Raw genomic sequence first — 144,179 nt, 5'->3', positions numbered from 1 at the left:
GCTATTGTTTTGGGCTAGTAGTTGGCTCGTTTTGTTGTAAAAACTTGGCAACCCTGTCTGCACGCGCACTGGAATAAACAATCTTTGCCGGTGTTGTAAAAAAATAAAAGAATTTACTGATACACAGAGTACTTACCCAACATGATCATTTTTGAGAGAAATTGTGAAGGTGAATGCATATACGGACAAGCTCTCCGTTTAAGATTCGAACAAATATAATCCAAGCCCCTTTGATGATGTGATAATTAGGTTACTGTTTATCATCTGTCCGTCATAGTCTAAAGCCCGCCCTGATGATTTCATTGGTCCGAACAGTTTCTGTTCGGGGATAATTACTCCTCTATGGATCGAGTCCAGATCGAACCGTACGACCTAAAAATGTTGTGGGCGGGGCTGAAGTTCGGCTGGCATCCAGGCTACATTTAGGTTATATTAAGCCATACAAGTCTTAACACAAGGGGATCCCTTTAAAACTTGTCAATGAAACTAGGCTAGTCATTATTTAGCCAAACTGATGAAAGACAGTAATTCCTTTGTAGGTCTCCTAAATTATTGGATTCACAGTCAGGCAAAAGCAAAAAACTAGGGGTGTCCCCGACTAAGGAATTACAGATTCGAATCAGAATTTTTGAATCTAGTCGAATCATCTATGTGTCTGTAAACCATAGACCGGAAAAAAATAAACAGTATAAACGGGTTGGGAAGGGCAGGACACTAGTCAGCAGGAGGCTAAGACTATTTTTATTTTACTTTACACACGGCACACAGCCACCACTTTTAATAAAGTGATCAAAACTAGGCTACACTACACATTCGTAAATTAACCTTTCTCTCATAACATTTAAAAGCCGCAATCGAAACACAGAACATCACACAAATATATAAAAGAACATTTTGATAAATAAACCTAAAAAAATACCTGCCTAGAGAGGAAAAGAACACTTTGAGTGCGTTTATATGCACGTTCTTAAGCTGATTGTATCTAAAGGGGGTCGCACATCGGACTGAAGCTCAGCGCCGTGTCTCAGGTAACGTTATCTCACTTCAGGCAGACGTGAACATTATATACGCGCGAGCTCAATTTTGAATCGACTTCTGACAGAAGAGCTGCACGATGAGTGTATCTTGTAGCACTGGGTGAAATCAGTACGTACATTCACGATTTGAGGAAAATATATATTTAATCGCCGCGGACAGGTGTCGAATGCCACCGTCGGTGAATATGTGTTCGAATTTTAAAGGCACGGAGCGTCCAGTGCGATGCTCAGTGCTCTTAGGCCCCATTTACACTGCATGGTTCAAGTGACCCAATTCCGATTTTTTCCTCTCATATGTGGCACAGATCGGATATGACATGTGAACGTGTAAGCAGTAAAAAAACGCATGAATTCCGATATCCTCAGATCAGATTCAGGCCTCACTCATATGTGGTAATAATTCCGATATGATTCGGATACGTGCATTAGCGTCTGCCATGTAAGTGGTCAAATCAGATATTCCCCAGTAAATGCGAGTCGTACGTCATTGAAAAAAGGACGGAGGCGAATAACGTCAACTCAGGTGGACACAAACTGCCAGTATTGCTAAGTCCGCAGTTTTCATGCGGAATTGGGCTACTTTAACACAGTTTTGAGTTACAATTGGGCGGGTTTTGTTGTGAAAACTTGGCAACCCCGTCAAAAGGCTCTCCTCTTTTTCTACGCCTCAAGAGAGAAATGTTTTGCCGACCTTTAAAGATGTGTGGAACAGTGCAGACAGCAAAACATTGAATAATCATTTTGTCTGCGTCCATTGCATATCGAGCCGTTTTACTTCCTTTTCTGGTTAAGAAACTAGTAGTCTACTAGTTGCTTTTGAAAAGATGATGTAAGCGGGTCGTCAAAAAAATCGGATATAGTCACCAAATCGGAATTGTGCATCAAGACCTGCAGTGTAAATGCAGCCTAAAAGGGGCGATCGCTCAGCGCAGCGACACGTCTTTATAACACTAATATTGAGCACCCCCATATTGCCAAAATGGTATGATCCTCGTTTCATATATGACACCCCCGCGAAAATTCGACCATGATATCAGTGGTCGAATCCGGTCCTGCATATCGATGCATCGAATCTTCGACTATTAGGGGTCACCCCTACAAAAAATGAAACAAAAAAATATGTATTCATGATATACATTTTACAGTAATCTGTTGTGTGTGTTATCATCCCAAGTTTAGAAAATGGCAAAAGGACAGGCAGCTGCAAGATCAGACCTCTGGGAAGTGGCTGGTGAAGTAGATGCTGTTTTACAAAGTTTTCTGTCCAGTTAAATATTAAAACACATCTCTTCAAAATCAGGATAGTGATGTAGATGTACCAGACAACATCAAAGATGACATCTGACAGTGATTCTGACACACAAAAGGACATAAGTGGAGAAGCAGAATGTGAATCTGAAGGAACGAGATCAGAATCTTCCACTCTCATTCTTAAGAGATCAGAATCTTCAGAACGGTTTACGGAATAAATGGTTTAGAGAAGACAGCCAGTGATCAAGAAAAAAGGAAGTATAGAAAGGTGCCATGTATTCTATTAAAATTCTGGTTCCTCCTAACCCAGACTGGAAGAAGATTGCACCCCTGAAAGAGTCCAGAACACCTAGAAAACCTTGCACCAACATACTTTATCAAAACTTCAGGCAAAAAAAAATTCCTTGCTGTGCTCTTCACTGTACTTACCAGCATGTGCGTTGTATAGGCAGCAGGAGTAATGTGACCTATCTGAAGGTACAAGCAGTTTGCAAATGTTCCCCTTGTGATGCTCTCTTTCATAATGCTGAAAGAACCCAACCGACTGTGCTCTAGCATTTCGTTGACAGTCAGACGTAACCGGATCAGTTCATCGTCAGAAAAAAGAAACCAAATTTAGACCAGCAAGCAACATATGGAGAGGAAAAATAGCTAGAGCTATTTCTCAGGGTGTAAGCCAAGTCTACTACAAAAGATTAAGCTCAATACCGATTCAGGAGTTGATCTCTGGAAATCTGACAGAAAGCTTAATTGAAAACATACTTAAGGTTATTGCCCCTGAAGTGAAGTAGAGCATGCAAGAACATGAGATTGTCCTTATGGAGTTGCAGCTCACACAGCTCGTCATTGAATTATGTGGCCACAATTTCTATGACATGCCTGGCTATACAACATTTCCAAGTGAACCCATTTGTCACTAAACTTTTCACCAAAGTAGCCCTAAGCATCTTGGTTCATCACCTTAGGGGAAAAAAGCCTGTGTCATTATATCTTGATGCAATGGGAGGTGTTGTTTCAAAGATTCCAGAGCAAAGCAAAAGAGTGCTATATTATGCATTCACTTTGCCTGGAAGTGGCAGAGATGCCCCACCTCTTCCATTTTCTGAGATGCCCACACTGTAGAAATTACAGTTATAATTAGTAATAAAAACAGGTTGCCAGTAACTTACTGTAAATATAATACTGTAAAAATACTATATTGCTATTTACAGAACCATTGACATTGCTGTAATTTTTACAATATATTATATTTTTACTGTAAAACATACAGTGCTTTTATTCATTTACTGTAATTCATTGTCAACTTTTTATTTAATGTAAAACTGTACAAATTGTAATTTACTGTATTCAACAGGTTCCTGTAAATAACAATAAATAGACGCGATGACAACTGTTTACATTTTTAAAAAATTGTTTAATTCTTTGGGGTTTTTTTATAATTTAAAACTTGAAAACAATAACAATTATAAAAACGAAAAACTTATTTTCAAAAGGTCTCATGTCCAGTTATATACAAAAGTAGATGTAAATACAAAGGGTTGTACAGTAATAATAATAATAATAATAATAATAATAATAAAATAATCTACAAATAATAATAAAACAGAACAAGAACACAATAATAACAAAAAATGTTTTTGCTCTTAGTTATGGAACCTTGTTTCCACCACAGAGAAAAAAATAAGAAGGTAATTTGAAGTTTTACTGCCAATTCATACCCCCCCCCCCCCCCCACACACACACACACACACAACTTTATACTTTATAACTCACAATTACGAGGGGAAAAGTCTGAATTGTGAGATAAAAAGTCGCTATTATCTTTTAAATGTTTTATTTGGTGGTGAAAACAAGCTTCCAAATTTAGCAGCTTAATAATTTAGCCATCTGAAATCCAGAAACTCCTTAATGAAGGAGGATACATGAGGGTTCAGGCCAGCGTTCTTTCTTTGCACCATCTTCCCACCTCTTTTGCTGACCTGGAACTTTGAGTAGCACTTGCTGTTGTCAGGGTTAATCCTCACAATGAACCTTTAAATAAAAGAAAGAATTAGTTAGATCATTTGACATGTAAAAACGTTATAAAAATTGGTTGACATAAAAAAAAAAAAGCATAATTCACACAAACCTGGTTCATTTTTAGAACACAAAATAATATTCTCTCTTCATTTTTGTCAACAACAAAGGTGACATTTCAGTGTTATCTGCACATACAGATTTCTCAAAATCGCATTTATGATTTCTACTGAGGTGCGCTGAAAATGATGTCTTCACTCTAAAATACTTAAATACAGACAGCAATTTTTTTTACCATCTTGAATGTGCCATCTTAGATATTCACAAAGACTGGCAAATTTGGTCTACACGAATATACAGCCTTCAATTCTGCATCTAGAATTCAGAATGCGTTGTTCCGATCTGTTCTTCCTTTTTCCGGCCTCTCTGTGTTTGCGGTACATGTGTGACAAGTGCGGAGAGGTTTTGGAAAGTACACGGGCATTCAGGAACTGCACACGCAAATCTGAAGTTTGCTGTGTTTTTGTGCCCTTTGGCATAATTAATAAAGGCAAATGTCTCCACGGATACGCGACAGTACATTAAAAATAACACCCCACTTCACGACACTCACCACACAGTATATACATGCAGTGTATGTATAACTAGAGCTTAGAGAGATTTGTGGGGACAGTGCAAATACTAATATTTCTTTCTTTTCTTTCCTTTTTTCTGGACATTTCCCCATCATTATATGGACATAAATGGGTCTCTGTCTTGGGTTTGACCACGTGAACTGTTGGCCGAAAAAAACAAAAGCTATTTTTGGGTTTTGTTTAAGTCAGTCATTTTTCGCTACACAATCGTCTGCCATTAACCTATTAAGTTACCCAATATAAATGTTCAGAAAAAGCTGAGATATTTGCACACACTTTTGCAGTTTACTTGCTCTTGCATCTGTGTCGTTTACTTCTTTCTCCAGGCGGAAATAAAGGACTTTCTGGGATTGGTTTAATAACAGTAGTAATACTGTATTTTGATTTCCAGTAAATTAAAAATACTGTATTTAAATGGATATTTCCCAGAATTAAACTTTAAAATACAGTAACATACTATATAACTGTTCTACAGTAAAATACAGTTAATTTTACAGTTAAATACCATGAAATGTACAAAAATTGCTAATAGTGCAGCAATGAACACAGTATTGCACCCTTTACTTTTTACCTGATGCAGTTTCAGCTGAAACTGCCAAAGTACACCAGCCTTAAAATCCAAAAAGTGGAAAATGACTACAGCTGAGCTTTGCTGCAAGCCATAGTTCTGGCCTTCAATCGAAAAAACATTTACGCATACCTGGAGTGGGCCTATGCTGTCTGCAAGAAGAGCAAGACATGGGCAGAGAAAAAGGCAAGTACTGTTTTGCATCTCTGCTCTGCCCACATTATCAAGGCTGTCAGTGTAAGCACTGGAAGGAAAACTACTGACAAAGAACTAAACGAGTTCTCAACTTTGGTCTTTGCCAGACTTCAGAACACAGTAAATGTACACAGAAATGTTCAAGAACCTTTGTGTTGTGTTCCTTACCAGCCATGTCAGTGGAACAGTTAATAACACCCTGTCAGTTTCTTAAAGGCCTCATTAGAAGTGAACGAGAACAGGCCATGGAAGACATCATAGATGAAGACATCACTGACATTGGCTGACATGTGGGAGAATGAAAAAGAAATGTGATAGAATGAAGAAGGAGGTCTGAGAAGACAATTGTGGGTAGATTTCCATATTCAAGACTGTTCAAAAAGTCTTTGAGTAAAGCGAAAGAAAATGTTCATACAGAGGAAGATTAAGATGAACACAACATAAATGAATACTACTATCCAGAAGTCCCCAATGTCCTAATGGATAACTACATGGGAATCTACCCACTAAGGAGTGGAGAACTTGTAGGGGATTTGAGGAAATATGTTGCATGTTTGTCTTGTGTTGTTTAGCACATGTGGTGTTTTTGTTATTTTCTAGCCATGTGCTTTGGTTTGTCATGTTTTGGTCTTGCCATGTCTCTGGTCTATTGTCCGGACCCCGCCCCTCGTTATCTTATATTTGGTTAATTTGCCCCACTTGTTCTCCCTCATTACCTGCCTTGTTTTTTCCCTTTATAATCTCCTTGGCTGCATCCGAAACCTGGAAAATGCTTCCTTCGGGGGACACATTTGAAGGTATCAATAAACGTCCGAATCTAATATTTGCTTCACTTCCTGTCTCCTGAGATACCTTCATCTGATCGATTTTTGAAGTCAGCGTACATGTATCCTTCGCTGCCTCTGATATCCCATAATCCTGTGCTTTCCATTCAGTGACAGTTGAGCCGGGGAAAAAATATGGCGTCCGAAAGTTGCGTTTGCTGGTCAATTTGTGTGTAACTGTATGTTTTTTAAATATTTTTTTTTTTACTTCTGATGTCATTTCTAGCGAGATATGATTTATGTGGTAAATAAATATGTTTAGTTTAGACACTGAAGTGAGTGAATGCTGGTGTGTGTATCTGCCACTACTCACGGGTGTTTTAGACATGTTAAAGTGTTACCAGTGGCCTTTTTAAATAATTATAGGACTCAATATGTTTTAGAAGGACTGCCCTCACGGGTTGGAGACTTTCTTGGCTTGTCAGAGCAATGAAGGATGCGCAACAGGTGGATGTCGCTTGATTCTTGTCTGCTCATCTATGTTTCAAGCGGATCTTATCTGTCAACCTGCATGCTCAGACTATTATTATTTTCTCTTCAATATGGGCTTACATTATTCATCATATGACCTACTACGTTTAAAATCTGCGCTCCGTCTGCCAGCTGGAGTTTATAAACATTATGCTGCCCTGGGAATTACGCGTCGGCCGCGGTATGTGCATCGTGGATCACGTCGCTGCTATCGCAGCTTTCAGACAGTTTCCTCGGATGGTTACATTCCGGTCATTTGGTCTTCACATCGTCATCCCCCAAATGGTGAAACTGCTGTGATAAGGAGTGTCAATGTCAACAATTTCAGTGTGTTAAAATATACTGCCAGTGTCCTGCCGAAAAAGTCAGAAATGACCTCTATAAAAATGGGTCTTTTAAATGCTTGTTCTATATCAAACAAGACTTTTATTCTGAATGACTTTTTTACTTCGCGCTCGCTGGATTTTTTTGTTTATTACAGAGACTTGGTTAAATTCTGGTAATCAAATGGCTCTGGGTGAATTGACACCAACAGGCTGTGACTTTCTGAACTTTCCCCGGGCCACTGGACGAGGTGGCGGTGTTGCCACTGTTTTTAGAGACTCTTTTAAATGCAGATTATTACCCTCAGAAACATATTCAAGTTTCGAGGTACAGTTACTAAAGATTGATACTCTGGAATCTTTTTTCTGTGCCTTGGTTTATAGACCGCCTAAATTGAATAAGGATTTCATCCAGCATTTTTCTGATTTTCTCTCTGGATTGGTGTCTCGCTGTGATAAACTTCTGGTCCTTGGGGATTTTAATGTTCATTTATGCTGCCCATCCAAGCCTTTGGTGAATGAATTTCTTTCTCTTATTGAGACTTTTAATTTCACACAACATGTCACTGGTTCTACTCACAAGAAAGGTCACACATTAGATCTTGTCTTATCATATGGCATTTCTGTATCTAACTTGGTGGTTTCAGATGAAGGCATCTCTGACCATTATTCAGTGGTATTTGATGCTGTTTGTTCTTATGTCCCTCCAACCTCTTCTCAGCCTTTACATTATGTGAGGTCCGTTACTTCCACTGCAAGCTGTTTTACTGAATTTTATTTATTGCATTTCATTGACAATGTGTCAGATGGGCATGACACGGAAAGGCTGGTTGAAGCTTTTAATAAGTCATGTATACTTGCCCTAGATAATGCTGCTCCTCTTAGATTAAAGAAATGTAAGGGAACCTCTCAACCTTGGTTAAGCAATGCTACCCGCTCTCTTAGACAAGAGTGCAGGAAAGCAGAATGAAAATGGAAGAGAGATAAGCTTCAGATTTCATTTGAGATGCTAAAGGAGTGCCTAGCTAACTATCAGAAGGCAGTTAAGGAGGCAAAAATTGAATTCTTTTCAAAAGTAATCTCAGGTAACATTAACCGGCCAAAAGTAATTTTTGATACAATCGAATCGGTTTTAAACCCCCCAAGGAATGTTATGAGAGATGCTACTCAGGAGAGTTGTGAAGAATTTTTTATGTTTTTCACTCAAAAAATTGCAAAGATCAGAAGTGCAATTGTACCTTCACATTCCCTTTTATTGGCTAATCCAGTACGGGCTAGATGGTTTTCTGACTTTGAACCAGTTTCATCCACACAGCTGGCAGATATTGTCTCTAAAATGAATGGAAGTAGCTGTTCTTTGGATATTCTTCCTACTCATCTCTTTAAAGAGTTTTTTCCATCGGTAAGTTCTAGCCTAACATCTATAATCAACAGCTCTTTGGTTAGTGGAGTAATACAGTTTTAAACATGCAATTCTTCATCCCCTGTTAAAAAGACCTAATTTAGATCCAACAGTACACAATAATTATAGACCGATTTCCAAATTGCCGTTTATTTCCAAGATTTTAGAGAAAGTAGTTTACGCACAGTTCTATTTGTATTTGAATACTTTTGATATTTTAGACACATTCCAGTCAGGTTTTAGGACCTGTCACAGCACAGAATCAGCTTTGCTTAAGGTCACTAATGATATACTATTATCGTTGTACTCAGGATCACATGTTGTTCTAGTTTTATTGGATCTGAGCGCTGCCTTTGATACGGTTGACCATGAGATTCTTCTCAACCGTCTGGAATGTTGGGTTTGTGTCCAGGGTACAGCCCTTCAGTGGGTTGCATCGTATTTAAAGGACCGGACAGTTGCAGTGAATCTGGAACACTTTACTTCCACATTAGCACATTTAGTTTGCGGTGTTCCTCAGGGGTCGATCTTAGGACCGTTGCTGTTCTCTCTGTATATGCTTCCTCTAAGCTCCATTCTTCAGAAGCATGGTATTGCATATCACTGCTATGCTGATGATCTTCAGTTTTTTTTTTCTGTGAGTATAGATAAAACATGCTCTCTGCATAAAGTACAGGAATGTTATGTGGTACCTGCCAAGCAGTACCGTCTTTTTAGTCTGACTACGCCACCCCCTGATGATGGGCAGGAGGAATCCACAAATCTTTCAGTGAATAAAGTGTGGCTAACTCAGTTTTTCCCCACACAGGGACAGTCAACATGAGGCATATATGAAAAAGTATCAAAATTTATTACACTTGGGTAAAAAACAGATGCAACAGGTTGTTAAGAATGGATCTTTAAAATACTGCAATAAATGACTGGTGAAGTTTTCCTCGGTCTAAGAAGGTCAGATCAGCCAATGCAAAACCCCTGCTCCGGAGACCCCTGGAGAGACAGAAACAGGAGACAGCAACCCCACACCAGTCGAAACATGCAACACAGCAAGCACTACACAAGTAATATCCTTAGAAGCCACTACAAAATATCACACCGTGCTGTAGATACAAGTACACACCAATACAGTGTCTCCCCCAGTGTGGTCCCCGACAGGAAGGGGCAAAGCATCAGTGATGATCCGGCCTTGTACAGGAGTATCCTACGCAGAAAACATAGTTAAGGAGGAGAACCACCCGCATCATTGACCACAATTAATCAAAAAGAAAAGATACACAATAGTACTATGAAGGTGACAGATGAGTGATGGGCCCAAGGGTAAAATCACGAATAACCAAAGATACAATCAAACAACAACAACAAGGTACAATAAAGAAAACAAACAGTGGCTGGCCTGGTCCCTTCTCAGTATGCTCAACTGTCCCAACAGCACATTGATACAGCACAAAAAAAGGTGAATGTTCCGTTGCAGTGCAGCCTAGCAGCTCGGGTCACACTGGGGGTGATCACAAATGTTAATCCTTCATTCAGAAGCCTGTGTCCTCCGTGAAGAGAGTAGACAGGTGCTTCTAGAATCACACTGCATGAAAAGGGAGCCCAACTCACACAACCGTGCCTAGCATCAACACAAAAAAGTCTGACTTGCAGCCAGCAAACACTTATCACTTCCTGATTAGTCATGTGACCTCCCAAAAACATCATGTGATCCCAGGTATTTGGTGAATGTGATGCAGCTGTGTTGTGTGCCTGTCTGTGTAGATCCCCACAGTTATAATGATATAAAGCTTTGGCTTTCAAATAACTTTCTCCAATTAAGTGAGAGCAAAACTGAGGTTTTGATTGTAGGTTCTGCGACATCACGTGCTTTAGCTGGCCAGCTAGGTTCCCTGTCCTTAAAGCTTGATGATCATGTTAAGAGTTTAGGGGTAATTATGGACTCATCCCTAACTTTCAACAGACAGATTGGGGTCGTGGTTAAAGGTAGCTTTTTTACCCTGAGATCAGTTGCTAAAGTAAAGCATTTTTTATCCAAAAAGGATTTGGAAATTTTGATTCACTCCTTCATCTCATCGAGGTTAGATTATTGTAATGCGTTATATATTGGACTCCCCCATACTGCTTTAGTGAGCATGCAGCTAGTGCAGAATGCAGCTGCAAGGTTTCTAATAGGAGCGAGGAAGAGAGATCATATTACCCCTGTACTGCAATCCTTACATTGGCTCCCTGTGAAATTCCGGATAGATTTTAAAATTCTCTTGTTTGTTTTTAAGGCAGTTTCAGGCCTGGCTCCTCAATACATTAGCGATCTTCTCATTCCCTACTCTCCCTCTAAAGTTCTTAGGTCCTCGGACCAAAAGTTCTTAAAGATCCCTCGCTGTAATTTTAAAACGAATTTTAAAACGGACGCTTTTTCCGTGGTAGGTCCGAAACTTTGGAATAGTCTCCCACTTTATGTGAGGTTAGCTCCTTCAGTTGAAGTTTTTAAGTCGTATTTAAAAACGTATTTATTTTCTTTAGCATTTGAATGCTGAGTTTGCTTGGATATATGCTACGTTGAATTTTGTATTAATGTTTTTATTTTATCTCTGTAAAGCACTTTGGGGCAACGGCTGTTGTTTAAAAATGCGCTATATAAATAAAGTTGCTTGCTTGCAAAGTTGCTTGCTAGTTCTCACCAAAGCTCTCTCTTTTTTGCTGTAGATCATTAAACTGCTACACTGCCTCAGAAGTCTGTCCGAAATCGTTTCATGAGGTGCCTTCGTTCACTACACGCTGCCTTACAAGCCATTGTCTCATAAGGCAGCGAGGCAACGAGTCAGCTGCCTAGGTTTTCGGACGCAGCCCTTATGTTAGCAGTCCTATGCTGGGAAGCTCTGAAGTTGCACACCCCTGTACAGTAGGTAGCGTCCCGCCATTAAAAATTAGAGCGAGCGAGTGTGTGTGTGTGTGAGTGTGAGAGAGTTTCAAGTTTGATTCCCCCTTTATGCTTTTTGATTATTTAATAAAGAATCACCTTCTTCCTGCAAGTCCTCGCTTCCTTTATACTTACCCGCACCTGACATAGTCATCTGACAAAGAGAACACAGACCATGCATCAACAAGACGAGAGATACCAATTGCCATGTCAAATCATGGTTTGGAACACAGTAGAGAAATTACTGTATAGACAGAAGGAGACGCTCGCAGGCAATCTTTTAGGGTGCTTTCACACCTGCCTCATTTAGTTCGGTTGAATCGTACTAGAGTTCGTTTCCCTCTTTGGTGTGGTTCATTTGGTCAGGTCTGAAAGCAGCAATCGCACTCGGGTGCGCACCAAAAGCGGACCAAACAAGCGTACCGAGACCTCCTTGAAGAGGTGGTCTCGGTACGATTTCAAACGAACTCTGGAGCGGTTTGTTTGTGGTGAGAACGTGATACAACCTCGAACAGAACCAACTGCAAAAGTACTGGTCATTTTTGGACTGAACCAGCTGCCGTAGTCGGCTGCGCTGACATTGTGTGCATGATATTATTACCTGATAGATCGTTGGCAATATTTTTGGGAAGATGAGCATGTCAAGAGTTAATAATTAATGCACGGCTCCTCTTGAAGTGACGAGCGATGCGCGGTCGCCGTCTACAGTGCATTAGAACGTTGTTTTCACGTCGCATCCGCGTGTCATTATAGAAACGTATTGTTTGCATACTGTGGTAAATACACAGAGTGTAGTAGATTATGGCCAGGGACAAAACTGGCCCGCGCAGTCGTCTCTCCATAGTGTTATTATAGTTTGCTGGCTTTGCCTCTTCTGTTGGAATTTTCCCACACGTAAATTCTGACCAATCAAAAAGCAGTTTAGGAAATACGCCATGGCCAATGAGTGATGTGGATGTTGTCACGTGCGTGCGTTTTGGTTCGTTTCAACTGGTTCGGACCAAAGCAATCAGTGTGGTGTGAAAAGGAACCAAAAAAGCTGAAAAATGCAACAATGTATAATTGTTTGCCCTTGGTTCGGACCAAATGAACCGAACTAGAGATGTGAAAGCACCCTTACTGTCTATCAAACCAGTCGGGGGGACGTGGAGACATAAAGTCTAATAATGTCAAAGGAGAAGAATGGGGAGAAGCCAATAGTGAGCCAAAAGCAATGGGACAAAACATTTAAACAACATGATTCAGATTTCACTTTCCACAACTACTAGAAGACTTACAGCTGTCAGACAGGTTGCTTACGTCACATCTACGTCGTCAAGCTCAGTCTGAGCCTGCGCAGTTCGCTCAGCCATCAGGAAGTGAGTGCTTCTAATTGACTTCAAAATTAGCCGTTGAAGTATATGTGATCGCTGTGTCCATTTCTTTTACTGTCTATGTTGATTTCAGACAGGTGAAAACATATAAGGAGATAAAAAATAAAAAATAAACACTTGATGAATTTTTATCATTATAGGATGGTTGTGTACCAACACACATTGCTGTTTAATCAACTTGTAAAAGTGCATGTACCATTATATGACCCCTTTAAATGATTTATAGGTGTAGTTATTATATATTTTATTTGTAGTAATTAAGCCTTGTGTAACTCAAAGGACAATTGTTTATGCATATCTGAGTTGGTTTGGACTGAAAACATGGAATGTGCAGAAAGTTTAATGGGTATGAAACTGAATGTCTAACAAACATCAAATGTTAAACTAACCTTACCGCACACAGTACAGTGGTGTTTACGCTTGTAACTTTATGAAACAAACAAATTCATATTTTTGTCTTTTATCAGCAGGTTCTCAGCCTTAGATTGTCTAAAAAATATATATAAAAAGTGTAAAAAAAAAAAAAAAAAGTGTGCTAACAAATGATACATACTTTTTAGTTGTTTTTTGTTTTTGTTTTTTTACTCTCCTTGCTATAGTTTTTGAGTTTTGAGTCTAGTTGTTACTAAGACAAAAATGCCTTCAGGGCTTAAGGCATTAAACAACATGCATTTAAATATGTATTCAACTCTGAATGCTGCTGATATGTTTTATTACTTGTATGTGAATTTCAATGCATATTGTGCAAACAACCCTTGTCAAAAAATCCTTAAGGATTTTTAATGGAAATCTGTACAGGATTCCATTAAAAATTTCTATCATATTTTGGAACCGTTCCTATAGGATTCCGTTAGAAATAATCTTATAGGATAATTTATGTCTTGTCCTTTAAGATTCTTATCTGATTCCTATAGGATTTTTTGGGAATTGTCTTATAAGATAATACATAAATATCCCATAGGATAAATCCTAAAGGATTCCAATAAGATTCCAAATGTTATCTGATTCCTATAGGATTCCGTTAGAAATAATCTTATAGGATAATTTATGTCTTGTCCTTTAAGATTCTTATTTGATTCCTATAGGATTCTTTGAGAATTGTCTTATAAGACAATACATGCATATTCTAGGATAATTTTAACAGGATTTTATTGGATCCAATTGGGTCTTTCTCTCTCTCACACACACACGCACGCACGCACGCACGCACACACACGGTTTTGCTATCTTTACTTTCTACATGGGAAGGCATATTCGGACAAAGCAAAGATAGCAAAGTGTACCAAGGCTAATATGTCTGGATACTTGGTTCACTGTAAGAATGAAAAAAAAGTAGAATTAGACCCTTTTCACATTTCCGGGTTTCTCAGAGTGGAAGTCGTCATAGTTAGGTTAACTAAAAAATATTAAAATTAATTAAAAAACATGGTTTTACTACAGTTATATTGTAGTAATACTATAGTAAAACTGTAGTTTTAATTACTGTAGTAACTGGTATTTTTAACAACCATGGTTTTAATACCATGGTTTTACTACAGTTATATTGTAGTAATACTATAGTAAAACTGTAGTTTTAATTACTGTAGTAACTGGTATTTTTAACAACCATGGTTTTAATACCATGGTTTTACTACAGTTATATTGTAGTAATACTACAGTAAAACCATTGTAACCATGACTGAAGCAACCATGTTTTTTGCAGTAAACATGGTTTTAAAAAACATGGATTATGTACCATAAATTGGTTGTATTACCACAGTGTAACCACGGTTTTACTAAATTATCTTGAAGTACATTTAAGTAATTAAGTTACAACAAACATCTAAATAATAACAACAGAAAGAAGTCACCATTCTATGATACAAACTTTATTACAGAAATTATATAATCTGAACAAAAATATAAACTTTCATGTGTTCTCATGTGACATAAAAAAAAAAGTTGTAAATTATTTTTGATAAAGTGGTGCTGTGCAATGGTTAAAAAATTCAGTTGCTAATTTACAAATAAAAAAATAGCAATTTGTTCCACTGTAATAATGATTTATATACAAAAATAACATTGTACAAATAAAAATGACTTAAAGCACCTTTAAATACACAGCATCTTCCTCCTCTAAAATGTCTTTAACCTGCAAACATGTGCCCAAAACAAGCATACGTTTGCAATTTATACTGTACATAAATTAACAGGATTATATTATAACAACATTACTTAACAATTAATTACTTTATTACTTAAAAACATTACTAAAATTTTCTTTTCTTTAACTACACAATAAAAATTAGAAGAAATTAGTGTTTTTTTAAAATAATGTTTAAAATGATATCCACTCACAATAGATGAAGACATGAAGTCTCCTGGTGGGGGACGAATACATTCTAGGTGGAAAAGTGTTCAGAAACATGTGATGCAGCATCCATGCCAGCAGCTGTCAGTGTGAAGTCTGTCGTATAGGCCGGCAGGTTACAGTCCAGCTTTGCTTTAGTTCTGTCTTGACCTTCAGCCCAAATGGATGTAGGAGCTAAAATGAGAAGAATACACACCACATTAACACACGACTTGCTGGAATTCTTAACTTTACTATCGACTTGCCATTTAATAATGTCCAAGTACAATGATGTCTATTCATTCAGTGTTTTCACAACCCATACATTATTATGGCTCCAAAAGCAAAGCAGAAAGAATGTACATTAAAGGATTAGTGCACCCCAAAATGATAATTCCTGAACTTTTACTCACCCCAATGCCATCCAAGATGTTCATGTCTTTCATTCTTCAGTAGAAAATAAATAAACATGTAACATATACTTTTTTACCTCAAATGCTCGACTTTGATGTAAGGCTTTGTGGCGTCATTACGTTGTAAAGGTCACGCGTGTGACGTATGTGGAAGTACCGTCCCAGTGTTAAAACAAACGTGCAAAGACTAAATCAAACACCCTTTACAAAAATAAAAGGTAAAACAACAATGTCGGACAATTTTAAAGTTAGAGGAGAACATGAGATGGAGTTTTACGGCACTGGGTCAGCACTGACCTTTCCGGTGTAATACGCAGTGTGAAAACAACATCAAAGTCGTGCATTTGGGGTAAAAGGTATATAAATGCTTTTTTTTATTTAGTAAATGACCGATGGAAATTATCAGTAAATTTTAATTTTGGGGTGAACAAATTCTTTAACAATACAGAACACGATTTTAGATTCAAATTCAATTTCTATTTGTTATAAATCTGCCAGGTTCTCACACCAGCCAATCACAGCGCACTCCCTCTCCCGAATACTGATTACTCACACCTGAACCTCATCACACTCATCTCCACTATAGATAAAACCAGTAAAACTCAATAGTTTTATGACCTGTTTTAATATAAACAGGGTTTGTGTTTTTAGGTTTACTTGCTAATTTAATATTGCTCACTGTCACTTATGTTTTGAATGTCAAAGCCTTCTTAATATGTATAATTTTGCTAAAGAAAATAACTAAAATCATGCTGATATTATGTCAAATATTATGTGAAATGCATGCATTAAAATTACCTTCCTCAGTTCACCCGTTTCTTACAGCTCTGTCAGCAGCTTCCTCCAGAAATGTTGGAATCTTCCCCTCTGTTGTAGATGGGTTATTTTGTCCCTCCTGAAATCACAGAACATTTTAACAATATTTGTTTACCAGTTTGCAGCTAATTTTCGCTCCATGTAACTGACATCATCGATGAACAGTAATGTTACAGTGTATACTTTTAGATTTGATACGTACCATTGACAAATTAGCAGCAAAACCTTAACAAAACTATCAAAACATTTAAGTTTCACATAAAGATTTATTTAAAAGCTCAAGTTCTCATAAACAAGGGCTCGATCAAATTGATAGCGTTAGCTTAAGTTACCCTCTTGTGAAAACAGTTGAGATGCCGACTTTTCCCGAAGACACTTCTATCAAGTAAATATTCAATTGAAGTGTGTCAGTTAACATAAGAAAGGTGTCAGGAACAGTTGTGTGTATTATTTGTGTGGTTTTAGGGACTAAACTCACCTGAAACTAGTGAAAACAGCGTCTGAGGAAGTGCTGCTCGTTTGACTCCGAGTCCCCGTTTCCATGGCAACTCTGCTCCAGTGTGGTTTGAAGAACGCGATTCGAATGTCCAACGCGCATGCGCATTAAAACGCCACAGTCACACATTATTTACATGATAAATAACCATCTAGATTTAAAACATTACATAAATAAAAAATCATTGATATTAAATCATGAATTTAAAATTAATTAGTCATATGAGCCATTCATAGGTGCAAAATGCCACCCCTGTACTAGATAGTGAGACAAAGTGGCACTTTTATATTTTATATTAATGTATTTTGTATTATTATAGGAACACGCAACCTAATTATTTCATTTGAAAGTGTGATTGTTTTTCTATGCAAACGCTTTGCTTTGGTTATATAACAATATTAAGCCAATCTCTGTGTTTTTTCATTGAAAAGTGAAATTCCATTAAAATAAATCAGAATGTCCAATAGGATTCTAAGAATCCAATAAGATCCAACTGGACAAAGTGAAATTCCATTAAAATAAATCAGAATGTCCTATAGATTCTAAGAATCCAATAAGATCCTACAGGACAAAGTGAAATTCCATTAAAATAAATCAGAATGTCCAATAGATTCTAAGAATCCAATAAGATCCAACAGGACAAAGTGAAATTCCATTAAAATAAATCAGAATGTCCAATAGATTCTAAGAATCCAATAAGATCCTATAGGACAAAGTGAAATTCCATTAAAGTAAATCAGAATGTCCTATAGGATTCTAAGAATCCAATAAGATCCTATAGGACAAAGTGAAATTCCAATAGGATTTTTTGACAAGGGAAGACTTTTATTGGATGCCAACCGCCGTAAAAACTCAAAGAAGAAGAAGACTTTTATTTTGTACGGGTGATGTGACGTAATAAAGCTGCGCCGCGCTCCTTTGTCTGTGATTTGGCTGGAGAAAGGTTTGCAATTAAAGTGTTTAAATCAGTGGAAACCGTTCCACTTATTCTATAATTTAACATTTTTAAACTTGTGTTTAATTATTGAATGTAGCTTTGACATGCATTTTATAACATTTAAACGTTTTCGTGATTAAAGCACGTAAACACATAAATAACAGAAAAGGTGCGTAATATCGTGCATCAACGAGTTCGGTCAATGCAAGATAGAGAAACGGACCTTTTTTTAAAACTCACGAGTCAAATGAATCAATTACTACGCAAAATGATTCACTGATTCAAAGCGAATGATTCGCCGCACGCTGACGTCCCATGCTGGTCAATACAGTAAATGCAACGAGAAAGTTTTACGTACAACGAGAGAGTTTTGATAAAAGTGTTATATTTTACGGTGGTTTGGGGTTGTTTTGTTAATTATTCTCATCTTAATTTTGACAGTGTCCAAACACACTATTATAAAGATGGCGTTAATTAAAGAGGAGAGTGAAGACATGAAGATTGAGGAAACATTCAGTGTGAAACAAGAAGATACTGAGGAACAAACAGGTTGGTTTCATTCTCAAAGCTGATCTCAGTCATCAAGGAGAGTTCAAGGAATACAATCAGAGATCTCATTTATTAAACATATTATTAAGTCTTAAGCTTTTTGGGTGAAATTTCTGCCTGAAAAGGGACATATCCAAATATGATGGCTTTCCTTATCATACAATGAATTAAATACAACATTTTAAAGGAATTTAAATTCATTTTCATTTTAAAGGAAACCCTTTTAAAAGTTATTGTTACGAAACCAAAAGAAAGGCAAAGTGTTCTTTTGGAGTCTCCAAGGTCCCGCCTGCAACCCAACAACAACAAAAACAAACACACACACACAAAGCAATCTTCATACCAATTAATGTTCATATTACTGTCATTGTGTACTGTTCAAAGATTTGAAAAAAAATATTTAGATGATGTGAGAACAAAGGGTTCTTTATTTTGCAAGAAATCTGAATAGAAATTTTGTTCTATTCAATATTGTCAACATGTTATTGACATTACTTTTTTTCCTGACATTTAAAAATGTAAAGCCCAGATTGTGAAGTAAGCCACAGCATTATCTACCGATTGGCTGTTCTCCCCTCTTTTCTGAAGTGTTTTTCTGTCACTCAATTCATTTCTTCCACTTCGCTGAAATAGTAAATTACTTCAGAAAAGCAAAAAGTGTGTCCTGTTGTTCTTCACTGTCAAAGTAGACAGGCACCTGATAATAGGACTTCTGAGGAAACCACTTTGAAGTCTTCCTGTTGAGTACAATATTATAAGAACAATAACCTGTAGTATTATTATGATGCTCTTCAGTGTTAATTATGAATACCCAAAATGAGGAATAAAGAATCTGTTGACAAAAACAAAACATGAATGCAGTTCTTTAGATTCATTGCTCAAGTTGATTTTCATGATATTATATATTAATTACATACATAACTCAATTTGCATTTCCCAAAAGAAAAGTCACCTTCATGCAGAATTGCACATTTGAAATGGCTTTCCAAATGGGAGTTCACTTTGCTCAACTTTGTTGGGTAAAGCAAAGCTGAACTGCAGAATGGACAGTGGAAGTCTTTGCAGCATGTGGTGCATTTCTTTAATTAAGTAAAGGATCTCCCTTCCTGGGTTGTTGTGGATCTTGAAAATAGAAAGAGCCCAATTGGTCAAATTAAAAATTTTAAGTTTATTTCATAAAAATAAATAGACATTAATTAGGCCTAAGGCTAGCATTTAACCAACTTTTTAAATTTGTATTTATTTATACATCTTTTGTGATATTGCCTACACTAAGCTGTGTGCTTGAAATCACTTCATGCACACAATACAGTACATGACAATCTAACATGTGGTATTTTAACAGTCAATTATAATAAAGACCTCTCTGTTGCAAAATAAACATTTGAAATGTCTCATTCAACATTATAAAAACTATTTCAAAATGAAAATTCGTGCTCATAAATTATATTTTGGGGGAGGCTGACTGTGAGCATGGGACAGTAAAAACATTAAGATTACTTTAACATATAAAAAAATAGAAAACCAATGAGTAATTAACAAGCATTAAAAACGAACATGCTATAATTTATTGTGCTGGCTAGAATTAATAATCATGCCATAGTCACCAAGGCCCAATTTACACTGCATGGTTCAAGTGACCCAATTCCATTTTTCCCCTCTCGCGTAAGTGTAAGCAGGTAAAAACCGCATGAATTCCGATATTCTCCAATCGGATTCAGGCCTCACTCATATGTGGTAATAAATCTGATATGAATCGGATATGTGCATGTAGGTCTGCCATTTAAGTTACCCATTGCTCTCGTAAGGCGGAGAAAAAAGAGGTCAAATCGGATATTCCCCTGTGAACGCGAGTCGTACGTCATTGAAAAAGGGATGGAGGCAAATGACATCAACTCAGGTGGACATGAACTGCGATCACATGCAACAAGGGCTCTCCTCTTTTTTTCTCCGCCTTACGAGAGCAATGTTTTGCTGACCTGTAAAGATAATGGGGAAAGCAAAACACTGAATCATTTTGTCTGCGTCCATTGCATATCGCGCCATTTTACTTTCTTTTCTGGGTTACAATGATGCCTACGGAGTCAGAGAATATGCTGCATGTAGATAGAACAGGCATAGTTTCACGAGTTCACACTTAGATATAATCTATGGAAAGTAGATTTAAATGCTCATTTGGTGTGGTGTCCAGGGGTAGGGCTTCGAGCTCGGAATTTAGCTGTAGTAAAACTGCTTCAAATGTCTATGTTGGCTATCGTCATGTGAGTAAACATCAGTAAACGACACGATCGCGTGCTTCGTCATTCAAATGCGCTAACGGACTCCATTGTTGTTCTATGTATAACGTTACAGTAGTCTGACGTGCAAAACCGTTTTGCTTGCTACTGCTAAGGTTTAGTCGCATAGTCCATAAACCGAATCATGTCCTCATGAACTGCGAGTAAAGACACAAATGTTGACAGGCCACTAAATACCACTAAATACCTGTCCTGCTGTTGCTATTTCTCCTGTTCAATTTATTTCAGCCTCCGAATGATTCTGGATCATATATCTATTAGCTGAGAATGATAGCGATGGGCTTCTCCACGCTTGAGGACGTCACCGCTTTGCGCGCTCATCATTCTTTAGCTCCGCCCACACGATACGCCTCCAGGCACTCGTTTTTTTCCGGAAAGACTCGGTACAGCCTATATTTCTTTTATAAATATAATAAAACTAAAGACTTTTCGGAGATATGAAGGATGCAATACTACTCTATAGGTACTCAAGATTGACATGAGATTGACTGAAACTGAGTGTTTCACCCCACCTTTAACAGCTTATGACCCAGGACCAGTAGTGAAGAAATTAAGACAAAGAGTCAGGATTGCAATTAATTAAAAGAAAAATTTACTTAAGAATAGTTTGCAGTTTCAAAAGCAGAAGCCAGCTTCAAGTCTCACAAGGAGTTCGTAGGCCGCGCTCCCTCTCTCACCGTCTCGTTGCCTCGCCCTATCGTACATACAATTGTCCCAACAGTTATACTGTTTTCAAGGTCTTATCCACGTCATTACTGCAATGTGGATGGTTCTGATTGGCTCAGAGACAATGCACAGTCATGGTAAATTTCCACTCAAGTCAGTTAATCTGATGCACGTTTCCATAGACGTGTCACTTGTTGACGCTTTCACCCCAGAATTAGGCCCGCAGTGACCTTCCCGATCTGGAGCAGGCGCCAGCTTGCCCAGAACAACAAGTCCATCCATCTCTTAGGGTGCCCATTGAACACCATTCTCAACACTTATCTGTAACATAGAATATTGCGCACATACACAGATACACCATACCTGTCAAGCATCCCGTTTTGGCCGGGAAAGTCCCGTATTTTACCCTTCTTTCCCGCCGTCCTCCCGTATTCGTATTTTCCCGTAAATCTCCCGTATTTTAACTTGCGTTATTAAAAAATAATAATACCGGAGTAAAAAATCAAAAAAACATTTCCAATCTGAGCGCTGTAACTAACCTCGTGATAACTACCTTCTGCAGTAGCCTACAGGTGGCCGTTGTCGCGAGGTCATAGTGTGTGAGGTCAGAATACGACGAGTGACAACACGGGTAAAAAACGGTCTATGGGAAAAACATAACAGAGACGGATGATGGACGTAACTAACGATAGAGACGGAAGGCACTCCTGCCAATAAACCCAAACCCTCGTGTAAATACCGTGATCAATGGGACAGCGAATGTAATTTTCTGAAGAGGAGCAGGTGGGGGACAGTCACGCGTTTGGTAAGTTTTGTAACTGCGACTTCATCATGTGCGACAGGCGGAAGATCTTTTAAAGTGACAGTATTCACTTATAATGACAATGTAAAGAACAAAAGTAATTGCTCACTAAATATGCTCTGCTCTTGAGTAAATAACTTCAGTACCTTTAATAAGGATTAATCTATATATAATTCATAACTTATGCAGTGCAAACTGATAACAATTTATGTATATTTCCCGCTTGATAAGTTGTTATACAGATAGGAAGAGCACAAGTACAAATAAAATGTATTATTATTATTATGGGTTTATGTGAGGATTTAACCCCCCCCCCCCCCCCCCCCATCCCCCCATCCCGGATTTTGATACCCAAAAGTTGACAGGTATGAGATACACAGTCTCTCCAAGGTTGGAGCTGATTAAGCTCCAGTTCTAACCAGTTCTTACCAAAACATACTGATAACATGTGCTTTCCTTCAGTGCGAGGGACACACAATAGTACAGGAAATATTCATCTTGAGTCTTTAGTGTTTCAGTACAATACAATATAATAAATTAAATGAAAGACAAATCCATATTTCATCTCTGGAAGCCGGGCTAAGTGAGCAAACCCTGTTAATGCACTCTTGACATGTTAGGGGTGTGTGATACCTCAAAAATCCACATTTCTAGGCCAGACCCTCAGTCACTCCTCAGAGACCAAAAATACACTTTAGAAAACAAGAAACTAAAAGCAAAATCATAACTGGATAGAATCATTTTAATAATATAGGATACATATTGATTAAAGTTTTGAATATAAAGTTAATTAGGATATAAATATATACAGGTATATTAAAGCGGCAGTGGATTTCAGAATCCCCCCTTCACCGTTCAAAGTTGAAGTTTATGAAGTGTCCGTTTTCACTCCAGAAAAGCACCGTAACAGCTAAATAAAAGTGTGCATTATGAAGTAATATCTTGCATTATCACCGACATACAGGGAGTGCAGAATTATTAGGCAAGTTGTATTTTTGAGGATTAATTTTATCATTGAACAACAACCATGTTCTCAATGAACACAAACAACTCTAAAATTAAAAATTAATATCAAAGCTGAATATTTTTGGAAGTTTTAGTTTTTAGTTTTAGCTATTTTAGGGGGATATCTGTGTGTGCAGGTGACTATTACTGTGCATAATTATTAGGCAACTTAACAAAAAACTAATTTATACCCATTTCAATTATTTATTTTTACCAGTGAAACCAATATAACATTCACAAATATACATTTCTGACATTCAAAAACCAAACAAAAACATATCAGTGACCAATATAGCCACCTTTCTTTGCAAGGACACTCAAAAGCCTTCCATCCATGGATTCTGTCAGTGTTTTGATCTGTTCACCATCAAAATTGCGTGCAGCAGCAACCACAGCTTCCCAGACACTGTTCAGAGAGTTGTACTGTTTTCCCTCCTTGTAAATTGCACATTTGATGATGGACCACAGGTTCTCAATGGGGTTCAGATCAGGTGAACAAGGAGGCCATATCATTAGATTTTCTTCTTTTATACCCTTTCTTGCCAGCCATCCTGTGGAGTACTTGGACGCGTGTGATGGAGCATTGTCCTGCATGAAAATCATGTTTTTCTTGAAGGATGCAGACTTCTTCCTGTACCACTGCTTGAAGAAGGTGTCTTCCAGAAACTGGCAGTAGGACTGGGAGTTGAGCTTGACTCCATCCTCAACCCGAAAAGGCCCCACAAGCTCATCTTTGATGATACCAGCCCAATCCAGTACTCCACCTATACCTTGCTGGCGTCTGAGTCGGACTGGAGCTCTCTGCCCTTTACCAATCCAGCCACGGGCCCATCCATCTGGCCCATCAAGACTCACTCTCATTTCATCAGTCCATAAAACCTTAGAAAAATCTGTCTTGAGATATTTCTTGGCCCAGTCTTGACGTTTCAGCTTGTGTGTCTTGTTCAGTGGTGGTCGACTTTCTGCCTTTCTTACCTTGGCCATGTCTCTGAGTATTGCACACCTTGTGCTTTTGGGCACTCCAGTGATGTTGCATCTCTGAAATATGGCCAAACTGGTGGCAAGTGGCATCTTGGCAGCTGCACGCTTGACTTTTCTCAGTTCACGGGCAGTTATTTTGCGCCTCAGTTTTTCCACATGCTTCTTGCGACCCTGTTGACTATTTTGAATGAAACGCTTGATTGTTCGATGATCACGCTTCAGAAGCTTGGCTATTTTAAGACTGCTGCATCCCTCTGCAATATATCTCACTATTTTTGACTTTTCTGAGCCTGTCAAGTCCTTCTTTTGACCCATTTTGCCAAAGGAAAGGAAGTTGCCTAATAATTATGCACACCTGATATACGGTGTTGATGTCATTAGACCACACCCCTTCTCATTACAGAGATGCACATCACCTAATATGCTTAATTGGTAGTAGGTTTTCCAGCCTATACAGCTTGGAGTAAGACAACATGCATAACGAGGATGATGTGGTCAAAATACTCATTTGCCTAATAATTCTTCACTCCCTGTACACAGCAAATTACACAAAAATACTTGTTACAAGTAACAGTAAACAAATACATCAACACCATGTCTTTTCGGGGTATACTTAATAAATTGGTAAACTTTATATTCATAAAACAACTCAGATGAACTGTAATAAAGTGCGTGTTCTCCCTTTCATTACTGCCATGACCAATAACGGGGAAATAAGAAGTTCTGAGATTTCAGGTAATGCCTATTAAATGTCTAAATGTTCTAATACCTGTTTCTTGTGTCATTAAACTGGTTAATTAGTTGTTGTTTTTTTCATCCTAGACCTGATAACTGGAGAAAAATCTTTAAATTGCTCACAGACTGAAAATACTTCCTCACAAAAGACCGGAACTAGAAGTCATTTCATGTGCCAAGAGTGTGGAAAGAGTTTCAATCAACATGGAAACCTTAGAGTCCACATGAGAATTCACACTGGAGAGAAGCCTTTCACATGTCAACAGTGTGGAAAGAGCTTTACTGAAAAAGGAAACCTTAATAAACACATGAGAGTTCACACTGTAAAAAATCCTTTCACCTGCCAACAGTGTGAAAAAAGTTTCACTCAAAAAGAAAGACTTCAAGCCCACATGAGAATTCACACTGGAGAGAACCTTTTCACCTGCCAACAGTGTGGAAAAAGTTTCGTTCGAAAAGCAAGCTTTAAAATCCACATGAGAATTCACACTGGAGAAAAGCCTTTCACATGCCCTCAATGTGGAAAGAGTTTTTCGCATATAGCAACTATTAATTCCCACATGAGAACTCACACTGGAGAGAGACCTTTCACATGTGATCAGTGTGGAAAGAATTTCAGACAAAGAGTCGCCCTTCATTCCCACATTAGGATTCACTCAAGAGACAACAGTTTTATATGTCATCAGTGTGGAAAGAGATTCACAGACAGCGATCACCTTAAGAATCATGTATTAACTCACACTGGAGAGAAGCCTTTTATGTGCCATCTCTGTGGAAAGATTTGCTCAAACAAATCAAACCTTAATGTTCATGTGAAAGTTCACACTGGAGAGAAGCCGTTCACTTGCCCTCAGTGTGGAAAGAGTTTCACAGTTAAACAAAGCCTTAAGACGCACATAAGAGTTCACACTGGAGAGAAGCCTTTTACATGTGCTCAGTGTGAGAAGAGTTTCACATATCGAGCTGACCTGAAATGTCATTTGCAAACTCATTCTGGAAAGACATTGCAGAAAAAGGAATAATTTCAAAAATCTCCTTCACACAGACTTATTTTTTTATTACACTTACGACACTGACAGATACTCCAGAAGACCAGAGACTGCTTAGCCATTTAACCCTTAAATGCATGACTGTTTCACCAATCATTCTTACATATTCGGGTCTTAAGAGACCCTGATCTATATCAAACACGGGTGGATCTCTACCTGGTGCGATAATACAAAACTCTCCTGATATTAGTGTAACAATTACAGAAGAATGAAATAAAATATATTTTGCTACCTTTTGGAACTTGGAAGTGTTCAGTTTGAGCAGATGATTTATACCATCATCACTGTCCTCGTCAGAGCTCAGTACATTCAGTATCTGCCTCATATTCTCATACATATTCTTTAAACGATCATTTTCAACATCTTCAAAAAATATAATATACAATAACATACTGTTTTTACCAAAAAGAATAGGAAAACAGGCATTCTTTTTTTATATGATATTTTTTTCTTGTTATATTGTTTATAATGAACTTATTGAGGAATACTAAGAAGGTCTAAATAAAAATAAAATAATGAGGAGTGTAGTGAATGACATTCCGGGTCGCTAAAGACCCGAGGTATGTTAAAATGGCGCAATAAAAATATGTATCTGTGAAATGAATTTTGATTGTTTAGATTAGTACAGTGAAATTATTACATTAGCTCAAGAAACTATAAATATATTAGGTAAATAAACTGCTATATCTATCCATCTATCTTTCTGTCTTGGTGTATTCCTTGTGTCTGAAGAACAATGATAATGATTTTGTCTAAGGCAGCAAGCTCTAAAGAGACTGCAAATCAATGTACAGTGGCAAGAATAAGTTTGCGAACACTGAAAATATCTATATTGAATACATTGAGTAATAAATTACAAAGCAGGCTGAAGAAAGTACATTTATAAACTTGTAGCTCCTCCATTAGCTACGGAAGAGGATTAGGGCTAAGCTAAAAAATAAAAATAAAATAAGCATCTCGAGATTAAATTTACTATATTGCGAGATTAAACTCATTACATTTCGAGAAAAAAAGTAGAGATACAATCTCGAGAATGTTTTCTGTAGCTGCGCAAAAGACTTCTGACCAATTTTGGGCTATCCCTCCCCATTAATCTGTTTTAGTTAATCAACACTTTATGCCACAACCTCTTAATTGGATCAAGGTCAAGACCAACTAAACCATGATGTCCCTTCCACCATGCTTCACATTTTAAAGTGATTTTGGCGTTGATGTGCAGTGGGCCCTAGCCTTAACCCTTTACGTCTAGAAATATGTTTGTTTGTTTTTTGCCAAATGTTCTTTTTTCTCAAATGTCTGTTAGTGATCTCTATCAAGATATTTAAGAGACATACACTCAAAAATTTAAGTGACGCACAAGTGATACCACACAAATAAGGCACTGATGAAAGATTGTGAGCACTCCCAAGATCAAAGCAGCCAAGGTGCAATACTGTGGCCTGTTGCACAAAGCTGGTTTCAGTTGTTACCCAGGTAAGTTCGAGATTAGTTTGAGCAAACTCTGTTTTTTGGGGCTCAAGAAGGTGGATTGGTTTTTATCAGTGTTCATCACCATGGTAACTTACACGGCTAACTCGCTCTGGAGCAGGTTATATTCTGGGTTAGAGATCGCAAACCCAAACTGGACCAATCAGCTGCAAGTAAAGATGCAATAAAGCCAACCCCCCTGTATCTCTCATTCCGAATTAATGCAGTTTATAATGAGACAACTTTAGAAATAAAATTGTGCATATTTTGGTGCAAATTATTTATTATATGAATTATAATCACTTTGAATTCATATGTTCATATAATATATTAATTGACAAGTAGCCAAATAGTAATATAAATATAATACATGCATTCATAATTCTTTTAAACAACGTGTATTAATTTGAGCTCTTTATGAACCTATAATTATTAGTCATTTTTCTTTGATTCCCATCATTTATTTATTCAGTTAAATATTCTTTCATCAATCAATCAATCCAGTGTTTGTTCCTGCCTTGTAAATGCATTTAATTTTATAATAATTTTCAAAACAAACTCTCAATCTAAAGAAGAGAAGTGAATCAAACAGACGCCTTGATTGGATGTTTGCCGCACGTGTCTGAGAGTTAATCGCTAACTCTGGATTAAACCTGAGTTAACAGAGAAAGTTTATACCAAGCTTTGAGAAACCGCTGAACTTGATCTAAACCAGGTTGGATTTATCTGAATTTGTCAACTCTAAACCTTCTCTGAAACTCAGAGTTTGTTCAGCTAGCTTCATGCAACAGGCCTCTGGTGTTTAAACAGATTGCCATGGTTGTAATTTAAAGGGGTGATGAATTGAGAAATCAACTTTCCCTTGAGCTTTTGCTATATATAAAAGGTCATGGTAATATAAGAATATGCTAAGTTTCAGAGCTGAAAACTTCCTTGTTAGTCAAAGAAAAGCTTTCATAGACACCAGGCCCAGAAAACAATCGTTTTGCGGAATCTTTGTAAACAAGTCTCTGGTCGATGCTGGATTTGGATCCGACAGGAATAGTGCAACACACTTATGTGAGTAACACGTGTTTTTATATGTAATAGTATTGCATTGTTATAGATCGTTTTGCTTATGTTATATTATATATTTTGGGGTTTACTTGATTTATTTATTCATTCATTCATTTTTAAATGTTCCCTTTCTGAATGAGGGTGGATATTCAAAAATGGGTTTTAAAGAGTGTGTTAATAAAGAGAAAATTTTGCGATTTAATTACCGTGAATGTTCACACCCACACAACATAATTTTGGCGACAAAGATGGGATGAGTTTTCCCGAAACACTGGGTCTGAGAATTTTTGTACACTAGATAGTGAAGCAGTCACAGAGAAAGTTCAGACCCAATGTTGGTAGAGCTTTGTCACATGTCCGTTTTGTCTTGTTTAGCACATTTTCTAGCATCTGCTTTGGTTTGTCATGTTTTGGTCTTACATCATGTCTCTGGTCTATTGTCCCCGCCCCTCTTGTTATCTCATTATTGATTATTTGCCCCACCAGTTCTTCCTCATCACCTGCCTGGTTTTGTCCCCCTTTTTAATCCCCTCTTGTCTGCAGTCTTGTGCTGGATTGTTTTCTTACGTTTGGATGTTTTGCTCCCTGTTATGTTTCCTGTTTAATAATTTTGGCATTTAAGTTTATTTCAAGTCTGTTTTCCCCCTTGTGGGTTTTTGGTTTGTGTTTGTTTTATTTTGTTATTTAATAAAGTCACCTCTCCTTGCCCTTGAGTCCTAGCTTCCATTTTTCTTCATTGTTTCCTGACACTATTAGGTATGGTGAAAAGTCAGCAAAGGCAATTACATGATTTAACAGAAAATGTTTACTAGTTTTTTTTTACTAGTTTTACTAGCCAGTTTACTAAAATACAGGAAGAACAAAACTGTACCTTTTTTATTGAAAAAAAGTATTCGGTAACAGTAACCCAGCAAGTTAGGATTCTTAAGTTTCCTTGGTTGAGTGTGGAAAAAGTTTAGGAAGTTATTGGACCAACATGCCTCTGTTTTTGTTAAATGAAATGGGGGTTTTGGTGTGTCCTGATCTGATTGAATATCAAATCCATTGTTATATGATTTGGAGTAAAAAAAGGTTGAGAATCACTGCTCTAGATTAAACAATATTCAAGTCACAAAAGCTATTCAGTCAGAACAATGAATGATTTTGTTGTCTTTTGTTGTTTGGTTAACAATAAAAACACAGACAGTAGGAATAAAGCTTTAAGACAATAGCTAAAAATGTAAAATTCCTATTATTTATTCCAAATTATGATCAAGATTAAAATAAGATTAATCTTGCAGCACTAGTATACACGTTGTTTTACAAAATAGTATATAGTATTATGCAAATTAAAATCACTTAACTTGTGCATAGGACTGCAGCAATAAAACACTTACAATATATGACCTCAAAAAGGTGCAGATCTCAGGGTGCGTTCACACTTGTAGTTCGGTTCGTTTGGTTAGTTTGGTCCGGACCAAAAAACAAAAACAAACATAATAGTCCTGGTCCGCTTAGCGTTCACACGGGCATTTTTAACAGCGAACCTAAAGTTACCGAACCAAAGGCACAGGGAGACGGCCACAACCTGATTGGTCGGCTTATATGACGTAGGAGCTCGTTTACCGAACATGCAAAACAATGCTGTGTGCGGATTACACGCGCGGGCATTTTATGCGTGTACACATGGCATTATTTTTTACCAGAGAACTCATGAAGAGCTCATGAAATGTTCACAACATTCAAAACAACGCTGTGTGCTGGATTAAACGCGATAATTTTATGCGTGTAACAAATATGGCATTATTTTTTTTTACCAGAGAACTCATGTGAAGAGCTCATGAAATGTTCAAAACAAAGCTGTGTGCTGGATTAAACGCGATCATTTTATGCGTGTACATGTGGCATTATTTTTACCCGCTGAGAACTCATGAAGAGCTCATAAAATGTTCAAAACATTCAAGCAGGATTTCCTCCGTTGTGCAGAAAAGAGTCAGGCGTCTCTTATGCAAAAGAGACGGCCGTTCTGTCGTCTGTACCTGCTAATAATGGGCAACACAGGAGCTTTGATGAGAAGAGCCAGGTATGCTTTTTGTGCGTTTTTTCTAGCATTATCGAAACATGCTCGTCAGACCAAATATTGATGAGGCTCTTCCTCGTTGCTCTACGTTTGCCCTCTAACGTTAAAGTTACTCATTTTGGATAACGTACACCGATCTTTCCGCGTCGTCAAATCAGCTGCATTATGCGTGGCATCTTGTGACATTATACGTCCGGTTTTTGGTCCGTTTACATGTCTTTGGTCCGTGTTGTGTTCATATATCAATCGAACCGCACCAGAGTTCGTTTGGAAGCGGACCGAGACCCATCTTTTTAGCGGTCTCGGTCCGCTTGTTTGGTGCGCACCAGAGTTCGGGTGGCAGCGTTCACATATGTTCAAATGAACCGCACTAACCGAGCAACCGCACCAGGGTTCGTTTTAATCGAACCAAACATGACAAGTGTGAACGCACCCTCAGAATCTCTTCTTGCCATGACGGCCAAACAGATTGTACTGGATGGCAGTTCATTTAAAATGGAATTTCATCTTCTTTCTTGTGGCATCATCCAGTGAAGAACAACCAACATCTGCAACCTATAGTAAACACATGGACAGAATGATTTGCAGATGACATGTGCAAGTCAATTCCCCTACAGATCTAAAATTAATATAAAAAAAATCAATAAGCAACATGAACACTGACCATGAACCTACAACACTACACATGAATCTTGGGTCACGCAGCTTCTCATTCGTAGCTTCCACATCTTCTGTTGTTAGAGGGAAGACAGCGTCTTCAGAAACAACTTGAGCAAAGCATTCAGCATGTTGCTATGCACTTTCTGAATCTATTTCACTTCTTCCAGGAGAAGTAAAAGTTTGACTTCTTTTCCTTTCGGCTGTTCCCTTTAGGTGTCGCCACAGCAAATCATCTGCCTCCATCTAGTCCTATCCTCTGTATCCTCTTCTGTCAGACCGACTACCTTCATGTCCTTCTTCACTGCATCCATAAAACTCCTTTTTTTGACCTCCTACCTGGCAGCTCTAACCTCAGCATCCTTTTTCCAATATATTCACTCTCCCTCCTCTGAACATGTCCTAACCATCTCAACCTCGCCTCTCTAAGTTCATCTCCAAAACATCTCACATGTGCTGTCCCTCTGATGTACTCATTCCTGATCCTATCCATCCTCGTCACTCCCAAAGAGAACCTTAACATCTTCAGCTCTGCTAATTTTTAGAGTTTAAAGTTTGACGAACATGGCATAATCGATGGTGGTGATTCTCTGACTGACAGGTCCTGTAACAGTGAATCCTAGTTTGGCAGGTCCAGTGTTGGCTGGTCCTGTAGCTAGAGGAGGGCGATATTGCAAAAATATTGCAATTTTTAACAAGGTATCCGAGAGCTTCCCGGTCATTGTCCGATAAACCGTAGTCGGAGCAGAGGCCACATGTGGATTGGTTGGGTAAACTCCAATGAACCCTCCAGAACCCTGAAGAGGGTAAAGAGCTGGTCCAGTGTTCCACGACTGGGACGAAAACCACAATCTTCTTCCTGAATCTGAGGTTCCACTTCTTACACAAATGCCCCAGTTTGCTTCTGACGGCCTTTATTAACTTATTACGTTTTTCACTTCACCTCGACCCTTCCACATTGAATATCTTATCATCCTTACATGACTGTTAAAGTTAAATTACATTTTCTTAAACCTTAACCTACGCTCTAAAATCTGACATATTTCATGACTTTGTGTCATGCAAGGTCATCGTAAATCTAGAGAAATGTTCGAGGTGGTCAGTGGGGTACAATTGAGACACAAAGTATCACATGTACCCGCATTAGATTCCTATTGTAGCACATGCAGTTTAGTTGTCATATTCAAACAATGCACAAAGGAAATTAAAACAACGTTTAATAATTGTGATATTTGACCTGTCTACTCCTAATTGACATATCTAACATGAAGGACATAAGGATATAAAGGAGTAAGATATGCAATGTGGTAAATGGGTACAGTTGATACACATTTTCTAGGTGGTTAGATCTGCAGTTACTGAGTTCATTTAAGACAATCACATTGAAATGTATTTGTTTGGACAAGCAAATTAACATGCAAAATATAGCTAGCATATCTTGTAGACTTTTCCAGCAAGAGCTTGTTCCAGAATTCTTGCCTGAAACTGTAAGGCCATACGCCAAAGCCGGTCCCTGAAAGGCCAGTGGCCAACAGTCAGTGATAAACTCACTGACACATCTATAAAGAATGCCCTTGAAGAGGAAAAAAAAATGTTCCCAATATGTCAAAAGGAAAATCGTATTACAACATAAAGAAAAAGACAGAGGTCACTCAATAACTTGTCGTTGATGAATGGTTTTCAACATCCTGGCCGGGGGAACTGGATCTCTAGCTCCATTTGTCGCAAGTGGTCGCATGTAGCATGCACTGATGTAGGCCAAAATTACATTTGCCATCACTGTCAGTGACAGAGGTGACTGAGTGAGTGTATAGCCTAGATGACTGAATGACCTTTTTTATGGTTTATTATGCTATTGTTATGATTTATTATGTTTATTGTTATTATACTTATTAGGTTATTGTTTGCATTTGATCTTTTTTGTTTTTGCTGTTTGCAGTTATTGTTCAATGATTTTTACTAGCAGTGTAACGATTCGTTTTAACAACAATTTGATTCGACTGAAATAAATCAGTCACAATGATTTAAATTTTTGGCTAAAAAGTTACTGAATCGATTTCAAGTCACTGAATCGTTTCAGATCATATCGTTCTAAATGAACCAATATCGTCCTTAAATCGTATCGACAACCTCAAATCGTGATACAAATCGAATCGTCGTTAAAACGAATCGTTACACCCCTAATTTTTACTCTTACTCAACTGTTACTATTAAAATGATGATCTGAAATTAAATATTGTATTGCTCTTTGCCATAACTGTACACAAATTAACTACTTTTAACTAAACAAATAAGCAAATAAAATACAGAATTAAATTAAAGGTTTTTTTACATTTGCTATTTATTGTTTAGGCAGTTTTCCAGCATTACGGATGGCCGTCTCAACTGTACTCGGGAACAAAAAAAGCGTCTTATGTTTATGAACTAATCGTGGCGAATATTACCTACTCATGGATGTTAATAATTATTCATATTTTAGTAGACAAGTAAAGGAAATGTAATTTGAAAAAAATCACTACTTTTCTGTTCCTAGTTTTGGTGTGGTAATAAAAAAAAGCTAAACATTTGGGCACCCTTGAGCTCCTGTCCCATTATGACCCACTACTCAACGAACATCTACAAAAAGTAAGAGACAAAAAAACAGGAACAAGATTGACACACTATTTAAGCTCAGATATTCAGAACAAATTTATTGAGTTATGTGGAAAACGAGTGTTAAGTAGTATTCTTAAGGAAAGAGAGGAATCAGTCTACTATTCAGTCATTTGCGATGCTACTCCTGATATTTCACATACAGAGCAAAATGTATTACTCTTACGATATGTAGGTTTTGATCAAGAAAACAAAAATGGGAGGTTGTTGAAAGGTTTTTGGAGTTTAAAGATTTTCTGAAAAAAACAGCAAGTGAAATTGAGGACATGATTGTAAATGTGCTTAAAAGTGATGGCATAGATCTGAATGACTGCAGGGGCCAAGGCTATGATAATGGGGCAAATATGTCTGGAAAAATCAAAGGGGTTCAAGCCCAATTATTTAAAAAAAAATAATAATTGGGCTTGGAAAATGGTTTCATGATGAGTTAGAGGGAGCAAGGGAGCACAGTGCAGACACCATATTCAGAAACACTGTTTCTTCCCATGATGGATAACATATTAATGACTTAAGTACCCGGTTTGCCACAACAGCTGAGATCTTGGATCAGTTTTCTGTAGTTGTAAAAATGGGTCAGTTACAAGATGATCAAATCCATTCTGTATGCCAGCCATTGATTTCAAAATACAACACTGATCTGACTTGTGAATTTGAAGAGGATGTCAGAGACCTCAACTCTGTATATAGAGCCACTTTTCCCAGGGTGTCTGTCACCAATTAATCTGCTCAACGGCATTTACAAGATGCAGTTGGAGAGTAGTAGTTTTTCGAATATTTTGCACACTGCCAGTGGCCGTTGCTGGTGGTGAGAGAGCATTTAGAAAGCTGAAACTGATAAAGAATTATCTGAGGTCTGCTATGTTGCAAGGATAGACTTTGTCACCTGGCCATGCTATCCATTAAAAGCAAACTGGCAAGAAAGCTGAACTTTGATGATTTGATACATGATTTTGCCAGCAGAAAGGCGGGGCCATTATAAAGTTATGTTGAACATAACTTTGTCCGACCTGGATAACAAACAGTACTTCACGTACTACAGGTTCAGTACTTGTTTAGTCCTGGACTGGTTTAGGCCTGGGATTTCTCCTGGTGTGTCTTGATTTTGAGCCCTTTTGGCCTAGCTAGTTTTATTCCTGGACTGATTTAATTATGGGTTAGTTCTAGCTGATGTTTCCTGATAAAGCAGTTTGACACAGCTAAAGCTTGTTCATGTAAAGTATGTCAATCTGTGTACATTATGTTCTGTTGTGCTTGCAATTGTAATTGAGATAATAAACATTCTCCCTTTTATGTAAACAAGTACATCTTTCTATATTTTATTCTTGTTTTTGTAGGCTTTGTATTCATCTTTAGACATTTTAAATATGCAATGTGCTAAGTATCTTCTTTAAAGTATACAGGGCATGTTTATTGGGTTCAATTTTATCTGTAAAAATTGTAGGGGGCCCAGAAATTTTGTTTTCCATAGGGCCCAAAATTTCTGGCGGCACCCCTGCTCTCAAGTACCAGTATTTGTATACAATTGAGAAAAACTGTAATAGAAACGCCATACCCATGTAATATTTTCCCTTTTGCGTAAGTGTAAGCAAGTTGTTGTTGCTGTTGCTGCACAAATGTTTGATTGAAAGCCTGCTAGATTGTCATTATTTGCCATTATCTTCTAGCCTAGAAATCTAGACGCACCCTAGCGGCAGCAAATCTATTCTGCCGCGAGTGTCGTCTGGCAACTCAATACACTTCTGAGCTGTAAAATCCAAACTCTGGTCGGGCCATTTTTTATATTATTGTTTTATTAATGTTCTGCTTGTTTGTATTTTATAGATTGTTTCACCCTGGTTAGCTGCAGCCTTCTAAAATCTTGCGAGGTCATTGTATATTTTTTGGGTAAGTAATCTTTTGAACTGACTGTCTGGCACATTGTCATTTCCAATAGATTTAGAGTAGCAATCGACAACAGCATATTATACGACATATATTATTCTCTATATTATATATATGTTGCAGCATCCCACTGTCAAAACGATCCTAGATACAACATTTACTCCAGAGGCCGGTAGTGTACTTGAAATGTGAAATTATTTTTGATTTTGGTGATTTTGAGACTGAGAAAAGACAGAAAATGTATTTTTGTCTCATGGGGATGAAAGACTACAATTCCCAGAATGCTTCGCTCCCCTTTTGAGGCCACTCCCAAAGCCACCGCTACTGAATCACTTTTACTTTCCCACCACCGCGTTCATCTTCATAAAATCAGTTCAGTTAGAGAAAAGACACTACAATTAAAAACTGAAAGTGTCTGTGATTTATCCGCTGAGGAAGTGTCAGCACAAACACAGCAGGAGTCAGATTACACGCATCGTGATGAGCTTAATGAGCTCTCGTGATGAGAGCTGAGCAAGCGGCAGTAGTTCTCAGCGCGTGTTCAGTATGGCGCCTTTTCAGTTCATGCCTTTGGAAGATTAACTTTCATAGGAATTAACTTGAGAAGTTAAAATACTCACTTTGCTCCGCCGGCTGCACCGTTTCCATGAATACCTGAGCTGAGCTGTGAGTACGACCCCATCCCCCATATGCGAGTTGAAAACATGCGGAAATGGTTCCCTCTGCTGGCTGTAGTCTTTGGCGTCTGGCCAAACATTTTACCGATGACGCAAATCGACAATATTTTCGTCACCGGAGTAAATTTTCAAGAAATAAAATGCATAAATCTCTCATCTTAGGGGGATATGAGAGGGGAGAGCACGATCATTCGAATATTTCTACTGATAGAAAGCCATATGCTAATTGCTGAAGTAACCCTTTAATGTTCCTAACTGTCCATAATGAATGCAATGAGCTACTCGGTGTAGACAGCATTTTACAGAAAGGTGATGCAGTTTACGCTAGTGTCAAACAAACACTGCAGTGCAAAGGACAATTTGTGCAGGATTTTTTAAACTTTGATTAGTTGCACAATGAAGACAAACTCGGACTGCTTCATGTCTTCAGCCCCCAGATCTTGGCCAGCAGCTGTTGTCTTATGATGATGGAATATTTTGTATTGCCCCAGCAGAAATAAATCAGTCCTGTAAGCTTTTTCAAAATTCCTAAACTTGAGTCTATGGCGTTTTCAGTGCAATTTACAGATGGCAAGAACACCTTTGATGAGCCTGGTAGAGCAAAACACGTTTCCCCCAGCAGATACTTCAACACAAGGCTATTCTCTATTGACAGTCTTTTTTGCACAGTTTGTCACCGAAATGCACATGGCCACATCTATTATGTCTATCCAGATGAGGAAAGCAAAACCCATGACCTGTGATGGACGCAGAATAAACTCTTCTCTGCTGCAGGACAAACAGGAGTTAGAAAAGCTTCTGATAAACAAGGAAGCTAAACATTTCATGGGACCATTAAGAGGGACTCCAGCATACTGGGAGAAAACTCTCCAGGATTAGTGCTGCTGAGATGAGATGGACTGATGTGATTACTGCTATTGAAGCACAAGGTGAAACTGTGAACTTTGCTGATTTAGACTGGTCTGAAAAATGTGAAATCCTGAGAAGCAAACCCGTCACAGCCATGCGGATGTTTGAGAAACGAGTTGAAGACTTAATGAGAGATTGGATCAATTCACCTGCTCGACCCATCGGTGAAGTCACTGACTTTTTTTACAGAGTAGAGTTCCGATTACGTGGCTCTCCACACATTCATTGCTTATTTTGGGTGAAAGATGCTCCAGAGTTTGAAGATGCTGAAGATCAGGATGTGTGTGATTTCATTGATAAATATATTTCATGCAAATTACCAGACCCAAACGGAGACCCAGATCTAAAATTGTAAGTGAAGTACAGATCCAGTCGTAACCACTTCAAATCCTGTAGAAAGACCAAGAAGCACTGCATGTTTGGATTTCCTAAACCACTTGTTATTAACAAGACCATGATCTCAAGACCCAGGCCTCCTCCTGTAGATCAAGAGAATGAATCAGGGGAAAGAAATTATGCCAGTGTTGCAAAAGAACAGCTACAGAAGGTGTGGGAAATACTGAATGACTCAACGCAGAGTTTTGAAACCACTACACAGCTACTTTGTGCAGTAAACATGACTTATGTATGAGACTTATGTAAGAGTATGAGAAACATATTGACACTCTTTCTACTTCAAGTTTGATATACATGGAGAGACGACCTCAAGACTGCTGGGTGAACGGCTATAATCCACTGTTATTAAGACCTTGGAATGCAAAAATGGACATACAGTTCATTCTGAACCCCTACAGCTGTATCATGTACATTCTCTCATACATTTCAAAAGCTGAACATGAGATGAGTGATTACCTTAAGAAAGTGATAAAAGACTCAAGCCATGATAACCTGTCTGACCGTGAGAGCATGAAGAAGTTCATGAATGCCTATTCAAAGAACAGAGAAATCAGTGCTCAGGAGGCAGTCACTCGCACATGCAGTTTGAAATTGAAATCATCATCGCGTGCTGTCATATTCATACATTCATGATGACAATGCTGTAAAGCTATGTTTACCAATGAGTTGCTTACAGACCATGGATGAAGACAGAGAATGTGTGGATGACAGGATTGCCAGACAGGTACAAGGCCAGACCAAACTAACCTGAATTTCAGAACATGTGCATGGTTGAATATGCAAGTGAATATCGCATTGTTTATGCAGGAGAGACAAAAGGTAAAAAATGTTTTACCACTTCAAAAACATTTGGGACACATACAGAAAAGAACAAGGGGGAAAACCTGCTGTCATATGTTTATCCACAACAAAAACGTCCAGAAAAATTCTATGGAACTCTTCTAAAACTTTACTTGCCATATCACTCAGATGAGCAGCTGAAATCCACAAGATTTCCAACGTATGAATCATTTGATGCATTGGCTTCAGTAAAACTACCAGGAACTGATGAGGTTCAGCGTGTGTACATGATTGTAAATGGAAATCGTGAGAAATATGAACATAAGGCTATAGAACGGGTTTTCAAACTTTACGATGCCAAGGACCCCCAAATATGATGCACCTTTATGGGGGACCCCCTTAAATCCTATCTATTTTTATAAATCTATATATTTTTATGTATGAAAAAACATTTAAAATATTAGATAAATAGTAAGTGTGACATTTTAAATACAACATTTTAAATATAACATTGTTTCCAAATTTAAATTGGATATACTTAATGGTGGACATACATTATAAACCTGATGAAGGATAGGTTCAATAAAAAATTACTTATATAAGCAACTTTTGCAATAAATGTATGTAAGCAGCCTATACGTATCGCATTAAGAATTCTGCTCTACGAACCACAGGAGCATGATAAAGGGGATATAGTGAAAAAGACTCACTAGCAAGATACAAAGCAAACATATACAATTCTGAAAGGTATGTATATGGCAAACAAGGTGAGAAATGTTTAGAAATTAACAGTTAGATTGTTCGGTAGACTATATTAATTTTTGCTGAAATTTTTCTGGGGACCCCTTAGAACCTTCTGGGGTCCCCGGACCCCAGTTTGAAAACCCCTGCTATAGAATAGGCAATTGAGGATTTTGAACGGAATGGTCCAGTTGAAGATGCATGGACTACTTTGGATCCGATTGGAGAGCATATCAGAGCGTGAACCCACTGATCCTAATTATGTGAATGACCAAGACAATATTCCTGAATATACAGCATCTACCTCTCAGTAACACAGCTATGCCACTCATGGAAGTTACCCAACAAAATCACGCACATATTCGCAAAATGTATCAGAGCTTGAATCAAACACAAGCGTCCATATTTTATGCAGTTCGAGACTGGTGCAAAAAAATCCACAACAGTTTCTGTATTGTTTGAATGGAGGAGCCGGAGTTGATAAATCTCATGTTATCAAATCTATTTATGCTAAAGCATCCAAACTATTGCGTAGGCTTCCCTGCACACGAGAGCACACTGACATTTCCAAGCCAAAGGTTCTTTTATCAGCATTCACAGGTTTTGCAGCCTTTAACAACTCTGGAAAAACACTGCACTGTCTTCTGAAACTCCCAAGAAGATTGGAGCCTCCATACCAAGGCCTGGGAAACAGCTTGGAGGAAATCAGGGCAGACCTTTCTAACACACACATTTTAATTATTGATAAAATATCAATGGTGTCATAACAGTTGTTTGCTTATGTGAACTGGAGACTGCAACAGATCCAAGGAAACCAGAAACCTTTTGGTGGACTATTGTTATTGGCTGTTGGAGATTTTTTCCACCTTCCTCCAGTAGGAAGAGGAAAACCACTCTGTGTGTATGAGGACCATGTGCTGAACTTCTGGAAAGATAGTAATTTTCAAATGATAACTTTGACACAGATCATGAGACGGAGAGATGATCTTGCATATGCTGAGCTGCTTATTAAATTCTTGTTTAGTAAACTTGTATTGAATCAATATCACATTTGTTATCATGCTGTTATCTGGAGTCTTCCTGTGATATTTATAAAAAAATATATGCAGTGAAAGCGTGCACCCGCACTAGTCTAATCTTCAAGACTACATCACGTAGTGTACGCGTACGCGCTATGTGAGGGATATACTCGATAATGTCAGATCGGACATCGTTAAAACGACAATTGCGATATTGCACACCCCTATCTCACAAACTCACTCACCCATTTACACACCGTGCGTACCGCCCTTACAAAAAAAACTGTAGGAATCCTGCAGGAATATTATGCAGATTTCCTACAGGATTTTCAGCTCATTTTCCTGAAGGAATACCTGCAGAAATTAGGAATGTTGAAGACATGTTTGATGGCACTATGTACAAATCTATCAGTGCACTAAACGACCCAAAATTGGCAAATATTTCAGTGTCATGGAATGTTGATGGAGTTCCCATTTTCAAATCTTCTCCTTTTCACATCTGGCCCCTTCAAGTAACAATCAACGAGCTCCCCCTAATCTGAGAGCAAAGCACCTCATTCTTGGGGGTTTGTGGTTTGGGCCAAGAAAGCCAGACATGAACTCATTTCTGCAATCATTTGTTAATGAATTGCAAAGTCTTGAAAACCAAGGGTTGACTTGTCAGTGGAAAGGAGAAAAATCAGTAGTCCATGTTTACAGTTTACTTTGCATTTGTGACTCAGTGGCTCGTTGTGCTGTACAGAATGTCAAGCAGTTTAATGGAGAGCATGGTTGTAACTGGTGCTATCAAAAGGGTGAAGTTGCAGAAAAGGGTAATGGGTTTGCAAGGGTGTATCCTTTGCAGTCAACGGAATCAGAGCTGAGATCACACAAAAAACACACTAAAGATGCACAGCAAGCTCTTGATTCTGGAACGTGCATAAATGGTGTAAAAGGTCCATCTCCTCTAATGCTGCTGATGTATTTTAACATGGTTTCTGGATTTGCATATGATTACATGCATGGCATATTACTTGGTGTTTGTCGCCAACTGACTATATGGTTTGACTCCAAATACCATACAGAGCCTTGGTACATTGGTAGAGAAATTGAGCAATTTGAAAGAAGGTTACTTGCCATTCAACCACCTGCAAGTATAACAAGACCTCCCCGTTCATTTTCTTTGCGTAAATATTGGAAAGCTTCTGAATACAGACACTTCCTCCTATTTTACTGCCTTCCCTGTTTGCTTGGCATTTTACACAGAAAATATCTTGACCATTTATTACTTTTAGTACAGGCCACATGCATTCTTCTTCAAGATTCAATTTCCCCCCAAAACATTGACAAAGCTGATGGCCTTTTAAAAGCATTTGTAGGCCGTTTTGAGTCTCTGTATGATAAGTGCCATGTGTCTTATAATGTTCACATACTTGTTCATGCAGCAGCATCTGTAAAAACGTACGCGTACAAACCGTATTTGATATCCCCCTAAACTGCCCCTGAACCTACCCAACACACACACACAAGAGGTGAGTGAGTCTCAGGGGATTAGAAATAGTTTATAGAATGGCAGCTATTGAGCCTCTCCAACTGTCAAAATTTGAATTTTTGACATAATGACACACATACACACACACGTTTGTTTTTGTGAAATGTGGGGACATTCCATAGGCGTAATGATTTTTATACTGTACAAACCATATTTTCTATTCACCTACACTGCCCCTGCCCCTAAACCTACACACACACAGCCCCTGCCCCTAAACCTACCCATCACACACACAAACAAACTTATGTTTTGGATGTCTCCCTTATTTGGAAAACAAATCATGTGAATTAACAAATTGAACTGGTAAAATAAAAATGACAAAATTAAACATTTGCAATGCTGAGGAACTCCAGGTACAAGCAGAATTGTATTATACTGACCCATGAATTTTTATTTTCTAGGTGCGTGGTGTGAGGGTGATGCGGACTCATGTCCCCATTGTGGATGCCCATCTGCAATGTGGTGAGAGAGTTCTAGACGTGTAATTGTGGAGGGATGTGGCGCTCACCGACCTAAATTCAGGTGACGAGGTGGTTATTACCCACTTTCGTCTCTGCATCCTCAGCAACGGGGAAGGGAAATTCCACTCTTCAGCTTACACACAGGTACGTATTGCACACAAACTGCTGCTATGCCATTTGAGTAGAACATATTTTGGAGTTGTAAACATCTCAATGGATAAATATTACATGAATATAAGCGTGACTGTAATATGATAATATTCAATATAAGGCTTTTTATATACAGCATGTTAATAAACAAGAATTTAATACCCAGAAATGCAAACTTACACAAAAAGAAATACACTCACAGTGAGGTGTTCCAGTACTAATTCACTGAAACTTCAGTACTTACTTTTCCTACTATCCCCTTATTCATCCTGAAGCAGAAATGTATGAACACTGGAAAGGTTGATGTTGCTCAGGTGGAAACTCAAAGTAAGAATCAAATTCACAATGAGCTGCAAAATTAATAACACGTTGTTGTAACCTACTGAACTTTTCCCCATTTATTACTGTTTTTCAGATGACTGATGGGAGACTCCAGGAGATCGAGGCAGAAATCATTGGTGTCTCTGAAGTCAGCGACACCTTCCACCTCCTCAGCACTGACCTCGAAGTATTCATTGTTCCTCAAAGTATCATTCTGAGTAGTCCCGAGGACCTAATAAAGAACCTGCCCTTGCAGATAAAATTAAAACAAAAATCGGAGGGTGATCGAAATTAAATCAAAGGACAATTCGCTCCTCATTTTAGTTTTTATATAGTTTGTTAAATAAATATATATAATCAATTCCTCGTCCCTTTTTCTTTCCCCCCCCAATATTTAATGTTTTTTCTAAGCTCTTTGCTCTTGTATATAATTTCTTTTGTATAATATCTATTGATTAATTAGTTCCTCATCCCTTTTTTTGCCTCCCTCCCCTTTAATATTTAATGTTTTTTCTAAGCCCCTTTCTCTTATGTGTTCTTGTTTAGTTTGTATAAAGTTTGTTTCAAACAATAACTTGTTAAAGAAAATTAAAATTCAATTGTACATATTTCAAAGTGTTGTCTTCTCTTTACCATCCATACTCCAACATCCATATCTTCAGTTGAGTCACTTCCAAGATTAACCAATTTTACAGGTTTGAAAAACATGGAGGCAGGTAAATGGTGACAGAATTTTCATTTTTGAGTGACCTATCACTCGAGTAACTTGAAATAACTGACATTTTTCGGTAAAGCAGCTTTGATATATACCAACGCTTTATAATAACGATCATTTATAAGTCACTAATTTGTTAATGATGAATGATAGGGATGCACGATAATATCGGCACAACATCGGTATCGGTTGATAAAAGCTTAAAATGACCATCATCGGCATCGGCCGATATGAATATTTCTGCCGATGAGCCAAACCGATAGGGGGGCATGTTTCATGTGCGCGCGCGACGACCATGAACGTAGCTTGAGCGCCAAAAACTTAAACTTACAACATGTCAGCTGTGTGAAGGCATTTCGAGATCTGTCAAACAGATAACAAAGTTGCTATCTGCAATCTTTGTAAAGCACAAGTGATGCGAGGAGGCGTAAAACAACAGTCTTTCAACACTACAAATATGATTACACATCTTAAGAGCCGTCATCCTGAGCAGCACCAAGACTTTTTAAAAAGTAAGACGGAAAAAATGCCGGCAAAAACCCATCAGCAGCCTCTACTTCAGTCCTTTGACAAAGCTAGAAAATTCAGCAGCGACCACCCAAAGGTAAAAGATCTTATCGACAAAATAACTGAATGTATTGCTCTTGATAACCAGCCGTTTAGCGTGGTGGAAGATGTTGGCTTCAGGAGGCTAATGATGCACCTAGAGCCGCGGTATGCTATGCCTAGCCGGTGCTATTTTTCTGACGTGGCCTTACCTGAACTCCAGAGTGTTGTTGCCAGTCAAATTGAAAAGCTCCTTGCCGGCGCGTCACATTAGCTTCACCACGGACATTTGGACATCAAGCGTGAGTCCTGTAAGCATGTTGAGCCTCACTGCCCAGTGGATAGATGAAGATTTCACCCTTAAAAAAAGCTGTCCTACACTCACAGGAATGCTCCGGTTCTCGCACAGCAGCTGCAATTGCGTTCGCATTTGAAAGTATGTTTGGGAAATTGAAAATAGAAAGAGAACGAGTGCATGTCGTGCTACGTGACAATGCCCGTAACATGGCTAAAGCTATGATGGAGTTTGGTGTGACAAGTCTAACATGCATGGCACACTCACTGCAACTGGCGGTGAATGCACCTAGCTGCAGACTTCAGCACTCTACTGACTTCATTTGACCTTAAGTTAGTATCTACTACGGCTACTCACAGATCAGGTAACCAATTAGACCTGGTCTACACACGCAACTGCTCCACAGACAACACTTTAGTTACTCCATTACACACCTCAGACCACTTTCTCATCACTCTTAACCTCATACTGACTCCTGATACAAAACATACTCCTACACAGATTACCTTTCGGCGTAATCTACGCTCACTCTCTCCCTCTCGCCTATCCACTATGGTTTCATCTTCACTCCCTCCACCTGCTCAGTTCTCAGCACTGGACACTAACAGTGCTACTGACACTCTTTGCTCCACTCTAACATCCTCCTTAGACAGTTTTTGCCCCCTTTCATCCAGACCAGCCCGCCCCACCCCATCTGCCCCCTGGCTGTCTGAAGTTCTCCGTGAACATCGCTCTGGACTCAGGGCGGCAGAGAGGAAATGGCATAAATCTAAAAACAATACTGACCTTGCCTTTTATCAGTCTCTTCTCTCTTCTTTCTCTACAAATGTCTCCACTGCTAAAACAACATACTACCACAACAAAATCAACAATTGCTCTGACTCTCGCCAACTCTTTAAAACATTCTCCTCTCTCCTTTGTCCAACTCCTCCCCCTCCTTCATCAACTCTTACAGCTGATGACTTTGCATCATTTTTCACCAACAAAACAGCTCTCATTAGCAAACAGTTCTCCTCATCACTAACTGACACGCACATCTCAACAACTAACACGAACACGCTTCCATCCTTCTCTCCACTCTCCGAGGCAGATATTTCTAAACTCATCCTTTCCAATCACCCTACTACCTGTCCACTTGATCCTATTCCCACTCACCTCCTTCAGGCTATTTCTTCTTCAATCACTCCTGCACTCACTCACATTGTCAACACTTCTCTTCACACGGGAACCTTTCCCACAGCATTTAAGCAGGCTCGGGTAACCCCACTGCTTAAGAAACCCTCTCTGAATCCAGCACTTTTAGAAAACTACCGACCGGTATCCCTTCTGCCTTTCATTGCAAAGACCCTTGAGCGAGTTGTGTTCAATCAACTCTCTATGTTTCTTGAAAGGGACAACCTCCTAGACAACAACCAATCCGGCTTCAAAAGCGGCCATTCGACTGAGACGGCCTTGCTCTCGGTAACTGAGGCACTGAGACTGGCAAAAGCAGCTTCCAAATCCTCAGTGCTCATTCTGCTGGATCTGTCTGCTGCTTTTGACACAGTTAACCACCAGATCCTCCTGTCAACACTTAAGAGGACGGGGATCTCAGGATCTGCTCTCCAGTGGTTCAGGTCTTACCTCTCTGGTAGGTCCTACAGGGTGTCATGGAGAGGTGAAGTGTCTAAGTCTTATAATCTAGCTACTGGGGTTCCCCAGGGCTCAGTCCTTGGACCACTTCTCTTCTCCATCTACATGTCATCATTAGGTTCTGTCATTCAGAAACACGGTTTCTCCTATCACTGCTATGCGGATGACACTCAACTCTACTTCTCATTTCAACCAGATGATCCTACAGTCAGTGTTCGTATCGCTGCCTGTCTGACAGACATTTCTGACTGGATGAAAGAGCATCATCTTAAACTCAATCTTGCCAAGACAGAATTACTTGTTTTCTCAACCAACCCAGCACTTCATCAAAATTTCTCCATTCAGCTTGGTTCATCGACCATATCTCCATCAAGGACAGCAAGAAACCTTGGAGTTGTGATTGATGACCAGTTAAACTTCACTGACCACATTACTGCAACAGCCCGGTCCTGCAGATTTGCTTTATACAACATTAGAAAGATTAGACCCTTCCTATCAGAACAGGCTGCACAACTCCTGGTTCAAGCTCTTGTTCTCTCCAGACTGGATTATTGTAATGCTCTTCTGGCTGGGCTTCCAGCATGCACTATCAAACCCTTGCAGCTGATCCAGAATGCAGCGGCGAGAGTGGTCTTTAATGAGCCGAAGAGAGCGCATGTTACGCCTCTCTTCATCAAACTGCACTGGTTGCCAATGGCTGCTCGCATCAAATTCAAGGCACTAGTTATCGCCTACAAAACAACCTCTGGCTCGGCACCAATATACCTAAATTCACTTGTTCAGACTTACACACCCTCCAGAAGCTTGCGTTCTGCGAACGAGCGGCGCCTCGTGGTTCCATCCCAAAGAGGCATGAAATCGCTCTCACGGACATTTTCCTGGACCGTTCCTACCTGGTGGAATGACCTGCCGATCTCAATTCGTGCTGCCGAGTCTGTAGCCATTCTTAAAAAACATCTTAAGACACATCTTTTCCATTTGCACTTGACCAATACAGAATAGCACTTACTGATCACCACAGCAACGACCAAAAGCGTACACTCCGGGATCATATCTACGTCTCTCATCCGGATTTGCGCCTTCAGGCGGGTATGTTACATAGTAATCATAACTATCAGAATCCAGTGTTCTGTATATTGCGTACGTGAGTTTTTGTTGTAGATGGCTATTGCTGCGCGTTTAGCTAGAATACAAAACCAACCCATTGGGCCACTGAATCTGCATTAACGACAACAGCTGGGGCAACAGCCTTAGTCCTAATGGGTTGTAGCTATCTTAGCTATCAAAATCCAGTGTTCGGCACTGTGCGGACGTGAGTTTTTGTTGTAGATGTCTGTCTTTTAAAAAAAAAAAAAAAAAAAAAAAAAAAAATTGTGTATTGTGCTAATTAATTGAGATTTCTTACAGCTCTTACAGGTTTTTGGCCTTGTCTGTTCCGTTGCTTCTATTACTCTCCCCTTTTTTGTAAGTCGCTTTGGATAAAAGCGTCTGCTAAATGATTAAATGTAAATGTAAATGTAAATGAATGACGGTGTCCTGTCTCAGCGCAGCGTGGTGGATGTTGTGGCTGTGGGAAGGAGAATAATTGGACATTTCAAACACTTCCAGTTGGCATACAGTCGACTGGCGGATGTACAGAAAGAGCTCGGAATGTCGGTAAAACGACTTCAACAAGATATCGCTACCAGATGGAATTCGAAGTTTTATAGGATGCGAAGCTTGGTCGAGCAGAAAAGGGCACTAGGTGCTTATGCCGCTGATTTCGAGCTTCCTGCAACTTTGACGGCAAATCAGTGGGGAATTATAGAAAATATGATCACACTTCTCGCCCCCTTTGAGCAGCTGACCAGAGATATAAGTTCTGCAGAGGTTTTTGCTGCTGATGTGATCCCCGCGGTTGTGGCACTGACACGACTGCTTGGCCGGCCAAGTGACACGGACAGGAAGTAGGAGTGCAGGAGTGGTTGGAGTGCAGACTACCCTATTGGAAGCCGTCAATCATCACTTCAACGGTGTGCATTGTGAGGCACTTTATTCTGTTGCAACCATGCTTGATGCACGCTACAAAGACCGGTACTTTGACGAGGAAAAAAAGAGGAGTGCTCGCGACCTGTTGCTCAAAGTTTTGGATGACATCAGCGGCAGTGCAGATGCCAGCACAGAGGATCCCCCAGAGAAGAGGACCCGAACAGGATCACTGCTGGATATGTATGACGAAATTCTGGAGGAGAATGTCATGTTTGAGGAGCAAGACAAGACCGCGTCAGTGTCACAGGTAAGCGTAAAACATGCACGAATGTAGGTTATTATTTAAAAAAATATATCTGCAATGTCATAACATAGATAATCGCCTATTTATTATCATAATTCGCTATGTTTACGGTAGTAATAATAAACGTGCAACTAATAAATCATTTGATTTCTGGAAAAAAACATTAGAGCTCTGTTAATGCCTAAAGCATAAAGTAAAAAAAATATATATATTTTTTTATATATATATATATATATATATATATATATATATATAGTGACGAGTCGGAGCATAAGACAGACACAGGGGGTGTGGCGTCAGCCCTCGAAGAGGCATTTATTCAAATCACACACATAACTTGTTCACAAACAGGGAATTAACAAACACTACACTAGGGATCTGGTGTCCTCGGGGCAACATTACATCGTCTCGGAAGGTTAGTGAGTGGACAGAATGGGTCCAGGAAAGGGGCGCGGTCCGGCGGTCGCACACGCTTCACCCTGGTCCGAGGCGCGAGGGGCAGCGGCTTCGATGTGGCGGCTCATCCTCTTCAGCCGCGGACGTCGAGGGGAAGAGCGGCTCGGCGTACTAGCCCGTCAGCGGCATTACGTGAGCACTTCCATCCTGGACAGCAGGGGAGTCCCTCCGCGCTCCCTTCGTGGACCTCCGAGGACACCAGCGTGCATGCACAAGGGGAGAGGCCGGCCTCCTGGAGAGAGGCACGCTCAGCACTTAACAGTGGCGGTGATGAGGCTTCATGATCCTCAGGTGTGCCTCATCACTCACAGCCATTTCTCAATTCTCAGTAGTTTCAGCTCCCCTCCTCTCTCTATTACCCACACCAGTCGGGAACCTGGTGAAGGGCGGCGATTTCCAAGACGGGGTGGCGCTGATCATGTGGGAGTGGCAGTCGCTTCGTCACATTCCCCTCCCCTAAGCGTCATCCCCGTGGTAATACTGCCGCCCACACGGGAGTGCTACTTCCTCACCTAAGCCCAAACGGTCGGAGTAGGCAGTTCCAGGATACCTCTTCGGACACTCCCCCTTTTGCTCGCAGCACCCAGAACGGACAGAAATGCACTGGGATTAGGTACAGCCTCACCCAACCACAGGGTAAATGATAATAAACAGAATATCACTTACCCTTGTGTGGTTGGGAGGCTGCATCCATTATGTTCTTCGTCCCAATTCAGGGTTCCCAGACTTCCGCGAGCGCGAGGGGAATGACGTCATCAGCTGGTAGTCTGTCTAAGCTCCACCTTGCCCGCATTCTCCACCAGTGTGACGAGTCGGAGCATAAGACAGACACAGGGGGTGTGGCGTCAGCCCTCGAAGAGGCATTTATTCAAATCACACACATAACTTGTTCACAAACAGGGAATTAACAAACACTACACTAGGGATCTGGTGTCCTCGGGGCAACATTACATCGTCTCGGAAGGTTAGTGAGTGGACAGAATGGGTCCAGGAAAGGGGCGCGGTCCGGCGGTCGCACACGCTTCACCCTGGTCCGAGGCGCGAGGGGCAGCGGCGGCTCATCCTCTTCAGCCGCGGACGTCGAGGGGAAGAGCGGCTCGGCGTACTAGCCCGTCAGCGGCATTACGTGAGCACTTCCATCCTGGACAGCAGGGGAGTCCCTCCGCGCTCCCTTCGTGGACCTCCGAGGACACCAGCGTGCATGCACAAGGGGAGAGGCCGGCCTCCTGGAGAGAGGCACGCTCAGCACTTAACAGTGGCGGTGATGAGGCTTCATGATCCTCAGGTGTGCCTCATCACTCACAGCCATTTCTCAATTCTCAGTAGTTTCAGCTCCCCTCCTCTCTCTATTACCCGCAGGGACGTGCACAGGGGGGTTGCTCAGGTTGCCCGGGCAACTGCCCATATGCCCTTCTTGACTCACGTTGCCCTTCCGAGGTGGAAAAAAATAAATCAAAAAATCGTACAATGGATGCAGAATTTCACGTAGGCCTAGATACAAAAAAATAAATAAATCGCAAAGCCTCGTTCACTTCCATATTCGGGTACCCGTCCGAAAGTGAAAGTCAAGCAATTGCTTGGGGCACCGAGCTGGCCTGGGGCCTCAAGACAGCGACAGGTTAAGAATAAAATGCAACGACAAACTGCTTGAGCGCCCCTTTGATAGTCAATGCAGTAAAGTGCATTGACACCGTTATCGGAATCCCCCTCAAGGGGGCCCTCTCAGTCGTCGCTGACAACAGCCACCCAACCACGCGAACTCTGCTGCCGGCAAAATACAAAACCTCCTCGGCGATCATGAAGCGGAATTATGCTTTAGACAGCCAGAAAAGAAAAAAGAGAAAAAACAAGAGTGGTAAGTGATAAATTACACTATATAAAATAGCTTTATTTGTACAAAAATGGTGTAATTTTGCAGCAGGTAGGCTAGCAAAAATATGTTTATGTTAGCTAACGTTACCTGCCTGGCAAATGCTGCTTGTAACGAACAGTTAGTGCAACTTTGTTTTCGAACGGATGGAATATGGTTACATACTGTAAGATGTTTTTTAACGGGATAAGGAAGACGCAGATCTGTTCCAGAATAACTGTTTATCGTATTTAATGACATAAAATTGCTATAGCTTTGTAATAGGTTTTGATGAAAGTGGCATAGCATGCTATACTAACTATTTTTATGCTATGCATAAATAACCTGGAATAGTTAATATAGCATTAACTATTATTATAAACATTATTTAACCAGAAAGAGGCAGAGGAACATGATTTTTTTCATAGCTTATCAATCAATCAATCAATCAATCAACTTTATTTATATAGCGCTTTTACAATCACGATTGTGTCAAAGCAGCTTCACAGTGTCAAACAGGATAATATTGCGACAAAATTAGATTTGGCTGTACAGTCGTACTGGAGAAAACAGTGATGTTATCAGCTTATTTTAATTTATCATATAGCGACAATGTTGGCAGATCAGTATTATAGTTTATAGAATTAAATAAGACCTAATTCATAGATTTTATTTGTATAATAAGTTGAATAACTTTAATCATATTTTTAGTGTCCCCAACTGAGCAAGCCAAGCCAAAGGCGACAGTGGCAAGGAACCAAAACTCCATCAGGGCGTGATGGAGAAAAATAAACCTTGGGAGAAACCAGACTCAGTCGGGGTGCCAGTTCTCCTCTGGCCTATTAACACACCGTGTAAGATTATTACTCTGGCAACCTTACAGGTCGGAAATCATATTAGATCGGATTATTCAAAATTTTCAGGGTATCACGGAAGAGACAGATTTATTTAGGATGGGGCGTCAATTACACAAGAGTATGAATACATGAAAGATCGGAATTATTGCGCCGAAGACATTATCTTAATGTGCTAGTGTCGGGATATATGGTAGTAACAGTTTATGCAAATATGATATTATTTTTATAAGTTACCAATGGATCTTGAACAGTTACTTTATTCGGTGTGGCAATTTTTACGCTGTTGCATTTTGAAGTACAGTATCAGGACAACCCACATGTTTTACTGTTACTGTTTATTAACTATTTAACAGGTATTATAGTCATCTGTTGCAACTTCATAATAGCATCCAGATAATGTTTATAGACAGTTTACAAACCGACTAGTAACCCTTAACAAAGTGTTAGGAATATTTGGTCTGTCTATCTATGTAATGTTTATAGATGTTTTAAAAATGGTTTCTTAAAGTTTTACAAACATTTTTTAATCATTACCCGTTTATCTGTAGAAAGTTAGCCATGTCCATTTTGCTTGAGGCTCCCAAAATCCTTCTAACCGCCTTGGCTGAGCCTGCATGAGCGGCACTAGAAGGAGATTGTCGCCGTTGTCGGAAAGGTATAACAAATGGACGATCATAAACTGTTGATGGCAGTTAAATTAATATTGTCTTTTTATTAGACTATTGATATTGACTGGTTTGAGTTCTTTATTGGTATAGGCAAGGGAAATGGCCTCAAACGCACCAAAATGCAGGAAATCACATCTACGAAATAAAAAAAATTCTTGGGGGAGAAACCCCCAGACCCCCCTGCAAAAAAATAGCCCCACCTATAATATTTTTCCTGAGCAGAACATAAATACCACTAGGGGGCACTGAAATAATAATGATAATGGAAATAACAATAATATGTAATTGGACAGATCATGAGGGGTGGGTGGTTTCGGTTGGGGGGGGGTTCCCTTTTTTAGGTCAGAGCAACTGCCCCTCAAAAATCCTGTGCACGTCCCTGATTACCCACACCAGTCGGGAACCTGGTGAAGGGCGGCGATTTCCAAGACGGGGTGGCGCTGATCATGTGGGAGTGGCAGTCGCTTCGTCACAATATATATATATATATATATATATATATATATATATATATCCCTGCCCTCGCTCTTGCTGCACGCAAGTACCTGTGTGCACCTTGCACAAGCGTTGACAGTGAACGACTTTTTAGCGTTGCCTCTGATGTGATGGATGAAAAGAGAAATCGAATGGACGGTGAAAAGGCAGAGATGCTCATTTTTCTTAAGAAAAACCTACCTCTGGTATTAAAAAAATAGCTGAACAGAAGCCTACCGGTCAGCCGAAGTTGTCACCCTAGTTAGTTGGACTGAAAAGTTTTGCACCACTCAAGTTCAAGTAAAGGATAAGATGTCCTTGTATTTTTATTTTATTTTTTTGTGGCTCACAAGATAATATGTGGAGCTTGGTTTTAAGTTTGATTATACTTTAAAGTGGGTCCTCAGGACTGAAGTGGAGGTCTGGACTACAGCTGCTTGTTTTGTGCACTTGAAGTGTTTTCTGTAAGTTTCAGTACAATGTCATGTTAACCACTATGTTGGGGGAGCATTTGGTAGACCTGTTCCAGTAGGAAAAGATGTAAAAAAAAATATTTGAAAATGTATTTGTATTTATTTTAATCTTAAGGATTGAAGTTTCAAAGTCTAAACTTAAAAATAAAATGTTGCACTGGCATATCATTTATTCTCCAAGTGAAATAATTGACCTGTTTTTCAGGTGTGAATGTCTGTCCACATTTGTAAAATAATAAATTTATGGTAGAATCAGTACAGAAGAGATACATGGATTTCTCTTCAGTAAAATTAAAGTTTTAATATATCAGGCGAAAAATTTGTATATATATATATATATATATATATATATATATATATATATATATATATATATATATATATATATATATATATATATATATCGCTATCGGTATCGGCCAAAATTATTTTGAAAGTATCAGAATATCGAATATCGGCCAATATCGTGCATCCCTAATGAATGATCATTCACAAAAACATGGCTATACTTAACTTTATACATAACTACAAATACATAAATATCTTTGAATGATATGTAACATTTACAAGTGATGAATGGTTTACAATGGTTTAACATCATGTAAGAGGTAGAAGGTAGAGAAGTACAGTCGCGATATCAAAAGCCCGCCCACACTCTCACAGATGCAGAACAATTAATTATGTTCGTGTGAAATAAACAATTATGGAAATGTAGAAATTAACGCTAAAGCTCCAATCTGCTCCCAAAAATCCCGAAAAAAGTTCGTTAGTGCCTCAGTGACAACTTCACTCGGAGAAGACGTCAATCTCAGCTGTCAATCATGACGTCACACACCCCGTTTTTATAGCATCAAATAACTAACTAAAACTAAACTTATTTTAAAAACTAACACTTGAAATGAAATCATTGTGATGAGAACTGCCTTCAATGACATAAGCCCCGTTTCCATCAAAATTACCCGGAACAATTTGTACCAGGAACTTTGTTTAGATCCTGGTTCCTGCGGTCAAAACACACCGAGTACCACCCCAAAGTTCCTGGTTCCTGGGTAAAGTTCCTGCGGTGGAAACACGGCTATAAACTAACATTGGGGGAAAAATATTTGAAGTGTAATTTTACTGTTTAATTTGCCTCCCGTCCATTAGAAAATAGAGAGGGGCAACTATACTGGGACCGGTCACCGGGGGCAATCGAGGCACGAAAGCTTTAATTTCTGAGAGGGGTGCTGCAGGCTTGGGTGAAACACTGCCTCAAGCCCGCCCACCGACTTGTGTAGCTAAACAAATCGCGCTACCGAGCAATAAACATGCAGGTTCCAGTTCGTGTGTAAGACATTGCACATTTGTCTGCTTCATTTCACAGTGGAGCAAGACATGGGTTGAGACTAGATTTGAATACATATTGAGATTACAAACACAATGCTCTGCCTTCTATATTGGATCCGTCAGGAATGAGAGATAAATCATTGTGTTGAGCAAAAATAACAAGTAAAATGATCTGCAGATGTAGTAAGAAAAATTCTTGTTTCTTCTTTGAGATCAAATCTCACATCAAGGGCCTCATGTATAAAACGTTCTATTAATCTGATCCTAAAAATGTGCGTATGAACAAAAGCTAGATTTCAAACCAGGCTAATGGACAGTTCGGTCACCAAGTGGGTCCTTTGGTGTCTGTCATTATACGTCTATGTTGCTAAGTCATCTGCTTAGACTTAGTTGAGTTCACATCATTGATCATTATTCACATGAAAATATTTTCTCAGAACATGAGTTGTGCTATTTATAACACAATTTAAAGCAGAATTATTATGTGCCAAGCAATCCTCGCTATTTTAAACATTAAAATGCAGCATGACACTTAAGTGTGAGTGTGAAATATCGATTGTTAGGACAACCTATTATTCCTATTGTTGTTTTTTGGACCAAACTAATTATTTCTTCTTTTTCTTCTATTTCTTTGAGATACTGTTTTTATAAGTAAGTTTTATAAGTAAGTTTGAAATAAGACACTGTTTTTGTTTATTATTTTACACTCCATTTGAACAAGGTACAATACTGTTTCCTTTATTTATTAAATGAAACAGTATTGTACCTTGTTTGTTTTCATTTATTATTTTTTTTAAATATTTTTTTTGTTGCTGTTTTTTATCTTTCATTTCAAAAGTCATTAAGACAATTTTCAATGTTCTTGGTAACATCTAATTTTGATGTCTGAGTAGTCATTCCCTTCTTGCTCTTGCTGTGCATCAGTTGTTGTTTTTTTCCTCCAGAGAGTTGCACTTAGTCTTCTGTGACTGGTCCAAAAATGATTGAACTACTCCTGCAGTAACATGCTAAGGGTTACACATTGTTTTTCCAAACTTTAAAATAATACAGTGATAAGACAGCAAATGTGATGAACATATTTCAAACGTGATTCATTTTATACACTTGAAACCTGCATTCCATTCCTCTGAATAAATATGCATGCTCATTGCTCTGTTCATTAGCTCGTCGGTTCTCAGTATCGAACGTGTCCGAAAGAAAAAGGTTTTCGATTCTGTAATGGTGATCTGAGAACCGGTGTAGGTTCGGTTACATGCTCAGTATCAGCTGCCAGGCCCGTCGCGACAGGGCAGGCAAACCAAGCAATTGTTTGGGGCCCTGAGCTTGCCTTGGGCCCCAAGACAAAGACAGGTTAAGAATAAAATGCAACGACAAACTGTGTGAGCGCTCCTTTGATAGTCAATGCATTAAAGTGCAATGACACTGTTATTGAGATACCCCTCTCAGTCGACGCTGATAGCAGCCAGCCAACCTACGCGATCTCTGCTGCCGGCAAAATACAAAACCTCCTCGGCAATCATGTAGCGGAATTATGCTTTAGGAAGACAGAAAAGAAAAAAAGAGAAAGGAAGAGGAGGATAAGAAAAAACAAGATAGTGGTAAGTGATAAATTACACTGGATAAAATATCTCTACTTGTACAAAATTGTTGTAATTTTGCAGCAGGTAGGCTAGCAAAAATATGTTTTATGTAAGTTAACATTACCTGCCTGAGGGCAAATGCTGCTTGTACAGAAGAGTTAGTGCAACTTATTTTTAGAACGGACGAAATATGATTCTCAATCGCAATTCTTAAAAGCATCTCAATCACCCCCAGGTGGTTTGTATAGGGATGTAAGGAAATATCGATAAACGTGAGTATCGCAATATTTTGTTTGCCGATACTGTATTGGTTCTCAAAAACACTGTATCGATATTTATATATTTATTTACATCCAAGATTCGTGGCTTTGCGTTCGAATTAAACCACAGACTGTATACAACCCAATCGCTAGATGGCAACGTTATCATAGCTGAATGTTTGTGCATTACCATTAGCAAACCTCACAAGACGAAATAATTATTCCGCTCCTGCGGTTTACAGAGCTGAAGTGTGGACTCATTTTGGCTTCAGCTACAACGAAGCCACTAAGGAAATCGACAAGTCATTTTGTTTGCAAAGTAGGCCTAGTTAAAATCCAGTAGCCTACTTGGGAAACATTGAATCTGAGAGCTCGCTTAACATCCCAATGTCATCCGCGTTGCTGAGAAGCGTTTCGATAGAATATATACAGCACATTTTCCTCTCAGTAACAAAATAAACATTCCAAAACTGACAGCGTTGGCAGCATAACGAAAGCATCTGATCATAGCAATGTGGATATTGATACATCAGCTCTGCAGTTAAGTAGCCTACTTGAAATGGCACTTTATACAATACACTGCGTTAAAGAAAACAGCTTTACAGTAATAAATATAAAACAAACAGTCATTCAGTTACGGAATGAATGAACTATGCACTTTCTGTTGCTAAATAGTTTAGAAATGCTGGTTTGTTTACAACTATTGAGAGGGCTGTGATCTACGTGACTGTGCGCGTTGCCGCAAGATGAACGCATGTTGCCAACACGGCCGGTGTTGATTCTGTGACGCAATAACACTGAACAACTAAACAGCTGATCCAAAATGAGCCCAAACATTGGCTTTTAACATTGGTGGTGCAGGCTTGAATGGAGTGCAGCTGCTGTTTTGGTAAAGCGCATCTTGTACAGCGCTGAACGCTCTCACTACAGTGTTGCCTACAGCGCTGCCACTGGCCGGTGGGCTGAATCAATTAATAGGATTTGATGAATCGATATTGAATTAAGAAACAACTAATTGCAATGCATTGATGAATTTATATTTTTCCCCAGCCCTAATATATTATATTTGTTGGTTCTCTATGTCCATTTGGACAAGACTTAACCCAGACCAACTCCCTCAAGAAGAGGAGAACTTTATTTTACATTTGGTGACGTGTGACTTAACCCCTACCACCCTTATCCAGTCACCACAACAGGAAACATCAGCCACACCACCACAAAACCAGGCTCCATCCATCCGAGAACAAGCACACCAGGCTCCATCCATCCGAGAACAAGCACACCAGGCTCCATATATCCGAGAACAAACACACCAGGCTCCATCCATCCGAGAACAAGCACAACTGGCTCCATCCATCCGAGAACAAACACACCAGGCTTCATCCATCCGAGAAAAAACACACCAGGCTCCTTCCATCCGAGAACCAGTACACCTGGCTCCATCCATCCGAGAACCAACACACCTGGCTCCATCCATCTGAGAAAAAACACACCAGGCTCCATCCATCCGAGAAAAAACACACCAGGCTCCATCCATCCGAGAAAAAACACACCAGGCTCCATCCATCCGAGAAAAAACACACCAGGCTCCATCCATCCGAGAATCAACACACCTGACTCCATCCATCTGAGAAAAAACACACCAGGTTCCATCCATCCGAGAAAAAACACACCAGGCTCCATCCATCCGAGAAAAAACACACCTTGTTCTTTCCAGCCACACACCACCACACCCAGCTCCACCCTTCCAGGAACAAGCACACCAGGTGGCAGGTGTTCTGTCACCACTGCAGGGTCCACATCAACGTAAAAGACCACAAAACACACCAGGCTCCATCCATCCGAGAAAAAACACACCAGGCTCCATCCATCCGAGAAAAAACACACCTTGTTCTTTCCAGCCACACACCACCACACCCAGCTCCACCCTTCCAGGAACAAGCACACCAGGTGCCAGGTGTGCTGTCACCACTGCAGGGTCCACATCAACGTAAAAGACCACAAAAAACGAAAGGTATGTTTTAGTCTATTGTTAGGGGTTACAGTTTTGACCCATAGACCTGATATGCGAAATGAAGACCAGGAGTCAGGATGTTCAATCATCGGAGAGAATTTTACTGAAGAATAGTTTGCAGTTTCATCAGTAGAGACAGCTTTAGAGTCTCTCAGGGCGGTGTCAGGCCAGACTCTACTCTACACAAAATTACCACACCAGTTATACCAATTTCAAGGGCATGATTTACATCATTACAAACACGTGGAATATTACTGATTGGCATAAAGTCTAAACAATGTGTCACGCGAGAATAGATAGGAGATGTTGTTGTTGTTAATCAGGATGTATACATCAGACAATCCTAAGATTGGGGTAGTGTTGACATCAGGGGAGTCCTAGAAAGACGCCAAGAGGTCTAGGGTGTGAGAAAAGCGGTCCAATCCATTCCATAGACCTGCACAGAACATGTAACACACACACACAAGACTCTAGGGCACATCTCTCCTCCAAGGTTAGTGCAGCAGTGAGCTTATCAACAGGACAAGATATCAACACCACATGACAAACAATCTCCAGAAAGAAAAGTATGACTAATATCATCTACCTCATTCTATAAAGAAATATAAAGAAATATAAAGACAAAAATGTACTTCTATCAATGGGAAAAATCACACTATATAAATGAGAAGAAATCAAAATTGGGAGACTCAAATCCTCCCACCCCATCCTGTCCTGGGGTTACTAACAACAGGCAGGATTCACCTCTTGGAAGTTCTAACTTTCTCTCCAAGGCCCTGTTGGTCAGGACCCAGAGATAGAGGTCAGGCTATCTACAGTATGTCAGGGCACATAGATAGGGGTCAGACCGTCTCTGGAAAGCAAATAAGAAACCATACAGCAGACATAGAGTCAAAATCATATTAAATAATAGTTAAATGTATTAATGATCAAATAAAATTGATTGTCAAAATAATTCATTATTTTGAACGAATAATAACTGATTATTTAATTCATGAGGTTATTAAAAATCATTCAAAAGGATAAGATGCATATGATGAAGAGGCAAGGGTGTCGGCCCACTCCCCCCTTCACTCTGCACGGCATGTTTTGTACATTTTACCCCCGCATAATCATCATGAAGTTAATGTGATTTTTGTAAACCCTCTACATTATTGATTTATTATGGATCTATGGATTGATTTATTATGCAATTATACTGTATGCCTAGATGCTATACTATTTTGTTATTTTTCTATAAATAGTAATTGAATTGATGGTTGTCTACACATCCCTGTAATTAAGAGGACCTTGCAAAGTTAGGATTAAGAGACTTTGCAAAGTTAAAGTCCCAGTGTAATATCTGCTCTGTGGCAAGCGATGTAAAATGTAAACAGTCTACTGTTTCAATGTTTGTAAACATCGTAGTTGCGCGTGCAGCATGGGGTCAAAAAGCAACGCGGTCTACTGTAGTCAAAGTGAAAGCGCTAATGTAAAGACAGTCTGCAGCATGCCACAGGTAAAACTTCACCTAACTATTGAATCAGTCTACAGTTTACAGAAAACATTTTGTTTACTTACCAGGGCTTAACTCTACCGTCGTTTGTCACAATGATGGCGCTAGCCTGCGGCTAACTACTAACGTTAAATTACCACTTTTTTTTCTACCTTGGCTTAAGTCAGGTAATGGACCAGCTTAGGTTCACTACAAAGGGCAAGTATTTATAATGCACATATAAAACACAGACAACGACTAAACGTACCAATTTGTTTGTGCAAGATTAAATGAATATACAAAAGCATCGTTAGCCAAAAGCATTATTAGTTTCATTGTTATCAACATAGTTCGAGTCTGTTTTTCCCGAAATCATCGTTTGAACGAACATCCATAAACATCATCGCAAACTTGTGTGGTGGCAGCGATAGCTCTCGACCTGTGCAGCAGATTGTCTTGTTTGCATGACGTGGACTTAATAAATCCTTATCTTGAGCAAAATAAAGCAAGCTGACATTCAGTACGATCATATATTTTATTTTGAATACAAAGAAATGTCATTTATGTCTTATAGTTTGTCAATGCACCTTTTTTGAAGAGCGCATGTGCGTACATTAAGAACGAGCCAAACGAATCCGGAAATAAAGCAAAATAACGGAGAAAAAAAGAGAATTAGTCCTAAAATGCCATGTCTATAATTTATAGCACAAAAATCTAACATGAATTCGATCTCAAGCTAATTCACTAAAAGCAGTTATTACTCCACCACCTGCATGACATCATTAACACACCCCAGCTCGTTATAGCTTGCAGCCACACATATCTCGTCGATGTTCTTTAATGGATGAGATCCTGTGAAAAACTTGAATCCACAACTGGTGCGATTTTCACAGTTCACGATGCAAGTAGGCATTTTGTTCTTGACGAGAAATTCTCTGGTTACCATACAATTCAATGGGATGGAACGAACTTTCTGACCCCGACATGCGCACTGCGAACTGTGAATTTTTCTGTGACGTCACCCGTGAAGGGGTCTATAGTCAGGGTTTGAAGATTAGTACATTGTGAATGGATACATTTATTTGTGAGTTAGGATTTATTTAATTTTTACACAACATTTCGACATTTTAAGCTGCTGCGCTGGGCCCATTTTTGTTCCACCTACCAGCTGTATCTACTCTTTTTTTTTTTTTTTTACACGATTATCTAGTTTTATTTATTATTCCATGAGCAACGGTTACTGACCATAATGTCCGTAATGACCGTGATGTTTTATATCTTGTTTAAAAGTAATCTTACACACATGGGAACCAGATATACCAGAATGATAATGGGTTCAGCAAGACCTTCCTTCAACTCTGGCACAGCTTTAGTGTGGAGATAAGTCTGGCTATGCAAGACTAGGTTAACAGTTAAAAAAATTTATCGCCTCGTCCCCACTCTGGAACAACAGATTCTTCATGCACTGCACTGCACTACTCTGCAAAGTATTGTAAAACAGTAAATGTTACAATAATGACAATCAATTCAATGTGTATTATACTAACTAATTCTCCTTCAACTTTCCTCTCTTTATTTATGTTTTTCTCAGTGAAAAGACCTGGCCTCCATCCTGGCAGCCAGCCTGATTCCCATCCCATGCAGCTAGCCTGCAAATATGCAACATATTGGAAACATGCATTTTTTTCCTTGTTCTTGTTAAGTGTATTTTCTTTACATATTTTGTTGTACACTTGTAGAGTATTGTTCCATAACATTGTCATGTTACATCAATTAAGCCGTTTGTAATGTAATTTAAACTTTTAGGTTTTTCTTCAAGCTCATTACAGCCTTGTTTATCTGTATGGATTCAATAAAGTGCCATTAATATAAAATTATCACTCTTTAAACCTCTAGTGCTAAATTACAGTACTGTAATTATGAAATCATACCATGTCCTAATTTGCATAACATACTGTTTGGACTTACCCTATGTTGCAGTACTCACCTTAAAGGTGATTGTGTGTTAATGTAAAAGAACTAAATTTTTGATGGGAATGAAAATGTGCATTTCACAAATGTCAAATAAGGGATTTGAGATAATCTTAAATAAAGTGTGTGGCGGCAGGGGGTTAGCGAGGTCTGCAGCGGGAGAGAGAGTCGGGAGACGAATGGTAAGTGAGTGGGTTGGACACAAACTACCAACACCTGTTTCTCGCTTCAGTAATTGGTGCGGAGAGAGTATAAAACGCCAGGAGAGACAGAAGCGAGAGAGAGAGAGAGATGGACTGCTGACGAGAGAGAAGCGCGAGAGGAAGCCAGTAACCCGGAAGTGTTTACGACAAGTTGTTCATAAGAGTCCAAGTTCAACACACGTTGTTGTGTGTGTAGAATTTGAGTTTTGAGTGCAAATAAATCCGTCAACAGTCCAGCCGACCCCTGTGTCCTCTTCCTTCCTTTATACGAACTACTACACTGGTGCAGAAATCATCGCATCCCTTGCGGTCCTGCACCGCGAACAACACCAGGCCCTGCTGGACTTAAGGACTGATCAAGAAAGGCGTTTCCAGGCCATCGTCCAGCCTCAGCAGGAGGACCGCGAGAGGTTCCGGAGCTGGATCGATCGGGAGGTTCGCCCCGAGGCCGCCAGGCAGTCCACCGCGCCCATGCACATGCCGCTCCACAAAATGGGGCCCCAGGACGATCCAGAGGCCTTCCTGGAGCTCTTCCAGAAATCGGCAGAGGCATGTGGGTGGCCCCGCGAACAGTGGCCGGTGCGCCTCATTCCCCTGCTCTCCGGCGAAGCCCAGGTGGCCGCGCAACAACTTCTGGTAACGAACCTCTTGGTCTTCCACGACCTGAAGAGGGCCATCATCCAGCAGGTTGGCCGATCGCCCGAGCAACATCGCCAGCACTTCCGGTCCCTGGACTGGGGCGACGCCGGTCGACCCTTCGCGATGGCCCAACAGCTCCGGGACTCCTGCCGCAAGTGGCTACTGGCCGAGGGAAGCCACGTGGATCAGGTGATCGATCTGGTGGTGCTGGAGCAATTCATCGCTCGGCTACCCAAGAAGACGGCCGAGTGGGTCCAGTGCCACTGCCCCACGTCGCTGGACTCAGCCATAAACCTGGCGGAGGACCACATGGTGGCGTGCCCAGAGGTCGGCGAACCCCTGCCTTCTAACTCTATCTCTCCCCCTTCTCTCTCTCGCCCTGTCCCTCTCCCTAGGTCTCGTCCACCTGGCCCTCCCCGTGAGATAGGAAGGAGATAGTGCTTCCGCTCTCTCCGCACCATTCTCCAATCCACTCCCTGCCACTGGAGCGGTGGGTAGGTCTGGGTTGGCCTGTTGGGATTGCGGTGACCCGGAGCATTTTGTGGACAGGTGTCCCGTGATGGAGGCAGGGACAATGATCCGGGTCCCGGATGTCCCCCAGGTCATCCCCGGTCTGGCTGGCGAGTACCAAATACCTGTGAGTATCAAGGGGGGTACGTATCCGGACCAAATATTGGTGGATTCCGGATGTAACCAAACCTCAATCCATCAAAGCCTGATTCAACCGGGGGCATTGGATACAAGCCGCGTGTTTAAGGTGCGGTGCGTGCACAGGGATGTGGTGGAATATCCGGTTGTCCCAATTACTATTCAATTTCGGGGGGAAAAGCATAGTGTAGAGGTGGCGGTTAGTCCCCACCTCTGGCATCCGATAATTTTGGAAACGAATTGGCCCGCGTTTACGGTTTTATTGGGGTCGTTATGTGTGGATGCCTCTTGGGAAAATAGGGCCCGGAAGGAAGTAGCGCGGGTACAGGTGGGAGAAGCTGAGCCAGGACCGTGGGGTTCGGCTTCAGAGGAACCGAACGCAATCGGGAGACTAATTCGGCTCCCCTGAGACGGGCGGTGGGGTCATGTGGAAGGGTGGGCGTGGTTTAGCGAAGTCTGCAGCGGGAGAGAAAGTTGGGAGACGAACGGTGAGTGGGTTGGACACAAACTACCAACACCTGTTTCTCGTTTCAGTAATTGGCGCGGAGAGAGTATAAAACGCCAGGAGAGACGGAAGCAAGAGAGAGAGAGAGACAGACTGCTGACGAGAGAGAAGCGCGAGAGGAAACTGGAAGCCAGTAACCCGGAAGTGTTAACGACAAGTTGTTCATAATAAGAGTCACACATTGTTGTGTGTAGAATTTGAGTTTTGAGTACAAATAAATCCGTCAGCAGTCCAGCCGACCCCTGTGTCCTCTTCCTTCCTTTATACGAACTACTACAAAGTTTTTTTGGTACTACATTTGTAATTTCTGTTATTCATAGCAAAATAGAGTTTAAGCTATGACAATTTAACTATACCTTACAAAATAAATTAAGTGTACTAGTGACATTTTCAGATTTAAAGTTTGGCAATCTGTGACATAACTAGTTTGTTATGGACTGTTTTTATCAAGAGGATGGTTGAAAACTTTAAGTTAAACTTTAAAAAATAATCAGTAAATCCACAATCAGAATTTAATATGGACATAAATCACATAAGGTGAGTTAACATATTGACATTAGCTAAGTTAATAGCATATTGAGAGTTTGAGAAAGGTAACTTATACCTGTATAACAACAAGGAAAAAGAGAAAGGAAATTATATATACATATTTACACATATAGGAGGAATTTACTAGCCTTATATTGGTAAGTTTAGCCTATTACAAACAACGTGATTACGCACTGTAAATCGTTTAATTTATTATGTGTTTTTCAGATCTGTCCAATATCATTGACCATACATTACCATTCACTGTTCTTATCATTGACCACATAATTTACATAGCACCAATCCTTACTAACAAAATGCAGTATTGTGTAGGTAACGTACTGATATCATTACTAGCACACAGGGGCATTTTGAAATTCTAAATAAACAATATAATGCTTAAAGGACAACTCCGGTGAGAAATGAACCTAGGTGTAATTAACAGCCCTTACGAAAGGAAAATATATTTACCAATATATTACTTGAAATATATTTTAATATATTGTAAATATATATGGAATAATATATTGATGGTATTATAAAATATATTATATATTCATGTAATATATTGCAACATATACAAATGATTGCCGCTTTCAATATATTGCAATATATTGAAAAATATAAATATTAATTCCCATATATGTGAATATATTGCCTAATGTATTGCATGAAATTTTCCAATATACTGCAATATATTTTTGTTTCATAAGGGAGATGGTTACAGACTAGATCGTTCTCTGTCATGCGTCATGGAAATCGAATGTAAAGAGTTTTATCTCTAAAAACAGATTAGCTTATAACACTAGTCTATGGGGCACCAGGTAGTGAAATTAAATCGCTAGTTAATACCACTAACAAGGCTAAAAAATAGCCTCACACTAACACAGTAGCATAATGAGGGTCCCAACATGCAAACCGAAGCATTGACAACTCTGTATTGTACAAACAGTTTAATAAGAAGATACTAAACACAGCGCATTACGCGTTCATGGACAGGCACCATCTTGGAAAACAGTCTCGACTCGTCGAGCCACGAGCGCTGTTCTAATGGGTCCTGCACACTGTGCGATTTTTCAAAATCCTTTACGAATGTCCCTTGTCAAACTGTAAGAACATGATCCCTGATGTAAGCCATGTCACACTGAAGATCTCAGTCGGCATTAATGTCAGACTGCACGATAGTGAAGGTGCGTTAAAAACGGCACAAGAAAACTCGTCCGGAGTTTTAGATCATCAATTAATGACGCGTTGGGTAACAGTGAGCTGCATTACACGCGGGACTGAAATGCTGGCTACAAAGAAGTTTTAGTCATAGTTTGTCTTGAAAAACTGAGATATTTGACTGTTGTCGTAGGAGAAGTCAGACTGCAGGATTGTGTGCCAAATCTTTGCAAATGTATTAAAAATATAAAAAAATGGCAAGAATTACATGTACATAAGAATTCACAGCCTGTGCCTTGACACTCAAAATTGAGCTTGGGTGCATCCTGTTTCCACTGATAATCCTTGAGATGTTCCACCTGTGGTAAACTCAGTTGATTGACATGATTTGGAAAGGCACACACCTGTCTACAAGGTCCCACAGTTTACAGCGCATGTCAGAGCATAAAACAAGCCATTAAGTCCAAGGAATTGTCTGTAGATCTCCGAGACAGGACTCTTTAGAGGCACAGATCTGGGGAAGGCTATAGACACATTTTGCAGCATTTTGCAGAAGGTCCCAATGAGCACAGTGGCCTCCACTACGAATTTTTGGACCAGTGTAGACCTCTAGTGTGAACGCAGCCTTAGTTTCACACATATACGTATTTTCTGGTGCCATTTTAAATGGCCAAGCCATTTGAAACTTTTTCCACACAAAGAACAAGAATAGCGTCTCACATCTGCATGGCTTTTCAGATGTATCTGTAAGTGTGATTGCAAAAGAAATGTTTTATTACATCGAACACAATTAAATGGCCTTTCACTAGAGTGAACGTGCAGGGGATTTTTGAAATTGCTCCTTTTTCGAAACTTCTTACCACCCGCAGGCCGTTTCTTTGCAGAATGAGTTTGCAAATTGTGTTTCAAGTCTCTCTGATGTGTGGAACTATTTTCTTGCTGAAGCAACATGACAGGCTTCTCTCCAGTGTGAAGCCTCATATGAGTCTCAAGGCTTTTGTTGAATAGAAAACTCTCTCCACACTGGTGGCATTTAAAAGGCTTGTCACCGGAGCGAATTGTTTTGTACCTGTTAACGTTTTTCATGTCTGGAGCACTCATTCCGCAATGAATCTTCACATTGGAATTAAGGGTTAATCTCAAACTCTTTCCACACTGTTCACATTTGTGTAGCTTCTCTCGAGTGTGAATTTTCATGTGTTTTTTAAGGTTTCCTTTTTGAGTGAAACTCTGTCCACACTGTTGGCAGGTGTAAGGACTCTCTCCAGTGTGAATTCTCATGTGGACTTTAAGGTTTTGTTTTTGAGTGAAACTCTTTTCACAAAATTTGCATGTGTGAGGCTTCTCTCCGGTGTGAATTCTCATGTGATAATTAAGAGATGTTTTCTGTCTAAAGCTCTTTCCACACTGAGGGCATATGTAAGGCTTCTCTCCAGAGTGAACTCTCATATGATTGTCAAAGCTATCTTTATGAAGGAAACATTTTCCACACAGTGTGCAGGTGTAAGGCTTCTCTCCAGTGTGAATTCTCATGTGCTTGTTAAGGTTTCCTTTTTGAGAAAATCTCATTCCACACTGAGGGCATGTGAAAGGCTTCTCTCCAGTGTGAACTCTCATGTGGGAATCAAGGAGTCCTTTATTGACACATTTTTGCCCACACTGATGGCAGGTAAAAAAGCTCTTTTCAGTGTGAGCTCCCATGTGGACTTCAAGTTTTGCTTTTGTGTTGAAATTTTTTCCACATTGTTGGCAGGTGAAAGAGCCCTTATCAATGTGAACTTTCATATGATAATTAAGGCTTACTTTTTGAGTGAAACTCCTTCCACACTGTTGGCAAGAGAAAGGCTTCTCTCCAGTGTGAATTCTCATGTGGACTGTAAGGCCTCCACGTTGACTGAAAACCTTTCCACACTGTGAGCAGGTGAAATCAACCCTAGGTCCTGTCTTCTTTGCTCTTTTTTGTGAGGAAGTCTTTTCAGTCTGTGAGCAATTTTCTCCAGTTATGAAATCATATTTCTTTTCCACAACATTCAGCACTTCAATCTCGTCTTTCAAAGGCATCGGGTCTAAAGTGAAAGAGACAAACACAAGTCAACCACAGTTTAATAAGGTGGTGTGGGTATAAAATCACTGTACAGGTCAACCGGCAGTTAGCATCACACTGGTTCCCTCAACAAAACCCAATAGGATTTTTCTATAGGCTTTTGGATTATCACAAAAAACAAGCTGCAAAAGTTTATGAAACGTACACGTTTTGTCCAGCATGCCCCATAATACAGAAACTGCACTTACAGCTCTCTTTAAGTGCTTAAAGGGTTAGTTCACCCAAAAAGGAAATTGATGTCATTAATGACTCACCCTAATGTCGGTCCACACGAGTAAGGCCTCCGTTCATCTTCAGAACACAGTTTAAGATATTTTATATTTAGTCCGACAGCGTATCTAAGTGTAGGCACACTATATTGTCCATGTCCAGAAAGGTAATAAAAACATCATCAAAGTAGTCCATATGTGATATCAGTTAGTTAATTAGAATCTCCTGAAGCATCAAAAATACATTTTGGTCCAAAAATATCAAAAACTACGAATTTATTCAGCATTGTCTTCTCTTCCACAGTCGTTTTCAAACCTCAAATCAAGATTCAAACGGTCTAGAATCAGCGTATTGATTAATGATTCGGATCGCAAGTGTCATGTGATTTCAGCAGTTTGGCATGTGATCCAAATCATGCATCAATACGCTGATTCATGACCGTTTGAATCTTTATTTGCGGTTTAAATTTAAAAAAACCTGGAAGAGAAGACAATGCTGAATAAAGTCGTAGTTTTTGTTATTTTTGGACCAAAATGTATTTGAGGCTTCAAGAGATTCTAACTGATGTAACATGGACTACTGTGATGATGTTTTTATTACCTTTCTGGACATGGACAGTATAGTGTGCCTACACTTAGATACACTGTCGGACTAAATATAAAATATCTTAAACTGTGTTCCAATGATGAACGGAGGTCTTACAGGTGTGGAAGCACATTAGGGTGAGTCATTAATGACATAAATTTAATTTTTGGGTGGACAAACCCTGGACCATTGCATTATCTTGAATAGCTCGAGAAATATGTTGGCATTTGTGGACAAAAATTACTTTGATTTACACTATTGATAGTGAATAATGAGATATATATTATTTATAAAGACTTTAAAATTTTTCATATTTAAAACTTGGCTCTCTATAGTTACATTGTGTACTAAGACCAACGAAAACTGGAAATTTGTGATTTTTTTTCTGCGTAGGAACTTTGCGGCCGTCATGGGTGCAGCGGCGCAATGATTATTACACAGCGCCTGAAAATAGGCAAACTTCTGTCAACATAATCAACGTGACAATCTGCTTGCACAGAGAGCATGCCTTGTAACCATGGAGAAGTTTGTGAGAGATGATTCAGAACATATTTACTTTGGTGCAGATCGCGAATTGTATCTATTTGAACCGGAATAACAGTTACAATGAAGACAAGCTTTTGAAATGTGAAAGAGAAAGTGTAGCTGAACAGACTGGGGCAGAAGGGATGAGGAGAGCAGATTCAAACTGGCGAGTCAGAAAAGAGTCAAAATTCATGGAAAAATTTTCTGACATGGATTCGGACATGGAACGTGATATGTTAATGAAATATGCTAAGACGGTGCTGCTTATTATGAAGACAGAGAGTGTGTTTGCTCTGCTCTTTCTCTCTGTCACTCAGTTGACATGTGCCCTGTAATCTACATCACTCATAAATCACAATACACAGAACGTAACATCACTAACATAGTATTTTGTACCATAGAAACTGTATAGATAAACAATACAGACAATTCCACATTCTATTTTAATCAAACTATACACTACCTCACCAGGGGTCTCATTTATAAAGTGTGCGTATACACAAAACAGGGCTGGAAACGTACGTACACCAGTTCCCACGTAAAGGTTGTGATCTATAAAAAAACAAACTTGACGGGAGAATGTGCGCACCTTAAAGCAACCTTTGAGCTGTGCGTACGCACATACTGGAGACAAAGGGAATTGGCGACACAGATGGTAAAGTCGTGAACTGATGTTAGATTGTAGAAAATAAATGTGAGAAGAACGATTATAAAAATTAATGACATTTAATTTTCACTCCATTTCATACACATTGTCATGAAGATTAAATCCAACAGTGTTATTTGTGCTGATTGTTTTAGGCTATATACATCTAGTAAAATCCAAACGTAATTCAAAATGTATTAAAATAATATATCGCTGCCTTACAGTCACATCGTATACAAAGGGAGCGCAGGGGGAGATGGCGTGACTACATGTGATAAAGAATAGCATGAATAATAGCACGAAAATTATTAAATTATTTATCAAGGTGTTAACGATCAGTCTATTTGTTAAAAACAGAAATCCTCCGGTGACCCGGATGTAATGCTTCATGATGGCACTGCTGGCACTGTTGGAGGATTACGCCAATGGCAGAATAAGGAGAGAACGAGTTTTTTTCTCTAGGGACATTATCAGCAAAATTGCATCAATTTTATTTGATTTTAAGTGTTTAAAATTAATGAAATTAAAAAAATATGTTTAATTAGCCTAAAATAACACTTTATTTATTTATGTTTTTTATGGATATTTTGATATATGTATTCTACAACATAAAAAGGATATTAAATGATTTTCAGCAATGCAATGTGTAAGGCACAAATGGAATTTATAGTCCGTATCTAATATTTTTCAATGTCTTTTACCTTTGACAGTGTTAAACATGGTGTCACGTGGATAGGAATATGCATGCAAATGATATGAAGATGAGGTCATGCATAGTAAAACTAGGTGTTGTAAGCTCCATATATGGTGATTTCGGGGAGGAGACAGGGTGGAGATAGCCTAGAAATCTATACGCACCCTAGCGGCAACAAATCTAATCTGCCCGCGAGTGTCGTCTAGCAACTCTCGATACCCTTCTGAGCTATATTCCCCTAACTCTTGCCGGGCCAATCACATCGTGTATAGAGTCGGTGGGCGGGGCCATAATGATGACGGCCAAGTTGCGTTTGCGTGCTTCTAGTAAACACAGAAACTGGCGAACGGCGGTCTTTCGAATCAGCTTTGACCGCGACTCTGGAAGACTTGGAGTTGAGCTTTTCTCTGAGAAAAGAACGGCACTGAAGTCATTCTTAAAAATGGAAGATGTGTTCGGAGTTTTGACGACCGGATACGGCGAATGTTTTAACTATCAACAAGCTCTGCTTCACATTCGTTGCTCTGGTTGGTTGTACCGTATCCTATCGCCTGCAGACGGAGTTTAAAAGACAACCGTTTATCCCGCCCCTCGGATTGAGCCCTGTCTATGGTGAGTTTCCAGACCAAACATCTTGATGTGGGTCTGGCTTGTCAGGCTAGGGTGGAGATGAACATACGCACAATCTACTGCTGGCGGTGATTTACAATGGGATTTTTGCGCAGCTTCTGGCGTAGGCATGGTTTTATAAATCTGAATTTTTTTGTGCTAAGCAAAATCTAGCTTTTGTACGTACGTACACTTTTAGGATGAAATCTACACAAAGTTTTATAAATGAGACCCCAGAACTCTACAACAAAACTACTAATGTTATATACTGTTATATAAACCAAATGGCCGCACAAATACCCACACTCAGTGATTGCATTCACAGGTAACGTTAGCTAAAGACAACAGCAGTGCTTTTTTCAATCTGGTCGTTCAAGCTAACTAAAAAATAATAATATATACAGCCATTGGGGGTTGATACACTTCGCCCCGTCTGGCCATGTTTTCCAAATAGTCATCTGGTCCTAAATGCTTTAAACAAGTACGCAATATCTTATTTGAATCTACCGGTGTTTTGATATCTTTGGACCACTGATTCTTTTGTTCCTTGTTTTTCATTGGTATTCTGTGAAACATGATGGTAGAATACACCTTCGACTCACTATCACAGCTCTTTACAACACAGAGAACCATGGCTAATCGCACAGTAAATCCACAACATAATTTGCGGGCTGCAACTCAGCATTATCTGCAACTACACAAACTGAGTGCCGGTCGCATTGGAAGTTTCCTAACTGAGGACTAATTTCAGGTGCTGCGTAATATCACGCCGCTGAACCCATGGTATGACCGCAAAGTTACATGATTCTTACACAGGAATGAGAAAATAGTTTCTATCTATATTGGTCTAAAAATCTAAACTTTTAATTTTCTGTTGGTCTTAGTATACGATGTAACTACAGAATAGTCAATTTTTAAATAGGAAAAATATCTTTCAAAAAAAAAGTATTTGGTCATTTTTGAGCGCGATGCTAATGGTCTAATATGATTCAATGATGTATGCTAAGCTATGCTAAAAGTGCTACCACCAGAGATCAGCTGAATGGATTCAAAAATGGTAAAACTCAACTGTTTAACTCTAAGGGACGAAAATTAGTGTTCCTTTAATGCATGACATGTAACAATAAATGCTCAACATGGAAGTAGGATCTTTCAGGTGCCCTTGAATGCAGCATTAGTATTTGAAGCGAACCATTTTATGCCTAACACCACTTTATTTAGTACACGTGATATTCTGAGAAAATATATATAATTAATTTCTGTAGCTATGGACATTTTAATAAGGATCAAGAGACTGAGTTTAGCTTTGAGAATAAAACCAACCTGTTTGTTCCTCAGTATCTTCTCGTTTCACACTGAATGTTTCTTCAATTCTAAGGTCTCCACTCTCCTCTTGAATAAACGCCATCTTTGTTTGTTCCTCAGTTTCATGTTTCACTCTGAATGCTCCTTCAATCTTCATGTCTTCACTCTCCTCTTTAATAAACGCCATCTTTATAATAGTGTCTCACGTGGATCTCAGTCGCTTCACCAGGAGTTTTTCTGTATCTATTTTGACACTCTGTCAGGTTAAAAATTAGCATAATTAACAGAAAGTAAAATAAGTCCATACTAAATCTGTCTCAATCATTAGTCACTGGTAAGATAGTCAGAGTGAGCATTAAAGGCCTTAAAACAACTGATTAACAACACTGCATATGAACACAAATTATATAGAAAGTTCATAATTACATTTATTCTTTCCACGTGGCATTACTCATTGATTTGTAGATTAGGTCTATACTTCATAGACTATTTTCATGACAATAAGCAGTTGTTTTGTAAAGGTTGTCACTATGTGTGCTTGTTGTGTTTTGACCAGCATGTCGTCACTGCAAATCACTGAATTATTTTTTAATAATTTGAACCAGTTGACCTCCGAGTTTATAAAAGCTTAATTTCCTCACTAACATAACTTACCTGCCAGAAATCGTTTATGATAAAATGATTCACAACCTTTTCTGTAACTCGTGTATTATTTAGATAAACAATGACTAAAATCGCTTGTATAGACGATAATTCTGGCTAAGCCGTCTGCAGCTAAACACTTTAAATGCCTAAAACAAACCTTTCTTCAGCCGAGCTAACAACACATGCAAGGAGCGCGGCGCGGGCCTATGACATCATATTATCACGCGAAAATAAAGGTCCCCTTCACACGTTGTGTTAAAAAGATCACAGAAGTACATCTAAGTTTACATACAAAACATTTACCAATTGTAAAATATATGTCAGGGATTTTCAAAATTCTTTGTGAATTTAAAACTATCTGCCACCAATTTTACCAGGGGGCAGATTATTTGGAGAATTTCTATAATGTCAGTGCTCTTTCGTGATTTTAGACCGCATTGTGAAAGCAGGACTTTTATTTTGGTCTGGTGATATGACAACATAGGCCTGCGCCGCGATTCTGTATCGTTGTGATTCGGCTTAAGAAAGGTTTGTGTTTTTAAACATTTAAACAAGTGTTTAAATCTGCGTAAAACACTTAACGATAAATTGTACCGTTTTACAAGAACTGTGAAGTTAATTAGTATTGTAAGCATGTTGTAATGCTTTATCTAACGAAAACGAACGTGATTTTTGTGAGTAAAGTCAAAACACATGACTAGAAAAGGTGCGTCTCATTTCGCTCCCATATCGTGATTTCGTTTATGAAACAATTTATTCAGTCACTGGGAAGAAGTGATGAGGAAAATTAGGTTTTGAACACCAACTCATTTGAATCAATTGCCTCGTATAATGATTCAGTGATTTGAATAGTTCGAACACATACTGGTCAAACTGGTGTACAGGAGCGCTGCAGTGAAATGAGTAATGACAGATCTATGAGATAAACAAAAAATATATATCATAAGTAACTAAATATATTTTTGTCCTTTTTTATTAAATGGTAGTAGTTTGGCTGATCAATAACTCTCACTGACTACTGAACTAGAGCTGATTGAGACGCACCCAGAGACTCAGTTTGGGTTTATTTTTCTTTCTGTTAATTATTCTAATTTTAATCATGACAAATTGTCCTAACAGACCTGGTGAAGCAGCCAAGATCCACCCGGCACACTATTATAAAGATGGCGTTTATTAAAGAGGAGATCGAGGACATAAAGATGGCATTTATTAAAGAAGAAAGTGAAGAAATAAAGATTGAAAAAGTTTTCAGTGTGAAAAAAGAAGACACTGAGGAACAGACAGGTTGGTTTTATTCTCAAAGCTGAACTCAGTCATTTGATCCTTATTCAAATATTTACCTCTACAGAAATTAATGCTCCACACATTACATTTAAAATAAGAAGCCTTTACTAAACAATTACTTGTGTAACACTGAACCCAATATCTACTTCTGAATTTAAAATAGTGAAAAACGTTATTTTCCATAACTTAATTGTGCAACAATGTCTAACAAAAATGCAAACAATTACATGCAACTGTTCAACTTCAAAAGCATTCGCTGTATCAAACCGATGTCTTGGAAACATGGCGTTATTTCCAGATGGACTGATTAAAAATTTGAGAATTATCTATAAATGTTTATTTTAAGAAGGAAAATCAAAGAATGCAGTTTTTATATTTTTATAGAAATTGTGTGATCCAGATGGAAGCAACAATGTTCAGAGCCTTAAATTCAAATGGTCATCAACACTTAGTTTCCAAGCAAAATATCATAACACACTTTAACATAAATAGTTTAAATATCAGTAAATGTACAGGCATTAAATGACTTATAAAGATTCAAACAATAAACCAATCAGAAACACTAGACTAGTAATGTATGTATGTATTTGTTTATTTAAACAGGGACAGTGTAAAATATACAGTAAACCTTAAAGGAGAGATGCATTTTACCAGGTTGTAGCACTTGTGCTTATTTACACCTGCAATCCCTGGACAGGCTGATGTAAACAAATCAAGTTAATAATACATTTATCCCTTAACAACATTAAAATAATCAAACCTTACATTCATTCTACAACATACATTTACAAATACACTCTCACCTACACATCAACTACTAAACATTATGTAAACATGTTTATTGTGAAAGAAGCCATTTTTTTGACCCGATGTGAAAAAGTGTTAAAATTCATACATGTAATTAACTCTGTTGGCAGCTTATTCCACTGTCTGGTGGCTACGTTTGAGAAAGCTGAGCCACCAAGTGCTGTTTTACATAGTGGTATCCTACACTCGCCCCGAACAGCCGACCGAGTGGCTCGAGATGGATTTTCTGAGCTCACTAATGACTGCGTTTAAAACTGTGACGAACAAACTTGTGTATTACTTAGAAAACAACCCTTAATTACGACTTTTAAGGTATTATCTGTCCCTGCTCTTTTGATGCGGTTCGTTTGGTCAGGTCTGAAAGCAGCAATCGCACTCGGGTGCGCATCAAAAGCGGACCAAACAAGTGTACCGAGACCTCCTTGAAGAGGTGGTCTCGGTACGCTTTCAAACGAACTCTGGAGCGGTTTGTTTGTGGTGAGAACGTGATCCGACCTCGAACAGAACCAACTGCAAAAGTACTGATCATTTTTGGACTGAACCAGCTGCCGTAGTCGGCTGCGCTGACATTGTGTGCATGATATTATTACCTGATAGATCGTTGGCAATATTTTCGGGAAGATGAGCATGTCAAGAGTTAATAATTAATGCACGCCTCCGCTTGAAGTAAGTTAATGAGCGATGCACGTTCGCCGTCTGCAGTGCATTAGAACGTTTTTTTCACGTCGCATCCGTGTTTCATTATAGAAAGGTATTTGCATACTGTGGTAAATACACACAGTAGTAGATTATGGCCAGGGACAAAACTAGCCCGGGCAGTCATCTTTATAGTGTTAAAAAGTTGCCAACTTTTTAATTTCAGGTTGGAGTGAGATTTTTTGGGGGCCTTGGGTTGGGGGAGGGGGGGGGGGTAATGCTTTTGATCTTGATTCAGTATCAGTTTATATCTAGCATATATACTGTACATAATAAGAAAAAATATGTTTGTTTTAGCATAGTTTAAACATTTCTTGGGTCAAATTATATGTGCCATTCCTTAATATTCACTTGTGACTGCTTATATAAGTATCATTATTCATTAAAAATGTTAGGATGCAAGTTATTCAAGTTTTGAAATTTCACATTTAAAGAAATCTAGTGTTTGATCATCATATCTAAATATTTATTAGAATGCAAAGACTGCAATACTTTTTTGAGCAACTAGATTAGATACATGTATATTTATTAAAGAGTCATAAGGCACCTAATGGCATTACAAATAAAAACATTAATATTTTTTAGCCACAAAATGACTGTATTTGTCCTCTTTGAATTGGAATTCTCTATTTTAACATTAATTACTACACTAATTGTAATATAAATATTAGAAGAAATATATACAAATATTAGAAGAAAAATATTTTAAGTGGTCATTTATTGACAATAATTGTTGCACAAATAGTATTTAGTACCATAAGATCTCCTAAAAATATTCAATAAATATAATTTAATGAGTATGAGTCTGACCAATTAGTAAGGATACCTGAGGGCTAAATACAAGAATAACATTAATGTTAACAATGTTGCATCTCTATCACTCTCCATAATAAAACGATCCTGTAAATATGGCTGACTTAATAATCAATACACACTAACACTATGCTGTACTGTTTACCAAAACTTGCAGCAAACATCTATATAGTGAAACTGTTGAGTATCCGCTTAAGCCATGTAAATTCATTGGCACAGCGCTAGAAGTATTGAGCGCTCATGGGCCACGTGACCAGCGCGCGCCTCAGGGAGACGAGAGCATGCAACTCGCTTTTCAACGCCTCTGGCTTTAACATTATGCCACATTAGCGCCAAAACGCTATTTATTGTTTGAATTTCATTAAAACACATTTAAAAAAATTAAAGCTTATAGCTTTGTTTAATATCAAAAGCAGGTTTGGCAATTTGGCGTGAGATTGAGTTGGGCGGAGTGAGAGCGTGAGACAGAGCCTGAAAGCGTGAGTCTCACGCCAGATGCGTGAGAGTTGGCAACCCTGGTGTTATAATAGTTTGGTGGCTTTGCCTCTTCTGCTGGAATTTTCCCACACGTAAATTCTGACCAATCAAAAAGCAGTTTAGGAAATACGCCATGGCCAATGAGTGATGTGGATGTTGTCACGTGCTTGCGTTTTGTTTCGTTTCAACTGGTTCGGACCAAAGCAATCAGTGTGGTGTGAAAGGAACCAAAAAAGCTGAAAAATGCAACAATGTATAATTGTTTGCCCTTGGTTCGGACCAAATGAACCGAACAAGAGATGCGAAAGCACCCAAAGAAAATGTCTCAATTTTGTTTTAATAATGTATTCTCTTTTAACAGCCATAGGTTAAATAAGGTCATTTCAAGCCAGTTGTAATCGCAAAATTAATTCCCTATAGAGGTTATAGAAGCAAACCAAATATTAATTTGAAATATTTTATGAGCTCATTAGAACAAACTCAAAACTTCGACAAAGAAAAATAGTTCTTCGGCGCTGCTATTTTAGCCATACCATAAACAAGTTAAAGGTCCTATGGAATGGATTGTTTTATTATTTTATAATGTTTCCTGGGGTTTACTTATATTGTTAGTATGGTTTTTAAATCCAAAAATGTAATTATTTAGAAATAAAAGGCATTTTTTGTATACTGATATAAGCCCTCTGGCTTGAATGCTCTGTTTCAAGGGGCGTGTCTGCTGTGAGTCTTCAGTGAAAACACCCACTGTTGTGATTCGCTGACATCTTTGCATTTGAAATGAGGGGGCCTGGTTTAGTCAGGAGTGAGCAGGCAGCTGCAACTGCCAGTCGAGAGAGAGAGAGAGAGAGAGAGAGAGAGAGAGAGAGAGAGAGAGAGAGAGAGAGAGAGAGAGAGAGAGAGAGAGAGAGAGAGAGAGAGAGAGAGAGAGAGAGAGAGAGAGAGAGAGAGAGAGAGAGAGAGAGAGAGAGAGAGAGAGAGAGAGAGAGAGAGAGAGAGAGTCATTAGATGTCATTAGAAATGGAATGGCATTCCAGACCGAAAGTAACTTTTCAGATTTGAATTGGAGATTACCACAAAAATGTTTTTTATTCATCCGTGTATTACATTGCACAGGTTAATTGTTCACCCTAAGACTAGTAATGTGTGCTAACAAAGTAAATAGACACTTGAATTGAAAGATTTGACAATGTTATTGCTGGAGTTATAGTTAGTGCTCTTCAGGATGTCAAGCTTTAAGAAATATCTAGTGAAATTAGCTTCATGGCCATATAATTGTCCGTCAGATAAGTCTGGCAATTTGCTTAAGATGGGCATACGCTGTGTGATTTCTATGCGTTTTCAGCAAGGTTACCTACTCACAGTGTAGACGTGTGTCTAGATGGAAAACGGTTAGACCTTCCGATTGCTCCTGAGACCTTTCGATTGCTCTTGATAGCGACTTCTGGACTCAAATTTGTAAAAATATTTATACCATGACTAAAAACACCAAACTTCAGCTCATACAATATAAAACTCTTCATAGAACACACTACACTGGGGAAAGGCTGGCGAAAAAGGGATTCACATCAGAAATTTGCTCACACTTCTCTAAAAACTGTCCGGACACCTATATCCATGCCACATGGCACTGCCCACCCATTAAACACTTTTGGAAAGAAGTCGCTGAATCCCTATCCCGCCTCATGGGCTGCCACAATCCCATTATCCCCCCTCCTCTGTCTACTAGGTGATCTATCAACTCTCAATCAGGAAATAACAAACAAACAGATGCTCCTTGTAGCCTTAGCCATTGCCAAGAAAACTATCTTCTTGAACTGGAAATTCCGAAACATTTTAATTATTATTGACATTATTGTTATTAATATTTCCAATATCATAGAAACATTTAGCAGTAATAGAATGATGGTGATGTGATGGTATTTTGCTTGATATAAAGACGGTATTGATATAATGTTTATCTTTAAAGATTAAAATAAATAAATAAGTGAAGTGATAGTAATAATAATAATATAAACACCTAAAATATAAAAATATAACTAAATCAAATCAAGACTTAACATATCACACATAATTTTAATGCACCAAAAACAGATGTTAATGCACCACACCCTTCATTTAATGCACCATCTCAGCTTAGGCATACATACAAATAGTGTAAAAATAAAATAAATAAAAAAACCTTAAACACTAACACAGAAACTAAGAGGTGTGGTATGTGTTAAGTATGTGTCATTATTTTATTGTTGTTATTAACGTTGTTATATTGTTATTATTATTATTATTATTGATACTACTATTGCAATTGTACTGTCAGTACAAAATATTATCATCATCGCCATATCTAGTATTATTATTATTATTATGGATTTTTTTTTTTTTTCTGTCAACATAATTATCATTATCACTCTTTTTGTATACCACTACTGTTATTATTATTATTATTAATGTTATATATTATTGATATTACTATTGCCATCAGCACAACTGATCACCATCTTTAGCATCATTATTGTTATATATAAATATTGACAATTGTTTAAAATTATCATCATTATTAATATACATACTATTTAAATACTTCTACTATTATTTGGCAGTTCTGCTTATTTTTGTTTTATTGCTGTTACTATTATTACTGCTGTTTTGTTTTGTTTTTAACCACTACTGTTATTATTATCATTATTATTATTAATATTATCTATTATTGCTATTACTATTGCCGTCAGCACAACTGATCACCATCTTTAGCATCATTAGTTTTATTGACATTGATTTATATATATATATATATATATATATATATATATATATATATATATATATATATATATATATATATGCTATTACTATTTAAATACTTCTACTATTATTTGTTTTTTTTACAAGTGGTTTTTTTTCTCACTTGTCCAATCTTTGTGAAGTGTGATTGCCCATAATGTAGCTTTTCGGGTTTTGTTTTATAGCAGTCTTCATGTGGTGTTTCTCCTGGTCAGTTGTTGAGTTTTTTGGGGGATTGTTTTTAAAGGAATACTTCACCTTTAAAAAGTTTTTATTTTTTCAAAAATGAAAATTGTTATTCACTTACCCTCATGTTGTTCTATACCCATAGGACTTTCATGTTTTTAATGAAATCTTTAAGATTTCTGTCTCACCATTGACAGTCCACACAACTACCTCTTTGACACAAAGTTCATAAAGAGATCGTTAAACTAATCCATATAAATTGCGTGGTTTACTCCACATTTTCTTAAGAGATATGATCACTTTATATGATGAACAGATTTAGGCTATTTATTCATACTGTGTAGTAATTTATTTTATTATGTAGCATCATCATGTGTGGTTCTTTGTGCCAATTAAACTGGCATTAAAGTATATTTCTCTATTTCTTCCTTAGACCTGAGGCTCCTGAAAGAAGAGTGTCAAGAACTGAATGATTTTAAAGACAAATTTCACCCTGGAGAGAGCCTTTTCATCTGCCAACAGTGTGAAAAAAGTTTCACTCAAAAAGCAAACCTTAACAGGCACATGAGAATTCACACTAGAAAGAAGGCTTTCACCTGCCCTCAGTGTGCAAAGAGTTTTTCTCAGAACAAATACCTTAATGCCCACATGAGAGTTCACACTGGAGAGAAGCCTTTCACCTGCCAACATTGTGAGAAGAGTTTCTCACTAAAAGGAAATCTTAAGACTCACATGAGAATTCATAATGGAGAGAAACCCTTCAAATGCCCTCATTGTGTAAAGAGTTTTACACACAAAAAAAACCTTAATACCCACATGAGACATCACACTGGAGTGAGTCCTTACTTGTGCGATCTCTGTGGGAAGAGCTTCTCAAGAAAAGAAAGTTTTAAGACTCACATGACAATTCACACTGGAGAAAAGCCGTTCATATGTCAGTGTGGAAAGAGTTTCAGATATAAAGAAAACCTTAATCATCACATGAGCATTCACTCAAGAGACAAATGTTTTATATGTCATCAGTGTGCAAAGGGTTTCACAGATGGGAAACGCCTTAAGAGGCATGTAAAAACTCACATCGGAGAGAAGCCTTACATGTGCTATCACTGTGGAAAGAGTTTCGCGAAGAAAGCAAATCGTGAGGACCACATAAGAATTCACACTGGAGAGAAGCCTTTCACCTGCCCTCAGTGTGGAAAGAGCTTTACAGTTAAAGGAAACCTTAACATTCACATGAGAGTCCACACTCGAGAGAAGCCTTACAAGTGTCTTCAGTGTGATACGAGTTTCACATTTCACACAGACCTGAAACGTCATTTGCAGACTCATTCTGGAAAGAAAATGCTGTGTTCCTTGGTGTGACAATGTTTAGAAAAAATAGAAATTTCAAAATATTACCTGTGCATTTACTTTAGAGGAAGACAATTCAGTGTAACAAAAATGTTTTGCTATCACACTTAAAGCTACACATGAAAAGTCATGCAAACGTGAGAATGTTTTTGTTATATTGTGGCAACAGAAAATGCATATGTGTGTAAAATTAGCCATATCTATTTTTTATTTTCATCCTTCACCTCTTTATTCTTTGTATTTTCTTTTGGGCATATGTAATTCTGTGGCCCCACTTGACCATCTACTTTGCTCTAGTTTTAAATATTGAGCATTTTGTGGTAGACGTCATAATTTAAACCGTAGAGGCGTCAATTCCATGTATTAATCAAGGGGGAAATCTAGCACTCGGAAAGCGAGTTAGCTAACCAAAGCCATTGCTAACCAAGCCGTCACCCGCTGTTAGCATCCCATTGACTTCCATTCATGTTTGAGTCACTTTGACAGTAAATAACTTTACATCTGAGGCGTTTAAAAACTCCATTTGTCCATAGTTTATTTCTAAAGAAACACGACAATGCATAAAAGGCTCCATTACCTTGTATCTTACACTATCGCCCCGTAGAGGCTGTTTTTATAAAAATAGGCTAACTACTGCGTCATAACCAACGCGACTCTGTTGCACAGTTGAGAAATTACCGTATAGACCTGAGGAGACGCTCGCAGGCAATCTTTTACTGTCTATGAGACAGTCGGGGGGACGTGGAGACATTAAGTCTGATAAAGTCAAGGGAGAAGAATGGCAAGAAGCCCATAGTGAGCTAAAAGCAACGGGAGAAAATATTTAAACAATGTTCGCTCAGCCATCAGGAAGTGAGTGCTTCTAATTGACCTCACTTTCCGCCGTTGGAGTCTATGGGAATGTTCTGTCCATTTCTTTTACTGTCTATTGTATTAATGGATGCCTCTTAATTAAAATATAGTTGAACTTCTGTCTTGCTCTGAAATGCCACAATTTAACAAGAGATTATAAATAAAAGGACATAAATTGAAAGAAATAATGCTGTTTCTCAACCATGCACATTTGGCATTTTTCCCTGATGAAACACTCCTGATTTATAAGAAACTCCAGGACATAAAATGGGTGTCAGGCTATGTCTATAATAATCTGGATAGATTTCCATCCAAACTAACGTTTTCCAAAGCTTGCTCATTCACACTAAAACATCAGAAAAAGCCAAATTCAACTTACTGTGCATGTGTAAAAGCTCACTGAGATGATACAGATGTCAAAGTTATCACGCAATTCTTCTGACATGATCATTTTATTTAGCAAAATATCTCACCATTCACTGATGCGTCCAGATTGCACTTGGTCTACTGTTATTATATTTGGTCTAAAAAGCAAATCCACTTTTGTTTTGCCACAGGTCAGCAATTGCAAGTACATTTTCTGTCATCCTTGGAGGACTGTGATAGGAAGTGTGCAAAGTAACATATTTTAGTAACTGTGAAAGTGAATAGCACATAACTAGCACAATAGCTGTATAAAGATACATATTTATTGGTACAATATGCGTCACGACTAAACATGCATCATTGTTTTCAAGTACCTCCACCATCTACACAGTCCAGACTACGATACGAAGACAGCGTTTACAAATTCTTTGGGAAGCGTTTTCAAATCTTTGGGAAGCATTTTCAAAAAGCTCAGTTTTTGTTGACTTAAAGGGATCCCCTGGTGTTGAGACTTGTATGGCTTAATATAACATAAATGATGTCTCTTACTGAATTATGTAGTAGAAAACCCATGAAAGATCTACGTTATTTAAAAATTCGATTTTATATTTGGACCATGGGCGGCGCCATTTTGTTTGCGTTCTAGGTTGATGACGTAGAATGGTTGAACTCCTCAATCAGCTGGCGTTACCCGTTGCTATTTTTACCACAACGCAACTCGAAAATTGTTTCAGAGTTAAACAAAACCAATGAATTGCTTTGTAATTGTACTAAAAACACACTCAAACATACATGTGCAAACAAACTCACCTACACAAGTCACAAACAGATCGGCGGGTGGGCACACACACCTGACAGACTGCGCTGTCTCAATCGAGATGTTGGGCTGCTCAGTCTCCACGACAGGGGCTGAATCTGAAATCGACCCCCTATACCTTGAAATAGGGCATTATTTGAAGGGACGGCCATTTGTAGTGTTGTCCGACACCATAGTGGACATGTTCAAGTGCAGTCATTCAGTCTCACGTTCACCGCAATAACGAGTGTACAGCCGATTTACACACAACAGCTTTCCGACTTCACGCACTCGATCGTCTTCATTAACTCCTTCAAGTTGTACTAGTGAACAAAAGTAGCGAAAGTAATTTGTGTCTTAAAAGTGAAAGTTTAAAGATTGAGGTTAATTCACTGAGCTTGTGCTCAAACTTTAATGCACAAACCAATCCCATGCATCATCACCAAAACATCCTGCCTCTCTTCCTCACGTTAATTTATCCCATCATCCTACCTAGATATTTCCCTCTGCTGGATACATTAGGCATTACAGTTAATCTACTGCATATCAACAGTCTATCTATGATATCAACACAGGGAATAGTGATTGAGGGTTATGTATGCGCGCACGCAGTGCGTGTGTGTTCGCGCCGATCTGTTGGGGTGTGTGTGTGTGTGTGTGTTCGCGCCGATCTGTTGGGGTGTGTGTGAGTCTGTGTGAGCGAGAGAGTTTGTGTGCACATGTATGTTTGGGTGCGTGAAGTCGGACAGCTGTTGTAAATCGGCTGTACACTGCGGTGCAACGTGAGACTGAATGACTGCACTCGAACATGTCCACTATGATGTCGGACAACACTACAAATGGCCGTCCCTTCAAATAATGCCCTATTTCAGGGTATAGGGGGTCGATTTCGGATTCAGCCCCTGTCGTGGAGACTGAGCAGCCCAACATCTCGATTGAGATGAGCAGTCTGTCAGGTGTGTGTGCGCGCCCCCGCCAATCTGTTTGTGACTTGTGTAGGTGAGTTTGTGTGCACATGTATGTTTGAGTGTGTTTTTAGTACAATTACAAAGCAATTCATTGGTTTTGTTTAACTCTGAAACAATTTTCGAGTTGCGTTGTGGTAAAAATAGCTACGGGTAACGCCAGCTGATTGAGGAGTTCAACCATTATACGTCATCAACCTAGAACGCAAACAAAATGGCGCCGCCCATGGTCCAAATATAAAATCGATTTTTTAAATAACGTAGATCTTTCATGGGTTTTCTACTACATAATTCAGTAAGAGACATCATTTATGTTATATTAAGCCATACAAGTCTCAACACCAGGGGATCCCTTTAAAACTTTCTCAGTGTGGATGGAAGGCTAAAAAGGAGAGAAAAAGATGTGTTTTCAACGAAAACATATTAGTGTGGCCATGGCCTCAGACAGACAAGTCCTTCAAAATGTGTAGTGTTGGGGGTTTTCCAGGACCAGGGTTGAGAAATGAACATTGCATTGCACGTTTCTGCCACTTATAGGTATTTCTAACTAGTCATTTTTTATTTATTATTGAGATAACCAAATTTCCTGACTCTTAAAGCTGTTGTCCGTAACTTTTTTTGTGTTCAAGATTTACAAAAATTATATAATGATAATGTACAACATGAATCCATTTTCCAAACCGTGTTTTTGTCTTACCCTGATTTATTATGGTACACTTATAATAAGTATTTATATTGGGACTATTTCAGACCAGACTGGTAGGTACCGCTGCGGAGGAGCACAGTCCCGGCGTGATTTAAATTTAAAATTGGTTTAAAATTGTGATCAGTATATATATATATATATATATATATATATATATATATATATATATATATATATATATATATATATATATATATATATATATATATATATATATATATATATATATCAGCACAGTTGATTATTTTTTGCTTTTCTAGTACATACTTACTGCGTCCTTTCAAATCAATTTGGTGCAATAAACAATCCAAAGCGGCGTGTCTTCCTTCTTTTTCTTGCAAAATATAATAGAACAGTCAATAAATAAAGAATTTCCAAAGCACTCGAATGGTATAGAAAAAGTTAAAAAGCCTTTTCTTCATCATCATGGCTTAATCTTATAAAATGCAATAAAGCAGTTGTTCTCAACTGGTTTGGCCATGTGACCAACATTTTTCCATGGTCATCAAGCCACAGTCCATAAAAAAAAAAAAAAAAAACATTTAAACAGAGCAAAAAAAAAAAAAAATGTTTTAATGGTTGACACGCCATCAGTACAATCCCAAATTATCTAAGAAAACCAAAAATCTTTAATGGCTATTTTTTTGGGGGTAATACAATAAAATTAATGAGTTGGTTTGAGCCACCAATCAGCTGTTGTGTGGTGAGCGTTCTGGCGCAATTTGGCTGCCAGCACATCATCCAGGTGGATGCTGCACATTGGTGGTGGCTGAGGAGATTCCCCCCTTCTAAAGCACTTTGGGTGTCTAGAAAAGCGCTATATAAATGTAATGAATTATTACTATCATTATTATTACCAGTTATAAAAAAACAACAACAAAATGTAGAGGGAAAAAAAAAAATTGGGTTATGGTTTACAGAAGTAGCAGTTACCGTAGTAAATACAAACAAACTCTTATTAATACATGAACACTGATCCTGATGAATAAAATCATACCTGCATGCAAATCCTTCCTAGCTAACACAATGTAACTTAAATCATTGTTTAATTAACTTTCAGAAAAACATTTGGAATTGCCTTTTTCTGTTGTTTGACCATGTATGCTGCGACTTGTTCACCCAATTACATCTGTTATCTTTCAGATTTGGCCACTGTACAGAAAGTAAGTTGCAATTATTTTGAAGGTCCTGAAATAGGAAATGTTACATTAGCCTGTTAAATGCTGACACCATTCTGTTTTATTATATTTACACCCTTCTGGTTGCCTGACAAGCCAGACCCATATCAAGATATTTGGTCTGGAAACTCACCATAGACAGGGCTTAATCCGAGGGGCGGGATAAACGGTTGTCTTTCAAACTCCCTCTGCACGGCGTGCATGCAATTGGATAGAGCTACAACCAACCAGAGCAACGAAGGCAGGGCTGGACTGGAGCTAAAATTCGGCTCTGGCATACCCAGCACATCCGGCCCATGAGTTCCCCGTGAATGTTTTTTCTGGGGTTGGGGCCTTAAATTGGAGATAATGCAAAATTAAAAATAATGATAGATATTATCGAATTTGCTGCAAATGCAGATAAACTTAATATTGCTTTTTTTGTCACACATAAATGCCCTTGGCAGTAAAGCACTGATGATTTTGAGCTAGGATGCTGTAAAGTAAATTTACTTCTTTTAAATGCTGTCATCATTTACTCACTCTCGTGTCATTCCAAACCTGTATGACTTCTGTGAAACACAAAAGATGTTTTGAAGAATGTTGGCAATCAAGCCATTTTGGTTAAGCTACTATTTGAATATTGTATGAACAAAAAACAGACTCAAATTATATTATTTTATGCTACACAGAAATTTGGAGTTTTGGAATGACATTAGGGTGAGTAAATGATCACATTTTTGGGTTGAACAATCATATTTTTCAAGAGTTAACACATCATTTAAGTAAGACACTGATATCTATCTTTTATGAGGCTATTAAATTTCATTAAATCTATTAAAAAAAGTTAATACAACTTTTAAAGAGGAAAAAAAAGCTTTGTCCTTAATTCATGGGATCCAGACTTTGAAACTGTTTTATAGACTGTAGTTTAACTGTAGGCCAGTTTCATTTAAATGTAAGATTATGGTAGTCACAGGGTAAAAAACATAGACTGTACAAACCTTGCTCCTCATTATATGGCTATATGGATTCTAAAACTATATAAAACATATATAATAAACTATTATATTTGTAAGTAAAAAAAAAATAAACCTGTAGAAAATACGAAAACAGCCTCTATAAAATGATTTATATTCTGCAATATTAATTTAAGTAATATAACAACATTTTTAATAAATGTTTCTTCCAAAACACCATATTTCTTCACTGTTAGTAGCTGCAAGGTAAATTGTGGTTGTCCTAAAGTGAAACGCTTGTGTGTATTGTCGTTTTCCACTTTACCTCGTCATGCATGGTCGCGGCTGTTTTCAGCTGATTCAACACAGAACCTGTAATGTTCCCATATCACACGATTGTATAAAACTAAATTCGGAGTCAAAGTGCCGGATAGAGCAGCATTTAAACGCAGCGTACGTTCGTCGGCGGCTGCGCTGTGCAGATATTCGCCTTTTGCAGTTCCATGCGCTCAAATACTAGCCTAATAAATAAATAAATAGAAAAATAGCGCCTAATATGGAGGGGAGGTCTCTCGCTTCGGCTTGTCAATTCAGAAGATAAATCAATGGGCCGCTGTCGCTGCATGTTGTCAGTAGTACAAATTTTTTTATTTAAAAAAAACACTACCGGCCCACCGACGCACTTTGTCTTTGTCTAAAGTGCCAGATTACCAGTCCAGCCCTGAACGAAGGTGAAGCAGAGCTAGTTGAAAGATTAAACTTTTGCCATATCCGGTCGGCAAAACTCAGAACACGTCTTCCCTTCTTAAGAATGACTTCAGTGCCGTTCTTTGTTCTTTTCTCAGAAAAAAGCTTAACTCCAAGTCTTCCAGAGTCGCAGTCAAAGCTGATTGGAAAGCCCACCATTCGCCAGTTTCTGTGTTTACTAGAAGCATGCAAGCGCAACTCGGCCATCATTATGTTAAGCCCCGCCCACCAACTCTATACACGATGTGATTGGCCTGACCAGAGTTTGCCGTTTACAGTTTAGAAGTGTATTGAGAGTTGGTAGACGACACTCGCGGCAGCATCTGGATTTCTAGGCTACTCCACTGGGCTATTAGTCCAAAAGTGTGCTCATTCTGGAAATTTAAAAAAAAAAACTTTTACAATCGTATGTTTACTTCAAATATCTTTAGAGAGGAGAGCAGTATTTTTCTTTTCTATTTTTACCCAAACCAGGGCGATGTGAACCATTTATGGAGTGTTAAATCTCACATGTAATTTGTTTCATTCATACTCAATGGCGGAGGGCACCTTCTTGCAGAAAGTCCACAAGTGAGACTCATAGGCGTAATAAATCTTTTGACGTTCCAGGAAATCTCTAATATGGACAAAAGTATCAAGCTATTGCTGCAGCTAAATAAAATGCAGAAAGAGATATTTTAACTGAATAAACATAAAGAGAGTGAAAAATCTGATACTGTGACAGCTCTAGTTGAGGGTATGCTCGATTCAATCTAGGCATCTTGGGCTGAAGGCATGGACAAATGGCCAGTCCATCATTGTGCTTTTCACTGTGGAAAAATAAATTATTAAAAAAATAACCTGGTTGCCTTGAAATTTTGAGTGCATTGAAATTAATAGTCCGTAGCCAGCTATCCACAGAAAAGTCTTGTTCAAAGTTATTGTGAACTTGAGTGAGACCATGTAAGGCCTTAAAAACAAACATTAAAACCTTAAACTGTACCCTGAAATGAACTCGGAGCCAATGCAGTGACGCTATTGGGGAAACACTGCTTCTTGGTCCCAGTCAAAAGCCTAGTTACTGCATTTTGCAAAAGTTGAAGGTGATTCAACAGAACACAAGGAAGACACAGATACAATGAATTACAATAGTCCAACCTTGAAAAAACAAAAGCCTGTAAAACCTGCTTCAAATCATTAAAAGACAAAAAGAGTTAGATTTTTGTAAAAAGTAATGTTCTCACTCAGTAACTTTTCATGGGCAACCTGGAATCCTTGAGGACCAAGGCAGGTGATCTGGAGAGATAAACTCTTCCAGAAGTCAATGAGCCAGTTGTCCCTTGCTGGCTCAGGTTTGGGCACTGGAATGGCAGCAGCCCCGGCCATGATGAGTCGAGGCTCTGGAATGACGGCGACCATGACAGGTCGAGGCTCTGCCCATCATCTGCCTTCAATGAAAGATACAGTTGAGTGTCATCTGCATAACAATGATATGCAATGTTATATTTTTGACAAATAAGGTCCAATAATAAATTGTTCAAAGACTTGGCAAAAATATTTTGATAATTCAATGAAAAAGCATTTAGCTGATCTTAGTACCTTAAACCAGTCATGGTGATGCATCTCTTTCAAAATAAGTCTCTGCTGTGAATTGGGTTGCAGAGAACCACAAATCATCTGGCCGTATTCTGTGTAAAAAGACAGGAGAGACCTCTGATTATTAGCTTATAGTTAAGATAATAATAGTAATTTTTTTTGTATGTTTTAGAAATATAATTGTTCTACTTCGTTCTTTGATGAAGATCTCACCATGTGACAGGCCAGGTATGGACCAGTTGTTCACACTGATCATGTGCAGGTTGTGGGCCGAAGGATAACACCCACACGCCATTTTGAATAGGAGGATTGCGAGTGACCACACTGTCGGTGGCTTTGCATAATACTTGCTGTTAGTATTGTACTCTAGTGGAAAGTTTACTTTTGTGCTTGGATGAAAGAGATTTTATTTGATGTTTAACACATTACCACAACATCTTGACTATATAGGATGTGTTTCAGTGAGCTAATTGACCCGCTTGCAAAGTAACACAGATACCACTGAAGGCTACGTAGGCAGTGTCCTTCATGAGCACACCACACCCAAAGTCAATCAATTTTACCTCCATGGTTTCCTAGTTGATGAGCAGGTTCTTCAGTCTTATATCACGATGGAAGAGACCACGCTCGCAGCAAATGTTAGTGGCATAAATGGCCGTCCCCTCTTTTAGGCTTCCTCTGTGGAGCTTCATATACAACTATACAAGTCCATCTAAGGCAAGGGCTGCTCCATGACCATGATGTAGTGGTATGGGTTAGCCTGCAAATCCAGTAGTTTAATTATCTGGGGTACGATGGCCATGAATGTAAGGGCGATCTCCATGGGGAGGCGTTTGGGATGACCAGGCTAAAAGCAAGGAAAATATGGAGGTTAGATGGAGGGGCTCTCCCAAATAAGGACTCTTTGAGACTTCGTCCATGGAGCTTCATAAAACTATACAAGTCCGTCCAAGGCAAGGGCTGCTCCATGACTATGATGTAGTGGTCTGTGTTATCCTGCCAAACCAGTAGTTTAATTATCTGGGGGACGCTGGCCATTAATGTCTGTCCGATCTCCATGGAAAGGTGTTTGGAATGACCAGGCTAAAAGCAAGGAAAATATGATGGTTAGATGGAGGGGCTTTCCCAAATAAGCACTATTTGAGACTTCCTCCATGGAGCTATATAAAACTATACAAGTCCATCCAAGGCATAAAACTATACAAGTCCATCCAAGGCAAGGGCTTCTCCATGACCATGATGTAGTGGTCTGGGTTATCCTGCCAATCAAGTAGTTTAATTATCTGGGGGACGCTGGCCATTAATGTCAGTCCGATCTCCATGGGAAGGCGTTTGGGATGACCAGGCTAAAAGCAAGGAAAATATGATGGTTAGATGGTTGTCCTGCCAATCCAGAATTCTGAATTAGCTGCAAGCAAAAAATTAAGAGTCATCATGTGCACAGAAACCATATGATTGAAAAAAGTAAAAGTAAAACAAAATATAGCCATAAGGCCAGTCATGCAGCGAGTCTCTGTTTGCACATAGACAAATCCTCCTTCACCCAACTTGTGGGCAAATTCATACTGCCAACAAATTGTTATTAATCCAACTGTTAGTAATGAGAAGACTGTGCCTCCACCCCTCCCACTGTGGTGAGGGGTGTGAGAGAAAGAGAAGTTGTTAGAGAGAGCAGCAGAGGTTGCTGAGTCTTCTGGACGGATCCAGGTCTCAGTCAAGGCCAAGATATTGAGAGTGGGCTGAGTGGCAAAGGCTGGAATGAAGTCAGCTTTGTTGACAGGCTGCATATTTAAAATGCACATATTTATTCCAATCAAAGTATAAAAGTATCTCATAGGTGATGCGGAGAAATTAAATACACCTGAGCTAAATTTCAAGCATCATAGCAAAGGGTGTTAAAACGTATGACATTGCAATTTGTTCTTTTTAATACACTTGCAAAGTTTTAACAAATCTAGTTTTTGTCTTTTCATTACAGTGTATGGAGTGTATACTCAAGAGAAAGGGCTTTTGGCATAAGTCTGCAACAAAAAATGAGAAATTTCTGAATCCACTGTATTTGTAACATAGACACAACGCAATTTAAAGGGATTACAGAGATTAAACATTTCAGAGTCAAGTCAACAAAAGCACTTAAATCCACAAAGGATAAAAAGGATAAAGGATGTAAGGATGGGTAAAGGATGTTGGTAGAAAACAAACCATTAAAAATAGATCTAGAAGTCCAAGAGGACTAGAATTAGTGGAGTGCATAACACTTAAGTCTAGTTCAGACTGCCCGATTTTCAAACTCTCGGGTCACTGCTGTGTTCACACTGATCGATGAATCGGCGATAGAGAGGTTCACACTGTGTGACTGTACAAGAAGAATTGCCGACAACTCTCTCTACGGAGCGCAAACTACGGCCCTGTCCCAAATGGCACCCTAAACCCTTACGGTCTTCCTCTGAGTCTGCACTTTCACAATGTAATGCTGATATGACTGCCGTATAGAAGTAATCTGTGTAGCTTGCAAACTTGCGGGCTCAGCTGAAGTGCGCATAGAGGGCACATAGCAGCCGCAAAGGGGGCGCTCACGAGCAGCCTTCTTTAAGCTTAAATGGCGAATGGGACACCCTACGGTCTTGTGGACTTAACAGACAATGGCCATTGTAAGTCCACAAGACTGAAAGTGCACATGATGTCTGCCATTTGGGACAGGGTCTACATTTCCCAACTAAACACGTGCATGACAAGTAAACAACGCAAGATCACACATGCGCCATACTGGCGTTCTTTCACGAGACTTTGATTTGTTATTAAAAATAATAAACTGCACACAGTTTGCTCCAAATTGTCTGTGTTCTGATTTATGGGAAAAAAAGGAAAAAAGTATATTGCAGAGGAAATTGTTGGAGAGACAGAGGAAGCAAGGATTGTGTTGAGTTTGAGGTAAATAAATAATTGTGTAATGTGCTGCAGCTGGATGTGCAAATGTTTGAGCTTTGTTTCCGTTTGATAGATTTGTAAATATATCTATTAAAATACTGATATTCTGTCTATAACTCTTCTCAATTAACGTGAGATTTTGTGCATTTGTCGGCGATTTCGCAAAACCTGTCAGCAAATCAAAATCGGGGCAGTGTGAACTCTGCATTAGCTCTTCCTCATCTTCAGCTTTTAGCCACGTTTCAATTAAACAAATACAATCTGCATTCATTCAAGTTGTCCATGAGCCTGAAAATGTTGAAAATCTGCTTGAAGACTTAGTACATTATGAAGAGCAATTGTAAATACACCAGGTGTCTTTGTGAAACTGTTTTTTTATGTTTTGCTTTAGTAGATCATTGAAGGTTCTCATACCACTCAATGCAACATATGCTTGTCCTGGAGTAAAAATCTTGTCAAGTGATACGACAGCTTTATCTACTGTGATTACACATACACTATGTGAACAGTGCACCCAGGCCAATCTAAGTGGAAATTGATGTCTTAAACCACTGTCATTTGTGACTTGATCTTGCACTCCAATCACTAGATTTTTGGGGAAAATCTGTCATTGTTTTCATATCTGAATTTTACCCACATTTAGTTCATCAAATTGAACATCAATTTCATCATCGTGCTGTTTTTTTGCTTCTACTTATATGAACAACTGGACTAAAGGCTCAATTTACAAGTCCATCAGAAACATCAACGTTTTTCTTTAACATTACTCTTTCTCCAACACCCACTGAAAACAGAAGATTGGAGTTATTTTGATGGGCAGCAGCAGATAAAAATCTCCTAAAGCTACGAGACTTACTTTTTCCAAAGAGGTAGTGACCTGGGCTGCGTTTCCTAAAAGTATCGTTAGCATAAGTGAATTATAAATCAATTGATAACAATGGTCTGGCTCTAGATGCTTTGGGAAACGCAGCCAGGTTTGTTTGATTTTGTGTCTAATGAACATACAACAAAAGGTGATGGTCAACCATGGATCCACATAATGGAACACAGAGAATAGTCATTTTGTCATCACTTAGGGATTGATATGGCAGTTTGAAATTAGCACCAATTGAAAATGTGTTGTGGATGATTTCAGAACCAATGTTCTATGCAGCTACTCCTGTTGATGCACATAAAATCACACTCCTATCATCAGGGATCTCAGACAACTGAGATAAGATCCTAGAAGATTCATAGAATATTCATAGAATATTGCTTTAATTAAATGGATTTTTGCTTCCACATTTCGCAGAAGCATTGTTGTAGTAATCCTCACAAGTGACAATTCTAAGCTTCAGCTGACAATCTACATAATGTAACAAAAAAGTTGTTGCAATTATTGATGGTACTTCTCTGGGTCTTTTGTCGTTCAAAATCTTAGATACCAAGTTCCTCCACAGCAAACTTGCTCATCCATTTCTTTATGAAGTAAAGACTTACTTTTAGGTAAGTAATTTTCTACATAAACTATTTGCCTATCTAATTTACACTGTAATAATATTATATTGTTGGAAGAATAAAGATATAATTTCAAAAAAATGATTGATTAAATGGATTTCACCATGTGAGCTATATGTGAAGATAACGCAGTAATTTACACATAGATACGTTTAATAATAATAATTGCAGACCACTCTACCCAGCCTCCACATCAACACTTGCAGACAAGCAAAACGCCAAGACTAAACTGGGTAGGCCAAACTGGCAAATAATGACAAACTGAGATCTCTAATCTGTAGATATAAAACCTTCTTATTCCACTAAGATCTTGATGAAGCCATTATTTTGGTAAAGCATCTTAGGAGCAACTTAAAAAAAACAGAAGGTCTTTGTAGCGCTGAATCTTCTTGGAGCTTCTTAGGATCATTTACCTTGGTCACAGAATGCTGAGAAAGGAGGCATATTGAAAGAACTGTTGCTCTCTGTGGATCCATCGGAGACTGAGATACCCAAACAGTCATCAGCCACCTTACCAGTTTAGCTTTCTGTACTATTATAGCATATGCATCCTTCTGTTTCTCCTGCCATTTACCAATGTTTTATTCAGGGTTTTTTTTTTTTTTTTTTTTTTTGGCCTTATTTTATCGGAAACTACATAATCACTAAAACTCAATTCCACAGGGAGACTGATGGTGGAAAGCTAAAAAAATAGGCAATTTAATTGAAACAATATAAGTTCAATATAAATATTTTAAATTGTACATGTGCATGCATCTAATGAAAAGCCCGTGATTTGCTGTTTTTGTGACTTAACTTCTCCTAAAGGTGACCTACACTAGCAACATGCAATATTAAAAACTGTTTAATATTGTCATTGGTCCTTTCTGGCCATTAGTTTGAGGATAATAAGCTGCTGTGACGCATTTGACGCACAACATTTCACAAAGCCTCTTGAGGATAAGTGCAACACACCGTTGTCGACTGTATTAAAACTGTATTACTGCAGTTTTTAAGGGTGTTGTCTGCTGTAACTTGCATTCTCTAAATATCTGTCCGAGACTGACATCTAGTGGACGTTTTAGTGGACTTTTTACACACGTCACTCAAACACAAAATCAGGAAATGGAAATTCCAGAGTTCAGGGAAATAGAAACTTAAGTGTAGTTGATCTTTTGTTTGTTTGTCTCTCTGTATTCAAGCAGTAAAATGGCAGAAGCTAGATTTTCTCAAGATGATTTAATCTGTCCAGTGTGTCTGGATCTACTGAAGGATCCAGTGGCCATTCCGTGTGGACACAGTTACTGTAATGGCTGTATTACAGGCTGCTGGGATCAGGAGGATCAGAAGAGAGTCTACAGTTGCCCTCAGTGCAGACAGACCTTCAGTCTAAGACCTGCTTTAGGTAAAAACACCATTTTGACTGAAATGGTGGAGAAACTAAAAAAGACTAAACTTCCTGCTGACTATTACGCTGGAGCTGGAGATGTGCAGTGTGACGTCTGTACTGGAGGAAAACACAAAGCTGTCAAGTCCTGTCTGGCATGTCTGAACTCTTACTGTCAAATTCACCTTGAACAACATGAGAGCTGGTTTAAAGGAAAGAGACACAATCTGACTGATGCCACTGGACGACTGCAGGAGATGATCTGCCAGAAACATGACAAGCTCCTTGAGGTTTTCTGCCGCACTGACCAGACGTGTATATGTGTAATGTGTACAATGGATGAACATAAAAACCATGACACTGTATCAGCTGCAGCAAAGAGGACAGAAAAACAGGTATGAAATTAAAGGAACTGTATGTAAAAAATATATTTCAATTAATCATAAAATTGCCCTGATATGTCACTAGAAGTTAAGAAATAATGTTAATTTCAAATACTTATATCACTGACAACTAGCCTGAAAAGCCAGACCCACATCAAGATGTTTGGTTTGGAAACTCATCATTGACAGGGCTCAATCTGAGGGGCAGGATAAACGGTTGTCTTTCAAACTCCCTCTGCACGGCGTGCACGCAATTGGATAGAGCTACAACCAACCAGAGCTAGTTGAAAGATTCGCTGTATCCGGTCGGCAAAACTCAACACATCTTCCCTTCTTAAGAATGACTGCAGTGCCGTTCTTTGTTCTTTTATCAGAGAAAATCTCAAATCCAAGTCTTCCAGAGTCGTGGTCAAAGCTGATTCAAAAGACCACCGTTCGCCAGTTTCTGTGTTTACTAGAAGCACGCAAGTGCAACTCAGTCGTCATTATGTAAAGCCCTGCCCACCGACTCTAGTATACAAAATGGCCCTCATTTATCAATCTTGCTTAGAAACGGGCGTATATGTTGGCGTATGATTATGCTTACACTCCTCTCACCGCCTGATTTATGAAACTGTGCGCACCTCTGCAATCCAGGTGTACGCAATACTTGCCCTTGATAAATCCCACGGCTGAAAACGATCGTCATTAGAATAACACGCCCCTTTATATTCAAGTCTCCGCCTCTCCCACGCCCTCATTTTACGCCATGGACAAACAGAAGACGGCAAAGAAGCGAAACTTCTCCGATGTGGAGATCGGGCGCGCTCAATCATCTCACTAGTTCACTAGTCAGGGCACTGATTAGGACATAAGTCAACGGGCTGACTCCCTGATCAGTGCCCTGACTACTGAACTAGTGAGATGATTGAGACGCGCCCATCGAGACAATTACCAGGGAAGTGGAAAAAAGCGAAATTGTTTTATTTGGGAGTTGGGAATAAAGGCACCCACAAAAACAAAATATGGACCCAAATTACTCTTAATAATGTGGGGGTTGAGAAGCGCACTCCAGCAGTTTAAATAGGCCTAGCTGTTTGGATGATAAATTACCATCACAATGCATTATTTTACAGCACGTTTTGAAACAATTAGCATTTAATTTCGTATCACGGCACATGTATTGGGGTGTACGACAGTGATGATGATGTGGAGTACCATTCATTTGCATTAATAATTACATGACAATTTGTAAGATTCTTATTCTTATTATTATTATTCTTAATGATGCTTGTTATTTAGAAGAAGAATGTCGTTTTTATTGATTTTATTATTATTTAAAAGAAGAAGGTAATTTTTATTATTTTGTCAGTCTGAATTATTTTAGCCCCAGTCCGTGCGCAGCAGACGGGCCTGAAAAGTCAGATAAAGCGCACAGGCTCACGACTACTATGCCTACAAATCAAACGCTTTGGTAAAGTCACACAAATTAAACATTGACGTTCATGTTGCACAAAAATAAACACTGAATGTTGTTGTTGAGGTTTTTAACAGTGGGTAATATAGCATACCTTGTCAGTGCGTTTTGTGGTGTTAGGAATTGTTTTTCTGCGAATTTTCCCACTAACTCAAACGTGCGTACACCACCTCCTGAGCTGGCGTAGGATTTGAGCGTGCCGTACACCAACGTCCGTATTGATAAATCTAGTCACCGTGGGTTTGGGTGTACGCTGGAAATTTGGTGTATGCACTTTTGATAAATGAGGGTTGATGTTTACATGTTGTTTTTTGGCCTGAAGCTCCACCCTCCACCTATCTACCAATCACAAGGTCAGTAGTGTTTCGGCATCCGGGTTGCCAGCTCTGCTCTAGTTACCACAGCTGCAACAACTACCACAGCTGTAAAAACTCAAAACACCCTTGTCCAAAATCAGCTTTTATTTAATACAAGCTCAGAAAATGTTTCATTTGGAATTGTCACATTATAAAATAATGCAACGTTTCATCTGACATGAGTTCCTGCTGGATCCACCTATCTACCAATCATCCTTTAGCCTATCTGGCAACCTCGAGTCAGGGAGGAGGGGGAGAGGGGATAGTGATTGCAGTACCAGTTTTGGCCACAATCTTACACACACTTCGGCCCCATTCACACCGCAAGTCTTAAAGGGATACTTCACCGTTTTTTCATATTAAACTATGTTATTCCCTTAACTAAGATGAGTTGATACATACCTCTGTCGTCTGAGTGCGTGCACTTAATCTCTCTGACGCGGGGTGACATTCTGATAGCATTTAGCTTAGCACACTAATCACAGTTCATTCCTATGGAACCAAACAGAGATCAAGTTAGAAGCAACCAATCAACTCCACGTTTCCCCTATTTAAATACAGTTACACGAATAGTTGGACGATCAAGTATGGTGACACAAAATAATACGTGGCGCTTTTTTAACCGAGTTAAAAAGGAGAACTATAATGTATGGCGGAATAGCACTTCTGAGAGTACTTCAACTCGGCGCAGTAAAAAGTCCCGGCCGAAACATCCTCCCTTACATCTCCCCCTCCCTTTCTCATTTCCGTAAATAGAACCAACGTGACCTGCACGCCTGCATCAGTAGTAGTTTGAGCAGAGTTGACGAAGTACCAGTTTGTAGGAAGATAGTTTGAACAATCATGGGTATAATGTGCGTCGTAAAGGGTTGTGAGAACAAGGCGAAGGTATTTAGTGCCGTCATGTTTCACCGATTTCGGCGGAAAGCTTGGTTAGCTGCTTTGAACATGATGCAACAACATCGCTGGAGATTCTGAAGAAATGGCGTGTTTGCTCCGAGCATGTCACACAGGCGGACTATACCTCCACAGGATTACGCCTAAAGGATTCTGCCACACCGACAATAATCAAAGCAAGAACACAACAAAGTGGATCATCACCTAACACTGTAAGTGTCCGTTTGCATGGTATTTGGTTGTCCTGAAGTGCAGGTGGCAGTAACCTTAGCTTATCAAACTTTTGTGGTGTTTAACCTAGTAAACACAAGTAACTTTGCTGCGAAATCAGTGCGCTTGTGAGACAGGCAATACAGAGTTTTTGACTGTTTGATGTACTTGAGAAGTGAGCTCAGAAATAAAAATGAAGTATAAGCCTAAGCCCGTAGTGTAACGTTATAACGTGTCACCAAATCAACAGGCACTGTGTCAGCTTTCCAAGTGATCTTAAGTAAAAGACAAAAGCCAATATTAGTATACTTTAACATAGCAACGTTTAATATTACAGATGGAACATTCACGAGAACATCATAAAAACAAACAAACAGATTTTATTAGATGAACCTCTCAATATAGAAACCTGCAACCGCAGTGAGAAAATAAACATAAAAACTCCCCTTACACTATAAGCTTTAATGTCAATCTGGTAATATGTGAAATGCTCGGAGCAAACACGCCATTTCTTCAGAATCTCCAGCGATGTTGTTGCATCATGTTCAAAGCAGCTAACCAAGCTTTCCGCCGAAATCGGTGAAACATGACGGCACTAAATACCTTCGCCTTGTTCTCACAACCCTTTACGACGCACATTATACCCATGATTGTTCAAACTATCTTCCTACAAACTGGTACTTCGTCAACTCTGCTCAAACTACTACTGATGCAGGCGTGCAGGTCACGTTGGTTCTATTTACGGAAATGAGAGAGGGAGGGGGAGATGTGAGGGAGGATGTTTCGGCCGGGACTTTTTACTGCGCCGAGTTGAAGTACTCTCAGAAGTGCTATTCCGCCATACATTATAGTTCTCCTTTTTAACTCGGTTAAAAAAGCGCCACGTATTATTTTGTGTCACCATACTTGATCGTCCAACTATTCGTGTAACTGTATTTAAATAGGGGAAACGTGGAGTTGATTGGTTGCTTCTAACTTGATCTCTGTTTGGTTCCATAGGAATGAACTGTGATTAGTGTGCTAAGCTAAATGCTATCAGAATGTCACCCCGCGTCAGAGAGATTAAGTGCACGCACTCAGACGACAGAGGTATGTATCAACTCATCTTAGTTAAGGGAATAACATAGTTTAATATGAAAAAACGGTGAAGTATCCCTTTAATGCTCAATTCTGATTTTTTGCTCAGATCCAATTTTTTGTTTAGCTGTTCACATTACCTTTTAAAATGTGGCCTATATCTGATTCCAGTGTGAACTTTTTGAGGTTTCAAACTAATACGCATGTGCAAAAGAACAATATCAATGACATCAGACGCAGCGCGCTGCTACACTAAAGTATGGGAGGTTATGGAGGAAGTAAGCATTTTCGCTTTTATTTAAAAATGTTTGTGTAATGGAAGCCATAACATTAATGAGCATGTGCTGAAGAGGAGAAGAAAGAAAAGAAAGAGAGCAAAATTGGTTATTTTGGCCTTTTGTTACCTTCCTTTGGCATTGAAGCCACGTTTTTGTATGTCCCCGTTCTTCCATTTCGTGTGCTATTTTTTCAAAAACGGAGCGGTTACTGTAGGATCCTTCTAGCATAGCTTGAATTGAAGCTATGAAGCTATGAATATGAATCTCCCCATATACTAATTAGGTCTAACATCCCACTCTCCCTACATTGACTCGCTCCATCGCTGTTCTCCATATCTAGTCACGTTTTTAAAATTACTGTCTGTGTCTGTTGTGTCTAGGGCTAACTCACCGGCACATAATTGTGACAAATGTCGACGTATATTGACGTAAAAGTCACATCAAATCCGCCTTGGTTGTTCACACTGCGGCCACATTGGAAAAAAATCAGATCTGGGTCTGATTCAGGACCACATATTTATGTGGTCTAAATCTGATTTGAAAAGATCAGATCTGGGCTAGATTTGAGTGTTCACACTACCTCTGAAGAAGTCTGACCTGGTCACTCAACCCCCAAAAAAATCAGATTTGGGCCACTTTTGCCTGCAGTGTGAACGGGGCCTTCCTTTAAAGCATGAATTGAGAAATCAATCAAAATTAAATTACTTTTGACATGTAAGAGGTTATTGTACTGTAAAAACTCAAAACACCCTTGTCCAAAAACAGCTTTTATTTAATACAAGCTCAGAAAATGTCTCATTTGGAATTGTCACATTATAAAATAATGCAACCTTTCATCTGACATGAGTAATTTAAATATAATGCTATAACCAACACTTTTCACAATTTCAGATCTCGACAGCTGTAGTAGTAAAAGCGTACTAAAAATGAGAGTTCCATATATAATATTTCATATGCAAGATGACAGCCAGTCACAGCAGTGGGCATTTATTTACACTATAGTCTCACAGAAGACATGCACCTTCAAACAGAGCATTTAAATCAAGAGGACAATTTTACATGTTGAACAGACCAAAATGTAAGCCACTCTTAAATCAAATAATTGATCAGTGACTCAAATCAAATATGGAAACCTGTTTAGTCATGTGACATGCATTAACGAATTAGGTCCGATGTTATCAAATGTGATTTTTGATCTGCCACATTTGAAGGCCTCAAAAATTTCTTAAATTGGAGCAGAAAGTCTTAGGGTCCTAATTTACTGCGATGATATTGAACTTATGATTTCTGTGATGCAGAAAATGTGGAGGGAATTGCAGAATCCATTCATAAAAATTTTTATTAACTGTATAATGCAGAATGTCGCAGAATTTGTCAAATTTTGGACGAATAAATCAGTAGTAGGTGTTGGAAATGTTCTTCTTGCGAAAATCATTTCCCAAAGATCATTTGATTTCAGAAAGGCTTTATTCACATCAACAAAGCCGAGTTGTCTTCTGCAGGAGACAACTCCAGTCTTCTGGTCTACCTAGCATATATACATAGCTGCTTTCCCAAAATGGTAACAACCTTCAGCTAGTTTTCCAGTTGGTTTCCTGGCTCACGTCACCATATTCCAAGTTCTTTTCCTGTCGATCATGCATCTTCTGCATGTTATTTTGAAGCATGTTGTTAACGTCCACACACATTTAATACAGGGCAAACGCAACCTCAGCACACATCTGATATCTAATAGTGTCTTATATACAGGTTATTTTACATTAATTTCAATAATAAAATCTTCTACAGTCCCCTCTCTGGGGCTTACCTGAGCCCCAATTTTGTATCTTTCTTCCAGACGTGTAGCTTCAAAATCTAGCTTCCTTAGTTATCCTACCTTATGACTTACATTAAGTCACTCACGCTTCATTGCCAAAGACCAGATTACGCAACCACACTCTGGATAAGCATCAGAACCAAACATCTCTTTTCAGACATTTTTCTTTCTTTTTTAGGTGTATTTTTCCTCTTCGTTCTTTTTCTTTTTCCAAAAAGAGTAAAAGATTTGTTTTGCTCCCTTTAATACTAGAACATTGTTGTAAGCATGAACATACAATTGCCTTAGCCTTGTAGGTTATTGTCACAACTATGTAGAGTATATCAATGCATAATACTACTACAAGTTATTTTTGGAATGTAGACATCCTCAACCCAGAAATTGTTCTCATATTCGTCTTCTTTGTCCTTGTTAGATATACTTAAATCTACATCCAATGTTTGTACATTTCAATTTGGTTTGTCAGACCAATCTTAACATATATACTCACTTTAAAAAGTTGGGTTAAAAATGACCCAACAGATAACCCAATGGTGGGTTACTATAGCACCGACCTATTGTTGGGTTATTTTAACCCAATACATTGGGTAGAAAGTTTTACCAAATAAATTGGGTTACAAAATAACTAATTTGTTGGGTCATTTGGCCAAAATGTTGCTAGTTACTAGACAACCAACCTAGTATTATAATTTATAATTTATTTATTATTATTATATATTGAGTGTTGTTGAAATTGCCAAACAGCAGCAGCAGGCTTGGGATGCTCAATGTCTAAAACATAAAATAATTTAAAGCATGTATCTACAGCTTGTAAAAGGCTGTCTTGCTCTAGTGCCACTCCTCCCACAATGACGAAAGCTTGTGAGCAGTTGACTTTATCTCCAAGCTGCAGGACCTGAGGGAATGACCTCTGTTGCTCCTCCTCCTCTAAATACTGAATGATGTTTGTTCCAACCTTTAAATAGAATTTTGAAATGGTAAATATGCACAAATAGATCAAATATTACTAATATTACTATTAATAGATCAGATGTACCTACAGGCTACATCTGTGGCATAAAGTATAATATTAAAGTACAACAATGGCATAAAGTATAATATTCTTTGTGGTTTGGAGTGGATTATTTACATATGAAGCATGAGAAAGGCATGATTAGATACTTACAGTGCGCAACTGCTCTCTCTCTCTCTCTCTCTCTCTCTCTCTCTCTCTCTCTCTCTCTCTCTCTCTCTCTCTCTCTCTCTCTCTCTCTCTCTCTCTCTCTCTGAGAGGTGCATGCTGGGAGTGTGGGCTTCCAAAACTTGGACAAAATGTAATGCCCTTACAATGCTGGAAGAACCCATGATCTTATTTAAAACAACTCAGATTTTGTTTGGCTGAAAGAAAATTGTTATATTCCCCTAGGTTGGCTTGAGGGTGAGTAAATCATGAGATGATAAATTTCATTGTTGGGTGAACTATTCCTTTAAGTCACCAAAATACTAACATATTAATTAATAATAAATAATATGAGTGCAAATTTACCTTTGAAGGAATTCCAGTGTGGATGCTGCCTCTTCCTGGTACTGCAAATTAAAGATGTAATATAGAGAGAACAATGCAGGAAGTCCAGTGAGAAAAGATTGCTGCACACCCTCGCAGATTATGCGGCCTTCCAGACTGATCATCCATCGTTTCATCCATTGCCCTGGATTTTCACCTACACCATAAAGGAATGCATAGAACAATTCTTATACTATAAACTCTCTGGAAAGTGTAGAAAAGGCAGTGAGAAAATTCTTTCATAACCTAACAATGTCTTTGAACTGTAAGTGACATTTCTGACCCATAAGGGGAAAAAATTATATTGATTTGTAACAACCTGACTGTAAGTACAGGATAACAACATCAAACCTTGTTCTTGTCTACGAACAAGAACTTTGTTTTACGAACTAACAACCACAAGGAAAGACAAACACAAAGAAAAACGTACATTTTTTCGTAGAATCAGTCCTTCCTGCTTTTCTGTGAAGTGAGCCATTAGGAGTTGAACCAATAGGTGAGAAGAATCACTGGCCTCATCTTTGGAAATGATTGATTTTACTTCAGAGTTGGTAGGCTTCCTTTAAAAAAATTCTACAATGCTTCTTCCACACTCCTCCAAAGAAATCTTGAGTGCCCGCAGCACGTTGATGTCAGTAAGAAGCTCAAAATGTCCTTTCTGAAAAAACAGGTATGGCCACTTTTCCATTATGCCAGAAACAGAAGGTGCTGGCACACTATTTATTTGGCTTTGTTGCAGGCAGAAAGTTGTCGCCATCAGTTGTTCTACTTCCGCCTTTTCGCCTCCCTTTGCTCCTTCACGGCGGTAGAGATCCTGCAGCTTCTGATATTTACTCTCAATGGAGTTATCAGTTTCCTCTTGAGGAAGATCAGGCTGGTACCGTGTGCAACCATATGTGTCAGTGGGTCCTCTTTTAACACCACTGACACATGACCGGTGCTCTCTGAAGCTGGTGGTCCGACTGAGGTTTTCGATCCTTGTCTTGATCTGTGACACGAGGGAGCTGTAACCTTCCCCAACAATTCGGCCATCATGAAGCTGAGCAGAGCAAAGCTCTGGGGATACTGATGTACAATAGCTTTACAAATTGTAATGCACTCTGCACGTGTTGGGGTTGGCAGACATTTTCTCATCGCATCTGCAAGAACCCTGACCATCTGTCTTCTTTCTGGTGGTAAAGGTCTCTTGCCAGATGAGATAGCAGACTGAATGTCTGCAGGCATGAGCTGCCATGGGACCTGGAAGGTATCTGCCTTTCACAGTTGCCTCCTGAGAAACCAAAGTATTTTCAGGCTGAAAATCATATCTAGATACAGATTCTCTTATGACATCATTGTAGCCACTCACCACAAACTCTGTTGCCTTTTCTGCTACAATAGCAGGAGGGAAGAGCTCACCAGCACAAAGAAATACCTGCAGTAGCTGATGTCTTTCTGCAAGAGTAAAGCACAGATTTTTAAAGTTATGTAATTTTCTTACACACTGTTTGAAATACATGTGCTTACTTTCAAATGATAATGTCCATAAACAGATGAGTGGTCCAAAATGAATAATGAGTTCAGGGTAGTGGCTAAGGCAATGATGTTTGGGTCTGAGAGAGTAAGTAGGAAAAATGTGTTTACTAAAATATAGGTACTCATCAATCAAGACTCTCAAAAACCATATCTGACCACTGGATATTGCTGAATTTCCCTTAACAGTAAAATGAGTTGCCAAACTTCATTCTCACCAGGGGATTCAATTTTGTAACCAATTAACATTGGTAGCATCCTCAAAAAGCACCAGTTCTGTACAGCATGACCACTCACTTCCTGGGTTAATCCCACACAGTCTGTCACTGTTGTCATTCCCTAAAAACCTAGATCCTTTGATTCAATTCCAGGTAAGTAAATTGTCTGTCAACCTTTACAAGATGTATACATAAAGCAAGTTCATACTACACGACTCCTTTAAACAAATCATGTCCAAGGCACGGGCAACGCTGGCTGAGAGACATGATACGAGGAGAGCTCATTGAACAAAGAGTCAAACTTGATGCCTCCACTATGCACCAAACCCTCATCAAGGTTCTTAACATGATCTTTGTAAGACTCCACTGTACGAAATGTGGCTTTGGAAAGTAGATTTTCCTGAAAAATATATTTGTCCATTTCACAATATCTACAAAAGAATCTGCTACCGCTGAAATTCTCCAGAAACCCACCAATGCTATGTGAGCCTAAATTGTCACCAGCTATGTCTGCAAGATTCCTTTAACATTCAGTCCGTCTGGAAAATGTATGCCTGTAGTTTCAAGGTCTTTAAGGTCATTGACTAAGTACCTCATGACCAATTCTTGACCAAAGTATTTAAAGTCTTGTTCCCTGCAGAGAAACACCAATTGCATTTGGTCAGTACTTGATCTATTATGAGGAGATTTATCTGCTAATGTGAGGTACATAGCTAGAATTTTATGTTTTTTCTTCCCAGACCCAAGAGGGTTCACAACCTCAAAAGCATCTTAATACCTAAGGACCAAGCCTAATGCAGATTCATCAGTGTGATGCAAGTTTGCAGTTATGTTTTCACCATCCCACTCATCCTTTAAAATGTCCTTCAACTGGACACGACATTTCCCCATCCCACACATCCTTTAAAATGTCCTTCAACTGGACATGACTGTGCACATCACTGTACTGTTCCCTGACAGACTTGCAGTGAAGAAGAGACTTAATCGTTTGTTTTACATTGACATACTGAGCAAAACACTCTTTTTCTCTCATTCTGTTCTAAAAAAAATGGGCACAGGCTCGACATAATGAAAACTTTTCTTGAAAATGTTTTTCTTCGCTGATCTGATCTTAATGTATGATTATTACATGATGTAAAAAGATCTTCAACTTTAAGATCGTCAAGTACCATTCTTATCATTGCCTCTGGAACATCAAGTGAGATTAACTTTTCTTGAAGTCTAAAAAGCCTATTGGACTGATTGATGTCATGTATTGACTGCATGTCAATGACTGTTTGAATGACTGAGGCTGGAAGCAAAAGTTTGGCTTGCAATTTCAAATAGAACAGAGCAAGATTCCTCAAAAACAAAGTCTCAACATTTTCAGGGCTTACATCTGGTTCCTCATAGTTTTCACCAGTATCAGTCTGTGAATCAGACTGAACATCAATCTCCTGAATCTGAGAGCAGCTGGCTTTAGGAGTTGCTGTAACAGAGTCAATTAAGCAGCCTATGTTTTCTTTATGCTTTCATGTCAAATGAGATGTAAATGTGGACTTAACAGTAAATGTTTTCCCACACTGCTTGAAAGGGCATGTGACTTTTCGTCCCTTTTTTTTATGTGCATTTTAACATGCGAAATAAACTCAGGTAAAGAAGAAAATGTTGGCCCTACAAAATTCGGCATGACATTCCAATGAAAGTGTAGAGCACGTTGTGGTTTCTGCTGAAGGGGGGAGTGGGCCGACACCCTTGCCTCTTCATCATATGCATCTTATCCTTTTGAATGATTTTTAGTTTTTTGTACTAAAGTTTTTTGATTTGTGATTTCTAGTTCTAATCAAATCTTCGGCCAACTCCCAATGGGTTGTGGGCAACATCAGCCGTTAGAGTGCGCATCGATCCGCATTTCGAATTAGGACCGGAAATATTAAACCATCCGGGTATCTTTGGAATACTTTTTTCCACAAACTACGATTTGGGACATACTAATTCTATTTTTGAGTACTATTTAGTATTGATAGTATGCGAATTGGGACGCAGGGAGAGTATGTTTCTGGTTAACATAAAAGACATTCACAACGAATCAATGATTCACCATGGAAACAGACGCTAAGAAAGAGCATGCCATTCTACTTTCTCTACTTCTTTTGTTTAATGATGTGTTACATAACCTACATAGTGCACATCGCCACCTATTTGGTGGTTATGAAATATTTTTTTCAATTTCTTTGTTTGATAAGTAATCTTTATTCACTAAAAATAAGGATAATATTTATTTGTTTGATGCTAATTAATAAAATGTAGATCCATGTGTGAGAGGACAATAAAATAAATATATTTGAATTGCGTTAACATTTTAAACTTATTTTTTTATAATAATTATTTAGAATTAGAATTTTATAATGGCAATTTTTTAAAATCTTATTAAATGTATGCATCATCTTTCATGTTAAATTCTTGCATTTGATTAATAAATTCAGTTATAATAGTACAGACACTATAGGCTGTTACCAATCAAATTAAATAATTTAAACTGCAAAAAATACAGCTGCAATAAATAATGCTATTAGATTGTTGTTCTAAATAAAAACATGCAAACATACTTTTTAACATAACCGCCAATAGGGGCAGCAAGTGATCGTCTTCATAAGTGAGTCATTGAGTCATTCATTCAAATGATTCATTCAAAACGCTGAATCATTCAGTAACAAAACTTGTTGCTGTAGTTTCCCACTACACGCCGTGGCAGCATTGCTAGACCGGAGGACCACCCCTTCCTGCAGCTCCTGCAAACCGGATTTGAAATGCTGGATCGGGAGCTGTCTGGGATGCGGCAAAGTGTGAATGGCCGTCTTGACCGGATGGCGATGTTGCAGCGGCCTCTCGGGCGCATCTCCTCAATTCTGGAGAGGATTGCTGCAGCCATGGAGCGTGGCCCTTCAAGTGCACCACCACCTCCTGTTGTGCCTCTTCCTCCTTCTCCCACTCCATCTCCATCCACCCGTTCCACCAGGCGCACATCGCGCAATGCCATTCCCGGTCCCTCAGGTGTCCAATCCCGCCGTGGCGCGCGTCGCAAAACTACCAGAGGAGGGAAAAAGAAATAAACTTTTTCTTTTTAAATATTTTTAACCTTATTTTCCATTTGTATTTTTTTTTTTTAAATCAATTACTGTTTGCTATTTATTTTTCTTTTTGACAAAATACAAAGAAATTTCACAAATAAATACTTTTGAATGTTTTGGACTCGTTCTCTCTGAATCACGAGTATGGTTATATTTTTGCAATGTAGTATAACATTAGGCCGAGATAAATTTGCTTACCTCACTATAGACGATGCAGCAGTTCTTCTGTCAAATAAGCTCTCCTCTCCCGTGCTGCTGCTGGGGCATTTGGGTTAAGTGGCATCGGCACATGCAGTTCACCATCACGTCTCCTTAAAGCTACACTGTGTAACTTTTTTAGTTTATTCTTAGCTAAAATCACTTAGTTCTTTCAAAAATATATGTGCTCATTAATGTATATTTACTTCTTTCAAGTAATAATGCATTCTCGTAATTTTATAATATACCATTGAAAATGCATAAGTGTTAGGGGTTCGGATGGCGGTCGCCATGTTGCTCCTCCATCTTGAAAGTACATTTGCCAAAGAGGGACATACCCGTAAATTCAAGCTTCGCTTTTCGCGTTTTTACACTCGATGGCACCGTGTCGCATGTGAATAGGAGGATTGCTTGAGGCTGCTATATGATGATGGAGGATCACTCTTAAGCCCCTTTCTAAATGCACGTCGGACCCGCAATATTCCCGGACCGGGTCGCCTTCTGTGTGAAAGCAACCACGTCCCAGAATTGATTACCGAATTCGACCCGGGTTGGGGACCTAGTAACATTGCGGGATATGTAACAGAGTCTCCAAGGAAGCAGAAAAGAGAATTAAGACGGCAACGCAACGGGCATATCAACAAGACAAAAGTAAATATTGGAGTGGCCTTTCCAAGATGGAAAGAGCTCATGAGGAGCAACGATTTTAAAAAGAACGCCGACGTTGCCTACTTTCTTCTCGACAGGTAATATTAATTCAGCCTATTTGTGTATATTGGAAGTTTTATTGTTGCTTGGGTAATTATATCATGGTGTGCTGAGCATAACACTAGGACGTCTAGGATAGTTTTCCTCGCGTCAATGATGAAAAAGTATTGTTTACCTTATAACATAACGTTAAATCCGTGTTCTATGACGGATAACATGAGATTAATATTTGAATTGCATTATAATTTGTTTGCCTTACGCTAGTGATGTCATATAATATAAAGAATAACGATAGCACTGATAAAAAGTTCCTTTACTAAGAATAGCTTGCATTCGTCTGGAACCTGATAGCTGATGTTAGCAATGAAATGGTAAAAAATAACGAAAACGTAAAACTATTATTCATTTTACATATATTAATTTGATCATAGATTATTTGGCAAATTAAATAACTGCAAATTATAATAGTTTTCAAAAGTAACCTCATCACTTGCAGCACTCACCGAAGAGGTCGAACTGGAAGCCGTGACTAAATCGGCCACCGTAGGAGTTGAAACGAAATCGAAATTAAGAGGAACAGAAACTATTATTCACTGGATGGTCATATACTGTTTCACCACTAGATGGGGGAAAATATCACAGTGTAGCTTTAAGTCATCTAATATTTCCTCATCTATGTCAACAACACAACCTTGATCTATGTAAATGTTGTGTAAAACACAACACGCCACAAAAAATGATGACACAACCTTTTGAGGACTGTACTGTAAAGTGCCTCCTGATCTATCCAAACACCTGAAGCGCATTTTCAGTATGCCGAACGTTCGTTCAATTACACAGCGTGTTTTTGTGTGTTTTCTATTAAACTGCATTTCACGAATTGTTGCTGGCATCAAATATGGTGTCATCAGCCATGTCTTTAATGGATACCCGTTGTCCCCTAACAGCCACCCATCCAACGGGGGATTCCCCTCGAAGATGGCAGGAATGGTAGAGTTTGCCAGTATGAATGAGTCGTGGCTCGAGCCAGGATAATTCGCAAAGACATGGGTGATTTTACTATAAGCATCGCAAATGACTTGTACATTGATTGAATAGGTTCCCTTGCGGTTGATGTATATGTGGTGTGACAGGCAGCGGGGCGAGGGACCGCGAGAGCGGGCCGGTGATAAATGTTGACGAGTGCCAGCTGCGTGGCACACCGGTCTCGTCTCGCGGCCATGTGATGGGAGCATAAAAGGAGGAACAAGGGCTGCGGAAGAGGAGAGAGGACCAGGCCTGGATTTTATGTTGAGTTTTGTTTTGTGTTTTGGTTTTACTTTCGTTTTGTTTATTTATTTGTATATTAAAGTTTGTGAAACGTTCGCCGGTTCCCGCCTCCTTCCTTCCCATCTACGAACCGTATTACAATTATGTACTTGATTTATTTTATAGGTCCTGTTCTTCGCGATTGTTGGAGCATGAATAATGCCTGTAAAATTATAAAGCTCAAAGTTCAATGCCAAGTGAGATATTTTATTTAATAGAAGTTCCCTTTCAAAGCCTACGTATCAAAAAATACGTTTTTTTTTACACGAGAAACATGAACTCATGTTATATTGCACACTGTAAACATAATCAAAGCTTCAAAAACACGAGAAAAAATTGTTTGCAAAAATTTCAAACAAACTTCCTTCACATTGTCATTATGGGGCATTGTTTGTAGAATTTTTAGGAAAATTATTATTTTTAAAATATTATTTTATTCTATTGTGGAATAAGGCTGTAACATAAAATGTTGAAAAAGTGAAGCACCGTGAATACTTTTCGGATGCACCGTATCCCTTTAAAACTAGGCACTGATTAAATAATTCTGATACTTATTCTTCATATTCAATCACAATCTTGGTCACATGATAAATTAGTGATGGTAGTTTTATGTGACATTTTGTGTTATTGGCTTGTCCTCCAGAACCGCCTGAAGGAGACGCAGAGGTCGTTCCAGCAGAGAATCCAGCAGAGAGAGAAAGATCTTCAGCAGCTGAGAGAGGCTGTGGAGTATTATAAGGTGAGTCTGGAGAAGTTTGAGAAGACTCCGAACTTTCATCTTTTTGTCCCACTGAAGCCCACTTTGTGATTGTGATGTGTGTCCTAACAGCGCTCTGCACAGACAGCAGTGGAGGACAGTGGGAGGATCTTCACTGAGCTCATTCGCTTCATTAAGAGAAGCCGTTCTGAGGCCAAACAGCAAATCAGAGATCAGGAAAAGACTGCAGTGAGTCGAGTTGAAAGACAACTGGAGCAACTGGAGCAGGAGATCAATGATCTGAGGAGGAGAGACGCTGAGCTGGAGCAGCTTTCACACACACAGGATCACATCCATTTCCTGCAGGTAACAGATCTAGAAGAAGAAGATCATTTCATGAGAGCAGAATGAGCAGTTGATTGCAGTGTAGTGAGGAATTTTGTCACTAGCACCTAGCCTGACAAGCCAGACCCACATCAAGATGTTTGGTCTGGAAACTCACCATAGACAGGGCTCAATCCGAGGGGCGGGATAAACGGTTGTCTTTCAAACTCCCTCTGCACGCGATAGGATAGCGCTAACGTTACACCAACCAGAACAACGAAGGTGAAGGGGAGCTTGTTGATAGATTAAACATTCACCATATCCGGTCGGCTAAACTCTGAACACATCTTCCCTTTTTAAGAATGACTTCAGTGCCTTTCTTTGTTCTTTTCTCAGAGAAAAGCTTAACTCCAAGTCTTCCAGAATCGCAGTCAAAGCTGATTTGGAAGACCGCCGCCATTCGCCAGTTTCTGTGTTTACTAGAAGCACGCAAACGCAACTCGGCCGTCGTCATTATGGCCCCGCCCGCAGACTCTATACACGATGTGATTGGCCCGTCCAGATTGTGAGGAATACAGCTCAGAAGGGTATTGAGAGTTCCTAGACGACACTTGCGGGCAGATTAAATTTGCTGCCGCTAGTGTGCGTCTAGATTTCTAGGCTAACTAGCACCACCAACAGTTAAAAAATTTCACTAACATTTAAACTTTACCACAAAAAAAAATCCAATATCGTACATTAGGGGCTTTCGCACTGCAGTGCAGAATCTCAAGGAACTAGCCACCAGGGCAGTTCCCTGAGAATGAATTGTCTGAAGACGTCAATGTATCGTCACGAGCCGCAGGGTTTAATATGGATTCGTATGTATGTGTTTTTTTACACTCATAGTGGTTCTCATAGAAAAACACCCCATTGACATGCATTATACGAGCACCGGTTGGATTTAAAAATCTTAATTTGTGTTTTACTGAAGTAGCAAACACATCTACATTGGGAGTAAGCAGATAAACATTTTTTTTTTTTTTTGGGTGAACTACTAAGCACTGCATTTACAAACATCAACAACTGCAAGACGGAGGGCGCTGTGATCTGGTTTTAGTTCATAGCTATTTTCCATGTTTGTGGAGTAGGTAAATGTGTACATAGCTTTTTAAAGTGCCCCTATTATGCAATTTTAAAGTTTTTTAAAGTTAAATTTAGTTTTAGAGGTCTTTAACTATAGGTTTGCATGCATCAAAGGTTTACATGTCAAAAACAGTTTTATTGCCTCATAATATACAATGCACATACCCACAATGTTCAATGATTTTAAAACAACTCGATAGATTAATCAGTGTCTCTAAATCCCTCCTTTCCACGAGCCTACTCTGCTCTGATTGGACAGATGGCCCAAATCTGTTGTGATTGGTCTACTCCACATGCAGCGCTTGTATTTCGGAAGCTAAATGGCCATTTCCATATCTTCAACTCTACCAGGATGCTTCTTACAGATCAGTGATTACAAACTGTAACATCAATGAGATTGTTTTTACATCTATCCCAGTGCGAGTACGAATCAATGATCAAACCGATCAAAATTTCTAGCCACTTGAAGATAATTTGCAGGCTAGGGGAACTATATTAATGTTGAAAAACCTCATAAAATGAACATTTCATGCCATGGGACCTTTAAGACTTATGACTTATGGACCTTTAAGACTTAAGACTTATGCCATGGGACCTTTAAGACTCATGTAGTGTTACACACTACATGAATGGTCATTTTTAAAAATCCATCATGGGCACTTTAAAAATGCGAGGTGGTGGTGTTTCATATCCGTTTGGCCAATTAACATACACTTGTGTCATTGGTTCTGGTAGTTCCTATTGTGCTGCATTAGACCCTATTCTGAAGTAGAAGCTAATTTAATTCCAGAGGTGGAAAGAGTAATACAATTTTGATACAATACTACTCAAGTAAAAATTAAAAAAAAGTAAAAGTTACTGATTTTTTTTTTTTTTTAAACAGCTGGGATGGGGGATTCTAGTGTAGTTCAAAAAAGACAAGATAATATAAATCTCAAACTATTTGTTTTTAATTGAAAGACACCCTTAAAATTTAAAGTGCAATAACAAAAATAAAAAATAAAGACCATTTCAATTTTGGAAGATGCGAGTGCATTTTAGTGCAGATCATCCCATAAAACAATACTACAACCATTGAATATGGCACGAACTGTGGATTCAGTTGAGCATCCTTTTCTTAAACTTTAAATCTCTTTTCTTACATTTTAAATCTAAATTGGGTCAGGGATCTTCAAGGATTTAAGGACAAAACTGTGCCATTGTCAGTAACAGACCTGTTGGTAGGCCTGTCACGATAACAAATTTTGCGGGACGATAAATTGGCCAAGAAAATAATTGCGATAAACGATAATATTGTCGTTCTGAGACCATTTTCATTTAAAATAATGATAATGGCATAAAATGCAGGTACACCTTTTCAAAGATCAATAAACTTTAATTTCTAAAGACTATTTAACACTAAAAGTGGAAAACATTTTAAATAAACACAATAAATGAACAAAACAACCAAAAACAATAAAAGTATGGACTCTCAGTCTGTTTAAAAATGCATTTAAATAAGTACCAAAAACAATAAATAAAATGGATGAAAACTGCAACGGATGATTGTTTTTTAGGTGCATATTAGGGGTGGCACGGTTCACAAAACCCAAGGTTCGGTTAGTATCGGTTTTAGGGTCACGGTTTTCTGTTCTGTATGGTTCTTGCTGTTTTTTTTAAATCCAGAAATGTACTTATATGATACATATGATAAATTAATTATCAGCAATTTAGGATACAGTATTAAACAAAATTGTTATATCATAGCCTAATCATGCACAAACTGAACTTGACCATCTCTGAGGAAAGCTAGTCTCTTGATGACATGCCATCTCTTGATGACATGCTTTTTATTTATTTGGCAAAAAAAGGAGAAGGTGTATTGCTATCTCTTCAGGAACTTATGTGCCTTTTTAGCACACAGATTGAACTGAAGAATTAACTTGCATTTATCAAACTTCAGTGTAGCTTTAAGCCTCATTTATACACGATGCGTCCGCTCGAGCGCGAGGGTGCGCACGGCAAAAATGACGTTGACGCGGAGTGCGCGAGACCCCATTTCGCTTGGCGTTGTGCAGGTCAAATTTTGTAACTTTGCGTGTGGCTCCGCAACTGAAGAGCGATGAGTTCCAGACGAATCTGCTGGCCGAGAATGACGTCTCATCACGCCGCACCCGGTCTGCGCGTCGAGTATAAACACCTCCCCAAATGGACGAGGCGCGCGCAGTCAACGAGCGAGACGAGGAAAACAAAAAAGCATGCAAATGGCAATTATCGCGGCCAGAAAAATTATCGAGCTCATTTTTTTTAATCATGCGATTAATTGATTTATGGACTATCGCAACAGGCCTACCTGTTGGATAACAAAATGCCAAATGAATAACATGGTACTGTAACAAAGTTCGTATTGTGGAAGGAAGAGGACAAGGGGTCGGGGCTCTCTCCCACTGCAGACCTCGCTGAACCACGCCCCCCTTGCCACATACCCCCACCGCCCGACTCAGGCCGGGGAGCCGTACGGCTTATATGCCATTTTGACACAAATACATATTAATACATGACATTTTCATGTTTGAAAGTCTGTAGGTTAACATAAATGCAGATATAGGCCTTACTTGTAATAATAAAAAACAACATAATTATCGATTTTGAAATATTAAACCTGTCAATACAGAACGAAATATTCTGTAGCCTATTTTGCCGTCAATAAATACCATAGATATGTGGTCAATAGGCTACTGCCGACGTTGTCTTTGCTGTATCAATAGAATATATTTATTTATCATGAAGTATAGGGCTTCCCTGCACATCAATACCAGCAGCAGCACCGCGTCAGACACGCTTCTGGTGTGCAAAGACAGAGAAAACGCCAGGCAGCCGCCCCGCGGCTGACACGCAGCAGAAACGCCACGCTTGCAGTGTGTCTCCGGCCTTAGCCTCTCTCTTGGAGAGCTTGCGGCTAATGTACAGCACCGGTCGCTCTCCCCCCTCCACCTCCTGGGCCAGGACTGCGCCCAACCCTCTGTCCGACGCGTCAGTCTGCAACAAAAAAGGGAGAGAAAAGTCAGGGGAGTGTAAAAGCGGCCCGCCACACAGAGCAGCCTTAACTCGGGTGAAGGCCTGCTGGCACGGCTCCGTCCACTGGATCGTATCTGGTAGCCCCTTTCTAGTAAGGTCAGTCAGAGGGCTGGTGAGGTCCGAATAATTGGGTATAAACCGCCAAAATATCCCGCCAGCCCCAAGAACTGCCTTACCTCCTTTTTGGTCTTGGGTCGCGGACAGGTCGCAATTGCGGCAGTCTTATCAATTTGGGGACGCACCTGCCCATGGCCCAAGTGGAAGCCCAGATACCTTACTTCCACCCGCCCAATTGCACACTTCTTCGGATTGGCCGTGAGCCCCGCTCCCCTCAGCGACCTCAGGACCGCCCTGACATGCTGCATATGCCGCTGCCAATCGTTACTGTAGATCACGATATCATCCAGGTAGGCAGCAGCATATGCGGCATTGGGACGCAAAATCCTGTCCATGAGATGCTGAAAGGTAGCGGGAGCCCCAAACAACCCAAATGGAAGTGTGACAAATTGGTGCAATCCAAACAGCGTGGTGAAAGCTGTCTTTTCTTTGGACAATGGAGACAAGGGGATCTGCCAATAGCCCTTTGTTAAGTCCAATGTCGAATAAAAGCGAGCCGTGCCCAGCCGATCAAGCAACTCGTCAACCCGTGGCATTGGATACGCGTCGAATTTCAACACAGCATTCACCTTGCGATAGTCCACGCAGAACCGGACAGAGCCGTCGGTTTTAGGAACCAAAACTATCGGGCTCGCCCAGTCACTGTTGGACTCCTCTATTACCCCCATGTCGAGCATCGCACCTAATTCTTCCTGAACCACCTTTTTCTTGTGTTCAGGTAATCGATACGGCCGGGTGCGAACTACCACGCCCGGCTCGGTCTCAATATGGTGCTGAATCAAGTTAGTACGACCCGGTAGGGGCGAGAACACGTCGGCAAACTCAGCCTGTAACTTAGATAAATCAGCGAGTTGGGACGGTGAGAGGTGATCTCCACCAGGGGCCAGCGCGACTGATTGTGCCTTGATGCTCGCCTCTGGCCCGAGATCATCCTCCCCCCCCCCCCCCCCCCCCCCCCCGATCACTGTTGCCAACAACACTGATTCGACCTCATTCCATTTTTTAAGGAGATTGAGGTGATAAATTTGACGAGCCCCGTTCCTATCGGACCGTATCACTTCATAATCGAGATCCCCGACTTGTCGTGCGACCTCAAACGGCCCCTGCCACTTAGACATTAATTTTGAGTTCAACGTGGGGAGTAATACAAGCACTTTCTCTCCCGGTGTGAATTTGCGTAGTTTAGCTCCCCTGTTATACGACCAGCTCTGGCGGTCCTGGGCTTGCAACAAATTCTCCCTGGATAGCCGCCCCAGTGTGTGGAGTTTTGTTCGCAAGTCCAGCACATATTGAATTTCATTTTTCGCCAAAGAAGGTCCCTCCTCCCAAGTTTCTCGCAGGACATCCAGCACCCCCCGAGGCTGGCGTCCGTAGAGAAGCTCGAAGGGGGAAAACCCCGTGGAGGCTTGTGGGACCTCCTGCACGGCGAATAACAGGGGTTCTAACCACTTGTCCCAATTTTTGGCGTCTTCCTGTACGAACTTACGGATCATGGTTTTAAGCGTGCGATTAAACCGTTCGACCAAGCCATCCGTTTGTGGGTGATAGACGCTTGTTCGAATGGATTTAATGCCCAGTAACCCGTACAGTTCGCGTAATGTACGTGACATAAACGCCGTGCCTTGGTCAGTGAGGATTTCTTTCGGAACCCCCACCCGGGAGATAAGTCGAAACAGTGCGTCCCCAACACTTTTCGCCGAAATGTTGCGGAGGGCCACTGCTTCTGAATATCGTGTTGCGTAATCCACGATGACAAACGCAAAACGATGTCCACGTGCGGATCGCTCTAATGGCCCAATGAGGTCCATCCCAATTCTTTCGAAGGGGACCTGCATTAATGGGAGGGGGCGCAATGGCGCTTTTGGAGCGGCCAGTGGGTTTACCAACTGGCATTCCGGACAAGATGCGCACCACCTGCGCACGTTGTCATGAATGCCTGGCCAAAGAAATCGGGTCATGAGGCGATTCAGTGTGGCCGCCTGTCCCAAGTGGCCCGCCATCGGATTGAGGTGAGCCGCCCGGAAAAGCATTTCCCGGCGGCTCTTAGGAACTAATAACTGGGTTGTATCTTCCTTTGTCTGAGTGTCTTGGGTCACTCGATATAACCGATCTTTTAGTATGGCGAAATAGGGATAGGTGACGGGCAAGGCGGGTTGAAGAGACTGGCCGTCGATAGAGCGGACCTGTTGGAAGGCATTTTTGAGGGTCTCATCCTGTGACTGCTCCAGAGGAAAGTCATCGCGGTCCGAGAGAATCAGTCTCTCGATCCCGCTCGGTTCCTCTGAAGCCGCCTCCAGTGGTCCCGTCTCAGTCTCCCCAAGCTGCACTCGCGCCGTCCCTATCCTAGCCTTCTTTCCCCAGGCGACATCCGCACATAACGACCCCAATAAAACCGCAAATGCGGGCCAATTCGTCCCTAGGATTATCAGATGCCGGAGGTGAGGACTAACCGCCACCTCTACATTATGTTTTTCTCCCCTGAACTGAATCGTGATTGGGACAACCGAATACTCCACCACATCCCCGTGCACACACTGCACCTTAACCACGCGGCTTGTATCCAATGCCCCCGGCTGCATCAGGCTTTGATGGATGGAGGTTTGGTTACATCCTGAATCCACCAAGGCCTGATATGTACCCCCCTTGATACTCACGGGAATTTGGTACTCTCCAGCTTGACGGGGGTGGCCTGCGGGACGTCCGGAACCCGGATCATTGTTCCGATGTCCATCATCGGACATCGGTCCACAAAATGATCCGGGTCCCCGCAATGCCAACAGGCCAGCCCAGGCCTACCCGCCGCCCCAGTGACGGGGAGTGGGTTGGAAAATGGATGTGGAGAGAGGGAAGAACCGGAAGCATTATCCCCTCCCGTCCCCATAAGCCTCGCCCCCCTGGGCGGGGCCCTCAAATTCCCGAACTGCCCTGGGCCCATTCCGCCCCGGCCTCTGGGGGAATGCGAGGAGGGCCCGGTGGGTGGGACCTAGGGAGAGGGACAGGGCGAGAGAGAGAGACAGAGGGGCGAGAGAGAGAGGTAGAGGTTAGTGTGGGTTCGCCGACCCCAGGGCACGCCACCATGTGGTCCTCCGCCAGGTTGATGGCCGTCTCCAGCGACGTGGGCCGGTGGCACTAGACCCACTCGGCTGTTCTCTTGGGGAGCCGAGTGATGAACTGCTCCAGTACCACCAGATCGATGATATGGTCCACGTCGCTTCCGCCGGCCAGTAGCCACTTGCGGCAGGAGTCCCGGAGCTGCTTGGCCATCGCGAAGGGCCGGCCAGCCTCGCCCCAGTCCAGAGAGCGGAAACGCTGGCGGTGTTGCTCCGGCGACCGGCCGACCCACTGGATGATGGCCCTCTTGAGGTCTTCATAGACCAGGAGGTTCGCCACCGGCAGTTGTTGGGCAGCCGCCTGGGCTTCTCCCGTCAGCAGTGGTATCAGGCGCACCGGCCACTGCGCACGGGGCCACCCGCAGGCCTCCGCAGTTCTCTGAAAAAGTTCGAGGAAGGCCTCGGGATCGTGGCTTTACAGTTTGTGTGTCCATCCTTACTCTATTAACTTTTTGTTAAGTTTAAGTAGCAGTTGGTTTTCAAAGTTAGTAGAGTTAAGTAGAGTTAGTAGAGTTTTTGATGTGTGGAAATTAGTCCAACAGATCCATTTTGTTTGAGATACAAGCAAGGTACCAATCTAGCTCCCCTGTACCTTGTGACCTTCTGGACTTCATTGAGGAGAAGAAATCTTCTTCATCTGATGAATGTTGCACATCTTGCTCCATCGCTGCCTCTGCAATCTGGTCAAGGTGTTCATTTTACTACACCTACAACACTATTATTGAGTAGTAACAAAGTAGACAAAACTGGGATTGCTAATTAACTGATTACACGATGATATATATATATATATATATATATATATATATATATATATATAAATGAAATCATACCTGCTTCTATGATTTCAGTCCTCTCAGTCCAGGTGTTATTGAACTTTGGTAGAAGGATTGCTGCAGCAATCAGTTCTGGGTCGTGCATCATCCCAGCAAAGCACTTTTGGACACCATCTTGAACTGCTCTGATAAGGGGCAGACGCAATTTGGAGGACGTCTTCAGTCTACTGAATTTAGCTTGTAACTGGAAGATCACTGGCAGGAGCCACCCCATGTGTGTGTTGGTCTCAGACTGAAGAATGTTCAATGCCTTCACAACAGGTCTCATAACAGTGCAATAACTCAGTCAGGTAAACAATTTCAGTTTCAAAAAGCAGCCAGTTCAGTTGACTTGGGCAAACACAGCTTACAATGCATAATAAAGCTGTTGCCTTTCTTGCACTTGACATCAAAGTGGTAGCTTAAATATGGCCAGAGGTTTGCTTCATGAGAAGTTGATGGCATATCGATTTCAGCTGGGTCTTCATTTGTTTTGTCCGTCTCCATTGTTCTTGTCAGTTTAGCGCGTTTGTTCTCCCGCCCATCAATCGATCAGTGGAATAGTTTACAGGCACGATTTTTTTTCTTCCCTCTTTTGATTTTTTTAATTTATTTTTTTTACTTAGTAACGGATATGATTTGAAATGTAACAAAGTACAATACTTCAAACAAATCATACTTAAGTAAAAGTAAAGTAACAGATTTTAAAAACTCCTTTAAAAAGTAGAAGTACACAAAAAAACTACGCAATTACAGTAACGCAAGTTAATGTAATTCGTTACTTTCCACCTCTGTTTAATACCCACAAAAGGAGCTCCAAAAACTAAATATCGTTCCCAGTTCCTGCGGTGAGAACACTGCAAAAAGCTTCTGTTCTAGGAGTTCTAGGAGCTATGAAATGTTTCCTCCAGTACAAAAGCCCCTTTTCTGGTAAAATTAGTTAAACCGTTTTTCCATGATCCTTTTTATCAAATATTTGACTTAAACTATATAGTTTATACAAGTAATACTCATAGCCTTTCAACTGATTTTCCTAAGCAAATATGCTCACTCTACAACGTGCATTGATGTGAAAAGTTATCAGTTTTGGATTTATGTTTTTTGTAGAGTTTCCAGTCTCTCTCAGCATCCCCTGAAACTACAGATGTACCCATCAATCCCTTCAGTTCTCTCTCCTTTTTTGATGCCATGAGAGTATCTGTCTCTCAGCTGAAAGACAAACTGGAGGATTTCTGCAAAGAGGAGCTCAAGAAGATCTCTGACAGAGGTAAAGTCCTAGAGATTCATCTACTCTCAGAAATGACTCCTCCATCATCTTATAACATGTAGAACACCATATTATAAATACCTTATGAATGAATGCATCAATAATTTTCACTTTACATGGTAATTACACTTTTCATATTTGTTGATTTACATCTGTCCCATTCACCAACATAGTTCCCAGGACCAGGAACGACTTTCTACAATGTAAGTCACTAAAAAAACTTCCTTGAACACTTGAACTTGAGTGTTCATGTTAATGTTTTGTCTGTATATGGTAAAAGAAACATGATAAAAGAGTTTCAGAATTAATAATGTAATGGTGATTTGCACCAGGTTTCTAGTAAGCTCCTGGTACACTGAACGGAAACCATTCAGTTCAGCTGTATTGATATATCCAACAGATTCAGAATTTCTGATTGCCATGTGTTTTATCTCCATCAGACTCCATTCAGCTTACTCTGGATTCTAACACAGTGAATGAACACCTTCGTCTCTCTGAGAGGAACAGAGTGATTACTGGTACTCTCACAGAGCAACCATATCCTGATCATCCAGACAGATTTGATGGATATAATCAGCAGGTGTTGTGTAGAGAGAGTGTGTGTGGACGCTGTTACTGGGAGATTGAGTGGAGTGGGATGTTTGGTGTGGATATATCAGTGTCATATAAGAGCATCAGGAGGAAGGAATGGGGTAACGAGTGTTTGTTTGGATGTAATGATCAGTCTTGGAGTTTGATCTGCTCTCCCTCCAGATACTTATTCATTCATGATAGCATACAGACTGAACTCCCTGTAGAGTCCATCAGCCATAGAATAGGAGTGTATGTGGATCACAGTGCAGGAACTCTGTCCTTCTACAGCGTCTCTGACACAATGACCCTCATCCACGCAGTCCAGACCACATTCACTCAACCACTCTATCCTGGGTTTTATGCTTTTGTTGGATCATCAGTGAAACTGTAGATGTAGATTGTAGAAAGAATCTGTAGAAAAAAATCTGTAATAGTGAGATTACTTATAAAGTCTATTATTTTTTTAACAGTAATACTACAGCTTTCACTGAAATTACATCAGAATAAATGCTATAAATCCTCATATAGATAGTAAAAACAGTGTGCGTGTTATGGTGATTGAGGAAGTCAAATTTATGTGTATAGCACTTTTCATAATACATGTTGTTTCAATGTCGTTTTAACCAAAAATAAATTAATGATGTTAATGTTCATATAATCTTTATATCTTCATGCCTTACAGTTGCATTTAGCAGATTAGAGCTGCTTGATAATATAGTTTACATTTTCCAACACAAAGGGTTTGTATGGTGGAGAATTTAATAGCTCACTTAATAACTAGTGCAGGCTAGTTATTTTCCTACTGTTGTGCTGACAGTTCAATTTAATTATAGTTAATTATAGGTAATTTCCTGTATTTTTGTCATTTTAATGTATAAATGTGCATTGATTAGCATTAGCTTATCAGCATTTCTCATTTAGAGAGAAGGAAACACCATATTTTAGATGTAAAACTGACTTATGTGTTTATTTCCAGATATATTTGAGGTTCCTTTCCAGTCCAAATATGTATCTAAATAAAACAAAGTATAAATAAAAAAAATTAATCTTCAGTTCCCTTATTTTCAGTTTTTGTATTGGCTGTGCAAATATACAAGGATGGCATTCCTAGTCCATTTATGTTTATATTAGTTAATGATTTGTAAATGCATCATTGTCACTTTATTTGGAGGGGCACATCATTAGTAATTATCAACTGCTAATACACTTACATCAGCTTGAATTGTTCATGCATTGTTGTCATGGTAAATGGTAAATGGACTGCATTTATATAGCGCTTTCAACAGACCCTATGGCCATCCAAAGCGCTTTACATGTTGCCTCACATTCACCCATCCATACACTCATTCACACACCAACAGCGGTGTCTGCCATGCAAGGCGCCATCCAGCTCGTCGGGAGCAGTTTGGGATTAGGTGTCTTGCTCATGGACACCTCGACACTTGGTCAGGTGGAACCGGGGATCGAACCACCAACCTTCCGGTTTGTAGACAACCTACATGAACCACTGAACCACTGCCGCCCTGTTGTCATGACTTTGCTTGAGGGGGAACATCATATCTAACACTGTTACCAACTTAATAAAATCAGGTCAGGACTTAGGCCCCGTCCACACGGAGACACGTTTAGCTGTATACGTATACATTTTGCACTGTATCAGCATTTCGTCCACACGGATCCGGCGTTTTAGAAGCATGAATCCGATATTTTCTGAAACCGGGTCCCAAAGTAGATAAATCTGAAAACGATCATCTTCCGTTTTCGTGTGTACAGCGAATCCGTATATTTTCTGAAACGGTGATGTCATCACGCTACGTCCAGCACGGTGAAAGAGTTAAGGGATACAACTACGGGCACTGGGCATGCGCACATCAATATCGCGTCATTTAATTAACGTATCTGCATTATTTTAAGGGTATGTTTTGGGTTGGGGTAGGTGTAGGCATTAATAAAACACATCTGTTAAGAAGCAAATGTATTTATTGTTATTTTATTGTGCGATTTTCCCTCACCTCCGACCACTGTTATACCCCTTCTAGCCACAACTCTTCTTCTCTGTTTTTAGTGTATTTCTGTGGCAGAATTACAGCGCCCCACACAGGCCTGGCATGCAAACTACATTGTTTTTAGTCAGTTTCGGTCATCTTGTGTGGACACAGATATTTCTTGAAACGAGGAAAAAAAAAAAGATCGGATTGGGAAAGCGCTGGCTTCGTATGGACGGAGCCTTAGTATCAAATACACATGCACTAGTACAAATAGTATTCAGCCAGGTAAGTGATGTCAAGTAGTAGTATTTGTTGGCTTTTCAAGAAGTCAAAGAGCTAGGGTAAAGGATGGTCATAGTCTGCGTCTGAATGAATGAGGCATTTATATAGCGCTATGTACTACTGTACACCCAAAGTGTTATACAATCATGTAATATTCTCCTCTACCACCACCAGTGAGCAGCATCCACTTAGATGATACAAAGGCAGCCACAGTACAATGGTGCCAGTGTACTCAAGGTTAAATAAAGGTTTTGAAGTGAAAAAAACGTGCATCTATGGCCTTAGATGGGGCAGCATGGCTGTTCAGCAGGGGAAATAAGGGTTTGTAGATGGATGATTTGAACCAAAGAAAGGGAAGGAGGGGTGATGCAAGAGGAGGTTGGAGTAGGAGTGGGGGGAAATGGTGTAGGAGGAGTGGGGAAAGAAGGTGGTGGAGGAGGAAGAGTGCAGAAAGATGAGATAGGCTGTAGGAAGAAGATATAGGAGGAAGGTTTTCAAAAGAGAAAGAAGTAGAAAGGATGGAGGAAGAAGATGGGTGAGGAAAAAGGGGTGTGGAGGGTGGCTGGAGGAAGAAGAGTTAGAAGGAAGGAGGAGAAAATGGGTGTGGAGGGAGGATAGAGGAAGATCTGTCGGCGATTCAAACTCCTGCTGTGTGAACAGCGTTCTGACTGAAAATTATTACACCGACAGCCAACGAGAGAGTGAGATACAGGGCAGCAGGAGGTTCAGGGAGGAGTTATAGAGCATAATTTCAGTATTTTAATAGATATATTTACAATTCTATCAAACAGAAACAAAGGCCAAAAATTTGCACATCCAGCCACAGCAGCAGCACATTACAAAATTATTTATTTACCTCAAACTGTTTTTGCAGAACAAAATCCTGGCTCCCTCTGTCTCTCCAACAATTTCTTCCGCCATAATCTTTTTTCTTTTTCTCCACAAATCAGCGCAGATACAATTTGAAGCAAACTTTGTGCAGTTTATCATTTTTAATAACAATTCCAAGTCACGCGCGAGAACTCCGGTCTGACGCACGTGTGATCTCGCGTTGTTTTCTTGTCACATCGCACGTGTGTTTGGGAAACGTAGCTTGCGCACGGGAAAGAGAGAGAGATGTCGCCGATTCTTCCTCTTGTTCAGTCATGCAGTGTGAACTCCTCTGTCGTCAAACCATCGTGCAGTGTGAACACAGCAGTGACTGAATGATACCCCAGATAGTCATGCAGTGTGAATAGAGCAGTGACCCGACGAGTTTGAAAATCGTGCAGTCTGAACTAGGCTTTAGTAGGTTACACCACGATCTTAACTCTATAATTAATTATATAAGGTCTCACACATCTATCACACCTGACTCAACTCATGAGCTCATTAGACTGAAAAACCTGAAATGGGTCTGTCAGATATAGGGAGACAGACAACATCTGCAGGGCTGGTGATACTCCAAGACAGGTTTGTAACCATAACCATGAATTTTACAACACATCTGCTTGTGATTCTTATTAAATGGGGGTAATTTTTTTTTAGGATTCTTTAGCTCACTGAAGTCTCTGGGATCCAGACACCTTCACTTCTGGAGACTCCAGGTAGGTTGCAGTTCTGGCAAATTGTGCTGCTGGAGACTAAAGGGTTTCTGATGGTTTCTACTTAATTCTTCACCTTTAATTCTGAATTATTTTGCAGTTAGCGTGTGTCGTTTCTTCGCCATCTGTTTTTGTCCGACGTGGGGTACCAAAAGGATGCACAATGGTTGATTCATTTGTTTGGTCTTTTTCAAAGGGCAGTTGGGAGAGCAACGACAGAGGAGTGAGGAGCTGCACTGTTTTTCTTTTATTTGTTTGTGAAACACATTATTTTAGACTGTACATTTGATACTTTTGTATTATAAAGTTGTAAATGTAGTCATTTTCCAATTATTCCAAATAAACCTTGCATAATAAACTAAAGCATGAACTACTGGTTTCTGTTCATTGAATACTTTTAACATTTTAGTGTAGTTAGTGGATTACATGTAATGTTTGTATTTAGGGGTTTACTATAAGATAACCCAAACAGAAAATATGCTAGCCCATCTATATTCCCATTGTGGCCCATAAGAGCCCTACATAACACCCATCTGTATCCCGTCATCAACACGTGGGCAGACCCATGTAGGCCCCAAATGGGTGCTACCTGGGTTACCCATATGGGCCCAGTATGAGCCCATCAAGAGACCGTCATCAACCCATTTAGGCTCCATAAGGGTTCTGTATGTGGCCCACATTGGCCCCATTTATTAGAACCCATATGGGACCCATGTTGGCCCCTATAATGAACACATAAATGGGCCCCACTTAGAGCCCACTATGGACCCATCATCTGCCCCTGTGGGCTATCCAACATGGGGCCATAGTGGAGCCGATGGACAAAATTATACGGGCCCCACTTGGGTTGCCCATGCAGGGCCCAAGTGACAGCCCATCAAAAACCCACATGGAGCCCACATGGAAATGTTGGCTGGGTACTGGCAGGTCCAGGTTGAAGAGGGAGACAGAGAGAGAAGACCGCTTTTACCACACCCTTGGCCTGTGACAATTGCTCTTACGTTATTTATAAGCAAATGCTATGCATTATCGGCAGCTTTTCTAGCGTTAGCTGGTTGTCAGTCCATTGAGTGCAAGAATAAATACAAAATACATTTCCAAATATATAAATAACATGAAATTAAAGGTATAACAGCTTCTTTAGCCTTATATTTTGCCTTTTGCTGTTTTTTCTCCACAGTTTCCCTCAAATAAGCAAAGCGTAAACACCTTTGGCGATAGAAATGATTGTAAATGAGCATAAGCAACATAAGGTCTGACATGCTTTGTTTACATCTAGCTACCACAATTCCTTGTGCTGAGGCATTTTGGTGTGACTTTTTCTGGAACGCTGCAAAGTCATGAATCGTGGTTTGAAGTCGTAACTTACGGGCTCAAAAACCAATGAAAAAGTCACCCCTTCCATCACAAAAACACAAACCGTTCTCATGAACAACTCGATAAGTATACAAGCTCGATAGTCCAGCTAACGACATATTCCAATTATGACTAGATGGGTTATATAGATGAAAAGAAGAAACAAACATATATTAGGAGTATAGTATCTTACCTGTCGGACACATTTTGTGAACTGACGCTTGAAACCTTAAAACAGTGAGGAGATTTAGATGCTTCATACAGTGTGGAAATGAACCGGTCTTTATAATCGCTGAATTGAGTGACAATTCGATCACAAATGGACAAACAAGCGAACATGACACACGAGCATATTCAAGCAAAAGCCAGCACATATTAGTTATTTCTTGGCTAATGTCCGTCCTGTGTGACTAGTGTGTTTTGAATAATGACATGCACTGAACCTCTCTTCTCACCATTGACACGCCCCTTACCTGCTGATTGGCTACAAGTTTGTTATTCCACTCAGCCCAAGTCCTTTTTCTAAAACGGTTTTGAAATAACACTTACCCCACCTTTAAATTGTTGCACAATGACACTTTTTTACTTGATATGATACAAGGACCATATGTGAGGTAAGTGTACGGTGATTTTACATATTTTAAGGGTACACTGACTTGCCCAGCCAAAATACTCTTGGGTAGTTTAAATTCGCCATGTTGATCCCTGAGCTGAAAAAAATGCCAGTGGAAGTTCCCTGATGAGGTTGGCAAATCAAAAATTGTGTGCTTCATGGGCTTCCTTCATATTTAGATGATGTCTCAAGAGTGTGGAGGTAAGCTGTTAGCTGGCGCTGGATGGGACCGGATGTTTGCCCTTGCAAAGATCTTCAATACTGTTGTTGCAGCATCTCTACTAAGCGGTAAGCATGTCAAACGTACACGGTATGCCTACCAGCTTACCCTTGCCTGGCTCCATGTACTCAAAATACAGGCATATTAGGAGTACTGCCAAGAGGGCTATGGGCCTCATGAAAGCATGGAGATGTGCGTGGGAGAGTCGACTCAGGAATAATGCTCCTACAACCTCTTACTGGCTAACAGTTCGAGACTACCTCATGATCAACTGCCGCCTCATCCTTAGTCAGCGAGTGGGGAATTGGCCACTGACCCTGAATGCCCTCGAAGATTTGTGTCCGTGGTTATTAGCCTTTGGGCATACAAATTATGCTTGCTGGATGCCAGTATTCCTGAAGGACATGGCAAACCTGCCAGATACCAATCTAGCGGTCCATGAGGTGTTCATGGAGGGGAAGTTTGTGGTCCAACGTGGAGATAAAAAATTCTCCCTTATGGCACTTGATCAGAGCCAGGTACACAGTATTAAGTTTCTGAAGGAGGACAGTGGTTCAAAGGGCTTGTATGCCCAGCAGGAGGAGAAGGAGAAAAATGAGCTCTCAAAATCGGAAGTGCTACGGGCCATTGATGAGTTTGAGGTTGCCTGTTTCTCTGCCTCAAGCAAGAAGGAAAGTCTGGAACATCCAGAGTCCTCAGCTTCTAAAAAGAAGAAGTTCCTCAATCATCTGAAAGAACTATTTGATCTTGCAAAGGAAGATAAAATATTCAATCCCTTCAAAGAAATGGGTAAAGAGCTCATCACCCTAGACACTGGTGAGGTCATTGACCATGAGAGCTCCAATTCCCTCAGGGAAGCTCCTAACATCGGCAAAGCCATGTTCACAGAGTTTGTAAGGGACAGAATAGAAAAAAGCCACCAAGCCCTTATTTGATGTCATTCCAAGGGCCAATTTGTTCACATTCACGAACAGGCCACCCGTTGAACAGGCCACCCGTTGATCTGAAGAAGGGTGCCAGAAAGTTGGGGTCTGCCAAGGCAGGATGTCCCTACGAGCCCATCCTGATCTGGACATCAATGAATTCTTCAAGCATGAGAATCAGCGTGAGCTGCGGTCAAGAACCAAGTCAGATATTCTTAGGTGCTTACCAGGAATACCAGGTCTGTATATATCATATGTTCTGTAACCCGTAACCCTCTCAATCGGCTAGTCTTTATTTAAAATATTCTGTTCATTTGTATGATCTGCTGCTGCTGGTTGAAAGAAACTCATTCATTCATTCATTCATTCATTCATTCAGGTCCTGGCCCCTCTCCATTAGCCAAATAAGCTTCTGTGGTCGTGCTTGATATGGCAGCAGTAATACACATCATCCAAAACCCAGCATGCCAGAGTGTTTGGAGAGTACACACAGATGTGCTTAATGCCATACTTACACAGTAACAAGACGACAAGAGTGGATGCAGTCTAGGACAAGTATATAGAGGCAAGTCTCAAATCCCAGACTCGTGTGGTGGGACAGCAGGGTACAGAACACGAGTCTCCGCTAAGATACTTTTGCCAAAGGGAGCTCAATGGAAGAAGTTCCTCAAGGACAGTCAAAATAAAGATGAGCTGTTTCAGTACATTAGTGACGAACTTCTGAAGACCACAGCTGGCTCAAAGTACCTTCTCCTCACAACAAAGGCTAACTTGGTCCTGGGCAACAAACCTACTGACCTAGAAGCATTGTCACCATGTCAGCAAGAGGAAGCAGACACACGAATGATGCTACATTTATGTCATGCTGCCGAACAGGGTCACACCAAGGCTTACCTAAGGACAGTAGATAGTGATGTTGTTGTGCTGGCCATCAATCTGTTCCAGGAGTTAGGCCTCTCAGAGCTGTGGACTGGATTTGGATCAGGGAAGGCATATACAGATATTCCAATCCACCACATCTCAGAAATGTTGGGATATCTCAAAAATGCCAAGCACTCCCCCTCTTCCACGTGTTCACAGGATGTGATGTTGTATGAGCAATGTATGGAATTGGCAAAAAAACTGCATGGAATACGTGGGCAGCTTACTCAGAAGTCACCGACACCCTTATTGTGATCACCCAAGTCCCAACCAGCCTCACACTGGAATCAGTCCACATGCGAGTTCTCGAACGCTGGACTGTACTCATGTATAGTAAGAATTGCGGTGTCAAGTCAGTCAATGAAGCCCGGAAGCTTATTTTCACTCATGGCCTCAAGTCCCTGGATTCAATCACCCAACCCAGCATGCCTTAGTCCAGCATGGGAAGCACACTGCAGCTTTTGTCTGGAAGCAGTCCCTCTCAATAAACTCCAGAGATTCCAGACCCCAGTGAGTCGGGTTGGGATAGGAATGGCAGAACCAAAGTCTGGGTGCCATTTTGGACAGATCTGGAAGATTTTAGCAAGGGATGCTCACTCCTCCTCAACTGTGGCTGTGTGGTGGCCTGTAAGGGCAACTGTAAGTGCAAACGAGCCGGACTTCGCTGAACAGCATCAAACCTATAGTTTTATTTTATTTACATATTTTAATATAGCAATGTCTTCTTTTATTAGGTAACATATTTCAAGGAGTCAGCGATCTTGGTTTCAGTTGGACCACCATTTCACAAATGTCATGTGTCAGTGTACAGATTTTATTTAATCACAGAAGACAAAGACTATGGGGGATTTACCTCTGTCTTAGATATGAAGCTTGATTGCCATATCATTGACATACTGTCATCTACACCTTATTCTGGGGAGACATATGTTCAAGGCAGTTTGAGAGGTAGAGGACTTCGAGTTCAGTGACAGAGAATACGGGAACGACTAAGATCTACTGATACATTAGTATCAGGCAGGATGCTAAGGGGACAAAGAGCAATCTGAAGAAGAGCATATCATGTCAGCACGCCCAAAGACCTATGCTAAATCTTAGAAGTACCCTCTTTGATCCTACACCTTGTGCCCAAATGGGTGCATGACAAAGTGTTTAGTGTAAACTTATTACCTAGTGTAATTACTTTTCCCTTGAAAAGCGATTAGACTTAAATTTATGTCATTGATTATAGTTACTTCTGATGTAATTTCAACATGATGAATTGGCCCCCAAAAACCTGATGGCATCCGACTAGTGCCTGCGATGTGGAACACATAGAAAAAACCTGAAAAAAGTCGTCTGACACTCAAAAAAAGCCCCACGGTGCCTGGGGGCCAATCGTTGGCTTGGTGTGTCCTGGAGCTTAACACAGGCACATAGACACCAACCACTAACTTTCAAATTTGGGCCTTGTTTATCATGGCTGTGCTGATGGCTAAAGCAGATGCATCACATACCTGAGATGTTGCAATAACAACAGATCTTCAACTGTCTTGGAGTTTTTCATTGAAGCTGTGGATAGGTTAGGATTAGCAGGCAGAGTAAGAGGTGATGCAGACTCAGAAAATATAGACATGATTAAACACAGAGGATTTAAAGGGGTACTTCAGCGCTGGTAAGATGAATCTGTATTTAATCTGGGTCATTCATGTAGTAGAAATGTTAAATTATTTTTTAATTTACTGCTTTCTAGACTGAGAAAAGACAGAAAATGTATGAAGCACAATAATTTGAATATATTCCAGGGTTTCTACTGATACAAAGCCATATGCTAATCGCTGAAGTAACTCTAAAACTGGCTGTTTTCTGGTTGGACCATAACCAGAGGATAGAAAGGCTATAGACTGAGGTAAACCGGGTCTTGTCGGCATACTTCAGAGATTTATTAATTTTTATGGCTGAGTTTTACAAATCGACAACTGCACCCACATTAGAGCTTTACATTTTGTTTTCATTCCAAGGATAAATAAGGCTTTACAGTTTTAAAAAGGCTATTTAAAAAAAAAAAGCAGAGCAAAGCATTGAGGGTCTCTATTCAGTGTTCCCTTCACTGAACAAAATGTGTTCATTGAAATACAACGCCATCAAACACTGATGACACTTGAATTACATGACTGTGTATGCAGCACATCAAACTGTATTTATTTAAATATTATAAATTCAATAATATTCATATTTGAAAGTGCTAGATTCAGTTTTACTAACTTGTTTAATATTTGTCTGTGGCCCTAATAAAGGTTTGATTTTATTGACAACCTTTATTGAATAAGTTATAATTTTTGCAATGGCACTTTAGAAAAATGCATCCAAACATCAATTTATAAATGTCTTGTTACTGAAAATTTCATTACCAACCCTTGGTATGTAATAGTTTCTGCACCTTAACATGACTGTTAAGTCTTATTCAGAATCTCACATATAAGATGTTCTCAAACTCTTTTAGCACATTATGCCACGTGTATTTAAATATTCATTTCTTCAATGATTTAAATATTAACCTTATTTATTTATTAATAATTTGGTTTTGCATGTAAACTTAAATCCACTTTGTGAATTTTACACAGCAAATTGTGAATGGGACTTTTAGTTTGGTCTGGCGATGTGACGTCATAAGTCTGCGCAGCGACCCTGCGTTTGTTGTGATTCTGCTGAAGAAAGGTTTGTGTTTTTTAACATGTTTGGGGTTGGTAATTACTTTGATAAAGATGCACCCATATATGTAGTTTAGATTTATTTTTCTTTCTGGTAATTATTCTCATTTTAAAAATGATACACAGGTGAAGTAACTGAGATCCATGTGTCACCGTTATAAAGATGGCGTTTATTAAAGAGGAGAGTGAAGACATGAGGATTGAAGAGACATTCAGTGTGAAACAAGAAGATCCTGAGAAAAAAACAGGTTGGTTTCATTCTCAAAGCTGAATTCAGTCTTCCCCCTCAAATAGTGTGCGCATCTTGACATTGTCTGTTGTAATTCAGTAGCCCCGCTCACCGACTCATGGAGCTGTTCGGAACACGCTAGCCAGCAACAATAAACATGCTGAAGAAGATAGCAAGATATTGCACTATTCCTGGTTGTGGGTGGATGAGAAATAAATCATTGTGTTTGTTCGATAAAGAAGTTTACGAGCCCTGTGGTCGAGCAAATCTTTCCAGTTTCCACTTTCAAAACAATCTCTCCCTGATGTGAACTGATACGGGAGCTGAAGCTCATTAAATTTGCAAATCTTATCCAATCCTAGCCGTTGACGTTTACTTCCAAGTCTCCAGTGCGGCACACCCATCAAAAACCAGCTTTCAGGAGAGAGCCTCAAAACCAGGGTAGAAAATAGCCTTTTACTTATTAGTTGTGATGTTTTTGAATGTAAAAATCGTCATTAGTTGACCCCAGACAACAGTATAATAATAACATTTTAAAAAGCCAGTTCATGACACCTTTAATTAATTTCACTAGTGTCTTAATTAAAGTGGTTTTATTTGACTTGGAGTGGGTCCCTCTGCGGTGAGACATGTATGACAAATATGTTCTGATCATGCTTGCCTTCAAGTGAACCAACTTCCACATTGAACAATATGACATGAAAAATACAGAAGTAGCTTAAACAAATCAATTATTTTAATTAACATTAAACCCAAAATGAACCAATCATTTATATCATTTAATAATGCACTGTATCTATCAAAAACTTTTATTTTGACCTAACAGACCTCATTGGTTCTTGCTGAAGCTCAATTAACCTTATTGGTACATCAAGTAAACATGCTTGAGCTTCTGTTTACCACAACTGGGACCTATACCATGAAGCCGGTTTAGCTGGCTAGCCTGATTTTTTTTTTAAGCTTAGTTTGTGCCGTATGGGTTTTAGGTACCATTAAAGTGGTTTGGCTTTTAGCAGTGTTAATCTCCAAAATGACTTGCACTCCATGGCTAACCTGGTCCTGGGCAGGTTATGTTCAGGTTATGTTAAGCTTGGGACATATTCTGCAAGAACAAAGAAATGTGTTAGTTTTCACGAGGAGGCAAGAACAAAGTTCATTCTGGCCAGTACATTCCATACTTCACGAGAAAAGCAGGTGCTTTACATGTCTGTTTCTCCACATTAACCCCAGCCACTTTAAATTTCTGACCAATCACACAATAGTTCTCAGACATCCGAAAGAAAAAAGTTCTGCTCAGACGATGTGTTGAGAACAAGCTGCGAGAACTCTTAAACCAAGGCTACGAGAACAAAATGACGTCAGGCCTACATCATGTAAAGCAGGGGGCCCCAATCTCGTAGTGATGTTACGTTCGTGAACGAATCGTTCTTTTTGAACAAATCTTTTAGGTGAACGAATCGTTCTCGTTCACGTAGTCTACTGACTCATGTTTCTCGTTCACTGAAATTCCTCCCTCCACCACTGCATGGCGCTATTAGCAGCGAGCGCATGCGCAGCTCTGTCGACTGTTTCATTCTGTCAAAGAATGACAAAACCTCAAGCCAATAGCGTTCTAGTATGAGATGTGACGGAGCATGTGATTTGTTGAATTCAGTGAACGAATACGCCCTTTACTGACCGAGAGGCTTTGAGTCTGACTCTGAACAAGAAATGTCGTTCGTGAACAAATTGGTAGGCTACATGTTGTTCGTTCCTGAACGAAATGAACCAGTTGTTGAAGGATACTGATAGCGAACAGCTCGGCTTGTGTAGGTGGCATATTTGCAGCAAAGAAAGAAATGTACACTTTACCACTGTAATGAAAACAGTGTAATAATGCAGGTTGATGGTTAAATGATTACTACAGAGTAAAGTAAAGTGTGTTTTTTTTTATTTTATGTTTTAGACCGTTTTCTTCATTACGTTTGAGTCATGTCATGCACTTCTGTAAAACAAATAAAAAATGTGACAGTGGCCTATGGTTTAAAATATCTTGTGTATCACGTCAGTAAATAGCATTCTGAGCTACTGAACGAACTTCACTGACCGAGTTGCTGTTTTGAGTCTGAACGAGAGAGATCTCGTTCGTGAACGAACTGGTACTTCTCGTTCGTGAACGAAATGAACCAGCTGTGAACGAGAGAGAGAGAGAGGGGGATCTCGTTCGTGAACGAACTAGGCTACCTCGGTCAATTAGCGTGTTAGTCTCGTTCAGCAATCAGCAGAAAGCGGATGCAAAGCACAGTTATAGACAAACCTAATGTTTATAACCCCATGTTTACCATAATCCCAGATATATGAATGTTTAAATGTCTGACCAAACAATTAAATGTTAATCATGCAAGAAAACATGCTCATCTGAACCACTTATTTATTTTATTTAATGAGTAGATTATGCACATTTTAATAAAGCCAAATCAGTTTTTTTGTAAGCAAATACGTTCGTTGACTTAAGACATTACACATAAAACACTCTCTTTCGTCACCTGCGGTCATATGTGTAATATTTTTTTTTTTTTAAATGTTACTGAACGAATCAATGAACGAATCTGAACGAATCATTTTGGTGAACGAACTGAAAATACTGAAAATTAACGACTCTCTTAAAAGAATCAAAATTTCCGCCACTACAATCTCGGTCCTGGAGGGCCACTGTCCTGCAGAGTTTAGCTCCAACCCCAATCAAACACACCTGAAACAGCTAATCAATGCCTATAAAAGCAATTGTGACGCTTCAGATTTTTTTTTCTCTAAACCATTCATATGGATTTGTTTTTTCTCTTTATGAGATTTTTGAAGCATCAAAGTGTCAGTTGCGTAGTTGAGGGACAGAAAGCTCTCAGAATTAATCTGAAAGATTTTGATTTGTGTTCCGAAGATGAATGAAAGTCATACGTGTTTGGAACAACAGTAATTTTTAAGTAATTAATGAAAGAATTTTCCTTTTGGGGTGAACTAACCCTGTAAGTTTTGTCTGATGCTCCTGTGAGTGACCATATTGAGTTCTCAGAGATGTTTAAAGCTAATGACTCTATCCACTGGCACTGAGTTGTAGCTCTTCTCTGTTGCTAAATTCCACTATCATCTCCACCCTTTGATTAAAATGAAAATCACATCTTTTTTAGAAACATGACAAAACCACAATTCAGTTCAAATAGAGGTCGACCAATAGTGCAGGACTTCAGACTGTGACCAAATCGCTGCATTTTGCGGAAAAACATTCTGCTGGGGCGACCAACATTTTTATATAGGTCGCACTGGCATGACCACAAACAACATTGCCCAGCATCAAATGGCAAACAAAATTTAAACGGAATGAAACTGTGCTAAATATGCTTCACTGACTGTTTATTAATTCAAACCAAAAATAGGTTGGCGGGAGCTACTCACAAGTCAATCTCGATGAGAAGCATTCAGATTCAACGCTGAGTTCTGTTATAAAACATAGATATCAGATCAAACATCACTTATGTGGAAATCAGGTGCAACACTGAACCATGAATGAACATGATATAAAAGACTTTAAAGGGTTAGTTCACCGCAAAAATGAAATTTATGTCATTAATAACTCACTCTAATATCGTTCCACACCCGTAAAACCTCTGTTCATCTTCGGAACACAGTTTACATTTTTGACATTTTAGTCCGACAGCGTATCTAAGTGTAGGCACACTATACTGTCCATGTCCAGAAAGGTAATAAAAACATCATCAAAGTAGTCCATAAGTGACATCGGTTAGTTAATTAGAATCTCTTGAAGCATCAAAAATACATTTTGGTCTAAAAATAACAAAAACTACGACTTTATTCAGCATTGTCTTCTCTTCCGCGTTTGTTTTCAAACCTTAAATAAAGATTCAAACGGCCATAAGCAACAATGCTATGCTAAGCATGATTAGGTGGAATGCCTTTACAAAAGATACACTGCAGAGGGCTTTTGTAGTAGCTGATTCTCAGATGGAAGCAGCCAAAGAAAGAGAGAGGAAGAAAAACAGAGAGAGTATGTTCCGTTTAATAGACATACCATTATATCTGGCAAAACAAGTTTTGGCCTTTAGGGGAAATGAAGAAGACTTGTCAAGTTCAAATAGAGGAAATTTTCCTCACCTGGTGGATTTGCTTGGCCAATGACAGCGTACTCGGGCGTCATCTTGATGCAGTCAAGGAAAAACAAGCATCAAACCAAAGGTGCCAGGTGTCTCTCCTGTCCAATAGGACACAAAACGACCTCATAAAAGCACTTAGTCTTTATGTGAAACGAATCATACAGAAGGAAGTGACAGAAGCATCACAATTTTCTATTTTGCTGGACGAGACCACTGATGTGTCACATATTGAGCAGGTGTCCTTTGTTGTGCGATATGTCCACAACATGACTATAAAGGAACGTTTTGTCCACCTATGTGATGGGGCATCAACAACGGGAGAGGCATTGGAGAACGTAGTGATGAAGCTTCTTGAGCAAAACAACTTCAACATTCAAGATGTCTGTGGACAGGGATATGATGGAGCTGCCAATATGAGTGGACACTACAATGGTCTGCAGTCCTGGATTCAGAGACAAAATGAGAGAGCTTTATATGTGCACTGCCATGCACATTGTTTAAATCTCATTTTAGTTGAGAGTGCAAAATCCAACAAGCACTTTGTGGATTTCTTCACAGTCGTTGAGAGGCAGTACACATTCATTGCCAACTCTCCAAAGCGCCATGCTGCATTTGTGGATGCTCAAAAAGCCATGAATCCAGACCAACGTGTCCTTGAACTACAGAGGCTTTCAGACACCTGGTGGAGCTGCAGGGAAGATACTTTAAAGACAATTAGGACGGTCCTCCCTGCTGCCCTACAGTACTTGAGAGATCTGAGTGTGACCCCCGATCTGGCTGTAGGAGAAGCTAAAATGCTGTTGAGCAGCATAGATTTAGAATTTTTGCTGTGTCTTATAGCAACACCAGTGTTCATGGAGACATCAGTTACCTCAAAAGTACTCCAGCAGGATGACCTGGACTTGGCTGCTGCTTACTCTGTGTTAGATGGTGTCTTGAAGCGAGTAGTGGGACTGAGGAGAGACAGCCTATTCTCACAAATATACAACACTGCCACAACAATTGCAGAGGAAAATGACATCAGCATTCCCACAAATATTCCAGGTAGACAAAGAAAAGTCCCTGCAAAGCTGAAATACACTTCCAAATCAGCTAGAAAAGATGATGCAGTCCAGACCTTGGAGGAATATTACAGGGGAAGGACATACTATACCTTTCTGGACAGATTGAGACAGGAGCTTGAGAGAAGATTTTATGGGGAAGGGAAGACTCGAGACATTGTGATGTCACTGCAGAGACTCACTGACCCAGAGCAGTGGAAGGATATTGGCCAAGGTGTTGATACAGCACATTCACTATGTGAGTTTTATGGACTTCAGGGGGAAGAGACCAACCTTCAAACAGAGCTGAGAGTCTTCCATGCGTCTTACAAGTGTCCCAAGAGGACAGTCAAGTCTCTGCTTGAAGTATTCAAGGAAAACAATGCTAACGTCGTATTCCCCACACTATTCAAACTAATCAAAATATATGCCACTCTACCTATGTCCACTGCAACAGTAGAACGTTCCTTTTCAAAGCTGAAGCTGGTCAAATCAAGGCTCAGAAATCAGTTTGGCCAAGAGCGGCTCCTCCTGCTGGCCATAGAGAAGGGCATAGGAATCGACAAGAAAGAAGTTCTGAAGATTTTTGTTGAAATGGCCCCTAATAGGCGGCTTCTCCTTTGAAGCTTTGCATGTTTAGTATGTCAATTTCCATCAGTGACTTGATAGGGTAGTGTTAGGGATATTGATGTAGGGATTTTCATTACTCAAGTCATGTTTTTCTATGTAATTATTAGTAGTAGTTAAGGTGATTGAGTGCTGTATTTCAGTGGTTTACTAATTAGTGTATATATATTTTAATAAAGACCCTATTATTCTCAGTCCATCATATAGCCCGTGAGTTTTTTTTTTTTTTTAATCGGGGGGCTTTTTTTAGGTCAGAGCAACTGCCCCTCAAAATTCCTGTACACGTCCCTGAACTAACCATTTAAGTCCACAAATTAATAACATTCACCATGGATTTAATGTAGTAACACTATCTGTAACTATGGTATTGTGACAGGAATAGACATGTCTTTTTCCAGCACTTCGAACCTGTAATATTTAATGTTATTTTCAATCCAATAACCAAAATATTATTTGTTCATTCTTGAAATATTATAAAACTAAAAGTTTTAATATGTAAGAACACTCCCACTACAGATAATGGTACAGTGTGTGGGTATAGGTTATGTTATTCGTTGTTGTCGGATGCTTTACCTGTCTAAATTATTTGATGTCTGATTTTTTGCACCATTAAACTGGTGTTAACTTGTATTTATTTCTGTTTACCTTAGACCTGATGCTGCTGAAAGAAGAGAGTCAAGAACTGAATGAAATGGAAGAGAAAGATTGTGATTTCATAACTGGAGAAAAATATTTTAGTTGTTCACGGACTAAAAAGAGTTCCTCACCCAAAAAAGCTAAAAAAAAACAAACAAACAGGAACTAGGAACTTTAAAGTCCACATGAGAAATCAAAATGGAGAGAAGTGTTTCATATGCTCTTACTGTAGCAAGAGTTTCAGTACTAAAGTATGCCTCAAGAGAATTCACACTAGAGCGAAGCCTTATACCTGCAAACAGTGTGGAATGAGTTTCACATATAAGGTATCCCTTGATATCCACTTGATAAGTCACACTGGAGAGCGGCCTTATACCTGCAAACAGTGTGAGAAGAGCTTCTCCCTAAAAGGAAATCTTAAGGCTCACATGAGAATTCATAGAGAGAAAGGCCTTACATCTGCAAATTGTGTGGGAAGAGCTTCTCGGAACATGGACATCTTACGGATCACATGAGAATTCACTCCGGAGAGAAGCCGTTCGCCTGCCCTCACTGTGGAAAGAGTTTCACAACTAAAGGAAACCTTGAGGCTCACATGAGAGTTCACACTGGAGAGAAGCCTTTTACGTGCTCTCAGTGTGGAAAGAGTTTCAATCAGAAAGGAACCCTTGAGGTTCACATGAGATTTCACACTGGAGAGAAGCCTTTCAGGTGTCTTCAGTGTGAAGAGAGTTTCACATATCACACAGACCTGAAACGGCATTTACAAACTCATTCTGGAAAGACATAGTGCTCCTCATTGTGACGAGATTTAGAAAAGGAGCAATTTCAAAAATCATCCGTACATTCACTCTGGATGAAGGACATTCAGTTGTGATCAGTGTAATAATGAAAAAAAATCTATCACATTTGCAGATTCTCGACTGTTGAGAAGAAGTCTGCTGCAGAGCTCGCCCCAGTGCGGGCTCGACAAAAGTGTGTATTGAGGGCGCCTAGCGACCGCAAAGGGGGTGCTCGTGAGCAGTCTTTTGAAACCTAAAATGACAAATTGGACACCCTATGGTCTCATGGACTTAACATACACTTACACGCGGCTGCTATTGTAAGTCCACAAGAATGAAAGTGCATGTAAAGTGTGCCATTTGGGACAGGGTCTAGCTTGCGTATAACCCTCATGGACTTTATTCGTCTCCAGCATCCAGGAAACCAGTAGATCCTCTCGCTTCTCTGTGAATGCTACTCGTGGCCAGGTGAACACTTTGCTCAAGGGTCTCCCCTATGTGCCAATGAAAGGCAAGCTCTATCCTCTACCCATTCCTCACTGTCCACGGTGTTACCTGGGAATAGACTTTGTTCCCGACATACCTCCATTCGGAAAAAAAACATGCATCCTAGTAGCTGTCAACCGCTTCTCTAAAGCCTGAAAACTCATCCCATTCAAAGGTCTACTCACGGCCATAAAAATCAATCAATCAATCAACTTTATTTATATAGCACTTTTACGATCACGATTGTGTCAAATCATCTTCACAGTGTCAAACAGGATAATATTGCAACATAATTAGATTTGGCTGTACAGTCGTTCTGGAAAAAACAGCGATGTTATCAGCTTATTTTAATTTATCATTTAGCGATTTTGGCAGATCTGCATTATAGTTTATAGAATTAATTAAAACCTAATTCATAAATTTTATTTGTATAATTAGTTAATTTATTAATAACTTTTATCATAATTTTAGTGTCCCCAACTGAGCTAGCCAAGCCAAAGGTGATAGTGGCAAGGAACCAAAACTCCATCAGGGCATGATGGAGAAAAATAAACCTTGGGAGAAACCAGACTCAGTCGGGGTGCCAGTTCTCCTCTAGCCTATTAACACACCGTGTATGATTATTATTCTGGCAACCTTACAGGTCAGAAATCATATTAGATCGGAATATTCAAAATTTCAGGGTATCATGCAAGAGACGGGTTTATTTAGGATGGTGCGTTAATTACACAAGAGTATGAATCCATTAAAGATCGGAATTACTGTGCCGGAGACAGGTTTTTTGAGCATGACGTGCTGATGGCCAAGACCTTTTTCCATAACATCTCCTGTAACTTTAAGACATTGTATCGGATAGAGGCTCACAGCTCACCTCTCATGACTGAAAAGCCTTCTTTCATCTTTGTGAAGTTCTTGCGCGCTTGTCTTCCGGCTATCACCCCCAAACCAATGGCCAGACTGATCGCAAGATTCAAGAAATTTGACATTACCTGCAGTCATACTGCCACCACCATCAACACAACTGGAGCTGCTTCCTGCTGTGGGCCGATTATGAACAGAACTCTCTTTGTCAGAACACCACAGGGCTCACCCCATTTCAGGGCATACTCGGCTACCAACTTCCCCTGTGCTACCAACTTCTCCTGTTTCCTCTTCCAGAAACTTGTTTACTCGGACCAGGGATGATCATCATCGTCCTTGTCTTCTACCTGCAAGCAGAAAGACTTGTCAGTTAAGTCCCTTACGCAACAAAAATATATTTCTCAATATATTAGTTGACAATATATTTCATGTGTCTCCATATATTGTGAAATTTACATGGTAATATATCATATGATATATTATATAATAATGTATTATATATGCAAGTTATATATTGCAATATATGGGACAATACTGCAATTATTGCCGTTTTCATATATTGAATAAATACATATTATTATACTATTCAATATATTGCTATGTATATTGAAATATATCCTACAATATATGAAATTATATATTGGAAGAGTCATTGTATATGTAAATATATATGTAAAATTACATGAGATAATATACCTCAATGTACTGGATAATATAATCAGATTTATATGGGAATATGTCTTAAATATATTGATTTATATTACATAGTATATAATTATCATATATATTGTATACATGGTAAATATGAAATAATCTAATGTACACTGTCTGTCATATATTTTAAAATATAACAGATTAAAATATAATATAGAAATTAGGGCCGGGACTCGATTAAAAAAAAAAATCTAATTAATTAGAGGCTTTGTAATTAATTAATCGAAATTAATCGCATTTTAATTGCATATAAATATTTGACCTGAGAACAATGAGAAGTAATTTTTCACATGTATTTTTAGTATACCATTGAATAATGACTGAATACATAAGCTTAATCAACAAAATATTGTTTATTTATTTCAGTCCAGCAGACCAGCGCAATGTTTGCCATTAAGTTTAGCAAAAGCATATTTGTGATATTTGAGGCTCGATGTGCTGCGGTGATACGCGAATTCCTTGTTGTATAGCTTGCTCACAACCATGCTCTTGACGACGCTTCCATTCTTTCGTTTTTTAAAAACAAAATTTCCCATCCACGGGGCCGAGCAAAGCAGTCTCATCAGCTTCTTCGTTCCATAGCTTCGTTCATGTTCACTATGGTTCTTCTTCTTCTTCATATAGGGTTCCGGCAGTGTAGACACTACTGAGTGTATTACTGCCCTCCACAGGTCGAAGTTTGAACTAGATTCTTACATACAATCCTGTGTCATGTAGGAATTGTAGAACTTCCTCGGAGATCAGTTTATGCTTGTCACTGTGTCCAAACAAAGATAAAACAGAAAAAGCCTCAACTCCAAGTCCTGCCAGTTTATCAAATAATACCTTTCTCTCTGCCCTATACCTTCTACATTCCAGAAAAACATGTCTTACTGTCTCAAGACTCCCACATTCACACAAGCCAGAGACATGCTTTCCTGCAATGCACAAAGAATAATTTAACCCACAGTGCCCCAACCTCAGTCTGCACAGTTTAACTGAGTCCCTACGGAAAAGAGCATTACATAAACATTTTTTCCCAACATCAGATTGTATAGAAAAAAAGTGTCTAGCCCTACTTTCCTTTTCCCACCCTCTCTGCCATTCTTTTATTAAGTCCTCTTTAATTCTCTTTCACTATGGTTTGTTATTGTCGTGACTCCGGAGCGCTAGTTGGTGTTCCAGTATAATTGGTCCGTCGAAACTCATTCATTGAAAAACGTTCCGCGGTGCAAAAATAAGTGTGGTAATTTTTTTTATTTTTTTTGCGTAATTAATTAACGCATTAAAGTCACGTAATTAATTAATCTTAATTAACGCGTTAAAGTCACGTAATTAATTAATCTTAATTAAAGTAAAAACGTTAAAGTCCCGGCCCTAATAGAAATATTTTCTAAATATAGAAAATATATTGAATGTCATGCACCATCTGATTTGGGCTATTGTTAATTAACCTCTGTAAACATATGCAGGAGCTTGCTTAACTCATTAAAAAAATACTTTGTTTCAATAAACATACATGAAATAATTCAGTTTTGTTTGTATATCAATGTATTTTAATATATGAATCAATATATAGCAATAGGTTGTCCATCCATATATTGCTATATATTTTCAAATATATGAGGAAGTTTCTTATACATTGAAATATATTTTCTAATGTATTGCAATATAAATTCTAGTATATTGCAATATATTTTTTTATTCGTAAGGGATGTGACTGTCATTTGAACTGCTTATGCTCATCTCACCTGTCTGAAGATTTTCAAGATCACCACCAACCCTTTAATAAAGAACTGTTACTTTTACCTCTATGTGTCACGGTTCATGAATTCACTGTCTCCTTCTGTCTGTGTTGTGTGGTGTTGTTGGAGGCGTGGTCACTCAGTCTTGTGTCAGATCGTTGCAGTGTGTCTTGTGGTTCCTGTGTGTTCGTGTTCTTCGTGGGATTGCTTTGCCTCGTTTCCGGTTCCGCCCGACCTCGTCTTCCCTTGCCTCCCTGCTCACGGAACATCTGTGTCTGCCGGCCTCTCCGCACGGACTGCGCTGCCTCACTACCACCTAAGACCGATCTACCTGACTTTCTTGTGAAAAACTGTTCTTGCTACGTTACTGAGAGAAATAAATCATTATTTCGCAATTGGATCTTGCTGTTCTTTCTTCCCAGCGCACACGAGACTGTCTTTTTGTTTTCAATGACGATAATGGATGTCTTATTAATTAATGATATTGTAACTGTCTTGTCTTGCTCATGTTATACCCCAAAATATCCGCACATAAATTAGAGAGGATACCAGGGTCTTTACTGTGGCGGCCCATCCGCATATAATAATGCATTTTATTTATAATGCATCTAATATTTAACAAAATCTCAAAGTGTTACAGAATTAAAAACAATCAACAACAATAAATAAATAAGTAAATTAATAAAATAAATACAACTGGAAAAATTAAGAAATAATTCAATTAAAAGCTCTGCTAAAAAGGTGGGTTTTAAGACCACGATTAAAAGCATTTACAGTCTGTGGGGTCCGCAGGTGGCCCGATCTCCCATAGTACAGAGTTTGGTTGTGGGAGTTTTAAGGCGATCTAGAGAAACAGAGCGGAGGTTATAAGTGGCTGTTTGTGTGGTGAGGAGTTCCTTGAAATAGGAGGGTGCTTCACCTGGTGGGTAAGGAGGGAGATCTAGTACTCAATAAAATTAAATCTAAATTATATTTAGATTTAATTTTAATTCCGTGTAATTCAATTACACATGCGAGTGGAGTGATTTTAGAATGGGGGTTATGTTCATATTTGCGCACCCTCATGAGGATCCTAGCAGCGCTGTTCTGAACACACTGCAGCCTCTGGAGATTTTTGCTAGGGGTGCCGATAAAGAGTGCATTGCAGTAGTCCAGCCTGGAGGAGATAAAGGCGTGGACAAGCTTCTCC

At 39.5% G+C, this 144,179-nt stretch overlaps 5 protein-coding genes, 1 long non-coding RNA gene and 1 pseudogene across 8 annotated transcripts; 4 read left to right on the top strand and 3 right to left on the bottom strand.

Moving 5' to 3' along the window:
- Window positions 1–15,401: 15,401 nt before the first annotated feature.
- On the bottom strand, window positions 15,402–17,104 carry LOC137049721 (uncharacterized). The gene is made up of 3 exons (XR_010899686.1): window positions 17,043–17,104; window positions 16,547–16,643; window positions 15,402–15,530 (listed from the first exon to the last, which is right to left on the bottom strand). It is a non-coding gene; the product is annotated as an uncharacterized lncRNA (long non-coding RNA).
- Window positions 17,105–17,963: 859 nt separating this feature from the next.
- On the top strand, window positions 17,964–26,651 carry LOC137049709 (oocyte zinc finger protein XlCOF6-like). Its single transcript, XM_067428331.1, has 3 exons — window positions 17,964–18,003; window positions 18,439–18,546; window positions 25,120–26,651. Exons 2-3 carry the CDS (start codon window positions 18,462–18,464, stop codon window positions 26,052–26,054), a joined length of 1,020 nt encoding a protein of 339 aa, XP_067284432.1. The 5' UTR covers window positions 17,964–18,003; window positions 18,439–18,461; the 3' UTR covers window positions 26,055–26,651.
- A 39,294-nt stretch (window positions 26,652–65,945) lies between these two features.
- Window positions 65,946–72,913, bottom strand: LOC137049688 (oocyte zinc finger protein XlCOF6-like). 3 transcript variants are annotated; one of them, XM_067428296.1, is made up of 3 exons: window positions 72,868–72,913; window positions 72,084–72,321; window positions 65,946–67,453 (listed from the first exon to the last, which is right to left on the bottom strand). In XM_067428296.1, exons 2-3 carry the CDS (start codon window positions 72,250–72,252, stop codon window positions 65,997–65,999), a joined length of 1,626 nt encoding a protein of 541 aa, XP_067284397.1. In that variant the 5' UTR covers window positions 72,253–72,321; window positions 72,868–72,913; the 3' UTR covers window positions 65,946–65,996. The 3 variants fall into 3 exon arrangements, with proteins under 3 accessions (XP_067284397.1, XP_067284396.1, XP_067284398.1); XM_067428295.1 differs by having other exon boundaries at window positions 72,720–72,903; XM_067428297.1 differs by lacking the exon at window positions 72,868–72,913 and adding an exon at window positions 72,492–72,688.
- A 242-nt stretch (window positions 72,914–73,155) lies between these two features.
- Window positions 73,156–82,249, top strand: LOC137049707 (zinc finger protein OZF-like). The gene is made up of 3 exons (XM_067428328.1): window positions 73,156–73,238; window positions 73,830–73,994; window positions 80,185–82,249. Exons 2-3 carry the CDS (start codon window positions 73,874–73,876, stop codon window positions 81,111–81,113), a joined length of 1,050 nt encoding a protein of 349 aa, XP_067284429.1. The 5' UTR covers window positions 73,156–73,238; window positions 73,830–73,873; the 3' UTR covers window positions 81,114–82,249.
- A 6,623-nt stretch (window positions 82,250–88,872) lies between these two features.
- LOC137049078 (serine/threonine-protein kinase pim-1-like) lies at window positions 88,873–91,011 on the bottom strand (annotated as a pseudogene).
- Window positions 91,012–94,761: 3,750 nt separating this feature from the next.
- Window positions 94,762–121,938, top strand: LOC137049689 (tripartite motif-containing protein 16-like). Its single transcript, XM_067428298.1, has 6 exons — window positions 94,762–95,410; window positions 110,729–110,824; window positions 110,915–111,148; window positions 120,438–120,597; window positions 120,771–120,800; window positions 121,038–121,938. Exons 1-6 carry the CDS (start codon window positions 94,838–94,840, stop codon window positions 121,559–121,561), a joined length of 1,617 nt encoding a protein of 538 aa, XP_067284399.1. The 5' UTR covers window positions 94,762–94,837; the 3' UTR covers window positions 121,562–121,938.
- A 9,971-nt stretch (window positions 121,939–131,909) lies between these two features.
- On the top strand, window positions 131,910–139,847 carry LOC137049077 (gastrula zinc finger protein xLCGF3.1-like). Its single transcript, XM_067427464.1, has 5 exons — window positions 131,910–131,994; window positions 138,438–138,588; window positions 138,635–138,851; window positions 138,935–139,134; window positions 139,619–139,847. The coding sequence occupies exons 1-5, from the start codon at window positions 131,910–131,912 to the stop codon at window positions 139,845–139,847; spliced, it is 882 nt and encodes a 293-aa protein (XP_067283565.1).
- The last annotated feature ends 4,332 nt before the right edge of the window (window positions 139,848–144,179 follow it).

This window comes from Pseudorasbora parva, chromosome 20 (genome assembly GCF_024679245.1).
Source record: "Pseudorasbora parva isolate DD20220531a chromosome 20, ASM2467924v1, whole genome shotgun sequence".
NCBI classification, from domain to species: domain Eukaryota; kingdom Metazoa; phylum Chordata; class Actinopteri; order Cypriniformes; family Gobionidae; genus Pseudorasbora; species Pseudorasbora parva.
The sequence above is the reverse complement of the archived record's forward strand: the minus strand, read 5'-3'. Positions and strand labels throughout refer to the sequence as shown.

Excerpts from the sequence above, each read along its gene's own strand:
- LOC137049077 (XM_067427464.1), top strand. The coding sequence starts at position 131,910 with ATGGCGTTTATTAAAGAGGAGAGTGAAGACATGAGGATTGAAGAGACA. Across the intron at positions 131,995-138,437 it reads AGATCCTGAGAAAAAAACAG|ACCTGATGCTGCTGAAAGAA; the intron begins GTTGGTTTCATT and ends TGTTTACCTTAG. Across the intron at positions 139,135-139,618 it reads ACTGGAGAGAAGCCTTTCAG|CATCCAGGAAACCAGTAGAT; the intron begins GTGTCTTCAGTG and ends ATTCGTCTCCAG.
- LOC137049707 (XM_067428328.1), top strand. The coding sequence starts at position 73,874 with ATGGCGTTTATTAAAGAGGAGATCGAGGACATAAAGATGGCATTTATT. Across the intron at positions 73,995-80,184 it reads AGACACTGAGGAACAGACAG|ACCTGAGGCTCCTGAAAGAA; the intron begins GTTGGTTTTATT and ends TTTCTTCCTTAG.
- LOC137049689 (XM_067428298.1), top strand. The coding sequence starts at position 94,838 with ATGGCAGAAGCTAGATTTTCTCAAGATGATTTAATCTGTCCAGTGTGT. Across the intron at positions 95,411-110,728 it reads CAAAGAGGACAGAAAAACAG|AACCGCCTGAAGGAGACGCA; the intron begins GTATGAAATTAA and ends CTTGTCCTCCAG. Across the intron at positions 111,149-120,437 it reads ATCACATCCATTTCCTGCAG|AGTTTCCAGTCTCTCTCAGC; the intron begins GTAACAGATCTA and ends TGTTTTTTGTAG.
- LOC137049688 (XM_067428296.1), bottom strand. The coding sequence starts at position 72,252 with ATGGCGTTTATTAAAGAGGAGAGTGAAGACATGAAGATTGAAGGAGCA. Across the intron at positions 67,454-72,083 it reads AGATACTGAGGAACAAACAG|ACCCGATGCCTTTGAAAGAC; the intron begins GTTGGTTTTATT and ends CTTTCACTTTAG.
- LOC137049709 (XM_067428331.1), top strand. The coding sequence starts at position 18,462 with ATGGCGTTAATTAAAGAGGAGAGTGAAGACATGAAGATTGAGGAAACA. Across the intron at positions 18,547-25,119 it reads AGATACTGAGGAACAAACAG|ACCTGATAACTGGAGAAAAA; the intron begins GTTGGTTTCATT and ends TTTTCATCCTAG.